Raw genomic sequence first — 130,178 nt, forward strand, 5'->3', positions numbered from 1 at the left:
ACAACCAAGATTAGCCATTACCAACCCATCTCTTGTCAACTTGATCCACAATCACCTCCCCTTATATCATGCTTAATTTCCAAATTAAAACAATAACCATGTCATAATTAAACCTAATGTGATATAACTGTCCAGCATACAACTGCAAACACATATTTCAGAATAGGTGGCAGTATTCCTTGAGGGACACCCTTCTAATGTCTCATAGTGTAAATATGAGAGCCACTGACATCTTAATTGATATTACATTATATGATAAGAAAACTGAGGAAAGAAACCGCAAATACTTGCTTTAAATGTAGATGTATGTACAAACATTTATTTTTAAGAAAATACAAGAGAAATGCTCATGTGTATTATAAGCATTTCTGCAACTGGTCATGTGGCCTTTGCTGGTACTTATCACCACCTTCCTCCCTTTACCCAGACTGTTTCCTCCTCCCCCAGCAAACACCTCAGCAGGTCTTCACTTTTTTCTATTGCTATGAGGAGACACCATTGTAGGCATATTTATTTTGCAACCTACTTTTAATAAGGATTCACCCTCTCCTCTAGCCCACCACCCAGCAGAGGTAGTAGAGGAGAGAAGTTATTAGAATATGGGGGGAGTGGACCTGCTCAGCAATAGTTCTTTGGGGGCCAGCTTGATCTTCTTTGGCAGCAGTTCAGTCCCGTAGCAAATACCAAATACAATTCAGCAGCCACAGATCAGTCCTCTAGGCAGGCAGACATCAGGCACAAACCAGCAGCTATAATCCAGCCCTTTCAGCAAGCAGACACCAGGAAGCTATAGTTCAATCCAGAAGAAACCTCCAGGCTCACTAACCTGCCTGAGGCAAGGCTGCAGAAGCCTCAAGCTGCCTCAGGAACCTCTCGAGCAGTTCTTGGGCAAGTTTCTATCAATGTCAGAGTTAACACAAGTTAAGTTCAACAATGATATATAAGAGAACCAATACCTGCATATCTTTAGCAAAGAATAGAGAGGCGGAGCAAACCAAACCAGTGCTTATCTCCCACTGTCTGTGGGGTCACGGTTATACTCCTTCGTCAACAGTCCTTTCACAGGCTGGAGAGAGGGCTCAGCTGCAAAAGGCTAGGCTCACAACCAAAAATATGAGCTCAGTTCCCAGCAACCACAGCCACCTGTCTTATACCGCACCCGCTGATACAGACTACTGATATAGATAAAAATGAGTCTGAAAAAATGCAATCAGCATTTTAAAGTGAATAAATAAATAAAAGATGTAAAAGAGCCTTTTCACAACATCTCTTCACCTGTGTCTGCTTCAGGAAAACAGTCTTTCATGTGTTTGCTTTACAAAACATCTTTTCACCTGTGTACCCCAGCAAACCATCATTTACTATAACTAACTTTCCAAAGAACCAGAAGTTTCCACTTCACACCATAACCAAGCTGACTTACAGGGAAACAAAAAGAGTTTATTAGGGGCTTACAGTTTTAGAGGGTGAGTCCGTGAGCAGCATGGCGAACGGCAGACAGCATGGCGTGGAGACCTACCTGAATGCTCCCAACCCATCTACAAACACAAAGTAGAAACTAATTGGGAGTGGTGAGGGTTTACCTCAAAGCCCATTCCCAGTGACACTTCCTCCAACAAGGCCACACTACCTAATGACTCCCCAAATGTCTACCCCGTGGGCACCAAGTATTCAAATACATGAGCATATAGAGGCTACTCTCATTCAAACCCTCACAAAAGACTATATTTTTTAGAGAAATCCCATTAGACATTGTAGAATTTGTATTTAAGAAAAACATCTAGATGTGTGTTGTTCGTTGAAACATGTAAGACATTATATGTGAGAAAAATTACTCAAAGAATTTATAAGGAAAAACACAAATGCTTTTTAGTGATGATGAATTCCCAGAAAGAAATCCTGAATACTGGACTGAGAAAATCTTTTCCACAATAGATAGATAGATAGATAGATAGATAGATAGATAGATAGATAGATAATGGATGGATAGATAGATAGATAATGGATGGATAGATAGATAGATAGATAGATAGATAGATAGATAGATAGATAGATGATAGATAGATAGATAAATGATGAGCTGGCTAGCAAGATGGCGAATGGGGTAAAGGTCCTTGCTGCCAACACCGACCACCTCAGTTCCATCCTCAGGACCTACATGGTAGATGCTGTCAATTGACATTGTCCTCTGAGCATACATGGGCACCATAGAAGTACCCACACAGACATACACAAAAGAAATAAAAAGTAATAGAAAATGTCTTAATAAGAATTATTATGAGCTGGAGAGATGGCTCCGCAGTTAAGAGCGCTGACTGCTCTTCCTGAGTTCAATTCCTAGCAACCACATGGTGGCTCACAACCATCTATAATGGGGATCTGATGGCTTTTTCCGGTGTGTCTGAAGACAGCAACAGTGTACTCACATACATAAAATAAATAAATCTTTAAAAAAATATTATTACGTTTCCATGCTGATTTTTCTCATTCTAAATGTATGCCTTAATAGGCAGCTCAGTAGTCCATGGGTTGGAATGCCATAATCCAGCCACTCCCTTGGATTTTATTACTATTACTATTATTCATTCTCCGAGTTGTATGTTTTATTCTATATCTTGCTACAAATGCTTGCCTAGCATTCACGAAGACCTGTGCTTGACCCCCAACTCTGCACAAAACTGGGTGTGATGGTACATGTTTATAATCCCCCAGCCCTCGGGATGTGGAGACATTAGGATCAGACATTCAGGGGCATCCTTGGTTTCAAAGCAAGTGAAGGCCAACCTGAACTAAATAATGTCCTCTCCATCCCTCCACCCCCCAAAAAATACCTGTAATCCACTTTGACTAAGCTCACAGAGCTAAGAAACTGTTGTGCCAGGGCTTCCCTGCCTGGTTTTCTTACTTACAAAAGGAAAAACGATTGTATCTCACACCACACATGAGAAATAAGCCATTGGGGGTTGGCAGTTCAAGTCAGCTAGTCCTTGAACTCTAGTGCGACCTTGTGTCTCTGAGCCGACCTGTGTTCTTCTGGGCTGGATGTGCACCTGACATTGGAAGTCCTTAACAGGTGGAGAGGGTTTAGGAGGTGTCACGAACACCCTCAGCCCCAAGCCCTTTCAGGATGATGATAGGCCAGGGGGGCTTGTTGAGAGCAGACTTGGAGAACTAAGACAGCAATCAGTTGGAGGTCTCCAAAGTGAAACTGAGCACTGGTGAATTCCAACTGAGTTCCCTGAAAAAAAATCTAGTGCAGTGAGAAATTTATAGATGAGTTTATTTCTCACAGCTGCTGAGATGCTGTCAATGCAAAGAAATGGAGGCCTTGAAATTTTTTTCTGTAGGTGTGTCCCAGTTTGCTTTCTGTTGCTGTGGTAAACACCATGACCAAAGTCAACTTGGAAGGAGATGGCTTATTTGACTAACAGGCTATGGCCTATCATTGAGGAAAGCCAAAACAGGAACTCGGGGAAGCAACTGGGAACAGAAACTGATAGAATACAACATACTGGTTTGCTTTCAAGGCTCATCAGCTTACTTTCTTACTAACCCTAGAACCACCACCCCAGGACTTACATCACCCACAGCAAGCCAGGCCCTCCCACATCAATTATTAATGAAGAAAATGCCCCGCCTTCCCCAAACATTCCATGGAGGCCAATCCTCTATTGAGGTTTCCTCTTCCTAGTTGACTCTAGTTTGTCAAATTGACAAAAAGGTAACCAGTGCACCTGCCCAAAACCAAAATTTGGTCATGAGGAAATCTCAGGGTTAAAGCAGAGAGGCCAATCTCAATTCAATCACTGGGATTCCCACAGAAAACACTGAAAAAAAAAAAATAACTCCATGTTAATTCATCAGGAAAATATGGCCTCCCTCACTTACAAACAAAACAAACAAAAACCAAATCCACAAATAAACAAAACTACTGTGTCTGTGCCCTTAATGGTTCTAAGAGTACACACACCGTTTATTTTATGCATAGTACCAACTGAGCTTATGGCTTGGAGCCTGCCTGTCGCATGCCACAGATCCTGATCCAACTTTCCCCTCATTCTGTGAGCTTGGTCTCAAGCGTTATTTCATCAGCTGTAGAAATGATCACTTTGACCTTGAGGTTTCCCAGTGTATTGTGCATTAGTCATGAAAAGCCAAGCATTTGAATGGCGACTGGCTACCCTAGTACTCACTCCGCAAGGCTGTGGCCCCACAGTTCACCAAACGCGAATCTGAAACTAACTAAGATGTCTTTTTAGGAATTGAGTCCTGTTATTCAAGACGCTGTTCAAACAGAAACTTCCATCCCTCGTAACGTTTACTAGAAAGCTTATGCCTCCATTTTTAGTGTATTCACCCTACCCAGTACAAACTGCCAGGTTTCTTGTCATGCCACAGCTGACTTCTACCAACGACGTCTGCTTGGAACTTCCAGACAATCCTCAGCTTGCCACTTCTGAGGAAATTATAGCTGCCAGCAAGAGACACCAAAGGTAGACGCTATGAAAGGCATGCTTGCTGCCCACATGAGCTTTCCCGGAAGCCCCAGTCGTGGAACAGAACGGGTAGTGTGAGGTAAGGGGGCTGTCCCAGGTTCAAATCTGCAAAACCAGACAGCTGTCACAGGCAGCAGCAGATCCTGGGCTCTTTGTTCATGAAATTGGTCTTCATCCTCCGCGTAGGAGTGGAGAGTCCACAGGGGACCGAGTTCCCCTATCACATAGCTTTTTTGCGACAAGCCCATCTGCTTCCTGTTGAGTTGAAGTTTAACCCTCTGTTGCATTACATCTGGAGAGGCTGTTTACACCCACTGCAGACGGAGAGCAAATGACAGACCACAGAAATGACTGCATCAAAGTCCACCTTAGTGAACCAGTGAGTTTATTGGCCTTACTTAAAGATCCAGAAGCACGGGTAGCTGAAATAGCTGCCTTACTGAGCCATCCTACCCCTAAGGTGGCTGTCAACTTGGAAACCGTATCACCGAAGTCTCCTCCCAGCAGCTGCTTACTGGTTAAATAACCCTGAGGAGCAGCCCCTTTCAGCTCCCCTCATGATTCCTTTATAATAGTTGAGAAAATACTTCCCGAGAGAAGGGCCCCACAACATTCTTTCACGCACATATCTGTGGTTCCAGAGTCTTCGATCTTTTAACTCTTTCACTTGGTAGCTATTCACTGGCTTTTGTAAGCTGAGTATCTAGAAATAGTAATTTGGACATTTCAGGCTAAATCAAGTACTGTTACACGGACTCCATTTGTCTCTCTCTGTTCTGGTGTGAATACTAGAAATCCCTGAATTACTTTCAGGCTCCCTTTGTGTTTCCACTTGAGAACTCTGGCCTAGAAGCATGGTCAGATTATAATTTGATGCTTTTTTGTTTCTTCATAATCAATTCAGTGTGTCTAGCATGCATGATTCATTGCATCCCACCAGCATGCCAGGTCATCCCTCCTCTGTGATATTGAAATTTATCACTACATCCAAGTCTTATCACTCAGTGCACTCTATAGTATACACTACATTATAAAGGTCTCAGTACAGTGTCACCTTTATGGTTTAGAAATCACTGGTGAGCAGAAAAGTGATAGTATTGTAACCTCCATTCAGGCTGCATTTATTGTCTCCAGTCCTTCTGCAATGCAGAGCTGGCCCTCGAATCTTCACTTAGCCTTACCTTGATTCCTGTAGAAAAGCTAGTCCTTTGGAAATGTGTCTACGATCATCTCAGTCTTGTACTTAAAACGCTTATGTGGCCATTCACTCCACTCCTCACTGGGACTTAGCTCAGTTGGCAGAATGCTTGCCCAGGAGAAACCCTGGACTTGATCTCCAGCACTGCATACCTTAAGTATGGTGATACGCTCCTGTAATCGAACCACTCAGTAAGTGGCGGCAGGAGGATGAGAACTTGAGCTGGTCTTTGGCTTCACAGGAACTTTGAGGCCGACCTAGGACACATGAGACCCCATTTACACTCTTTCACAGGCATGCCCAGCTCAGCTCACTCTTTGGAATTTGGATGACATCTACAGTCCCACTGTCACAGGACCTCCTCTCTCACATGCAGCTCCATAAACTCATTGTGGACTTCCTTACTTATCCACCTTCACTTCCACTCTTTTCTGGAAAATTCTGTTCTCCTCCTCACGCTTAAAAACGTCTCAGTTCCAATTTAAGTTTTTGTACCCTGAGTAGTGCAGCAACTGCTTCCAGGTACCTAATTTACTCTCCTCGACAGTTTGATTTGTGTACATTTAGGCTATTTCTTTTTACATAGGGTCTCACCGTGTAGCCCTAGCTGGCCTGAAACTCACAAAAATCTGCTTGCTTCTGCCCCCCAAGTGCTGGGGTTTAGGTTGTATTCCACCACGCCTGCCTACTATGTTCTTCAGGGAACCCGTAGTTCAGCCTCAGACGCACAGGGACGTTTTGTGGTATCTGCCCAGCAGCTCAGTCTCGCGGAGCACAAAGGAGAGGCACGCAGTTTCGCCTTCTGGTTGGCTTTTGTGCTTCATCACCTCCGCAGGGCAAGTGCTCCATCTTCCTGGTGGACTGGCTGTGGTTCAGGCTGCAAGACAGATGGGCACTGTCCCATGTTTACTGACTAGAGAGGTGAGCATAAGGAGAGACCCTGTGGAAGAGCAAGGTGATGCCCCCCGGGCTGCAATAAATGGGTGTGGGCATCAATCATATGCTGAGTTGCAGAGGACAAATGATCAGAAATTGGTATTTGCACATCAAATGTAGTTTAAGATAATTTGGCATGTGCCGATGGGTGGCTGATCTTACTCTTTGGGACCCCTGGCGCTGTATCTTTGGGCATAAAATCCTGGTCACAAGAGCACCACTACTATAATCTGTTCTCAAGATGATCAAAGTCATCCGTGAAAGCCAGTCATGATGCCATATCCCTCCCAGACCTTGGAAAGCAGAAGCAGGGGGATCATGCCATGTTCAATGTCATATTCTGGTCTACACAGAACTAGAGAATGCTAACCTGAGATCCTGCATGCGATATTTCGTTTTATTCGAATATTCTACTTTGGCCTGTTGACTTATTCCCTCTACTGTACTGAACACTTTCACTACCAACTGGTCTCTCCCATTTACCGTTATTTCCTTCTCTTCATACCTCTGCACTATTATCTATATATGCAAAACAGACGATAAATAATGAAGAATTTAAAAAACACTTGTAATTGACAACAGATCCCCACCACCACCTCTGGTCACCATTAAAAGCCTCAGTATTTATTTCAGACCTTCACCTTTAAAGATTCTATATAGCTTCAATTCCCATTTCCCACAAACCTACCTAGCTTTCTTTTCTTTTTTTTTTCTTTTTTCTTTCTATTTATAATTTATTATTTATTTACTTTTTAGTTTGGGGGAAAGAAATCTTTTAAGTCCCTGAGAAAATACAGAAAAATTGTATTTTTAGTAGTATGTAGCACCTCAGTCTCTTAGAAATAAGTGACATACACGTATAGATAGGAAATAAAATCCTCTGAAAATATGAGACAGCCTTAGCTGTCTGTGTGGTACTAACATACTGTGATGGTGGTCTCTGTATCACTGTATTGTGGGAGTGGCCATGACAGTTCCTAAAGGAACAAAAACTACTTGAAGAGCTTTGAGAAGTATTGGCAAGCTGTACCTTTGCAAGTAGTAGCGCGCATGCGCTTCACCATCCGCCACAAGAAAAAAAAAAGGTTGGGGGGCGGGGAGGGGGAGAACCCTGATTCGCTGTAAACGGAAGTGGTCTGGAGCGGTCATATCCGCTTAAATCTCCGCGCAGATCGGTTCTGTAATTGTTGCCCGCCCTGCGCGAGAGTTTGGATTCTAACACTGAGAGCCGGTGGGCGGAAGTCGCAGGGGCCCTGCGTGTCCTGTGCAGAGTTCTGCGGTGCGGTGAGAGGTGAGCTGCAGCGACACATGGAGGATGCTGTGCAGTTGAGCGTTGATTCGTGTTGAGTGACAGCTGACACCGCTGCTGGGGAAGCCCTGGTTGAGCTAGGGTCGGAGTGCTTTGGGAGTTAGGAGAGCAGGGTTGCTGAGAGAGACGGCGCAGCCAGCTACCGCAAGCCTGGGGCTAGCGTCTCTGAGGGTGATCGCGCTGCTTTCTAGTGGCCTGAAAGAGGAGAAAAGGGCAGATACAAATGGAAAATTAGATTATTTGTGGTTTGGGCTTAACTTGGGAAGGTCAGCCATTCTCTGTCAGCCTGTGGCGTCTGCCAGCGGGACTAATACTAAGAACACATGGAACAAAAGCCAGGGGATATACATGTGCACACTTAGAAGTGGGCACCACTGGCACCAGAGCTGGGAGATGAGCCTCTGTGCAGGCAGCAAGTCTTGCAAAACAGGACCATTTCATCCACAGCATGCAGTCTCCTGTAGGGAGCCAGGGCTGCAAAACAAACGTTTAAATGACAAATCCTAATCCCCGCTCCCGAGATTTTACTGAGGGCTTGGACCCTTTGCAAATGAAGTGGGTCGATGCTGCCTCTGCTGAGACCATATGGACACAGTAAGAGTCAGTGATTGGCATTGGAGCAGACGATGCTGTGTCCTTATTGGAGGACGTTCTTTGGGCCTCACTATTGAGTTTATTGAAGATTTCCTGGACACCAGTAAATTGCCATCTCTGGTGAAAATGTCCTGGCTGCCAAGGTAATAATGTTCTGTGGAACTAGGCATGCTCCTTTTAACCCTGTGTTAAACTAATCCCGTGGCCACTTATCTGAGGTTACTGAAGTCCAGGATGTCAGTGAGTATGTCCTGTTTACCATGAAGCCATTGTGGACGGGGAAGAAATACTTTGTGTGTAGGGTCTGTTGTTTCTGTGCATGGCTTCCAAGGCAGGGAAAAGATTGAGCCATTGTATTTAAGGAAAGAGAACAGGATGCCGGTGTGGGAATAGATGAAAACAAAAATGTCTAGAAAAGCAGAGAGAGCCAGGAGTGGCCATCACCACACCACACTGCACCCACATCTCTGCTCTCAGGAGGCAGGAGGAACTAGAAAGGGTTCTGGGTGCTGGGCACACAGGGACCACACGAGATCATAGGCACTGTGTGTAGGGAAGGAACGAGACTGGTCCTGCTCTTCCTCTTAGGGTACATCCTGGAACAGTACATAACCCTACTTGTCATTTCTGAAAAAGAAATGGTTATGCTAATGCTTATGGCATGGTTAAAAGTGTCCTGTGAGAGCTGGGCACGCTGGCTCACACCTTTAGTCCCGGCACTCAGGGAGCAGAGGCAGGTGGAATTCTGTGAGTGTCAGGACAGCCTGCTCTACACAGAGAGCTCCAGGCCAGCTACAGAAACATAGTGAGATCATGTCTCAAAAAGTTGGGGATTGGGGTGGCATATATGTGAACAGCTTAACAAGGCTCAGAAAGAGTATCAAATACAGAAGCAAATGCTCCCAGGCAACCACTGAACTGAGAATGGGGCCTCCATTGGAGGAGTTAGAGAAAGGATTGAAGGTGCTGAAGGGGCTTGCAACCCCATAAGAACAACAATGCCAACCAACCAGAGCTCCCAGGGACTAAACCACCATCCAAAGAGTACACATGGACTGACCCATGGCTCCAGCTGCATATGTAGCAGATGATGGCCTTGTTGGGCCCCAATGGAAGGAGAAGCCCTTGGTCCTGCCAAGGCTGAACCCCCAGTGTAGGGGAATGTCAGGGAGGGCAGAAAGGGGGGGGTGGTTGGGAGGGGAACACCCTTATAGAAGAAGGGGAGGAGGATGGGATGGGGGGCTTATGTCTGGGAAACCGGCAAAGGGAGTAGCATTTGAAATGTAAATTAAAAATATCCAATAAAAAAACAAAAACAAAAAACAAAAAGCAAAACAAAACAAAAAAAAGGCTCAGAAAAAGGAGCAGCCTGAGAACTTGCCCGTTTTTGTGTGTATTTACATGCAGGTTCTGAGGGTGCCCCGAGCTTCGCATCACTGTAGATCCTCAGTGCCCATGACACACACGGCACCCTCACCGTGGAAAGGAAACAACTTAAGTTAATTCCTCATCTTCTCACAAGTCAAAGGTACAGCAGCTGTGGTGGTGAGTCCCTCCTAACGACCTCGTTTGGCGTTTACTTCAGGGAAGGGGAGTCGTGGGGGTTTTAGCATGTGCGCTGTGTGGAGTGTATGCATGTGGGTGTGGGCACATGTGTGAGTCTGTACGTGAGCCTGCTCTGAGGCCAGAGAAAGCTACAGAGTGCCCTGCTCCGTTACTCCCAGCCTTATTCCCTTGAGGTTGGGTCTGCCACTGAGTCTGAAGTGAGGCTGATAGCCAGTGAGCCCAGAGGTCCGCCTCTCTTTGTCCCACGCAGCGCTGGAGTTACAGCCAAACCTGCCTTTTTCAGATTGCTGGGGATTTGAACTCAGGTCCTCGTGCTGTTGCAGCAAGCTCTCTTATCCACTGTACCATCTCCCCAGCCCCCAGACTACGGTGTTTGGGTTTTCTTTGTCATCACCCTGGTCAACACCAGACAGGGTTTTTTGAGCATTGTCTGTTCTAGCACGTCTATACCGTGACATCTTGGCCGCTCAGAAACTCATAGGTAAAAGCTGAGGACACGGGATCATTCCCTCACTGGGGCTTTCTGCTGTCTCTTTAGACCTCAGTCAGGCCACATCATCCAGGCTGTGGGATTTTTTTTTTTTACCTCAACACAGATGGCCTGTCTGCTCAGCTGCTCTCCTGGTAACCTCTAGACCCTCACTCAGCTTTCGGTTCCTGAGAAAATTGGATCTGCCAGCAAAGAGGCAAGAGAGGAAACATACCTGTTGACATGAATTTGTCCCAGAAGCCCCAGAGGGTGCACCCACAGGAGCAGGATGGGTCATGTGAGGTAAGCAGCAGCTGCCCAGGGTTCAGTTCTTTAAAACTGGAGGACAGACATGGGAAACAGCAGATGCTGGGCCTCCCATTCCAGAGGCAGACTTGTTCCTCCAGCTAGGAGCAGACCACAGGGGCCAGTGCTCCTGCACCTCCTGTCCTTTCATGTTACTCATTGTCCTGCCTCCTGGTGCTTAGGTAGATGCAGCCCTCAAAACTGTGTCCCCCGCAGGGTCCTCAATCCTGTATCTTCTTGTCGAGTCTGATAGCCATTGTCATTTTGTGAGTCTCTTGAAGGAGCTCATTTAATGTGGATGCATGGCAGGTAAGTCTTAGAGACGATGAGTATCTGAGAACGCCTTGCCAAAAACATATTGTTTGCTGCTCTAGAGGCAGTGAGACCTGGGAGAACAGAGCTGAGAAATGAGATTGTCTTAGTCAGGGTTTTACTGCTGTGAGCAGATACCATGACCAGGGCAACTCTTACAAGGACAACGTTTAATCCATTATCATCAAGGTGGGAGCATGGCAGCATCCAGGCAGGCATGGTGCAGGAGGGGCTGAGAGTTCTACATCTTCATCTGAAGGCTGCTAGCAGAATACTGGCTTCCAGTCAGTCTTAAAGCCCACACCCACAGTGACACACCTACTCTAACAAGGCCACACCTACTCCAAAAGGGACACACCTTCTAATTGTGCCACTCCCTGGACCGAGCATATGAACTATCACAGAGGCAGACTAAAGTCTTTTGCAGTGACCAACTTTATTCCAAGCATCAGATATTTTATACTCAGAGAATTAAAGGGAGTCACATGCATAAGGTGTCCAATCTCAAGGGCAAGGCTTATGGGACAGGCAAGCTACACGTGGCAAAACCATGTTATTCCACAGAGACACATAAAAAAATAATGAAGCCCAGTTGTAATGAGTAATCAGAAGTAAATTTACTGCTAACCACTTTACCTGGGAGGAGGATAAAAGTACATTCCAAGAACAACTCCACGGTTGGACCAGATTCTTCCAATAGACCATACATTTCATTACTTATATATGAAATAATTTGTTAGATATATGCACACATTTAGAAATACATATGGTAGCAACACTTGTCCTTGGCTACATTCCATGTATAAGTTGGGAATCACTTCCTTATTCTCCCTGAAGCACCTGTGTGCCACACACGTCAGAAACTTATTTCCTCTTCACTTTCCCTTCCAGAAATCCTGTCGTTCAAACTTGGTTCTCCACTGTACTTTTTAATTATTGATTTTTTAGGTTTTGTTTTCCTTCATTGTGGGGAGTGGTACATGCTTACCCAGGCATTGTGTGGAAGTCAGAGGACAACTTTTAGGAGTCTCTCTCCTTTCACTTTGTGTATCTTGGGGATCGAGGTCATCATCAGGCAGGGCAACAAGCATTTTTACCTGCTGAGCCATCTCCTCCACTCTAACTCTCTGGTTTCAAGTCTCAGTCGCACTTTCTAATCTGTCTAATAGTTGTTATTGTTTTGTTTGTTTGTCTGAGACAGAGTCTCATTGTGTAGCCTTCTCTGGCTAGAATTCATTGTCTAGACCAGACTAGCCTCGAAATGGTAGAGATCCACCTGCCTTTTTCTTCAGAGTACTAGAATTAAAGGTGAGCATCACACCGCCCGTTACTGTTGTTTTAAAAGGCAATATCAAGCTTTGATGATGATGATGATGATGATGATGATGGTGGTGGTGGTGGTGGTGGTGGTGGTGATGATGATGATGGTGATGGTGATGGTGATGATGTCATCGTCGTCTTTCAGTGAGCTGTCTTCTGACTCATGGATGGACTATTTATGTCCAAGGATACTAGAGGTGTTTTGGTGTCTGATTTTTCTAAATTAGTGAAAATGAAAATTAATTCCCCAAGTTAAAACGAAACAGCGCTGTTGGTTTTGTGCAAAGTCTTCAGTCTTGAGTGTTCCCCCCTCACTCCGTTCTCAATGAATCATGATAATTCACCACTCCACTGAGCTGCCTTCCCTGAAGCCTAGGATAAAGTTAGCTCTAGGTGTCAGGGTGCTTATTCCTTTTTGAAGTATTGGTGAAGTATTTCTGGCTGCTTGGGGGATGAAAATCCAAGTGTATAAGAGTTTTATAAACTCTAGCTTCTTAAATATTTATATAATATACATTAGATAATACATATTTATATAATATATTATTCATTTAATATGAAATAGAAATTGTCTGGAAAGCCAAATGATCTGTCACCATTCAAGAGTCACTGAACCACTTCGCTGTGTGCCATGCCTGCCTCTTCAGTGAAGAGCAACTCAGAATGGACTGCACTTTGTGTGTTAATAGCGTCTCACAATGCTACATTTTGTGTTACAGAGATTGGTGTCCTTTGAGGATGTGACTGTGGACTTTAGCCAGGAGGAGTGGCGGCGCCTGGACCCTGCCCAGAGACGCCTGTACCAGGAGGTGATGCTGGAGATCTACAGCCACCTCTTGTCAGTGGGTGAGCATGGCAGTGGGTGAGCATGGCAGTGGGCGAGCATGGCAGTGGGTGAGCATGGCAGTGGGCGAGCATGGCAGTGGGCGAGCATGGCAGTGGGTGAGCATGGCAGTGGGTAAGCATGGCAGTGAGCGAGCATGGCTGGCTGGGGGTCCAGGATGGGCTTCGTTGAAACTATTTCCTCCTTTTCTTAGAACGTGGTGGGGTATCAAAAGTGTGTCATGGTTCATTCCTTTTTGACATTCCAAGTTAATTTCTTTGTGCCCAGTACAAAATACCGATTTCCCAATCAGCCAGCACAAAGCCCATTGGATGACCTCTAAAGCTACACACTGAGCAGATATTCTTCCAACTACAGGCTACCCTATTCCCAGCCCTGGGGCCATCTTCAGGATAAAGAAAAGAAAGAAGACACAGACAGGAGAGGCTAAGTTCCCACATCATCAGTGTTGGTGTCAAGGTGAGTGACCAGGACCTAGACGGAGGTGGATGTTATTAGTGGGCCACTACCAAACTTCTTCATTGATCCCTTCTCCTAGTGGTGGACATCAGGCTTGCCTCCTTCCCCCACTCTTTATAGCTAATGCCACAGTGCATTGTGAATGTAGGCCAGGATCGTGGGTACCAAGCTTTGCCTCCCACACCAACTCTCTACAGCTAACCCTGCAGTACTGTGTAACTGTGGACTAAGAGTGAGGATGAGCTTCTTCGGAGGTGAATAGTGGGTAGTCAGCTGCCTCATCGTGGAGATAACAAGACCTAAGTTGACCACCAACCCTATTCTCCTGGAGGTCGATACCTGGATTCCTGTTTGCACACCTCTCTTGTCTCCACTGGGCATTACCAAACTGTCAACAAGATGAAGAAAACTCAGTAGTGATTGAGAATACGGATACATGTGTTGGTCAGGGAGGAAATTGGTCTCCTTTTTCCCGATGACCATGGTTAGGGCTGAGGATGCATATCTCCGTGGTGGAGTGGCAGGCTGACATGTATCAAGCCTTGGATTCAGTCCCCAGTATGGCAGATGTATAGGTAGACAGACATATGTGTCAACGTGGGTAAGATACGCTAGTGAGATACAAAGTTTTCAGCACAGTTGGTGATGGTTCAGTTGGGTATTTTTAAGTTAGTTTCATCGTCACTTTCTTGTGATAGCTCTCATGCGTTTTCCTCTCCTGGCCCTTTCCCCAGTGACCTCCTCCAGCCCCCTCTTGTTGGACCCTGTCCATGCCACAAGCTCCACTACTCTTTTTCTTTCTTTCTTCCTCCTTTAAGATCCAATTTTTTGAAGTCCCTTTTCTCCTTTGACAATTTACATATAACACATGCAGACATAACCTATATATACACATACAGAAATTAAAATCTAGAGTCCACCTGTAAGAAAAGAATATGGTACTCTGTCTTTGAGTGTCACTTAATTCACCTAACATGTCAAGTCCGATCCATTTTGCTGCAGTTGTGAGGATTTTGTGTTTTGGGTGTTTTGTTTTGTTTTGTTTTTGTTGTGGCTAGCTAAAACCCTATGAGACATGTGTTCTACATTCTCTTACTGCTTTCATCTGTCAAGAGGCATCGGTTCCCTTTCTCACTGCAGCATAAGTACGGCTGTGCAAGTATGTCTGCCTACATCCATACAGAGTCCCTCAGGTATATGGGCTGGCTTGGTCTGGCTGGCTTGGTCTGGCTGGGTCATATGACAGTTCCATTTTGAGTTCTTTAAGGACCTTCCACCCTGGCTTTGGTGGCTACAGCAGTTGGCACACCCTGTAGTGGTGCACAGGGACATAGCTTTCCTTGCTGGCATTTGTTGTTTGTTTCTTTTCTTTTCTTAAAATAAAGGATTTAATAATTTACTTTATGTATGTGAGTACACCGTAGCTGTCTTCAGACACACCAGAAGAAGCCATCAGATATCATTACAGATGGTTGGGAGCCACCATGTGGTTGCTGGGATTTGAACTCAGGACCTCTGGAAGAGCAATCAGTGCTCTTAACCTCTGAGCCATCTCTCCAGCCCTGTTTCTTTTCTTAATAGCCATTTTGACTGGGGTGACCTAGAATGTGAGGGAAGTTTTAAATTGTGTTTCCCTGATGACTAAAAATATTGAACACATTTTTAAAATATGTATTGGCCATTCGTATGCCTTTTGAGAACTATCCATTAAATGTATTACCTATTGCTTGATTGGGGAATTCGGTATCTCTGCATAGTCTGTGTATTAATCTGTAGTTAGAAAAATCCTTTCCCGTTATATAGGCCACCTCTTCATTTCTTTTGCTGTGCATGTTTTTATATAACCCCACTTATCCATTCGTGAGATTGTTTTGTTTTTTTTTTCCCTGTGCTATTGAGTCTTTTTCTAAACTTCCTAGCCCATGCCTGTATCTCTGAGTCTTGCTTCTGCCTCCCTCCCGCAGTTTCAGAACGTCATTACTAAGTCTTTCAGTCTAAGTTGTTTGTCGGGGGTAAAGAGACTTACTGCTCTCCACAGCGCCCAGGCTTGGTTCCCAGTACCTGTGAGGCAGCTCACAGCTGTCTACAGTTCCAGGCCTAGGGAACGCGACTTCCTCTTCTGATCCCCCCCCAGGCACTATCAGCAAACACCCATACATGAGATGAAGTAAATACATCTTTTTTAAGAAAAAAGACAAAAAAGATGGGGATCCAGTTTCATTTTTTTACAGGTCGTCCCAGCACAGTTTGTTAAAGATGCTTCCTAATATATTCTTGAATGTGTTTTGAAATTTTTTCTTAAGATGTTTTGTGTCCATTTTCATTAAGGAAATTATTCTGTAGTTTCCGTTGTTTTTGTTGTTGTTGTTGTTGTTGTTGTTCTGTTGTGTCCTTACCCAGTTTGGGTGTTAGATACCAACATTAGCTTTGTACAGTGTGCCTTTTAGTGTTTCTCCCTTTCTACTTTATGGAAGGGTTAAGGAGTGTTGCCATTACCTGTTCCTTAAAGGTTTGGGCAGACCCCCCAGTGCATCTTCTCTTGGGCTTTTCTTCGTATGAATATACTTTACTCTGCCTCTTACGAATCTATTCTGTTTGTATCTTCTTGATGTAATTTCCTTGGGTGTTTTGTTTGTTTTATTGTTTTCTTTTGTTGTTGTCTTTCAAGACATGGACTCACCATGTAGCTCTATCTGTCCTGGAACTCACGCTGTAGACCAGGCTGGCTTTGAACTCAGAGATCCACCTGCCTCTGCGCCCCTAGTGCTGTGATCAAAGGCCTGTGCCACTGTACCCATCAAGATTTTAACTTTCATAGGTCATATGTGGTTAAAATTTTAATCATTTATTCTAACATTTCCAGGGTTTTTTTTTGGTTTGTTTTTTAATGTAAGATTTCCAGGTACTAACTCTCCAGTAAACTGCTAGATTTCTTTGGAATCCATTGTTAATATCCTCTTTTTCATTTCTAATTTTGTTAATGTGACTCTCTTTTCCCTGTCACATTGGCTAGGAGTTTTTCAATCTCACTTTTTTTTTTCTTTTTTTTCGGAGCTGAGGACCGAACCCAGGGCCTTGCGCTTCCTAGGTAAGCGCTCTACCGCTGAGCTAAATCCCCAGCGAGGTTTTTTTTTTGTTTGTTTGTTTGTTTGTTTTTTCTTCCATTTACTACTTTGGATTTTGCCTTTTTCTTCATTTTTTGAGAGTTGCAGCCTTAGGTTGAACTCTGATTTCTTTAATGTAAATATCTCAGATATCAACTTTCTCTTGGACCTGTCTTAGCTGTATCCAAAGATCATGGTAAATTGGCATTCCTCCCCATTTTGTTCCAGAAATGTTTTCATTTCCTCCCTGATTTCTTTGCAACTCACTGCTAATTCAGAATAGGCTGATCTACGTCCATGTATCTGTGCAGTTTCTGTGGTTTCTCTTCTTGTTTTATTTCTTTGTTTCTCTTTTTGTTTTATTCTATTATGGCCTTTTAAGATACGGAACATTGTTTCAGCTTTTTTGTACTGTTCAGATTTGCTGTGTAGCCTGGCATGTGTTCTGGTGTTTGAGAATCGTCCATGGGCTGCTGAGAAGGACTGTGTTCCATTTCCGTTGGCTGGGATATTCTGTAGATATCCCTTAGACATGTGTGATCGGTGTTGTAGATATTTCTTATTAGATCTCTCTCTGTCTCTGTCTCTCTCTGTCTGTCTGTCTGTCTCTCTCTCTCTCTCTCTCTCTGTGTGTGTGTGTGTGTGTGTGTGTATGTGTGTGTGTGAATAAATGCCACGTGTGTCAGAGTTTCCACAGAGTCCAGACGAGGATGTCGGATCCTCTGGGGTTGGAGTTAACAGGTTCCTGCGAGAGTGCTGGGAGCTAAACTCCAGCCCTCTGCCAAAGCAGCAAATGCTTTTAACTGCTCACATAGAGTTAAGATCAGAAAAGTAAGGGAAGGCCACTATATGTGTAAATGGATGTCTAAAAAAAGAAGGAAAATGTACTGGTGTTAGGTTACGGTTCAAAGATAAAGAGTGCTTTCCTAGATTAAGTAAACTTCCATCCCTAACAACAGTGAGTGACGTGAATATATGAGTCCTTAGCTAGATGAAAAAAATGGGCCAAAGGCATGAATATGCCTTTCTCTAGAACTGATTAAGTCCACTGCTCTGCTGGTCTCTGTTCCTTTTTAACACATGATCGTCCAGCGAGACTGCCTTATAGCAGCTTTCACAGTTTCTTCCCCTACGCCTCAGCCTACTAGGTTTCCTACGTCAGTCAAATTCATTGCCTTTGTCTAAACAGTCTTCTCCGCAGACTAGTACAGCCATCGTGACCACTGACCTAGGCATTCACATTTCTTCATCTGAAAAACAGGGAAAATAGTTGTAATTGCTTTATGAGATGGTTTGTGGGGTAAAATGAGTCATAAAGAAAGATGCCTGATGGTTAGTGTCCCACAGCTAAAGTTCGACATGTCCTAGGGATGTAGGCATGTTCTGCTTGTTGGCATGAGTACCTCACAGAGGTTTTTTTGTGCTTGTTGTCTGTTAACTCTGTGATTTCTCACCCATCCTGTTCACTGTGCATACTCTTTTCATCTCCCAGAAGTGGAATCAGAGTTTTACACTCCCCGACAGAAAGCTTCCGAGAATGCAGCATTTCAAACCAGAAAGGCGAGTGCACTCTCAGGTCATGGTTTGTGGTGCTCTATTTTAGAAGTACTGTGGCAAGACCCCGACCTTACAAAAAGAGATGGACAAAGCCAGATCCCACCCTGGAGTCCTGGTGCTTTCCTCAACAAGAAAACACAGAACACAGACAGAGACTGTGGTTGTAAAGAGCCCGGAAAAACCACCCCCTTGGTATCTAACCTTATTTCTACACAAAAGGGAGCTCCAAAGTCACTTGCGAAACATTTGAAGCGCAACCTTGAAGCAAATGGTGAAGAACAAGGCAACGTCACAAAGCAGCTTAATGACATTGTTACGTTGGGTCGACTCTGCACGCAAGACACTAACTGTACAGTTCCTCACGAAGGGCCGTGCGAAGGTGACCAGTGCAGAAAAGTTCCCATCCACAAACAACCACTTGCAGAGAAAGAAGTCCATTCTCACGAGAAGCCAGATGAAGGCACGGGACGTGGAAGGACCGACGATGCGTCTGCTTTCTGTCAACATCAGACAGCTCACACCGGAGAAGGACCTCTTGTCTGTCACAAGTGTGAGGAAGTCTTCCTCCAGAAGACAGAGTTTGCCTCCCATCAAGAAACTCACCCAGAGAAACCTTATGAGTGTCCCGACTGTGGGAAATCATTTAGCCGAACATCCAACCTGCAGGTCCATCATCGAATTCACACTGGAGAGAAACCTTACGAATGCCGGGACTGTGGCAAATCATTCAACAACACTTCCCAGCTGAAGGTACATTATCGAATACACACAGGGGAGAGACCTTACGTGTGTCCCGTGTGTGGGAAGGCCTTCAAGCAGAAATCAATCCTCAGCACCCATGAGACGATTCACACTGGGGAGAAGCCTTACAAATGTACCGTTTGTGGGAAACTGTTCAGCTGTACGTCCCGACTGAAGGTGCATTATCAGATTCATATGAAGGAGAAGCCTTACGAATGTGGTGACTGCGGGAAGGCCTTCAAGCGAAAGTCAAGCCTCACCGTTCACCAGAAGATCCACAGCAGACAAACACGCCATGCGTGCAGCGAGTGCGGGAAAGAGTTCAGCCAGAAGTCAGAGCTCAGCACGCACCAGAGACTTCACCTGGGGAAGAATTCTCACAAATGCGCCGACTGCGGGAAGGCGTTTACTTACGCATCCCAACTGAAGATGCACCATCGAGTTCACACGGGGGAGAAGCCCTACAAGTGCCGGGACTGTGGCAAGTCCTTTACGTACTCATTCACCCTGAATGTGCATCGCCGGATTCACAAGGTGGAGAAGCCTCACAAGTGCAGCGTCTGCGGGAAAGCCTTGGCTTCTAAGTACCAGCTGGAAGAACATGAGCGGATCCACACAGGGGAGAAGCCTTACGTATGTACTGAATGTGGAAAAGGCTTCCATGGTAGGTCAGGTTTCCTACGGCATCAGATAACTCACACTAGGGATAAACCTTTTGTCTGTCATAAATGTGGGAAGGCCTTCTTTCAGAGGTCACAGTTGACATCTCATCAGCAAACTCACACGGGAGAGAAGCCATATCCGTGTCGTTACTGTGGGAAATCATTCAGCCACACATCCCAGCTGACAGTCCATCATCGAATCCACACTGGGGAGAGACCTTACAAATGCAACTACTGTGGGAAGTCGTTCAGTAATTCCTCCCAACTGAAAGAGCATCTACGAATTCATACTGGGGAGACACCTTACGCATGTTCCGAATGTGGGAAGGCCTTCAGCCGAAGATCATCCCTCAATTTACACACGAAAATTCACACTGGAGAAAAACACCATATTTGTAGCGAGTGTGGGAAAGCCTTCAGTCAGAAGTCAGTACTGCGAACACATCAGAGAATACACACTGGGGAAAAGCCTTACAAATGCGGTGACTGTGGGAAAGCCCTAGCTTCAAAGGGCCAGCTTCGAGATCATCAGCGGATTCACACGGGCGAGAAGCCCTATGTGTGCCCCGAATGTGGGAAGGGCTTCTTCGGCAGGTCGTCTTTGCACAGACATCAGATGACTCACACTAAGGAGAGACCTTTTGTCTGTCAAAAATGTGGGAAGACCTTCATCCAGAAGTCAGCACTGACATCCCATCAGCAAATTCACACAGGCGAGAAACCCTACGTGTGCCCCGAGTGTGGGAAGGGCTTCTACAATAAGTCGTCTTTACCTCGACATCAGATGACTCACACGAAGGGGAGATCTTTTGTCTGTCAAAAATGTGGGAAGGCCTTCCTCCAGAAGTCTGTGTTGAAATGCCATCAGCGGACCCACACTTGCAAGAAGCCTTAGGAAAGCCATAGGAAATTGTCCCATAATATAACCCACCCTAGACCCATCGTCATTCCTACACAGGAATGTAGAGGGGATGAGAACTCGCCCTGCAGTGCATCCCAACTGGAGGTGCAGCACTGGATTTAGACTGTGTTCTGATACTACTGTGTTCTGAGTGTTGAAAGGCTTTTAACAGTGTGTCAGATTATAATAAATGCCAAGCACCTCATACCAGACGCAGTTCTTTCAGGCTTGGTTTTTGTGTGACGCACGTTTCCTCATAGTCAGTCTGTAAACACATTCCTAACTGAGGTATGGTCTTTAAATTACTTGAAGAGAATGTTTTAAAGGAACTTTCTGTATGTTGTGGCTTCTGTACTTTAAAATATCTAGATATGCACTCCTTGTTGATAAACACATTATTCATAAGAGACATTCGTAATATGATTTCAGATTTCATCCTAGGAGGAAACCCTAAAGCAACGGGATGAGAAACACTTCTCTATAGAAAATGGCAAAAGACACATTTGTTACCAGACTATAGGAAAGTTTTGGGGATTTTTGTATCAACAATATTCCTATTTATTGTGGGATAATGTTTCTATAATGCAAGAAAGGAAATAAGACAGTGTTCTCTGTCAAAGTGTCTCTAATATGTATGTCTGATTGCACACTTTTTGTTTATATGACATCAGTTCGTACGTATGTACTACCTCAGATTTGTGGGGTTTGCACAGAATTTATTGCCTAGAAGGAGTTTCTTTTTAAAAAATCTAAGTTGTGTTGACAGTCTGTCCCCTAGTCACACCAACTTGAGGCTGCACTATCAATAATTAGGAATCTTTTTATCATATAAAAGGAACTTTTGAGATAAATCCATAAGTGAAATTCTATAGCATTCACTGTTCCTTATAACTTTTCTCTTTCATGTTAGCTCCTCTAACCTTTTTTCCACAGGTCCCATCTGTAGTGAACTACATAGGCAGACCCAACCACTCACTACAGAATCATTGGAGACTACTTCTTCATAGTTTTCTATCAGCTTCTAATACACATAAGATAATAAATAGTGGGGTGTGTGTGTGTGTGTGTGTGTGTGTGTGTGTGTGTGTGTGCATGAGTGCCACGGCACATGTGTGAAAGTCAGAGAACTATTTGTAGGAGTTTGTTTTTTGTTAACAACATTCAGGTCCCAGGAATTGAGCTTGACATGTGCCATTAACCGCTGAGCCTGTTGTTGTTGGTTTTTTGTTTTTTGGGGTTTTTTGTTTGTTTGTTTTGGTTTTGGTTTGGTTTGGTTTTGGTTTTTTGGTTTTATTTTTTTTTTTCCTTGAAACAGGGTCTCACTACGTAACCTTGGCTGACCTGCAGCTTACCAGGCTGGTCTTGAACTCACAGAGACCCATCTGCCTTTGTCTTCTATGTGCTGAGACTAAAGACATATGCCACCACGCCTGCCTTGATGTTTTAAATAAAGTTTTATGCGGCACAGCTATGTTCATTTGTATATATTTGCTTTGTTGCTCCACCAGCACAACTGAGTAGTTGTGATCACCAACTTAGGAATATTTACTGTCTGCCTCCTCACAATATATCTGACAATATGTGCTGCATACATTACTGTTCTCCAAGTCATATTCTTGTGTAGAATCTCTTTGTCTTCTAAAAACCACATCTCTGTGTGTGTTGTTTTTCTACCCTAAAATACATACCTTTGTCGGCAGCATGGTATTCCATGAGGTTGAAATACCATAATCCAGAGGCAGTCGTGGTGGTGCACACCTTTAACTCCAGCACGCAGGAGGCAGAGGCAGACAGAACTCTGTGAGCTCAAGGGCAGCCCTGTCTACATAGTGAGTTCCAGAACAACCAGTGCTAGAGACACCGGGAGAGACCCTGACTCAGGAAAAACAATAACAACAACAACAAAAGACTTGTGATAACTTCCTGGGAAGGGAGAAGGGGAATAATCAGAAAAGGGGGAGCCAAAGGAACAGTAACTGGGTTCAACTGAAGCGGCAGTTCTGCTCTGTTGACAGAAACAAGCCTGGGCTGCAGTAGTCCATTCCCTATGAATCATGGCTTAATGCTTAAAAAGGCCTAGACTGTAAAACAGCAAACAAGAAAAACATGCCCATAAAGACTCGGGACAAGGAACTGAGGAGAGAACTCTACGAAAAAGACATACAGTCAAATTCTTTTAAAATGTTTAACCCCCGAGCCAACTTCTTACCTGTCCAAAATGGCTATCATCAATGAACAGCAAATCTGAGGATGTGACGAAGAGGGAGCCTTTATTGACTGTCTGAGGGAATGTAGTTTGTTGCAACTCCAGTGAAATCAGCCTGGGGTTTTGTTCTTGGGTTTAGTTTGTTTGATTTGTTTTGGTTTTGAGACTGAAGATCTCACTGTGCAACCTTAGTGACAGTTTCTGAAATTAGAAACTACCCAATCATGTAGCTTTTCTCTTGTGGATATACACCCTGGGAATTTATATCATACCACAGAGATACTGGCACATCGATGTTTACCACTGCTCTTCCCAATGGCAAAGAAATGGAATATGCCCAGGTGTTCATCAAAATAGACAGATGTGTAATGGAACTGCAGTATAAATGCACTGGGGTTTTATGGGTCATAAAATGAAATTTACAAGGAACTGGGTTAAACTGGAAAATAGGAGGTGAGGTAATTCAGGAAGACAATGACGTGTTCTCTTTCATATGCAGATACTAACTTGTGATTTTATATATTGAGCCTCTGACTGTCTCTAGTGACTCATCATCTCCATGAGGCAAGTGCTCCATCTTCCTGGTGAACTAGCAGTGGCTCAGGACTCAGGATAGGTGAGCATTGTTTATTGACTAGAGAGGTAAAACTATGGAAAGAAATTCTAGAACAAGTCGGTGCCTGGGATGCAATAAATGGGTATAAATAACGACGTGTTTACAGGTAGTAGATTAATGAGGAGCAGAGATTGACATTTGCATAACAATGACGTTCACGTAGTTTATTTTAATTTCGCCCTGCAGTGGTGGATGGCTTGAGCCCACTCTTTTGGGACTGGTGAGCTCTATCTTTGATGATGAAACTGTGTTTCCTAAATCATTCCTGTAGTCTGTTCTCAATGAAAAGATCTAGGCCATATGTAAACCAGGAATGATTGCATATTGCTGTAATGCTAAAACTTGAGTGGCATAGAGAAGAAGATCAGAGTAAGTTCAAGGCCAGCCTACTCTACGTGGCTCCAGACCAATGGTTCTCAACCTTCCTAATTTTTTTTCATTGCTACTTCATGACTGTAATTTTACTACTGTTATAAATCATGATGTAAATATTTTTGGAGATAGAGGTTTGTCAAAGGGGTCATGACCCACAAGTTGAGAACCAATGTTCTAGACCATCCAGGGCTAGAATGTGTTTAATGTGGAGATGACTCACACAATTCTTTATTTTCATACTGTACATTAGGTTTACTAATTTAGTCACTACAGTTATTTTTCCATTTGACTGGTGTCTCCACTTACCATTATTTCCACTTCCCACCTAGTTCTACATTATCTCTATCATGCAACTTAGAAAAAAGTTTACTTCTAAGTAAAATCAGGTTTCTCTACTCTGGGAACTGTGAGATGCCCCAGTATGAAGTACGTGATGGTCTATCTCAGATTCTCACCTTTGATGTTCCATATGACTTCACCTCCTGTTTCCTAATAACCCCACATAGTTTTCAGTCTTCGAAAAATCAGAAAAGGCCAGTCTGGTGGTATACATCTTTAATCCCAGCCCTCGCGGAACAGAGGCTATGGGATGTCTGAGAGTCTAAGGCCAGAACGATCTACATGCCGGTTCTAAGCCAGTCAGACCAACTTAGCCACGCCATCTCAAAAATAAGAACTCATTTAAGTTCGGGTGAAAATAAAGAGAAAAGTTGAAGAAAATGAAACAGGTTAAGAGCACTTGTTGCTCTTGCAGCTGTCCTGGGTGCTATAAACTTATCATACGGGCAAAAATACATAAAATAAATCTAATAAAATACAGAAAAGGGTACATTTAGGAAGATGTAATGTTACGCTCTCAGAATTTTATACACTTACAAGGAGTAAATAAACCCTCCAGCAATGTGAGACAGACTTAGACTTTCACTACATCACATTCCACAGGCTTGCCTGTCTGTATGGAACTGAAGCACTTTGATGGTCGCCTCTGTGCCACTGGAGTGTGGGTGCAGTCATGGTACCAGACGAGCCATAATAAGTACTGGCAAGATTTACCTTCGGCAGTGGTAGCGCGCATGCGCGTCATGCATGCGGGCTACGTGGTAATGTACTGAGGGAACCCTTATTCAAATCGGAAGTGGCTTAGAGTGATCACATCCGCTCAGATCTTAAAGTAGTTCGCCTCTGCTGTCGTTGCCAGGGCAGCGTGGGTGTTTGGAATCCGAACCCTTGGAATTGTGGGTGTCTGTGGGCGGAAGTCTCGCATCCCTGGCGTGCCGTGTGCAGAGCTTCTCTAAGGTGCAGTGTGCGGTGAGTGACTGCGGAGCAGAGAGGACGCTGTGCTGCTGAGCGCTGGTTTGTGCTGAGTGATGGTTGAATCGTCTGCAGGGTGTTGCCGTGTATAAAGCGGGGGTCGTTCGGTTCGCTTTCATTCTGTTCCTGCGGGTTTTCCGCATCTGTGTTTTGTCACTTCCCAGGAAGCTCTCCCCTGGGATTTCCCACCTTCGTCCGTGAAAATTGTCATGTGAGGGCGTTCGGAGCAGCACCCAGTGAGTGGGCGCTGCAGCATCCGGGAGCTTCAGGGCGAGGACCTTGAGGTGGCTTGAGATCCGCTCAGTCAGTGATTGGCTTAGGAGTCAGGCGAGCAAGGCTGCTCAGGCTGCGATGGAGCCTGGGGCCAATGTAAGGTGCTTTGTGAGGGTGACCGCTCTGCCTTCTGGGCTGACGGTGTTTGAGTAGCTGGTAACTGGAGCCCTGGCTCCTGGTCAAACACTGGCCTGCGAGAGAACAAAAACTCCAAGAAGTAAGAGAAAACGAACAAATGAATTTTATGTTTTGACCCAAACTAGGGGCACAGTGCCTTCCATCTATGTCAGCCTAAGCAGTGTTAGCAATAGAAAGAACTGCATGAAAACTAGGAGATACATTAGGTATATTTAATATGGGCACAGTCATCTTAGCTGGGACATAAACCTTGGGGCTGGCCCCAGGTGTTCTGCATATTCCATTCCCTGTCTGCAGCTGAAGACAAAGGATTAAAAAAAAAAAACTAATCCCAATTCAATTGCAATGGCCAGTTTACATAAATACTGCGGTCCTTTGCAGATGTGAGACCTGATGGAAGGTTTGGCCTGTGCTTGGGACCTGTGGCAATGGCAAGGATTGGTGACTGGCAGTTAAGCAGCAAGGTGCTGCAAAAAAAAAAAAAAGGTTTTAAGGCAGAAGCCTGGGTAAAGGCCAGTCTCATCCAGTATACTTACTGAAGATACCAGCGAGGATGAAAGGCAGAAGGGGAGCTGAGGTGTGGGTCAGCAGAGTTGCATTCCCAGCAGCCACGCTCTCATGGTGACTTTGAACTGCCCAGCACGGTTCCAGGGGATCTGTGATCCCTTCTGTCCTTCCAGCTAGTGGTACACAGACACACAGACAGGCAAGACACCCATACACTTATAATTTTTAAATGTTTGACTAGTAAAAATAGTTCTTTCAAAACGAATTTCCTTAACCACTAGTGAGCTACCTTCTCCAAGGAATCCCCATCTCTTTAAAAAAAAAAAATGTTAAGGAATAAAAGAATAGCTGAGGATGGGATTCCATACATTGGTTACATTGAGCAGAAGGAGAGTTAAAGTGACCTGGTGTCCCCATGTCTGTCTCTGGTGTACAGACTTGGGGTTTAGGTTTAGAAATCCAGAGGTGTGTATTAAAGCAGTGCTGCAGGTTGTGGTGACATAGGACAGGCCTGTAATCTTAGCAGTCTGGAGGCACAGGCTGAAGGATGCCAGGCTGGGCGTGAAGTAGGTTAGGAATCAGAGTCATAATACAGAAGACATACACAATGCTTTTTAGTAAAAGTAGCTCTGTGTGTGTGTGTGTGTGTGTGTGTGTGTGTGTGTGTGTGTTTCATTTTTTTAAAAAACTTTTATGTATATGAGTGTTTGACTGCTTGTATATAGGGACACCAAGCGTGGTCCTTGTGCACATCTGATCCTCTGAAATTAGAGCTACAGGAGGCTGTGAATCACATTTGCACATAGGTGCTGAGCTTGAGACATGTGCAAGAGCAGCAATTGCTCTTAACCACTGAGCCATCTCTCCAGCCACTGTTCCCTCCCCCCACCTCCCTCCCTCCTCCCCATTCCTTCCTATCTTTTGTACTCCTGGCCAGCCTGAAACTCAGTTTGTAGACCAGTCTGACCTCAAATGCGGCTGTGATCCACCTGCCTCTGGAGGGCTAGGATTGTAGGTCTGCAGCCGAAGTTCCCAGAAACCAGAAGCCACCCCTATGTTAAAGATTCTTCAAGGCTGATGAACTGAAAAGTACTAGGGTGATTGTAGAGAGTTTATATACTGCAGGCGTGGAGTCTGTCTTTAGTTGTCTTTGATCCCCTCAGCAGTTAGTCAGTGTCCATCTATGTAGTTTACCTAAGCAGCCCGTTAGTTTCCAGCAACGGAAAGGCCAAGAATGTCATCGGAGAGCATGTGAGGCCTGTAATGGAGACTTACTTGTTCACCTCATTGTAACCTAACGGTTCCACCAGCATTCAATTTTGGTTGTTGTTGTTTTGGTGTGTATGTTAGGGGCAGGGTTATTTGGCTGTGGGTACATGTATGTGTACAGGGGAGCATGGAGGCCAGTGGACACCATCCAGGCTTTCCTTCCAGCGCACCTACCTTTCTATTTGAGACAGAGTCAATCAGTCTCTCTCCCCCTTCTCCCCTACCCCGTGTGTGTGTGTGTGTGTGTGTGTGTGTGTGTGTGTGTGTGTGTGTGTGTTGTGCATGTATAGGTCAGAAGACAACTATCAGGAGTTATCCCCTCTTTCTACCATGTATGTCCCAGGTATCGAACTCAGGTTGTCAGGCTTGTTGGCAAGCACCTTTTCCCTCTGAGGCAGCGGTTCTCAACCTTCCTAATGCTGTGACACGTCAATGTAATTCCTCATGTTGTGGTGAGTCCCAACCATGAACCTATTTGTTCCTACCTCACTTTGACTCTCACCAATGTACTTTAGGACTACTCTGATTTATGGTTTCATTTTGTTCACTTATACAACAGTTTCACCAAGCTGTTACTGCATTGGAACAAGGTAGTAATGTAACCTGATTCTCCACGCCCAGGCTGTGGTACACTTACTTGGCTCTAGACTAAACTGTTCCTATTCCCTTTGAAGTGAGAGCTGTGTTTTCGTGTAGCCAGCCGCTAGGCATGACTGACAAAAGTAGCTTCTAGAAACTTGTTTCAGAGCTGCTTCCAAGGCAGGCTTGGTGGAGCATACATTTATTCCCTACACTGGGGGATGAGGTAGGACAGTCACAATATCAAAGCCAGCCTGTGTTATAGAATGAATTCAAGCCCAGCCAGACCAAATGATCCTACCTCAAAAAGAAGATAGAAGAAGAAGAAGAAGAAGATAGAAGAAGAAGAAGAAGAAGAAGAAGAAGAAGAAGAAGAAGAGGAGGAGGAGGAGGAGGAGGAGGAGGAGGAGGAGGAGGAGGAGGAGGAGGGAGAGGGGAGGGGGAGGAGGAGGAAGAGGAAGAAGAAGAAGAAGAAGAGGAGGAGGAGGAGGAAGAGGAAGAGGAGGAGGAGGAGGAGGGAGAGGGGAGGGAGAGGGGAGGGGGAGGAGGAGGAAGAGGAAGAAGAAGAGGAGGAGGAGGAGGAGGAAGAGGAGGAGGAGGGAGAGGGGAGGGGGAGGAGGAGGAAGAGGAAGAAGAAGAAGAGAAGAAGAAGAAGAAGAAGAAGAAGAAGAAGAAGAAGAAGAAGAAGAAGAAGAAGAAGAAGAAGAAGAAGAAGAAGAAGAAGAAAGCAAGCAAGCAAGCAAGCAGCATCAATATTGCTTCCAACCTGGGCTCTGTTATTTGGACCCCTGTGTTGCGAGTTATTTGAGATTATGTGGAAGTCAAGAAAAAACACTCTAGAGAAAATTTATGTTAGCTGTAATTTCAGGGTCCTACTGCCTGTCAGTCACTGGGGGATAGTTTGTAACCTGGCACTCCTGTATCGTCTTTAGAGGTCACTGAAAATCACTGGTCTGAGTGATCACATCCAGTGTAGCTAGAGAACTCATTATAGACAGGAAGACATCTATAGTCAGCCAGAGGGATGTTTTACCTGCAATCCCGACTTGATAGGCTGATAGAGCAGTGGCACTATGACCTGGAGGCCATCCTGGAGTATGTAATGAGTTCTCTGTCAGCCTGTGATACAGAATGACAAAAAGGAGGAAAGGGTAGGATTACAGAACAGAGGTCCTGGTCCTTACGTATATCTCATCTTTGATCAAGGAGGGGATGGTGGTAGTTACAGAGATGTTAGAAGAGAGTAGGCTGCGAGGTACGTTAGTACATTTGAACACTGTCTAGAAACAAACAAAAACTTTGAACTGGGGCAGTGTGTCACTTTGTATTAAGTCAGATATATACTGACCCCTCATTTCCATTTGATGACCTTAGGTCATACTAGGGAACATCGTACAGCCTTGCTTGCCTCTGTTGCTGTAAAATTATAAAGAAAAAATCTTTCTTTTACCCCGCACCAGATCCTGCACTGTAGTGCCCCAAGATATCTTCATCTCAGTCAGCAAAGCCTCTCACCCGCTTTGCTCTATCCCATATCACACTGTCAATGGCTCCTCTTGAGCCTGGCAACAATCTCTCTGCCTATCTAGTTCCCAAGCCTGGTTGCCACCATGCCAGAAATATACATCTCAATTCTGTGGCAGCCCAGTGTCTCCACGACCACCACAAACTCTCTTCAACTTAAATCGCCATATGAAATAACACACAACACAATAACCTCTGATCCAATTGATAATCTATAATTTGTTCACCTAGACACACAAAACCCTGTACACATCCATCCCTTAAGAATCTTCATAACAACTTGTAAATGTGCAGAGAGGAATCTTAACATAAACCTCCATGTTCTCTCCTGCTGCTTCTGCCTCCTCCAGTCTCCTCTCCCTAAAACTTTTCTCCCGCCCATCTTTCCTTCTTGTCCAATGACAGGCCTCGTTCTGTACTTGCCTTCACCTGTATGACATCCTACATGCCTCCTTGTAAGACACCAGATATAAGTAGCCTCTGATGTACAGCTTAAAAAAATGGACAATAAGCTAACAGCTAGCTGATATTTTTTAGTCATACTTTTGACCTTCCAGTCAAAAGCTGAGGGCCGATGAGCCTTATCCTGCATCGGATTCCCAATACCAGTGATCAATACCCGCATCCTTGCTTTATGCCACCTTACATAATACCTTCCTGTTGTCACAGTTAAGAGGTAGACTGGAGAGTTGGCCATTTCTGGGCTTTGTCTGCTCTGCAGTGTCTACAGGATGACCTTCAGGTAGAGCCTTCAACTCTTCATGGGCAAATAAAAGTTGGCTGAATGATAAAAATAATATGGTCGCTGACGTCCCAGGACTTTCTGATGTCTTTGCAGACCTCTGGGTGAGGCCGAGTTATTCATACCTCCAATTTCCCCATCATAACCAAGCTGGCCTCTGCCCCGCAACTCTACGTGGATCCTCCACATGCTGACCTATCTTCAGAATCCTGAGGAAGTCAGAGACAGACCAAGACTGGAAACCACGGAGGACATGCCTACCGACATGAATTTCTGCCAGATGCCCCAGAGATTGGGAGCAGAGGAGCAGGATGGACCGTGTGAGGTGAGGAGAGATGCCCCAAGTTCAACTTTCCCTAGCTAGACGGCAGACACTGGAAGCAGAAGATTTGGACGCAACCCTGATTCTCCAGCTGAGAGTGCAGCACAGAGGGTGAAACCCCAGCATTTCCTCATCTTTTCGTGACGCGTTCATTGTGCTGCTTCTTGGATTTAGATTTATCTGCCCATCTATGACTCCCTGGGGAGTCCCGTTCCTATTCAACCCAAAGGACTGGCAGGACAAAAATGGGAGGTGCATCCAAGCCTAGCTTGGTGAAGCAGAGATTTCTTTTTATATACATATGTTAATTATGGTAGCATGTGCGGAGTGCAGCCATCTGGGGGTGGGGTCCTTGGGCAGCTGCCTCACCAAAACCTGTCACTGCCTTCCCCTAGCTGTGTATCCAGCTTACACATTTATGTAACATGAAGGCGTGGCATCTAGAACCTCTCCTCCCTTCCTCCAGAAGGGAATGGTTCAATGCCAAGGTAACAGCTACATAGCTATTACCACACATGGGTACAAGTCCCTGAGTCTTTGGATTTTTCTCTCCCAGTTCATAGATACACATTGGCTCCTCAAGGCTGACTAATTTAATATATATGTATTATATGCACACACATTATTTTATGTGTGTGGATGTTTTGCCTGCTTATATAGCTGTGTACCATGCGCATACAGTTCTCACAGAGGCCAGAAGAGGGCATTGAATACCCTGGAACTGGAATTAACAGGCAGGTTGTGAACTGCCATGTGCGTGTTGGGAATTGAACCCAGATCTCTGGAAGCCGGTGCTCTTAGCTGAGCCCTCTCTTTAGTCCGAAGCTGAGTATCTTAAAATAATAATTTGGATCTGTCGGGCTAAATAAAATGTGCTATTGAGTTGATTTCATCTGCGTGTAATTATTATGGCTGATGGAAATCGGAGATGACTTCGTGGCTCCCATTGCTTGTGTGTTGGAGATCTCTGCTCTGGAGAATGATCACATTCTGGTTTGATTTTATTCTTGCAGTATGCTTCACAGTGGTGGCTTGCACTGTTGTATCCTGCCATCATGCAGGTCATCTCTCTCCTGTGATGCTAAGTCATACCTGGCAGCGCTTCTCGTGTGTAGTTTAGCAGCCATTTTCGAAGAGGAAAGTTCTGTAGAAGTAACTGCCCTTCAGAAGGTTTCATTTATGTCTTAGGTGCTGCCAAAGGCAGGTCCTTTTACCATCATGTCTTTGAGCGACACGCACTGAATGCAATAAAACCAGCCTTTCACGTTTGAAGGTCTTCATGTCCCTGCAATTAATTACTTAAGCGACAATCCATGACTCAAAATTGAAAACTCCATACCCTTTTCGTCAACCCACCAAGTACCTCCTTGTGATTCAGATGACAAATAGTTTCTAGGCATTATAGCTGTTACTGTCTCCTCCTACTCAGAGCTCTCTGCCCCTCCATGAAACTGTGGCTTTTCTTACCGTCATTCACCTTCATCCCAGTTCTCCTCTAGAATATGCTATTCCACGTTCCCATTCAAACTTCTCACTTCCAATCTAAGTTGCTCTGCTCTGATTAGCAACAGACATTGCTAATTAGAAAATTAGCATCATGACAGGTAAGTGTCTTAACTCACTCTTCCCAACAATTTGCTTTGTATATTTGTCTAAAAATACTCCTTTATAGCCCCATACTTGAGTCTTTATATTTGCTACTTGGCAATTCTGAGCTTCTTTAAGAGTAAAACTCATACAGTGTTGACTCCCAGGGACCCAGCACAGATATGGACGATGTGACTGAATAACTGTCATGCTGTTTAATCTTTGAGAGAGAATGAGAAAGAATCCATTTCTGGCCTGCTGGTGAGGGGATGATAGTATTTATTAGGTGGTGAGTTTATGTTTATTTATATATATATATATCATTTTCCTTTATGCTCCAAAGTACAATGGGAAATAGGTGTTTTGTAGAAAGCTTAAAGCTTCATTTAAGGGGTGGGGGGTAACTGGAAACACATGTTAATTCACAATGAGTATGTTGTTACAGAGATTGGTGTCCTTTGATGATGTGACTGTGGACTTCAGCCAGGAGGAGTGGCAGCACCTGGACTCTGCCCAGAGATGCCTGTACCAGGAGGTGATGCTGGAGATCTACAGCCACCTCTTGGCAGTGGGTGAGCATGGCAGTGGGTGAGCATGGCAGTGGGTGAGCATGGCAGTGGGTGAGCATGGCAGTGGGTGAGCATGGCAGTGGGTGAGCATGGCCGTCTGGGGGCCTAAGATCTGGGCCTACTTATTTCTCATTTTGAAACATAGTGGAATACCAGGTCTTTTATGAGTTTTTTCCTTCTTTTGTCATGATGTTTCATTCCTTTTTTGTCATTTACATTTGTTGCTTTGTGCTGCCAATATTGAGTTTGACTCAAGGGGCCTGCAAGGCTGATTTCCCCAAGTTGTAGTTTGACTTCCACACATATGCCATGGTATGTGCAACACATGCACGTGCATACACTTACACACACACACACACACACACACACACACACACACACACACACACTAAATGTGGGATGTGTGTGTTGAGGTTTTATTTTTATTTTACGTGTATGCATGTTTTGCCTTCTCATGTCCATATACCATGTGTGTACAGTACCTGTGGAGACCAGAAAAGGGCATCAGATTCCTTGGAACTGTAGTTAACAATTTAGCTGCCATGTTGGTGCTGGGAACCACATCTAAGTCATCAGCAAGAACAACTAATGGTCTGTTGTTGTTGTTGTTGCTGTTGCTGTTGCTGTTGTTTATTCTTCTCTCATATATTACATCCTTTCTATAGTTCCCGCCTCTTCTCTCCTCCCAACCCCTCCCCCCACCTCCTTAGTTTATCTTAGTTCATGTTTTATTACCGTGAAGAGACATCACGACTACAGCAACTCTTTTAAAGGACAACATTTAATTTGGGGCTGGCTTACAGTTTCAGGTTTAGTCCATCATCATCATGGCAGGAAGCACGGCATCATGTAGGCAGATGTGGTGCTGGAGGAGCCAAGAATTTCTACATCTTGATCAGAAGACAGCAAGAAGGAAACCATCTTCCTTGGGCAGCCAGGAGATTAGATTCTACACTGGTGGAGCCTGAGCATAGGAGACCTCAAAGCCCACCTGCACAGTTACTTACTCACTCTGTCTGACAAGGCCACACCTCCTCCAATAAGCCCACACCTCCTAATAGTGCTACTCCCTTTGGCTAAGCTTTCAAACCCATGAAACTATGGGAGCCAAACCTATTCAAATTACCTCAGCCCCTCTCCCTCAGATCCACTCCTCCATTTCACTTCAGAAAAGAGCAGGTATGCCAGGGATATCAACCAAAGATGGCGTAACAAGTTACAATAAGACTAGGTACATACCCTCCTATTAATGCTGTATGACACAACACAGTAGGATGAAAAGAGTCCTAAAAGTAGACAAGAGTGAGAAACAGCCCCAGCTCCCACTGTTAGGAGTCCCATAAGAACACCCACCTACACAACTGTATCCAGGCTTCCTGATTTTTGGTTCAGTCTCTGAGTCCTCTTAGTTGGTTCTGTAGGCTGTATTCTTGTAGTATCCTTGACTCTTCTTGTCTCCTTCAATCCTTCTTCTCACTCTTCTACAGGATTCACCAAGCTTTGCCTAATGTTTGGCTGTGGGTCTCTGCATCTGCTCCTATCAGTTGATGGATGAAGCCTCTGTGCTGACAATTATTCTAGGCTCTGGTCTATGAGTATAAGCAGAATATCATTAGGAATCACTTGGTTGCCTTTTTGTAGTTGTTGTTCTTTGGGGGTTTTGTTTTTTTTGTTTTTGGTTTGGTTTGGTTCTATCCTAGGCTATTCAGCCTCTGGTTCCTGGCCTTCTAAGCAGTGTCAGGTGTGGTCTCCCTTTTATGGTTTTGCCCCAACCCGCAGGGCAGTCAGTGGAGGTTGGGGACCACCTAGGAGAGAATGGAGGACAAGAGACTCGAAGAAGGACTCCAAGACAGGAGTCTGATCAAGGCGACAAATTCAACAAATTTTATTTTTTCCCAAGGCTGAATTTATACCATAGCAGGGGTAACAGAGGGAGGGGGCAAGCGGGAAATATTTACGCAAGCCAAGGACACTGTGCTCTTGTGTTCAGGCAATCAACTGACGTCAACAGGATGTTGGTTTCTCAGAAAGGTCACAAGTTTGTCATATCATTAGGCAACCTGACCACCAGATTTGTATTAGCCTTCTGCAGCTGGCTGAGGATTTTCCATTGTCCTGACCTCTTAATGAACCCAGTCATCATATTTTCATTTTAGCATTTTTTCCATTTTATCTTACTTAACTCTAAGTATAATATTAACATCAATAATGGAAGCTTTTTAAGGGCATAGCTCCCAACACAGTTTGGCTATCAAGTTGGACCATTGGTTGGCCACTCCTACAAATTCTGCACCACCTTTACCCCAGCACATCTTGCCCACAGGACGAATTATAGGTGGAAGGTCTTGTGACTGTGTTTGTGGAAGCCTTGCCTGGTTATAGAAAAAAGCTGCTTCAGGTTTCATTACTTTGTTACTAAGACCCTTCCCTAGGGTCACCTGCTAGATTCCAGTGAGTTTCTATTGCACTACTTGTGCAACAAGTGTTCTTAACCACCGAACCATCTCTCCAGCCTACCTCAGATGTCCCACTGTTCAGATTCATTTCTGTGTGATTCCTCCTCCATCCTGCTCGCTGCCTATTCCTTCATTCCTTTCTCTTCTCTACAGGTAAATTGCAGCTTGACATACAACATCAACAGATTTTTGTGAAAGCCTCCTTTCTAACTGATGCAACCAACGAAGTCACACGGCATGGCTCGTGTTGCTCTGTTTTAGAGAAACTCTGGCAGGATGATGACACTGCTGCAAAAAGAGATCAGCAAAGCCAGGTCCGACCCATAAGTCCTGATGCTTTCCGAAACCAGAAGTTACTGAACATAGACAGCGTTTGTGACTATGAAGAAACTGGAGAACCCCACCTCATTTCTACACAATATGTACCTCCAAGAGCAAATAGTGACAATCAAAGCAATACCATAGAGCAGCTCAATGATATTATCGGATCTCATCAGTGTTTTACACAAGGTTCTTCTAATGACATATGCACAGTTCCCCCTCAAAGAGAGAAATCATACAATGAGAGTCAGTTTGGAAACATTCTTTCTCCTAATCTGCCACTTATGGATCATGAAATTAATTTTCAAGACAAACCAGTTGGATATACTGGATGTGGGAAGGTCTTCACTGGTGAGGTGGTTTTCTGTGAACAGCAAATAACTAACAATATGGAGACATCTTTTATCTGTCACACATGTGGGAAAACGTTTCTTCACAAATCTAAATTGGCCTCCCATTCAGAAACTCATAGAGAAGAGACACCTTATGAATGTCCTGACTGTGCCAAATCACGGAGGGGTAAATCTAGCCTGCAAGTGCTCTGTGGAATCCAAACAAAGGAGAAACCTTATGAATGCCATGTGTGTGGGAAGTCATTCAGTTACACATCCCATCTAAAGGTGCACCTTCGGACACACACTGGTGAGAAGCCGTATGCATGTTCTGACTGTGGAAAAGCTTTCAGCCAAAAGTCCGTTCTCACCATCCATCAAAGAATCCACACTGGAGAAAAGCCGTACACATGCAGTGACTGTGGGAAAATGTTTGTTTGTGCATCTGATCTGACAAAACATTGTCGATTTCACACCGGGGAAAAGCCTTATGAGTGCCCTGACTGTGGGAAGTCATTCAGTATTAAATCTAACCTGCTTGCACACCATCGAATTCACACCAGTGAAGGACCTTACAAATGCTTTGACTGCGGGGAATCATTCAGGAAAATATCCCAGTTGAAGGTACATCATCAGATTCACACTGATGGTAGATCTTTTGTATGTTCTGACTGTGGAATGGCCTTCAGCCAAAAGTCAGTCCTCACCACACATCAGAGAATTCACAGTGGAGATAAATGTTACCCGTGTAATGACTGTGGGAAGTTGTTTCTTTATGCTTCGGATCTGAAGAAGCATTGTCGGTTTCACACAGGAGAGAAGCCTTACAAATGCCATGACTGTGGGAAATCATATAGTGTGAAGTCGCACCTACACGTGCATCATCGAATTCATACTGGTGAGAGACCTTACAAGTGTGACGATTGCGGAAAGTCATTCAGAAGAAACTCTCACCTACAGATGCATCAGCAAACTCACACCGGTGAGAAGCCTTACAAATGCTCTGACTGTGGGAAGTCATTCCGGAGAGCATCCCACCTGAAGGTACATCATCGAATTCACACTGGGGAGAAGCCTTATGTGTGTTCTGAGTGTGGCAAGGCTTTCAATGATAGGTCAGTTCTCAGCACACATCAGAGAATTCACACTGGAGAGAAGCCTTACATATGCAGCGACTGTGGGAAAGCAATGTCTTCTAAAGCCAATCTCAAAGAGCATCAACGAATTCACACAGGCGAGAAGCCATATGTGTGTGCCGAATGTGGGAAGGCCTTCAGTGATAAGTCTTCTTTCTATAGACATTGTAAAATTCACAGTAGGGACAAGCCTTTTGTCCATAACAAAGGTGAAAAGGGTTTCCTGCAGAATTCACAAGTGACATCCTATGAGCAAACTCAGAGTGCAGAGAAACTACAGTGATGCTCTGCCTGTGGGAAATCTGTTATGTATCAGCTGAAGGCATATAATCAAGTCACACATATTACCATTCCTGAAGCTGTGAGACATTGTACATCAACTCTAGGTGCACCATCCATGCAATACTGAGAAGAAACATGAATTCAGAATACAGAAAGTCCCTCAAAATCATGTCATTTCAATAGACTCAGGTACTCATACCAGGCATTCATTCGGTCACATAAAAGAATTTATTGTAGAGTCCGTTCCTTATCCATTTCCCTCATAAAAATATTCCCCTTGGTTTTAATGAAAAGTGATTTATCACAGCTCTAAATAAGACTAGGAAGATACACTACTCAGTTGGTAAAATCTTTGTCTTCTGCACACCACAGGCAAACACACATAACCTGCCACAGGTGTCTACACACAATACATACACAAACTACATACAAGCCATAGTCCATAGTTTAAAAAAAAGCTATGCATTGCTTGTTTAAACATAAATATATGTTTGAGAAATATTAATCAACTTGTAGGAAGATGCACAAATGCCTGTACTGTAGTAGATATTTTATGGACTGTGTTTCTCTGCATGTTGAGGAAATGTTGACTAATTATTTGAGACCTTCTAAAGTTAAGGTTACAAGATTTTGAGGCTTTTAGAAAAGTTTATTGGAAATTATATCAATATTACATCAATGGTTTTTTGTTTAATGCGGGAGGTTTTTTGTTTTTGTTTTGTTTTTGCTTTTTTTTTTTTTTTTTTTCTTACATGAGACAGGGTTTCACTATGTAGCTCAGGCTGTACTGGAATTCACTATGTAGACCTGACTGGCCTTGAACTCACAGAGCTATGCCTGCCTCTGACTCCCAAGGGGTAGGATTAAAGATGTGTACCAGTATGCCTGTCTGGATAATAATATTTTTATTTTTATTTTCATCAGTGGATTAATTTACATTCTGATCAGAACTTTCCCTCCCTCTCACCTTTCCGTCCTTTCCCCTCCCTTCCTTTCTCCTTAGAGAAGGGGAGGCCTCCCATGGATATCAACCCACCTTGGCCTATCAAGTTGCAGTAGGACGAGGTGCATCTTCTATTGAGGCTAGACAAGGCAGTCCAGTTTGGGGAAAGGGGCCCAAAGGCTAGCAGCTGAGTCAGAGACAGCTTTTGATACCACACGAATACCAAACTGCATATCTGTTACATGTGTGTAGGATGCCATGCCTAGGTCCTTCCCCATACATGCTCTCTTGGTGGTGGTTTAATCTCAGTGAGCCCCTATAGGCTCAGGTCAGGTTAATTCTGTAGATTTCCTTGTGTCCTTGACTTCTCTGGCTTCTTCAGTCATTCCTCCCCCTCTTCTACAAGATGATACTAGTATTTTTAAATGTCACACAACTTCCCTCGTTTTTGTCTAGGAAGGGACAGCTTGTGCTGGACTTGTCCCTAGCATGGTGGCCTACAGTCAAAGTAGCTAGTTTTGACTTCTTAGGCATTTCACTAGACTTTAAGCACCACGTCCAGTCTCAGGTTCCTGGAGATCATCACCTTCAGGGTGCCATTTGAAAGAGATACAGAAGCCTAGAATATTCATGAACCGATGCCAGTACCTGCAGAGCCCATTTGTGCTGGTGTGAGTAATGCTTTTCCATGATTCATGTTCTTCCAGAACGTCAGAAGATGGTCTCATAGAAATGGCTTCTTTGTAGAAATAACTTAGGATACAGACAAACTTGGTTAGGGTTGGTCCTAAATCTGCTTAGTGGCATTCTTATTATGATAAAGCCATGGGAAGACTCAAAAATTTTGGAAGACAGGATCATCGAGGCAGATTTCAGTGGCATACCTCCAAGCCGTGGAATGTTGATGACTGCTAGAAACGGAAGCTAAAGGAAAACAAAACACACACACACCACACACACACACACACACACACACACACACACACACACACACACAAATGCCTTCCTTGACTATTTCCAAAATTAGCCAACCCTTCGCCAGTATGTTGATTTCCACATTCAGGTCTCAAACATGGTAAGAAAAATAAGTTTTTTATTGTTTTGCCAACTATTATAAACCAATCTCAGAAAACCAATAGAGGGCTCTGGGATGCTCATGTAAATTCATAGCCTCCCTTCCCTGGTTCTTCTGTTATTTCTCAGTTCTTCTTTAGTCATTGTTTTCTCATCCACTGTTCCTGACCTCATGTGCCCCCTTGTTCTCACTCTGGTTCCTATGTTTTTAGCTCCTCTTTCACTAAGCTTATTTCATGTTGCTATTCTTATGAAACAGTGACCTTAACCTACCAGGTATCTACTCCTTATGGTTCGAAAACCTGCTATGTCCCTCATTTTTGGTTTCATTGAAACCCTCTAGACATGAATATTCCTTCTTTGTTCAGACCATCTATTTCTTGTTTATTTCAGTTTTTGTTTGTCTCTGAGACCGACTCTTACGTAGTCCAGGCTATATTCTAATTTCAGTTAGCAGAGGATGGCTATGGAATCTTGAATCTTCTGTTTCTACCTCCCAAGTGTATTTACAATGTAAGTCTGACTAGACTATGGAAAGATGAGTCTGTCCCTATCATCTCTAAGTTCAATAGGTAAAATATAACAGAAATAACATGGTGTTTGAGGCCACACTAAAAGCAGTAGAGTGTCTACATTTCTTATCCGGTTGCTTATTCGTGAAAGCTTCTGCCATGTAGTAAAATCAAGTCATATGAAGGCCAATATACTATGAGAAAACCCAATTGAGCCAATGTGGAGAGGCCCAGAGATGAACATAAAACACATGGAGCTTGATCCAGGACATTCCTATGACTGGGACCTAAGTTACACCTCATCAGCTCTATGGAAAACCAGTACCATAACCACTTAGATGATTCTTCCTGGATCTCTGCTCTGACTTAACATGAACCTTGAAATTGAACGGCAAGATTTACTTTGATATGTTGTGTTGCAACAACAACTAATCAGAATATCCTCCCTTGTTTACATCAACCATACTGTTGCTTGTAATTTTAAAAAGCTCACTTCCTCCTTTGCCCCACGCTGCGCTCCCGCCAGCCCACATTCTACCTCTTCCTCCAGGCTAGCTTTGTCAAGCCACCATCAACCGCCCTATCTTCTCTTTCTCCTACCCACCTTAGGTCCAAGGAAGGAAAACACTAGACCACTTTATTACTTTAAAACTTTCCAGATAACACAATTTCTGGGCATAGAAATCTCTAGCCCTAAACTTATCAGCTATCTTATATCAGCCATCCGCCAGTGGAAGAGGCCACCAGTTCTGGATGCCCTAAGTCCTTACATGGTTGTTGTGTCCTTCTTGCTCCAAAGCCTTGCCTGAAGAGCTCCCTCCTCTCCCTGTGTCTGCTCTTCCTCTCCTGGGATCTGGAAGTCCCAGCTTCCACCCACCCCCACTCCCTGAGATTGACTTCTGCTTTCTTTATTGACCAATTAGGAAAACACCACCTCCCCCTACACTATGCCAATCCCTTTGTGCTTCCAGGTTCTACTGTATCACTCCTGGGTTTTGCCAAGTCCCTAGACTCTAGGGGTGGAAAAGACCTACCTGTAAACCTAGTCCTGTAGGGCGAGGTGATGGGGCAGTTGGGCAGACTCTCCTCACTGATGTCCACAGGTTAGATCTAGCTAAGATTGGATGAGCATTCCAGTGAGGAATTCCTGCCCGGTTAGGGCAGGTCTCTCATCTTTAGACTGCATTTTAGGAGGTGTATAAAGGAGATAAGTCTCACTGGTGGTACTTTTACTAGAAGTGTGCACCTACAACTACCATTTGCACTAAGAAAGGACACCAGGATACCTGTGCTGCTACATCCTGGAAAATGACACAGAAATTCATTTTTCCTGTTTCATACTACTCAGTTTTGTCTACATCCCTGTGAGACATGTACCCAGCCCTGTCATATTGGCCTTGAAGACTTCACAGAGGTGAGGCCAGAGTGAAAGGTAGCCAGCCCAGAGTACTCAATACAAAGCTGTGTGAAGCTGGCAGTTGCTTTCAGTGTATATCCATGTTTTTTCAACCCTAGGCCTCTAAACCCTCACTCATTACCTTTCCTAATAAGTAACTCAGCATGAGTTCTGATTGTAAAGTGGGAATTATGACTCAGCTATGCTGGATTGTAGTACTAAGACGATGCTGTGACACTGGTTCAGTGTTGTTTTATAACTGAGTCTGGTTCTTGCGTCTCTAGAGTCCTGTGTGAAAGCATACTATAGCACGTGTGCTAAATCCGAACACCAGCACTACCACCCCCAATTGACAACAGGCTCATGCTGGTGGCTCTACCACTCAGCTGTCCCCACCCCCCATACCTGCTATAATCCATCATGGATGTACCTGTCTACAACTTCCCTATGACAACAGCAACTTGTTGAGGGCAGTGCCGAGAACGCACCTGTATCTGGGTCCCCCCAAGAACCCAGGACCAAGCTCTGATTTCTCCAAACCATCTCATCTTAGAGCAGCATTCAATGTGGAAAATGAGGCAGAGCTCAGGAAGCAGATCTTGATGGACACCACAATTCCATCTGCTAGAGGTCTGGTTTTCTTTTAGAAATGTGGGTGAGGCTGAAGCAAACTGCTAACTAACCTGGGTCCTTCCTCTTAATGTCAGGATTTGGAGAGAGAGAGAGAGAGAGAGAGAGAGAGAGAGAGAGAGAGAGAGAGAGAGAGAGAGAGAGAGTATTTCTCCAGGCCTTATTTTATCTCTGATCAACTCAGGTGTCACCCAACCTCAAGCCCAACTACTATATAATTACAGAAATAGGAATGTCTCACTTTTTATGCTTAAAATTTGTGTCTCACAGTTCATCTCCAGCCAAAGTGTTTTGTCCTGTATTCAGTAGGTAGAAACTTATCTCTCCCATATCCATCAAGAATTGCCTACCCATCATGAGCAATATGATTGTGATTCTTAGAATGCCACATTATCCAGCTATGTTTTTTTTTTGCATTTAGGAGTTGATCTAAAAGACAGATGTACACAATGCAAATACAAGGTAAGTGCACATTTCTGTTAGCAGAAAGAAATCAGCGTGGCTGTCCATTAGTCCAAGATTGCCCAAGAATTGGGGTCCATTCATGCCCTGGGTTTCTCAGTCAGGAAACAGGGACCATCTGTGTTTCTGATATCCAGTCTCACCTTTGACACTCCAGGGAACACAGTATGGTTTGGAAATGGACCGTTTCTGGGATGCACTACTACCTGTATCTTCTGAATAGTGCCCATGTGATTCTGTCTCCTAGAACAATCGCTTAAACTTGAATAAATAAAGATCCGGGGACTGATGCCGATGGACCAGCCTGAAACACACAATTCTTATATATGAAAGTTGCCTTGTGCTTCCAGTGGCAGTTATCCAGAGGAGTGACAAGCAGTGGAGACAAGTAACCTGGCAGCTCACATGTCTGCAGATGATGACACTGGTTATGCACCATGGTTAGCTCTCTCTGGGGTTTATGGAGGGTGAGGGATGATCATCTGGCCTGAGGTGAAAAGGTCCTGTTCCATAGCACGAAAGGGCTCCCTGCTACTTGGGCCTGCTCCTCTAGAGATGTGGATTTGGGGATTCTATACAGCATCTTAGAGAAGAGAAAATTTTCCATTTTTAGAAGAAGATGAGAAAGGGGTACACTACCCCACAGAACACAAATGCAGATGGATATGATATGGACCCTTTTCTGTTCCCCCAGCTGCACCTCCAGAAACAGCCACTTTTATTTCCCATCTCTGGTTCCCCCTTTCTCACACTTTCAGGCACTCAGTGTCGTGACTCCACACTAAGGAGTCTCTACCTTAACACTTCTGTCTGCAATTACACCAGCTCCAGGAGAGGTCCCTCAGCAGATACTTTGGGTGTCATAGCTCTAAGATCTAGTGAACCTCATCACTGAAGAGTGCAAATGGGCCCGAAAGGTTAGATAGCTGCCATCCAGGTAAGGTTGTCCCTGGCTCACAGATACAGCATAGAGGTCAGGATACTGGCATGGCTGGAGTCTTAGCTTCTCCAGGATGTGAATGTTAGGGTTCTGTGGAAGAGAGACAAAGGTGAAGAAGCCCTTGTTTGTGTGTAACACATGTGCCCTAAAATTCAGTATTGACTCAAGCCAACTGTCTCCTGCCAGGCAGGCTAGTATCTGCAATCCACTAGCTCTGACTGACAATCCTCAGGACCCCAGTTCTGATTTTATTCCTAGCTCACTATATGCACAGTGCTGGCTCTCTTATGTCCATCACATAAGGGCTTTTTCCCTGTGTACTTTTTCCATGTTTTGATGGGCAGGGGCTAGTTTTTTTGTTGTTGTGTTTTCCTCAATTCTTTTAAGAGGTAGAATTGGCCTTCCACTGATTGATCTTTGTTGGTGTAACCCCAGGAGTGCTGTAATCTGTCCCTGCCCTGTATTCGGTAGCCACAGACAAATCATTGGAAGAGTGAAGGGTGGGACAGAGAAAACTACGTGGCATGAAGAATCACAGACCCTGTTGTATGGTCACTGAGTTTGGTACTGCCAACTGCAGTCTTGTACCCTGACCCAGGAGCCCTCTGGGGAGATAAGAGACAACTCACCTGCCCTTCCCCGGGCCTCGTGCCTTGCCCGCTCACCTGCGCTTAGCAGGGGCAGTCCCAGCATCCCAGAAGTGAAGGGCTCCTGGGTTTCAGGCTCTACCTTCACCTGACTCAAGTCCTGGAAACTAGAAATAACATCAGAAAGTCTAGTTACCACAGAGAAGGTATTTCTCACCCTCATCCTGTCAAGAGTTCTCAAGGACCGGGCTGGAGAGATGGCTCAGCTGTTAAAAGGCTAGACTCACAACCAAAAATAGTAAGAATTCTCAAGGACCATGAAGAACACTACCACTTTCTGAAAAGAATTACGTTGAGACCACACTCAGCTACTGTCCGTGTGGACAGGTCCATGTGCAAAGCATGGTCTCTTAGGACAAGGAAGTGATAGTAAAACTTCTAGAAGAGCATGTAGTGCGAACAGGCTCATAGCCTGGTGAACTTAAAGCTAAGCGCAAAGAAAGTGGAGCTGGGAGTTCCCTGCAGGCATGAGGATAGGCCTTTGGAAAGGGGAGATGAGAGGAGAGGACACTCCAGGTCTCCATGCTGGGCCAAAGTCACAGACCATAGGAACAGAAAGGGGAAGAATGTGTAAGTAGTCGAACTACACTGGTAGGACTGTCAAAACAGTAAAGAAAAAATTAATTGAGCAAAGGCTCAGAAGGTATGTAAGCGCCTTCACATACATACAAAACAGTGAACAGTTTTGCAAGGTGAAATTTAAGTCCATGCATGTGGTCAATACTGTCCACTAGGGAATGAAAATGCAATCCAAGTTCCCATGGCAGCTTCTGCACCTCTTCTTTGGTTGATTCCACTGAGAACAGAGGAAGGAGACGTGTAGTTTTGCCTAATGGTTCATCAACTCAAGGAGCCAAGTGTTCTAGTTATCTTTAATTGTAAACTTGACAGCCTAAAGAAAGTCACCTTAGAAGGAGTCTCTTTTGAGGGATTGCCCAGATCAGAATGGCTGGGGGTGGGGGTGGTCCTTTGGTTACTGATGTAGAGAGTTCACCCCACTGTGGGTAGCACAATTCCCTAGGCAGATGATCTTGGGCTATATAAGAAAGCTAGCTGAATATTGAGTTCCTGCCCTGACTTCACTCAAAGATGAACTATATAGCCTGAAAGCTGAATTAAACCAATTAATCCCCCAAGTTGTTTTGTTCATGGTGTTTACCACACCACAGAGAGGAGACTAGAACATTCTGTTGTCTTGATAGTGTGATTCAGTAGCCAGCTGTAGGACTGTTGCTGGAAAGGTGAACATATGGAAATTGTTTGATTCTGGAAAACCAAGGTAGTAACTGTATGTAATTAGTGGTTGTGGATAATGATAAACTAAGGAGATGCAAACCAATGGGCAGATTGATTTTGCATTAAATTAATCTTTTGTAGTTTTATTATAATTTTGACACATGGAGACAAATATCTGAGCCTAGACTTTTAGGAATCCCGGAGCTGTACTTTGACCCTAAAACTGCTCACAAGACTAACACTCCTGTTTTCTTTCAGTGGGAATATCAAAACTGTCTGTGAAGCAGGGAGTGGTGACACATGTTTGTGATCCCAACACTTACTGAGGTGGCAGAGGCAGGAGGATTATTGTGAATTTAAGGCTTCCCTGTTGTACACAAAGAGCTTAAGAACAGCCAGACTAGATAGTGTTCACCAAATCCTTCACTTTATTCTTGTGTTCTCATTAGGCCTCTGCAGTGCTGGATTTTTTTTTTAACGCTTTGACAAACCTACACACACACACACACACACACACACACACACACACACACACACACCTTCTGGCTCTACATAGTTTCTTTGTACTCAACGTTCTTTTAGAAAATTCTGACGTCTTGTTCTCATGAGACCTCAAAGTGCTCTCAGTAAATATCATATATACTAGAAGGTTCATTTCAGACCTTCACCTCAATGTTTCTTAGGGCTTCACTTTTAAAAAAGAAGTTTACTAAGAAACCTTTGAAGTCTGTGGGAAACACCAAGTGAGTGTTCATAATATTCAGTCAGTGTATTGCCTCTTACACACACACACACACACACACACAGAGAGAGAGAGAGAGAGAGAGAGAGAGAGAGAGAGAGAGAGAGAGAGAGAGAGAGAGATAAGTCCCCTGCCAATGTAAGACAGACTTTTACATGTCGACATTCTGAAGCCTTTTCTGACTAAAGTACTTTGATGGCGGCTTCAGTACCGTTATGGAATGGGCTCCATCATGACAGTTTCTACAGGAAAACAGCTGACAAAGGCTCAAAACTCCACAATTGTTGGTGAACTTGTGCTTCACTGACATTTTCCTGAGGGAAATTGTAACTGGCATCTTGAATATCTGTTTATGCTTGGATCTTCAGGTGGTGTTATCTTCAGGTGACAGTGTTACCTTTGCCGGGATACAGAAGGAATCTGGACTCTTAGCAACAAAGATTCATGGCCTTAGCGGGCAGAAGTTAGAACCCTGGCACGCTGCGTGAAGAGCTCTCTGTGGTGCGGTATGAATTGTGATGGCAGTAGGGAGGACACTATGTTGCTGAGCACTGGTTTGTGCTGCAGCAGCTACAGGGTAATGCCATGGCTGGGTGAAAGTCCTATGGGAGTCCAGAGAGCAGGATTGCTAAGGGCATCAATGGAGCCCGGGGCTGGTGTGGTCTGTAAGGACAACCTCTCTGTTTTTTGGCCAGAAGTGTGAGAAGAAGCCCCTCTGTGATACCTGACATACCCTACAAGAAGAGAAAAAGAACATAAAGTAGATTTAAAAAATGAGGAAAACTAATTTATTCAATTTTGACCCAAACTGGGGACACAGCATCTTCAAGACTAATAAAAGAGATTTTATGAAAGCCAGGAGATAAGGGTTTGGCCGAGTGTGCCAGTGCCCCCAGCAGAGCCGGGAGAGGAGGTTTTTGTGAGGCTGCCAAGGACCAGGCATTCTGACCATTTTCTGTTGCCCATATGGTATTTCTTATAGGGAAATGTGTAAGAGTTTTTCCCAGCATAAGGACATTTTGATGGTCAGGAGCCACAAAAATCACATCATGTAACAAACCTCACGCAAGAGATTTATTGGGGAGAAACCCAGAATGGTGGCTGCCTCCGGATGAAAAGAGAGACATCACAGGGTTGGACAGAAGGACAAGCTTTTCTAGGATCTTTGGGGTATGTGCAGTGAGCTCATTGAAAAGCAGGGTGCTTACCTGTTAACCCTGAAGTATTGTTCAGCCATTAATGCTGAGTCATGAGGGTTGGGACTTCTAAGTCTCAGAGTTTGGGGTCAAGTCATGAGCAGGGGGATTTTCCAGTGTCCTGTTACCCTACATTCTTCCCCTTTTTACTATTTTTTGCTTTTTTACTATTGATAACCAATCAGTGGTCAGGAAAGAGAGTGATGTCATCATTAAACTACGTCCTGCTGTACGGGGGGTGAATCCACAAGGACAAGCTGTATCTTCACCATCTGGGTGTAAACAGGAGTCTCAGGCCTCCAGTTCTGTAGCCAGGGCCTGATAATAATTTTGGAGATCTGTCTGGAGCTGTTGGATCTTATCTCTCACAATACCCAATTGGTTGGTATAGAAGCACCATTCCTCCCTGGAAAAAGGCCACCCTTCTCCACTGTTAGGAGATCTAATTCTTCCCAATTTGTCTCTCGTGTTTGTCAAGTGGTTTAAATAGAAACAAGAATTCTTCTTAAGGCCATACAATAACCTCCTTGTCTTGCATAAAGCAGGTCAAATGCCCTATCATGTTGTAAAACTGTCTGAGCTAATGAACTCTACCTGTTTATAGGTTTGGGTCTACTTCACTCTAACAGGTACCTTTCCTAGTATGGCGGTAGGCACGGTAGTAACTATTTTGTCCCATCTGCCAGGGAGTTTCCTTTTGATCTAACACGTCAGCCTTCGTAGAAAATACGGAGGGGTGTGCTCTCTTCTGCAGCCACTTCCTGCTGAAATTAGGATGTCATTGTCAGGGCCCAGGAAAGATGGAATGCTGGTAAAAGGCCTGGAGGGGATTCAGCTAATGGGACATTCATCAGAAGCATCTGGTTAGCAGACCTAGCTGAAGAGATAGGAGGATTCACATCAGCTGCACTGGTTCATAGCAGCTTTAGCAAGTCCAGGGCTTGCAGCCATTTGGAACAGTTTGTAGTTCCCAGCTGATTCCTGGATGGTGTCTGTCGGCTGAGTGGAGATCTGCTGAAACAGATATCCACTAGGGACAGACGTTAAAGTTTAGAAACTTAAAGGAAAATCTTACATTTGGAACTTCCAGGCCCACAGTCCTGGTAGTTGTGAGAGGGGAAAAGTCCCACAACCAGGGAGAGAGAGAGATTACACACACTCAGGAATAGGCAGATGGGGAAATCTAAGCTGTAATTACCCGAGTCTCTGTAAATGAAACTTTTGGGGGGGGGGTTCCCATACCTGTTTTAGCTCCTGAATGATAGACACAGAAATCTGGTATTATTATTAACAAGCTGAAAACCTGAGCTGGGCCGGTCCTAAGCTAGTCTAACCCTCTAAGCTAGTTACCTCCCAGCCACAGGCACTGTGTTAGTTGCAGTTTGAGTCTTGGTCTGCCTAGCTCCGTCCCTGTGTGTCCTCATAGCTGTTCTCCTATCACAACCTCATGGTGAATCCCTTGGTGACCTCATCAAGACTCCTCCTAGACCCTCTGCTTCATGGCCACCTTTTCTCTTCCTCCTCTCCTCTTTTTCTCTGCTCTCCTTTGGCTGGGGTCAGAGCTCAGGCCTTCCTTCCTCCTCTGCCTAGTCACAGGTTGAATCAACTCTTTATTGACTCATCAGAAAGTGATGGAGAAGAGTATTTACATAACACAGAGACTGAAGATGCTTGGCCATGCTATTCATCAGGACTACAGACAGATGTCTGATCCTAGAAATCAGTATCAGAATACACAGTGGGGTTGGGGATTTAGCTCAGTGGAAGAGCGCTTGCTTAGCAAGCGCAAGGCCCTGGGTTCGGTCCCCAGCTCTGAAAAAAAGAAAAAAAAAAGAATACACAGTGTACAGGACCACTTCCCAACTAGTCTGTTTGACCTGTGAGAGATGAAGCCAAATTGTATGACTCCCTGGATTCCCTGAAGCTTATATGAGTTGTCTGTTTATAAAAAGAGATAAAAGTTTTAGATGTATTAGCATTGCCACTGTTTGTACAGAAATTCACACTGTAGAAAAATCGGCTAACAGATGTCATGCCTTCAAGTCATAGCAGAAGCTGTAGGTTAAAGCATGACCCTTTGTTTTCTATCCAGAGAGCTGAACACAGATTTGGCAGAGATTTTTTTTCAGCATGATGAGAAGCATCTTCAAGTCTAAACTTAGAAGATAACCAAAGGTAATTTACAATCTTGAGCTTGTGACTGACAATCGTATTCAGTGCTTTATCGTCTTATCAGAACTTCATGGACCAATATTAAAACTCGAGCCTTCAAAATAGAGGGTGAAGGAAATCTGTAACATCTTTTCACTACCTTCGATTACTTTTTTAGACATTTACAACTTACATTTACGTACCTTAAAACACCAACTTTAACATCCTCACATTCTTGGACCCTCAGAACTGACAAAAGCATTCACATTTCCCAACTAACCATTTACCAAGGACATGAATAAAAGGGAGAAGTCTATGCAAAACAACTTACTTTAAATCCTTTTGTCTAGTTTTGCTCTCTTTTCTCTGTCACAGTCATGTGGCACACCTGACACAAATCCTAGATTTTGGAGAAAACCTTTAAGCAAACATGGTGGGTCTAAAGGCAGGAGAGCCATAACCCAGCTCCAGAGCTAGTTTTCAGATAAAACAGGATGGCATAAAACAACTTTAATATTATTATACATACCCAAAAGACATTTGATTCTCTACTAAACTGAGCCTAGTGACCAGAAAGCCCAGAGATCAACTCTGAGCCCAGGTTATCAAAGCAGGTATGGTGAGTGGCATTAGCAGTGGTGGCTGGCGGCTGGCAGTGCCACAGAAAGCAAAACACAACCAATAAACACAGAGCACAGAAAGCGCACAGGCTCAAAGGAGATCAGTTTATGCAGTGGCAGCCATCATCCATACATTCAACCCATTTCTATCCCAGCTTCCATGTTTGCCACAAGACTTATGTCCACACCAGAAAACACACATAACCCATCTGCATGCACAAAATAGGCAGACGAAACTTCCAAACAACCAGGACCTGGTGGTTGGGTGATGTCTCACCCTAGAAACGAGTGAAAGACTTTGTAGTTAGATGGTGAAAGGGGGATGATGCGTGGCTACAGAGGGGTTTGAGTGTCTCGCACCCATGAATATATGCGGGAGGCCAGAAAGAGAAAAGGTATAATGGAATTTATGACTTGCAGGGGGAGGAAGAAGGGACTGGCCAGCAAACCTGGGGTCAAACAGATGGGAGGACCAAAGGAAACAAAAACTGCCACTTTGGCTAAGAGGTCCCTCTCCAGCAAGGGGACAGGACAGGTACTGCTAGGAGGAAATGGGCAGGAGGGATCCCCCTAAAGACACAACTATGTGGTAGGATTTGGTGCTGTTGGTAATACTATCTGCCTGCCCCATCAATAAAGGAATGAAGAAGGGAGGTGGATCCTCAAAACTTCATCAATACCAAGTAAGAGACTCCAATGTCCAGAAGGAAGGAGATGGTCTGCCTTGATACCATGGCGACTACTCAGGGCTTCATGTCAGAGATGGCAGGAGTCAGGTCTGAGGGAGCCCCACCCCCTCAGTCATCCGTGGCAACTCCTGTGAGGTCATCAAGAGGGTAATCTGGGTCTGATGTCCCCATAATGCAAGACTGACAGGAGGCTAAAAGTGAGTGTCAGACAGGGATGATTAGGACAGCCTGTGGCTGAAGAGGGAGAAAGGGAGAGAGATGGGGAGGGGTGGGGAGAAGAAACTGAAGGTGAAGGCCAATAAGGGGGTTGCTCCATTACTGAATCTGATGTGTTTTTAACTTCATAGCTCAGAGGAGTTAGGTGGAGAAACAGAAAGAACAGAGAGATGGGGGAGGGGAAGGGGAGAGGGAGAGGGAGCTTGGAGCAGAGATAAGAGAAATCTGGAATGTAGGAGGTGGGAATCCCTTTCCATTTCCTTGATCACTGACAGTAATTATATAAGTCTCAAATAACATTGGGGTCTAGGATGCTATTAGGTGTCCATTAGGATTGGTTATCTAAAGGATGGTGAGGCCAAACGTGACTGCAAAAGCAATTAAGTCAGCAGTCCTTCAGGTCCAGTGCCAGCCAGGCGGAGTGGACTGGAGGTTTTCTAAGAATCATCCCAAGAGGGAATGAGACAGTAAGACTGACACTGTTCCCATGGATGAGAAGGGGACCTGGTGTGGGCTGCAGCAGCCTGTAGTCAAGGGTGTCCTCAGGACCCAGCTATAGTGCCTGAAGCTTTTAAAATTAAAAAAAAAAGCCTCCTCATTTCCCTGAGCAAGGGCAGGCATAGAACAACCCCACCCCCTTTTACATTTGTACCAGTCTGCAATCCCACCAACAATGGAGGAGTGTTCCTCTTTCTCTGCATCCTCGCCAGCATCTGCTGTCGCCTGAGTTTTTGATCTTAGCCATTCTGACTGGTGTGAGGTGGAATCTCAGGGTTGTTTTGATTTGCATTTCCCTTATGACTAAAGATGTTGAACATTTCTTTAGGTGCTTCTTAGCCGTTCAACATTCCTCAGCTGTGAATTCTTTGTTTAGCTCTGAACCCCATTTTTTAAATATGGTTATTTGTCTCCCTGCAGTCTAACTTCTTGAGTTCTTTGTATATTTTGGATATAAGCCCTCTATCAGTTGTAGGATTGGTAAAGATCTTTTCCCAATCTGTTGTTGCAACCTATTCTTTTTTTTTTTTGGTTCTTTTTTTTCGGAGCTGGGGACCGAACCCAGGGCCTTGCGCTTCCTAGGCAAGCGCTCTACCACTGAGCTAAATCCCCAACCCCGCAACCTATTCTTAATAGGTGTTCAACCTCTCCTGCAGCCCACCACCCAGCAGAGGTAGTGAAGAAGAAAAGTTATTAGGATACAATACCACGCAAGTGTGGCAGGGATGATCAGTTCTTTGTTATTAAGTAGAGGTCTCTCTTCAGTTAACCCCTTCCCCAGCCAGGATACTCTCTAAGCTCTAAGCGGCAAATACCCTTCCCCCTACTCCCATGCATATGCAATTAAAGAAAAACTGCAAACAAATGACTAGGAGGGGTGGTTGGACCTGGCAGCTACATGCACACACACAGACCTCACAGTTCCATCCCTTCCATCAATCCTGACACTGCTTAGGCTTAGACAGACCTAGGTCCAGTAACCACGTCCAGTAAGGATGACAAGATCTGCCCTCAGGCCCTAAAGCTCTGGTCTCACTCATGTAGTCTGTTCTCAGAGAGAAGAACAAGAGCATATGTGGAGTTGGGCACGGTGGCACGTGCCTATGATTCCAACAGTTGGTATATAGATAGTCCAGGCCAGCCAGGGCTAGCATGGGTTAGCCCTAGAGAGACTTTCAACACTCTCCGTTTATTCTCATACTGCCCATTAGGAATAACAATCTTCATTCTATTGTTCCGGGTATTTGCACTGCTCAGCCCCTCCCCATTCTTTTTTCCTCCTCCCCAGCCCCTTCAACACTGTTTTTATTATGCACTGGTTTTTGTTGTTGCTGCTGCTGTTGTTTATTTCTGTCTTGTTTCGTTTGTAACTTTTACCTATAAGCGAGAATAGACGCTTTTCCTTAGGGAACCATAACAGGTTCCCAGCATGTGTTAACCCTGAGATTCGCCAGAGAATAAACCAATTCCAGCTTTTTGGGCCAAATTTAAAGCAAGCTTTATTAAATATTAAATACTGACCAAAAGATGGACTTAGTTCAGAGCCATTCCCTGAAATTTCCCAGCTAAGAGTGGCCTCTAGCCACGTCTTGCAGGAGTTTATAAGAACAAACCTATAGGCCACTCTACTTTGCCAGGTGTTTGATGTTTTCCAAGAACTACAATTCCCAGCATTCCAGGAAATTATCGGTCCCTCGGTAGGTGGGGCTTACCGGTTAATTTTTGGTATTATGGTGTACAAGGCTTATTTCAGAACTTTAATGTTCCATGGCTTCACTTCGCATTTCCCGATAACCCTACCTAGATTTCAAGTTTTAGAAAACTAGAAGGAAACAGTCTTAAGTCTGTGTAAAAAATACGGAGAAAAGTTTTAGGAATATACAATATATCTGTCTCTTAAATGCGAGTCTACCCAAGGAGCTTCAGACTTTTATTCTGTGACACTCCACATGGTCCATGGATGTATGGAAGTGAATTATTCTGATGATGTCTTCCGCATAATTGAAATATGGACATGGCCATTACAATATGGGGCTGGGGCGTGGCGCGTGGGGGTGGTGGGGGCACAGTTTACACCATTATAACTATTGGCAAAGAGTAATTTCACACGTGGTTGGTGGGCATGCGCAACACAACTTTTGTGCTTGCAAGCAATAGGGGCTATAGGGAATACCGACTTCCGCCGGAAAAGTTCATTTTAACCAGAAGTGTCCTAGAGCGTCGATTTCCGCTTAGATCTTCACGTGGTTGGTTGTTATCGTTACCAGGACGCCGAGGGAGTTTGGATTCTGAACACCGGGGAATCCTAGCGTCTACCCGGGTGTGCCGTGTGCAGAGCTTTCTGAGTGCAGTGTGAGGTGAGCCGCCCCGGTGCCGGAAGGATGCTGTACTGCTGAGCGCTGGTTTGTGTTGAGTGATGACTGACGCAGCTGCTGGGGGATGCGGTGGTTGAGCTGGGGGCGGGGAGCGACCTGTGGGAGTCCAGAGAGCAGGGTCGCAGAGTGTGGCGGTGGAGCCGGCTACCGTGAGCCTGGGGCTGGTGAGTCTGTGAGGGCGACCGTGCTGCTTGCTTGATGTTTGTGTTTACATAGTCGTTGACTGGCTGGAGTCCGAATCAGACACTGGCATGAGAGAGGTGAAAAAGTGAATAGAGATGCGGCAGCATCTTTGGTCTGTCCAAGCCTAAACCGTGTCAGAATTGATAGAAGGGATGGAACAATCTGCAAGCTCGTAGCTGTGCGCTCGAACAGCTGGGAGAGGAGCCTTTTTTCAAATGCTGGGGATCTGGGCCATTTTCCTAATAGTTCCCGTAGGGGAGTTGGCGCTGAGAAAGAAAATACTGAAATTTACTAATTACCGTGATGAATATTGGGGTCCTTGAAGGTATGTGGGTGAGTCTGTGATGGCCTTGGGACCCCTATGAACATGGCAAGGATCTGTGATCAGCCGTTGAGAAGGTGGTGCTGTAAACAAGTTTTAGGGCAAGTGCTTGTTCTGCATCCCAGGCAGGTTGGCGATGGGCCAGTACCCCTACTGAGAAGACTAGCTAGTCATAGTGAAAAGCTGAAAGAGGAGGGGAAGTTCATAATAGCCTCATCGGGCAGTACCTAGCACCCTGGCCTCCACTTTCGAGGATCCCGCCAGTACTACCTCCTAATGTAAACCTCATGACCAGCAATCTTAAATCTCCGTGTTTCTAGACTGACTCAGGTCACGGTTCATTACTTCTACTTCTGCTTGATGTGGCTAATCTGAACCTCCCCAAGCAGAAGTTTAGGCCAGAGGTTTACTTAAGTAGACCAGGCTGGCCTCAAACTTGGCAGCAGTCCTCTTGCTTCTGCCTCCTAAGTGCTGTCTTACAGGAGTGTGTTGTGTAACTCGGAGTTCCCAGATAATTTAAAGGTTTTTTTTTTCCTTAATTGGCTGAGAAATCAGTGGACAAAAGTTATATGGGATCTTAACCTTCCTCTTTCATTTTTCTGTTTCCTCAAAAAAAAAAAAAAAAAAAAACCCAACTCTGGGGTTTCACCTCTACATTTCATTTCCTGTTTATTTTAAAGCTAGTAGATATATGACCTTGTCATATATGCGGGTTGCTGTTGGGTAAACTTGGCCGTTAGTCATTTTCTACTCTTGAATATTTAAGGGCTTGTTTTTGGGGAAGGGGGTGAGATGGGGGATGGGTAGCAGGCACTAGCAGTGGTCTATTTATGTCTGCCTATAGCTGGAGCCAGGCTGGTTCAGGTTGTCTTTAAGAGTGACGTAACCCAATCACAGAAAACCACACATGGTATGCACTCACTGATAAGTGGATATTAGCCTAAAAGCTTGAATTACCCAGGATAAAATCCACAGACCACATGAAGCTCAAGAAAAAGGATGACCAAAGTGCGGATGCTTCACTCCTTCTTAAAAGGCAGAACAAAAATATTCCTAAGAGGGGTTATGGAGACAAAGTTTGGAGCAGAGACTGAAGGAATGGCCATTCAGAGCCTGTCCCACATGTGACATATATATATATATATATATATATGTGTGTGTGTGTGTGTGTGTGTGTGTGTGTGTGTGTGTGTGTGTATGTGTGTGTGTGTGTATATATATATATATACACATACAGCCACCAAAACTAGATAAGATTGATGAAGCTAAGAAGTGCAGGCTGTCAGGAACCGGATATAGCTCTCTCCTGAGAGACAACCAGAGCATGTGAAATATAGAGGTGAATGCCAGCAGCAAACCACTGAATTGAGAATGGGACCCCTGTTGGAGGAATTAGAGAAAGGATTGATTAGAAAGAATTGAAGGGGCTTGCAACCCCATAAGAACAACAATGCCAACCAACCAGAGCTCCCAGGGACTAAACCACTACCCAAAGACTTTACATGGACTGTCCCATGGCTCCAACTGCATAGGTAGCAGAGGAAGGCCTTGTTGGACACCAATGGAAGGAGAAGCCCTTGGTCCTGCCAAGGTTGAACCCCCAGTGTAGGGGAATGTCAGGGGTAGGGTGGGTGGGGAGGGGAACACCCTTATGGAAGAAGGGGAGGGGAATGGGATAGGGGACTTATGTCTGGAAAACTGGGAAAGGGACTAACATTTGAAATGTAAATAAAAATAATGTCCAAAAAAATGTATAGTGTGGCTCTAAGTAATGGAAACTTAATGTATTGTCTTTGCCCAGTGCTTTCTGAGAACACGTTGCCCTTGGCCATTTGGGCTTCAGTAGCATCTGAAGTTGCCCATCTTTCAGGGCATAGAGAGAAGATGGGACCCTAGGATAAAGGTCTCTTTTCCTCTCCCAAGCTTCCCCTCCTATGTCACCACAATTGCCTTTCTACTCTTCCTCAAGATAATAGGAATGCGTGTTGTTTTCTGTGGGGCAGAGGAGAGACTTCATGCCCTGCACTTGCTCTTAGTGACCTTGAGTCTGATTATGGAACAGCATGCAGCCTCATTTGCCCCTTTGAAAACCAGGGACATGGTTTTCAGTGACATACAGTTGACAGTACTGAGTGAAAGTTAAGTAAAATTGAGTTGACACTTGCTGATTTCTAGTCAGTTTTTGGTTTTCAACTCTTAGTCATGTGATGCGTGCCTGTTTGGGGACTGTGCCCATGAATTTGGGTGCTGTGGCAACCCGGGGCTTCAGATCCTCCCGGAGCTTAATTGCAGGTGGTTGTGAGCCCCTGATGTGAGTGCTCAGAGATGGGAGTGTTCAGACATGTAAAACGGCAAACATAGACTCTGCATGGGCTAAAATGGACCATTTACAAGTACACACACACACACACACACACACACACACACACACACATACACACACACAAATGTTGGGCAGGACAAATTAAGGAGCAGTTGCCATTCCGCATTAGAACATATCAGCTTAAACTGCGAATGAGAAGCCTGTAGTAGATTAGAACATCATTAAGCAGATGCATTATTTATATATTATGTGCGTTTTGTATATTATGTAAATTACGTGGATTTTCTTTACTGCCAGGCAAGTGCTGAGGACTTGATGGTTCCTGATGCCTGTGGAACACGGGCATCCTCCTTTGTCACTTAAAGTCTTCTCTTCTCACAGTTGAAGACTGAGGGAATCCCCTCTGAATTCTTCCTCACCATCAGTTCAAAATCATGGTCTTTTGTTTGCTTATGTTTGTTCCCTGGATCTTCATAAAAGTAAGAATCGGGCTGGGCATGGTGGCACCCACCTCTAATCCCAGCACTTGGGAGGCAGCGGCAGGCTGATCTCTGAGTTCAAGGCCAGCCTGGTCTACAGCGTGAGTTCCAGGACAGCCATGGTGACACAGGAAAAAAAAAAAAAAGGCAAACAAAAAAGAAAGAGTTGGGCTTTTGTTAGCCGTGTCTACTACTCATTGATGTGTCTGTGAACACATCAATGAGTCAGGCAGGGGCCCTCAAAACTTCATGAGCTGATGTTGGCTGAGTGTCCCACAGCCCCTGACTTTCCAGGACTTTCCGGTGTCTTCGTAGATTCCTGGGTCAGGCCAAGTCCTTCATGCTGCTGATTTTCTGACAAAACGCAGCTGAGTTCCGCCCGTCAGCTCTACTCAAAGGCTCCTCATGCTCACCCGAATCCTGAGGAAATCCAGACGACATGGCCGCTGACGTGAATTTCTGTCAGAAGTCCCAGAGACTGGGAACAGAGGAGCAGGATGGGTCATGTGAGGTGAGGAGAGGCGACTTTGGTTCCATTTCCCAGAATTAGAGTGGAGACATTGGAAGTATCAGACTGTGAGCTCTGTTCCTGGGACAACCTTGAACCTCCAGCTAAGAGCGGGACCTGGGGACAGCTGAAACTCCAGCATTTCCTCATCTTTTCATGACACGTTCATTGTGCTGCTTCTTGGGTTTATCTGCCCATCTATGACTCCCTGGGGAGTCCTGTTTCTGTTCAACCCAGATGGAGAGGACTAGCTTGTCAAAGAGCTAGGTGTATTCAAGTTTAGCTTGTGGAACCAGAGAGTATTTTTGGCTTACTACTTGGAGCACAGCTGAGGAGTGGCCTCCATAGGCCTGAACAATTTGGGCAGTTGTGTCAGTGATACCCCCAGCATGGTTATTGGTTTGTGAAAGCCGTGTCCCCAGACTCACCCCCCCACCCAGTTGTGTCCAGCTGCTAGGTTTTTATTACTTCTGGAAGGGGTCTTTGGACCTCCAATAGAGCCCTCTGTTGCTCCCTAAATTCATGGTGGATTTCCCTACCTCTCCTCTCTCCCAATCTCTCTCTCTGTCTGTCTGTCTCTCCCCCTCCTTCCCTCCCTCCCTCCTGGAGAAAGGTGTTCTATTGTACTTCGAGCCTCTCAGTTACAGTTTAAGCCGCTGTGCTCTATGGTGCATGACAACCGCTCCTTAATTTGTCCCTCCCAATACTTTCTCTGTGTATATAAAATGTTCCTTTTTGGCCTAAGCTGATTCTTTACATGTGCTGTTTTGCCAGCCTGAGCAGTGAAGCACATGCTGTAACGTCGGCCCCCACACCGTTCTAGACAAGCATATTGTAGCTAATAGCTGTGAGCCTACATACAGAATTTTAGTGGAGGAATTGTGTCCTCCTTGGGCGTGGGAGTGACTGAGACATAGTATACAGTCCATGGCAGGATATTTATTTATATACTTCTTTATGCCTGAACGTAAAATGTGAAATCAGTATTTCTGTGGGAAGTTTAATGGTATAACTGGGGTGGGGGAATCACCAAAAACACACGTCTACTGTCTTTCAATGAGTAATTCACAGTGAGTATGTCGTTACAGAGGTTGGTGTCCTTTGAGGATGTGACTGTGGACTTCAGCCAGGAGGAGTGGCAGCACCTGGACTCTGCCCAGAGATGCCTGTACCAGGAGGTGATGCTGGAGATCTACAGCCACCTCTTGGCAGTGGGTGAGCATGGCAGTGGGTCAGCCTGGCTGGCTGGGGGTCCAGGGTGGGCCTCATATTCATTTTGTAGAATTTGGTGGACTGTCAGAGGTCTGTTGTGATTTTTTACTTGTCCTCGTTGACCCCTGTTGGGCACCTTCTAAATGTCACTTTCTGTGTAGCGCTTGGCATTGAATTGGGTACTTAGCCCACACAGAGTTCATTGGATACCCTCTAAAGCCCGAGAAGATAGGTGCACACAAACTCAATGTCCTTCCAATCCACAGGCTATCCCAGGCCAGAGGCCATCCTCCAGATGAAGAACAGAAAGGACACACGACTGGGGCAGGTTGATTTCCTACATCAGAGGTGTGGTCAAGGTGAGTGACTGTTACCAGGTAGAGGTAGATAGCTGAGAGGTGTGATCAGCCTACTGGCTTACTCATCCCCTCAGTAGTGCGCTCCTACATCGCCCCCACCCCCACTCCCAGTTTTCTTTTTTTCTTTTCTTTTTTTTTTTTTCCGGAGCTGGGGACCAAACCCAGGGCCTTGTGCTTGCTAGGCAAGCGCTCTACCACTAAGCTAAATCCCCAACCCCCCAGTTTTCATAGAAAGCACTGTACTACATTTTGTCAGGAGCGTGTACTAGGGACAGAAAGGTGGTTACTGGGGAATATCCATGCTGATGAACCTGCTGATGTTTACTTCTGATGGTCTGTACAAACTCTCAGGCCATGTTTGGAAATCATGAAACAAATCAAAAAGAGATTGCTGCTTGTACATCTTAATTGTCGATAGTTGACATTATCAACTTCGTTAATGTATTGCTTTTGTGCTTAGTAAAATAAATGTTTCCCTCTTATTTATTTTTGCTTCTTAGATTGCGTGCATGTGTGTGTGTTTTTCTCTGTGTGTGTGTTTGTCTGTCTCTGTGTGCTTGTGTCTGTCTCTGTGTGTCTTTGTGTGTGTGTGTCTGTGTGTATGTATGTGTTTCTGTGCCTGTGTGTGTTTGTCTGTCTGTGTGTGCATGTGTCTGTCTCTGTGTGTGTGTATGTCTGTGTGTATGTGTTTCTGTGCCTGTGGGTGTTTGTCTGTCTGTGTGTGCATGTGTCTGTCTCTGTGTGTGTGTATGTCTGTGTGTATGTGTTTCTGTGCCTGTGGGTGTTTGTCTGTCTGTGTGTGCATGTGTCTGTCTCTGTGTGTGTTTGTCTGTCTGTGTCTGTGTGCGTGTGTGTGTCTGTGTGTGTGTGTATTAGAAGAGGACCGAAGAGTGCTAGAGTTAGGTGACAGTACCCGTGTGGGGGGGAACTGAACCTGGGTCCTCTGCAGCAACAGCAGATACTCTTAAGCACCAAGCTCTCTCTAGGCTCTTCTGTGACATCGTCTCATAATTATTTAGAACCTCTCATTACTTGTTATGTAACGAGATTTTCTATGTATATATTATTTTTCGTATGTTTTATCATTTTGCGATCTTCTGAGTCTTTCACCCCATTTATTTATCTCTTCATTAAGTGTCCTTTTTCATCCTGAATCTTCTTTTGTGTCCCCCTAATTGTGGCACCACTGTATTCCTGTTTTATATGTTCCTGTATCATCGTCTCTTACTACCTTTATGTCTCTACTAATTTCTCTGGATAAGCACAGGACACTCACCCCTGTGGAGGTCTGAGAACAACGTGCAGAGTCAGTTCTCTAGAGGTCAAACTCAGGTCATCAGGCTTGATGGCAAGCACCTTTACCCATGAGCCATCTTGCGGGCCCAGCCATCTTTCTTATTACCTTTTAGACCCTTCTATTCAGATCTCTTGGCGAATTGTGTCAACTTGATACCACGTAGAACCATCTGGAAAGAGTCTTAATGAGGGATTGTCTTCATTAGGCGGGTCTGTGGGGAACTGTACTGATTGCCTTCGCTGATCTGGGAAGAGCCAGCTGTGTGGGCAGCTTTGTCCTGCAGCCAGGTCCCCGACTGTGCAGGAGTACAGAAGTCAAGCTAGCTGGAGAGATGCGTGTGCTCAGTCTTCCTCCTCTAGTCACTGCCCGTGATGTGACAGGTTGCCTCAGTTATCCTGGTTATCCCACCACCTTAAACTCCCTGAACTGATGGGACGCTAACCTAGAATGGTACTCTACGATAAGTCCTTTACCCGCTAAATTGCTTTTGGTTGGGGTGTTTTGTCACAGCAGCAGAAATGAAACCAGACAGGCTTTACATTCGAGTTTCGAATGTGCCTTTGTGTGTCCTGAGTGTTTAAGGAAAGGCTGTTTGAGATGCCGCCCTCAACAGGAGGACGTGGGGAGTGACTGCTCTTGGGGGCCATAGGAGGTAGCATAACCCTCAGTCTGAGGTGACATGGGAGTCGATTTTGAGGGCACTCCAAAATGGTTACCCCATAAAGTAATTTTGAATTGGAACAAAAGACCAAACCAAGCAAACTTAGTTGAGTTAGAGCAGTAGTTCTCAAGCTTCCTGATGCTGTGATCCCTTAATTCCTTATGTTGTAGCGACCCCCAACCATAAAAAATTTTTTCATGTAAATATTATGTGTATATGATATACAGAATATCTGATATATGACCCTTATGAAAGGATCATTTGATATCCCCAACCCCTGCAAGAGGTTGCCACCCACACAGGTTGGGAACCACTGAGTTAGAGGATACGAGTAAATGCTTAGAGTTACGAGTAATTGACCACTTTTATATTGGTGGTGTTGAGCTATATTGGAGTTATGTGTATGAGTGTTTTGCCTCATGGATGCCTGTGTACCCCACGTGTGCCTGGTGCTTAGATAGCCATAGAGAGTGTTGAGTCCCCTGGAGCTGGAGTTACAGATGGTTGTGAGTGGTCATGTGGGTGCTGGGAATCTCAAAGCACAAGATCGAAAGTGATTGAAGATGATGCCCAACCTTTGGCCTCCTAAACAGATGTACATATGTGAACACAGTCACAAATACATTAAGTAGATAAATAAGATATAAAGAAAATTAAAACTCGAGAGTGTAAAGATTAGGAGCAGAGGCTTGTGGAGCGTGGGTGAAGTCTATAGATAATCCTTACAAAGGGAAAGAAAGAATAGTACAGCAACAGCACGCGTGAGAAAACGGCCTACATCCTTCTCTTTTGACTTTGGCTGCCATTGACTGTGCCCAGTGATAGCCATGTCTGTTTTCTCCCTTACTTGTTTGTCCTTCTGTATTCATAGCACTAGACCTCTTGCATAAATTGGTTATCTTTCACCAAACCCAATTTCCCAACAAATTGTGTAAGCGATCTTGGCTACTCTGACGGAGGCTTCTGTTTCCTCATGAGGAAAGCAAGGTGTCTGGGTGTAGGTGCACTGTGGGGATGGTTGTGAGGATTCTTGAGTTTATGTGTCCACCACAGAGAAAGTTGCTACATTGCATAGATGTGCAGCATATTATAAGGGCCATGAGAGCATTTCTCACCATTCTCACCGTCGTCAAAATCATTCTACCTGACACAGACTTCTCTGTGTTCGGACTCTGATTCCTCCTCCGTCAAGCTCACTGTGTGTCTGTCCCTTCATCTCTTCTCAACAGGGCAGTCAGAGCATGACTCGCCACAGCAGATTTGTGTGACCACCGCATTTCCAAGGGACGCATCAAGAGTAATCACTAGAGGTGGTTCTTACTGTTCCATTATGGAGGAACCGTGGCAGGGTGGTGACCCTAAAAAGACAGATCAGCAAAACCAGATCCCACCCTCGAGTCCTGGTGCTTTCTTCAGCCAGAAAGCAGTAATCACAGACAACTGTGGTGGATGCGAAGCAGCCGGGGGATCCATTCCTTTAGGCCCCCACCTCATCTCTACACAAAAGGGATCTCCGAGACGTTGCCCGTGTGAGAAGACATTGCAGCCTAACCTGCAAACAGACAGCGAGCATCAAAGCAGTGCCACAAAGCAGCCTAATGGCGTTGTGGACTCTTGTCGTTTGTGCACACAAGGCCTTTCCAGTGCTGTGTGTACAACTCACAGCACAGGAGAGAGAGCATGCACAGGTAACCAGTGTGCCAACGTTCTCAGCCCTAGGTCACCACTTAGGCAGCATGGGATTCTTTCTCAGGACGAGCCGGTTGAGTATACCAAAGATGAGAAGGCCTTCACTGCCGGGTCAGCTTCATGTGAGCAGCAAACAACGAACACGCTAGACTTAGAGACACATTTTATTTGCCACATATGTGGAAAATCCTTTCTTCAGAAATCCGAGTTGAGTTTTCATCCAGGAACAAGCAGAGAGGAGACACGTTATGAATGTCCTGACTGTCTGAAATCACTTACTACCAGTCCATCCAGCCTGCAGGCGCATCATGAAGCTCACACAAAGCAGAAACCTTACACATGCCACGACTGCGGGAAGTCATTCAGTTATGCCTCCCACCTGAAGGTCCACCTTCGAATACACACGGGTGAGAGGCCTTATGTGTGTTCTGACTGTGGGAAGGCCTTTAGCCAAAAGTCAGTCCTCACCACACATCAGAGAATCCACACTGGGGAGAAGCCTTATGCATGCAGCCACTGTGGGAAATTGTTTGTCTATGCATCGGATCTGAGGAAGCACAGTCGGTTTCACACAGGGGAGAAGCCTTATGAGTGCAGAGACTGCGGGAAGGTATTCAGTAATAAATCTCACCTGCCCGTGCATCGCCGGATCCACACTGGTGAGAAGCCCTACAAATGCCGTGACTGTGGGAAGTCGTTCAGAAGAAAGTCCCACCTTCAAGTGCATGGCCGAACACACACGGGTGAGAAGCCTTATGCATGCCCTGACTGTGGGAAGGCCTTCAGCCACAGTTCAGTTCTCAGCACACATCAGAGAATCCACACTGGGGAGAGGCCTTACGTATGCAGCGACTGTGGGAAGGCCATGTCTTCTAAAGCTCAATTGAGTGAGCATCAAAGAGTCCACACAGGCGAGAAACCCTTCGTGTGCGTTGAATGTGGGAAGGCTTTCGGCGGCAGATCTTCCTTACAAGTACACCGCAGAACTCACAGCGGTGAAAAGCCGTTCGTCTGTCACAAATGCGGGAAGGGCTTCCTGCGCAAGTCACAGTTGTCGTCTCACCAACAAACTCACCCTGGTGAGAATCCTTAGGAGCTCGGTGCGAGCGTGTGCAATCATTGGGTCATATGTACCAGCTGAAGGAACATCATTGCACTGAAACAGAAGAAAATGTCCTCGACTGGGAAAGTTTTCAACAGCTGAAGGCTCGTCTTTCATTCTGTGCCGAGAAACCTAAGGTGGGTTTCAAACACAAGTCATATTTCAGTAGACCCAGTAGACCTGACACTATAGATACTGATCATGTGAAAGGCTTTACCACAAAGTCAATTCCTTATCCATGTTTTTAACTTAAATAAAGAGACCTAATTATAGCTATGCATTGCTTATTTTAGAAGAAATAATAATTTTTAGAGAAAAAATAATTTGTAAGAAGTACAGATACCCACATTCGTGCGTTGCTGTTAGTCTGGGTGCACGCGTTTGTGGGGGTTCTTGTGTACTACGAGAACCTTTCTTGAGAAAAGAGATATCTACCCCCTCGAGTATTTCACCAAAACCCAACTCAGGGATTGATGAGTTTATTGGGCATTCAGAACATGAGCGAGGGATACCTTCGGGAGCCTCCACAGTACTTAAAAGTCTCACCCCAGCATGGATGACCACTTGCCCATAACTACATAGATGATGTCCCTTCTTTAGTTAATCTACCATAGTCTTACTTCAGCGTCTTCCAAGTCAGTGAGGCTACAGACCAGTTGACAGGGACGGGTACTTGAGATAACAGCTGAGGGGTTGATGGCCTTCCACACCCTCCCTTATGAGGGAACTTTATAAAGAGACCACAGGTCCAACCTCAAGGCTCATGTAGATGTGATCCCAGCTGCTCTGATGGTGATGACTGATGCTCAGAGGATGTGTGTCTCTGATGTCAGAGCAAGCAGATGTCAAAAGCAACCTCACGTGTCATTTCTTAGGCGTTTATAGACACCTTCCTTCTTTTGATTGAGGTACAGTTTCTTATTGACCTGAACCCTCCCCAAGTAGTCTAACCTAGAGGTGGCCAGTGAGCTCTAAGGACCCACTGGTTTTCAACTCCCAGCTCAACATCACTGATACTGCAAATGCGTCATCATTCCTGGCCTTTCACCTTAGTTCTGTGGGGCCAAACTCGGGTCCTCATGCATGTGAAACAGAGACTTTACTGACTCAGCCATCTCCCTGGCCCTGTATTAGACGTTTAAAGGACCATTGTCATATAAAGAAATCTTGAATAATGATTTGGGATAAATCTCTCTGTAGTTACTGGTTTAAGGTACATATTTACCAAATTGTTGGAAAGTTTGTGGGAAATCATAGCATTGTTTCCCTGTGTTATAGAACATGAATTTTTAAGTGCCAGAAAGCAAGTGACACATCTGTCATTTCTAATGGTGTTTGCTCATTCATTTGTATGAATGTAAGATCTAGCCAGCATTTAAGTATGTATGTATGTTTCGATATCTTCTCCCAAGTCCACAAACACCCCTCGTCACTAGGGCCCCTATGTGGTGGCACTGTCATTACCCTCATCCATGCCCCAGAACTCACTGGAGAAACCCCAACAGTCCTCAGGTACTGACTGAGGTATATGTTGACCTGGAAGGGCAGCTGGGAGGTTGGAAATAGGAAAGTCCACATGACAGAGATGCCATTGGTCAGGATCTCTATGGTGCATGTTCAAGTGAGGAAATGTTACTGAATGTAACAGTAGGTGAGAGCAGGCAGACAAAAGACCACTTAAAAAAAAAAGCTTCTGTGCAAAGTCCAAAAGAGGCAAATGCACAAATATACGCTGTTGTGCATAGGAAAACACACAGCAGGTTCAGCGGTTGCCACAGGAGAACAGAGGGACAGCGTCGTGGTTGTGGGTACAGGGTTTCTAGGTCATAAAAGTGGTCTAGGATCATATAGCAGCCATCATTATGTGGTCTTAGTCACATATGGATTTTCTCTCAAATAAGAATATGTGAACATAGATACAAATTGTTAGGAGACTATAGTTTTTATGTGGTAGTGACAAAGATCTAAAGAGCCCCCAGGGACTGCGGTATGGCTTAGTGCTTGTCTATGCATTTAATCCCAGCAGGAAGAAGCGAAATGGAGTTGATCATACAGTGGTTAAGTGAAAATCCTGTTGAGAATTTGTTGTTGTCCAGCTTTGTCAAAATTTAAGATCCAGCTAAATTTTGGCTAGTTGATGTCATTGACAAACATTTGTGATCATGATCCAAGGCTATCATGGCACATTGCTTTTGGCAGAGTGAAGTCAGATCTCCACAGAATTTGGGTCTCTTGTGTAGCATTTTCCTCTGACTTGAAACATTGCATCCTGGAGAGAGGCTTAGTGGTTACGGATATTTACTGATCTTCCAGAGGACTCAAGTTTGATTCCCAGCATCCACGTCAGGTAGCTCACAACCATCTGTAAATCCAGCTCAGGAGGATCCATACCTCTGGTCCCTATTGTCACCTATACTCATATGTACATAGCCCTACCAACACATACACATAATTTGAAATAAATTTTAAAGGTGCCAGAATCAAACAACTTACAAGTCTCAGGAAGTTACTGAAATGTAAAATGTATAAGGGTCTCTCAACAAGGTTATAAAGTAGTATTTATTGCTGGGCACAAGAGGGTCTCTGATCATAAAGCTGCCTGCAGGTTGTACAGAGAGTTCCAGATATAAATTCATTGCCCCTGCTGGGATGGGTTTTGCACTGATGCAGCTGCCTTTGCGCTATACAAGCCTTTCTACATAACCTCCCATTCCTATTCCAGTCAGCCCATTAGGTCAGTGGTTCACTGAGTTGGACTTCGATGGACTCATTACTTTGATCTGTTATCAGGGCCCTATCTGGTAGAAGCAGGCATTTGTTCACATCTCAGGAAGTCCATCACTTCACTGGAGATCACTGCTGTAGCCGTTGTTGCATGAGTGTGTGTCTGTACAAAGGCCAGAAGGGGCATCAGATCTGGAACTGGAATTACAAATGGTTGAGAACTACCATGTGGATAGCAGGAACCAAACATGGGTCCTTGGCAAGAACAGCAAGTTTCCCTGCCACCCAACCATTTTTTAACTAGGATTTTTTAAGTTCTTTGTACAGCTAGATACTAACCCTCTATCGGATGTCCACTTGGTAAAGTATTTTTCTCATTCTATAGGCTGCTGCTTTGTCTTGATGATAGTGTCCTTTGCTGTACGGAAGCTTTTTAGTTTCATGAAGTCCCATTCATTGTTGGCCTCAATGCCCCTGTTATCAGTGTCCTGTTTAGAAAGTCCGGGGCCAGGGGTTGGGGATTTAGCTCAGTGGTAGAGCGCTTGCCTAGGAAGCGCAAGGCCCTGGGTTCGGTCCCCAGCTCCGAAAAAAAGAACCCCCCCAAAAAAAAAAAAAAAGTCCGGGGCCAATGAGTTCAAACCCATTCCCCACTTTCTCTCCAGGATGTCTGGTTTATGTTAAGGTTCTTGATCCCCTTAGAGTTTTGTGCAGAGTGATAGATCTGAGTCTTTTCATTCTTCTACATGTAGCTGTCCAGTTAGGCCAGCGCCATTTGTTGGAGATGGCTGTCCTTTCTCCAAAATGTAATTTTGGCTTGCCAAAAATCAGGTGTCCTATCCATGTGTGGAATGATATCTATCTAGTCTTCAGTTTGATTCCATTGATCAATGTGTCTGTTTTCATGCCATTACCATGCGGTTTTATTACAGTAGCTTGGCAGACAGCTCGAGGTGTGGAATGGCGAGACAGTTCTCTTATTATTCGGGATTATTGCTTATCCTGTGTGCCATTGGTTGCTTTCTTTTTCTAGGTTACCAAATGAAGCTTAAGATTTGTTTTTCAGCTTTTGCGAAGAATTGTGTTGGAATTTTGGTGGGGATTATATTGAATCTGTGGATTGCTTTTGGTAGGATAGCCGTTTTCACAATTTTGATCTTACTGATCCATGAGCATTGGCAGTCTTTCTATCTTGTGATAAATTCTTTAGTTTCTTTCTTCGGTGTCTTAAAGTTTTCAGTAGTAGTAGTAGTAGTAGTAGTAGTAGTAGTAGTGGTAGTTGTAGTAGTAGTAGTAGTTAGTAAGTAGTACTAGGAGGAGGAGGAAGAGGTAGTAAGTAGTAGTTGTAGAAGGAAGAGGAGGAGGAGGTAGTAGTAAGTAGTAGGAGGACGAGGAAGAGGAGGGGGAGGGAGTAGTAAGTAGTAGTAGGTAGTAGTAAGTAGGAGGAGGAGGAAGAGGAGGAGGTAGAAGTAAGTAGTGGTAGGTAGTAGTAAGTAGGAGGAGGAGGAAGAGGAGGAAGAGGTAGTAGTAAGTAGTAGTAGGTAGTAGTAAGTAGTAGTAGTAGGAGGAGGTAGTAGTAGTAGTAGGAGGAGGAAGAGGAGGAGGAGGTAGTAGTAAGTAGTAGTAGTAGGAGGAGGTAGTAGTAGTAGTAGTAGTAGTAGTAGCAGTAGTAATATACAAGTCTTTGACTTGCTTGGTTGGTGTTACACAAATTGGTTTTTTTTTGTTTGTTTGTGGCAGTTGTGTTTCTCTGATTTCTCAGATTTATTTGTATATAGGAAGGCTACTGGTTTTTGTGTGTTAATTTTGTATCCTTCTACTTTCTGTAAGTGTTTATCAGCTATAGAAGTTTGGGGGTGGGGTGTTCAGGGTCTTATGTATAAAATCATGTCATCTGCAAATATGGATGCTTTGACTTCTTCCCTTCTGTTTGTGTCCCTTTGCTCTTCAGTTGTCTTGCTGTTCTAACTAAAACTTCAATATCATTTGAGTAAATAGGGAGAGAGTGTGGACATTGCCTTGTTCCTGATTCTGGCAGGAATGCTCTGAGTTTCTCTCCATTTAGGATGATAAATGGCTGTGCTCTTCCTGTCGTTTATATCCTCAAACTCCCCAGGGCTTTATCGCTAAAGAATGTTGGATTTTGTTACAGGCATTTTCCGCATCTACACGAGATGATTATGTGGGTTTTTTTTCTTAGTCTGTTTAAGTGGTGGGTGACACTTATTAATATGCGTGCGTTGTCCATCCCTGCTTCTCTTGGATGAAGCTAACTCGATCGTGGTGTGTAATCTTTTTGATATGTTCTTGAGTTCATATTGCAAGTACTTTATTGAGAAGTTTCGCATCTGTGTTCCTAAGGGATATTGTCTATGATATTCTTTTTTTGTTGTTGTTGAGTCTTTGTGTAGTTTTGGTTTGGGATAATAGTGTCTTCATGAAAAGAATTAAATGTGCCTTCTTCAGTTTCTACTTTGCACTTTGGATCGTCAGTGGAGTTAAGTCCGTAAAACAAAGACTCGGGGTCTGCAGTGTGGATTTTTCTCAGGGGAGGTGGCTGGGGACCCAAAGAGCATTTGCGAAGCTCAGAGGATCCAGAGTATACCCAGCGCTGAGTCTTCACTACAAGCAATTGCATGTGAAGATACTATAGAGTGACTAAAGCATGTTTATAAGGAACGGCATGTTTGTTTAATAGATCACCATGGAAAATAAAAACAATGAAATATGGGTAGGGAAATATCTGGAAACCTAAGAAGCCCAAAGAAGAAACAGCACGCTGCCTGAAGCTGCAGGTGGAAATGTCTGTCGAACAGACTGCTTCCTTTGGTCAGTGTGTCAGGGCTCAGCGCGTGCTCAGAAGCAGGATATTTCTCAGACAGAGCAGTTGGCAACATTTCACAGCCTCCCCTGCTGAAAATTCACATTGCCATCTCTCAGTCTTGTTCCATGGGCTGAGCGGCAGCAGCTGCAGCAAGCTCCACACAGGCCCCTGCGACTCCAGCTCCAAGGGATCTGAGGGCCTTTGCTAGCCTTCTTAGGGATCTTGCACACCCGTGCATACATGCACAATATACTCGATTGTTTTAAAGGGCAAAAATACAGGCAGAGGGTATTTTTCAGAATGTGGGTCCAGGTATCTGTAATTACAGAAAGGGGGAAACTGAGGGAGGATGATCGCCTCCAAAAACCAAAGCAGATAAACAATACTGGAAATGGGCGATGTCAGTTTACATTAGGAATAGGTTAATGTTCATGGTGTTTAAAAAATAGCCTGTCAGTGTGGTACAGCGCCACATTTTTCCTTTAATCTTACCCATCTCTTAGTTGTACTGAATAAAAATTCCTTAATTCTGTCCTCCAATATCGTGATCCTATGGGTACCGCCCGTCATGACACTTACTCAGGTAACAAGAATAATCATCAGTAGTCCTGGCACATCAGGACTGGTGTTAGTCGGCGTGACTTCTCGGGAGAGAGCCTAATGCTACTGAAACAAACAAACAAACAAACAAAACAACAAAAGAAAACGGAAAGGACTGGGAGTAACCATTTCCATTTAATTCCTCAGGAGGGTCTACGTTGACGTGGCTGTCTGAACACTGAGGCAGTGTGGAATATTACATCGGGGATTCCCTAGTGTACTTGGGCGGGTCCACCCCCACGCCCCAGAGTACAGAGCTCTGAGGTGTAGGTGAGCAGAGGTGGCATGGTGAGGATGCTGTGCTGCCGAGTGCCAGCTTGTCCTGAGGCACCTGCAGGGGGTTGCAGTGGTTGAGCTGGGACTATAGTCCTGTGGAAGTCCAGTTGCTGATGTAGCAAGTACAGTACTTTATGGCTGGGGAGACCCTACCAGGAGGACTGGCTCTGGGACAAACACTGGCCCGCAGGAAGAGAAAAATAGCATAAAGAAAGTAAAACCGGAAAACTAATTTATCCACGGTTTGTGCCCAAACTGAGAAGACAGTGATTCTCAATTTTTTGCTTATGCCTTTTCTGTTCCAGAGGTACAGCTTGCAGAGGGATAGAACAGTGCTATCCCTCTTTGTCCATTTGCCTCTAAACCCAGTCAGCAGAGCTGGCTGGGGGTGGTGCTTTTGGGCAGGTGCTAGGGTTTCTGGGGAATTTCCAATCCCAGAGTACTCTCTGTCTGGAGACAATTTTAAAAAAAAAGAAGAAAATGTAGTCCCTACTTCTTGTGTCCTTAGGATGTATATGTGTATGAACCAGTGCTATGTTTTCCCTCTCACTCCATGATCATGGTGTCTGACTGACAGATAGCCAAAATTATACCACTTCTGTATTAGGACATGCTATTCAAGCAGCGTTTGGGATTGACTCTAGGAAATTAGATTCTTTGGGAGATATCTGTTGGCTTTCAAGGCCTCAATGACCGGAAGGTAAAACTGCAGTTCGTGGTCCTCAGGATACTAAATGTTATCCACGTTGGCATTCTGGTGTAGCGAAGGTGACTCCTTATGGATAGGCACGAAGCCGTGTGTAAATTGAGGTCCTGGCGCACAAGTGCAGGTTTTTGAACCACGAAAGGAATTGGGTCTGTGAATTTAAATGATGCGTGAGAAAGGATTATGCTGTGTGACGTGTCATGTATTGATGCAGAACTAGCATCGAAACTAAGTAGAAAACAGAAATTCCCCACCCCACCCCCTTGAGTTTTAAAGACAAGAGGAACAACCAAAGGTTGTCTCTGGGTACTGAGCACATGAGATAATGGGGGCAGTGTATCATGGGAGATTTATCCCTGCCCTCTCTTAACTCTGTGACCACAGGGCAAATTACAGAATAGCACCCAGCCTCAATACCGAAGGATACCGGGCATGACTGAAGTGGCTGTGTGGAAGTTCAATAAAAAGGAAGTTTGTGGCTTGCTGGGTTTGATTTGTAGTTCTACATGCCCAGGAGGTGCTGGTCTTGATGAGCCTCCTTCATCAGACTCCCACCCAGTGCTAATGCATATCACCTGCATCCTCACTCTGGCAATGACTAAGTTAGACTCCGGTAACAAGAGTGGGACTTCCCTAAGCTTGGCTTGCTTTGCCAAGTCAACGTAGCGGGTCATTTGGGTCCTGAGGTCAGTGTTGGGCTAGTGGTCACATGGTCACTGACTTCCCAGAACTCTCCAATGTCTCTGTAGATCCATGACCGTGCCACATCATCCAGACGGCAGTACTCAGGTGATGCCACAACTGACCTCTGCCCAGCAGCTCTGCTTAGAACCTCTAGTCGCCCACCCTGCTTCTAGCTCCTGTGCAAATCAGATCTCCTAGCAAGAGACTCCTAGAGTAGGAACCAGTGAAAGCACATCTGCTGATAGGAAATTACCCCAGAGACCCACAGCACAAGAATGGGGTGGGTCATGTGAGGCAAGCAGGAGCTTTCCTGGGTTCAGATCTCCAGAACTAGAGACAGGCACTGAAAGTAGCAAGTCCCGGGCTCTTGGTTTCTGAAATGGGAACACAGGAGACAGGTGCCCCTCATCACATCCTTTCGTGACATGCTGATCATGCTACCTCTTGAGTTCTTCATTTAGATTTGTCCTTGTGACTCTTCTATACCCCAAACGAAGAAGGTAACTACAGACCAAGGGACTTTTTCCCATTGAGCACAGCTAGTTAAACCAATGAGTTTATTGTGTTTACCTAAGGGGCATTAGTAACTTGGGCACCTGTTTCACTGGAAAGCCCTGTCTCGGCATGGTGGAAGAGTCATGAGAGCTAGAAGACTCCAGGGTTTCCTGTGCAGCTGGCAGAGAGCTGCATTATTGAAGAATCTCCTCTTCCCACCCTCACTCCCCCGTTGAATATTTCTGTCCATCGAAATAACAGCTACCCAAAAACTTCTTTCATACACGAGTTCAGATTGCCAAGTCATCAATCCTTCGTTTTTCTCTCTCTCATGCCTGCTCACTGGCCTTTAGTTTTGTTTTAGATACATTTGGGCTATGTTAACCAGGATGACCCAAGCTTACATCAGTCCTCCTGCCTTTGCTTCCCAAGAAGACTGTACCACTACTATAAGCTTCTGGGTGATATTTGAAAGCTTAGCATGTGTATTTTATTTTATTTTATTTTATTTTATTTTATTTTATTTTATTTTATTTTATATGTATGGATATAGTTTCGCCTGCAGGTATGTCTGTGCACTGCATGTGTGCCTGGTACCTGTGGGGCATAGAAGAGGTTATCTGTTCCCCTGGAGCTAGAGTACAGATGGTTGTGAGCCACTATGTGAGTGCTGGGACTCAAACCCACGTCCACTGGGAGAGTAAGTTCTCTTAACTGCTGAGCCATCTCTCCAGCCCTGAAAGCTTAGTATCTCGAAGTAATACTTTGGAAATGTTTAGTAAGCTATAGTATTAAATTGATTCCATCTGTTTCTTTTGAATATGACTACCAGAGATTGTGAGAGGACTTAGAGCATTGGTTCTCAACCTGTGGGTCACAACCCTCAGGGAGGGGGGGGATCACATACCAGATATCCTGCACATCGAATAATCACGTGATGTTTCCTAACAGTAATAAAATTACAGTTATGAAGCAGCAATGGAATAATTTGATGATTGGGGGGGGTCACCACAACATGAGGAACTGTATGAAAGGGGCGCAGCATTGGGTAGGCTGAGAGCCGTTGACTTATAGGTGTTCATTATGTTTTCACTGGAGAGCGTTGGTCCAGAGGCTTGGTGAGATTTGAATTAATTAGCAAGAGCACTTGACAGTGTGGGTGGCATGTTGTATTCTGTCAGGTGTGCACCATGTTGGGTCATCTCTCTGCTGTGATTAAAAATTGATCACTGGGTTCAGGTCTTATCAATTCAGCCCTCCTTTATGAAGACCCCAGAATGGTTTCATCAGTACAGGTAATAGCTACCCTCCCCCCTCTTTTAACGAAAAGAAAAGGTGCTGCTGTTTGTAACTGCCTTCCAGGCTGTCCTTCTGTAGTGTAGATCTTACCACCAACTCTTTCAGGTAGGACAGAATCATGTCTGGTATCCTTGATAAAGAAAACAACTTAAATATATAGTAGCGAGACATTTTTAAAGTCAGCTTTTATCCGTAGACTGGAACGCGAAATGGGTGTTTATAATAAGCCCAGTGAGGCGTCCTGATGAGTGTACCAGCCCAGCCCTGCAATCTTCAACCCCAGCATTCATGTTTCAGAGATGAGTGTCATTTGATGATGTGACTGTGAACTTCATCCAGGAGGAGTGGTGGCGCCTGGACTCTGCCCAGAGACGTCCGCTCCAGGATGCGGTGTTCTTGAGCTGTCTGTTCCTTCGGGAATTGCTTCAAATGATCCAGTCACACTGAACGTCATAATTGTGCTGTGATGACTCCTGTGTTCCTTTCTGCAATCCTGGTACTTCCGACACTGCATGTGTTACCATATTTAAAGTGTGTGGGCGTGGGTGTGTCTGTAAGAGTGCCAAAGGTTCATGTGTGGAATTCAGAAGGCAACTTACAGAAGCTGGCTCTCCTTCCGCCATTTGGGTCCTGGGAATCAAACTCAGGCTTGGCAGCCAATACCTTTACCTGCTGAGCCAGCCCCTCGTCCTTACTTCCTGAGTCAGAGTCTCACTGAACCTTAACTCTTACCACATTGATGATAAGCCTGAGGGCACTATTTGTGGATGGATGGATGGATGGATGGGAGGGTGGTTGGGAGAGAGAGGATTTCTAAAGATGGGCAGAAGATAATTTTCTCACCTGTTTTAGGAGATTTTCCATATTCGTTCATGGAAACTCAAAGGCAGAAATTCTAATACCACTAATGGTGGTGTGAGGTGGGAAGAGCATCACGTTAGTCTTGGCGCCGTTGTTCTGTTTAGTGAGGGCTGCCCGAAATACAAGCCCTGAGGGCCTGGAGAGTAACCGCCTTTAGAAGTTAGACACAGTGGTCCTGCCGCAGATGGCGGCTGATACTGCATGTTGTTTTGTTGACACTCGGTTGGGGTCCAGGAAGCAGTGTTGCCCTGGAACAAAGCAGGTTTAGTAAGGCTTTAGTGAGCGGGTAGAGGATGTGAGCGGGCTGTTGAGAGGCCATGGGTCTTTCCGCCTGAGTAAGAGATGTTGGAGAATCATAGAGAAGCCTTCCAGCATGGTTTCCAGCAGGTTACACTAGACCTTTCCAGTAGTGAATTAAAACCTTTGGGCACTTATGTGTTCTCTACAACATGAAGAGTTAGGCACACTCTAAGCGTAAGTCTGGAGATACATAACGTAAGCTCAAGAGCATAAACCAAGCCAGTGTAAGTGTAAAGTTCCTGTCACGCGAGGGCACGGTGGCAACCTTCTGGAATCACACCACTTAGGAGTGGAGGCAGGAGGCTCAGAAGCTGGAGTTTACCCTCAGCCACACAGCTAACTTAAAACTAACCTAGGATGCATGAGATGTAATCTACAAATACAAACAAATAAAATAATGAAAATGTAAGGGTCTGGGTTCTAGCTCAAGGACAGAGCGGTTCTTGCATGAGAATGGCTGTGGGTTCAAACCCCAATCCACAGGTGAAACTTAAAGAAGGAAAAACTGCAACAAGAACCATAGCACATGAATTTGATAGAGGGACATCGCTATGCATTTCTCCACAGCCGATGAAATACTCCACTCTGATTCCCTACTGCACCCGAGGTGCTGTTCCCAGAGTACCCCATGAAAGACTTGTCTTTTTCCTACCTTGCCTTCCCTACCTCATCCAAGAAGCCGAGTATCCTATATAAAAGTTGACCTGATTGCCTTGGCAAACCTAATCTTCCATGCAGAGGAGCAAGGTAATTTTGGCCGCTCCCTCGAGCAGTCTGTTTTTCCGTTTGTTATTTTCTAAAACAGCGAGCGTGGGTACAGTTGCCATACCTACTATGTCGATGGCATAGGTGCCTGGCACTTGCTGAGTGCTATAAAGATGAGTGTCTGACATACCATACAGGCTGCAGGATGCTCTACTCACTATTCCCATAATCAGCATCATTAGTACCTGACTCAGGTGTCTATTCAGCCAAAATCAACTCTCTGTGATTCCTTCTCCATCCTGTTATGGTGCCTATTCCTTCATTTCTTTCTCTTCCTAGAAGGGGAATCTGGGTTTGACACCCCAACGTAGGAAGTGTCTGAGGAAGTTTTAGTTGAAAGTGGTACAACATCTGAAGTCACAAAAGGTGGTTCACGGTGTTCTGTTTTACAAGAGTTCTGGCAAAGTCCTTAGTTCTTCCTCCTGGCCCCATGGTCCCAGAAATAAGACTCATACTCAAAATATATTTACAGAACCTTGGCCATATAGATAGGCTCTTCTCTGGCTAGATATAACTTAAAATATACCACTTATTCTAGTCTACATTCTACCATGTGGCTGGTTACCTGTGCTCAGGTATCATGGATACATCTTCCCAGTAAATCTCCCTCCTGGCTCTCTCCCAGAATCCTTTCTCTCTCCTAGATGTCCCACCTCTATTTCCTGCCTAAGCCATAGGCTTTTTAATTTGACAGGTGATGCGTCCATACAATATACAAAATACTCTCTCTACAAAGAGAGATCAGCAAAATCAGATCCCACCCTTGAGTCTTGATACATCCCTCAATAAGAAAATGCTGAACACGGGCCGTCTCTGTGAATATAGAGAGTCTGGGAAAACCATTGCTGTGACACACAGATGTATTTCTACATAAGAAGGACTTCCAAATGTTCATTTGTAAAAGGTTTTTACCCTAACCTAGAAGCAAATGGTCAGAATCAAAGCAGCATCAACCCAACAGCTTAATGGCACTGTTGCATTGATCTACTCTTCACAGGAGGCTCTTGGAATGCTAGGTGTAACATTGCTCACAAGGAGATATCATACAAATATAATCAGTTTGAAAAAGTTAGCCATGAACTACCACTTAAGCAACATGGAAGTCAGACTCAGGAGAAAACACTTGAGTGGTTTCACTAATGTGAAAAGATGTTCAGTGGCAGGCCAGCCTTTCCTCAGTACCAGATAACACATATTAAGGGAAACCCTTGGTCTGCCACAAATGTGAGATAGCCTTCCTCAAGAAATCTGAGTTGATATCTAATCAAGGAACTCACATAAGAGAGAAGCTTCATGCACGTCCAGCCTGTGGGAGGTTATTCACAAATCCTTTGGCAATAGAGCCCATCTGAAGATACGTAACTGAATTGATACTGGTGAGAGATCTTATGTGTGTTTTGAAGTTGGGAAGGCCTTCAACCAGAAGTCAGTCCTCAGCACACACCAGAGAATTCACACAGGGCGGAAGAAACCCTACACATGTAGTAACTGTGGGAAAGCCTTCTGTGCTAAGCTCCAACTCCAAGTCCTTGAAAGAATTCACACAGAAGAGAAGCCCTGTGTGTGCACAGAACATGGGAAGGCCTTTGGTGCCAGGTTAGGTTTCCAAACACATAGATGACTCACATTAGGGATAGCCCTTTCGTATGTCACAAATGTGGGAATTCCTTTCTCCAGCATCAGAGCTGACATCCTATCATCAAACTCATATTGGGGAGAAGCCTTGCAGCTGTCAGAACTGTGGAAAACCGTTCAGTAAAACATCCTGCCAGAGGGGGCATCGTCACGTTCACACAGGCGAGAGACTTTACATATGGTCTGTTGTGGGAAGACCTTCTGCCGGAAATTCTCAATCTACACCAGAAGATTCATACTGGAGAAAAACATACGTAACAAGTATGGGGAAGCCTTTCGTCAGAAGTCATGCGTTGGAGAATTCACACTGGTGAGAAGTCTTATAAATGCAGTGACTGTGGGAAAGCTTGGACTTCTGAGAGCCAACTCCAAGATCATCAGCAAGTTCACACAGGTGAGGGGCCATATGTGTGTCCTGAATGTGGGGAGGCTCTCAGTAGCAGGCCATCTTTGCCAAGATGTCACTTAACACACTAGGGAGAGAACGTTTGTCACAAACGAGGAAGGCTCCTCCTCTGCAAGTCAGCATCGCCATCTCATCAGCAAACACACCGGGGAAGAAGCCTTGTGATCGCCATTACTGTGGGGAGCTGCTCCATCATGCGTAACAAGTATGAGGAGAAGCATTACTGTCACAGCAGCTATGGCCTGTCATTTAGCAATGGATCCCAACTAAAGCGGTGTCATCAAATCCGTTCCATGAAGAGACTGCATTTTCAATTTGGAAAGATCTTCCATCAGAGATTTCCTATAGGAGAGATGCCTTGAAATACAGTGGCTGTGCATGGGCCACTGAATTCACACATGAGAGAAAGCTTTTGTGCTCACTGACTATGGAAGGCCTTTAACCAGAAGTCAAGAACCACGTGCCAGAGAATTTACATGGCAGATAACTCTTCACTGCTGTGACTGGGAGACCCTTAAGTGATAAATCCTGACTGGTTTTATATCTGTGAGAGAACTTATGTACCGATTTGTATCTTTTTTTTAGTAAGGCCTTCAACAACAGCTCATATTGCAATAGACAGCAAGCAGCTCATACCAGGGGCAGTACCTGGGCCCATTGACCCAGTCTTACTAAAATGCTGGGTAAGACATCGGGACATTTGGGATGGACCTCTTCACTGATGTCCGCTGGGTTGATCTTGGCTGAGGTTGGAGTAGGTACCCTCCTTTGGAATTCCTGAACAAGAAACCTGGACCAACAAACACAGCTCTTCTCTCAGCGTTGGCATGTCTTGTGTTTAAGAGGTGTGAAACAGAGAGATGAGTCTGGCTGGAGTAATAGTTTTGCTAAAGGAATTGCCCTCAGACTGTATCCCCAGGAATGATATTCCATTCTTAGGGCACAAGGTCCTTCCCAGTGCAGCTCTCTCACTTACGCCTAGCACTACAGAGCCCTGTCTAGTCCTTCACACGCAGGCTTTTCTGTTTACCTTTCCAGAGATACCACAGAAGGGAGGCAGGTCCAAAGCCACTCAAAGCCATGCTACCTCTGTGTGAAGGAAGTAGCTATCTCATTCAAATGTCTAGCTTGAAGTAGCTATCTCATGCAAATGTCTAGCTGTCTCATGCAAATAAATGTCTAGCATCTTCTGTAGCCCAGCCCCTCTCCAAGCCTGCCAGTAATACTAGACATGAGCTGTCCTGTTCCAGGGAACAACGCAACATTTCTTTTTTTTTTTTTCTTTTTACTTTTTTTCTTTTCTTTTATTGGATATTATTTTATTTACATTTCAAATGTTATCCCCTTTCCCCGTTTCCCCTCCAGCAGCCCCCTATCACATCTCCCATCCTCCTGCTTTGAGGTTGCTCCCCCACCCACCCACTCCCTCCCGCCTCCCCACCCTGGCATTTTCCTACACTGGGGCATTAAGCCTTCACAGGACCAAGGGCCTCTCCTCCCATTGATGCCCAACAAGGCCGTCCTCTGCTACATATGAGACTAGAGCCATAGGTCCATCCCTGTGTACTCTTTAGTTGGTGGTTTAGTCCCTGGGAGCTCAGGTGGAGTCTGGTTAGTTGATACTGTTGTTCTTCCCATGGGGTCACAAACCCCTTCAGCTCCTTCAGTCCTTTCTCTAACTCGTCCATTGGGGACCCCATTCTCAGTCCAATAGTTGGCTGCAAGCATCCACCTCTGTATTTGTCAGGTTCTCGCAGAGCCTCTCAGGAGACAGCTATATCAGGCTCCTGTCAGCATGCACTTCTTGGCATCCCCAATAGTGTATGGGTTTGGTGACTCTATATGGGATGGATCCCCAGGTAGGGCTGTCTCTGGATGGCCTTTTCTTCAGTCTCTGTTCCATACTTTGTCTCCATATTTCCTCCTGTGAGTATTTTGTTCCCCCTTCTAAGGACTAAAGCATTCACACTCTTGCCTTCCTTCTTGAGCTTCATGTAGTCTGTGAATTGTATCTTGGGTATTCTGAGTTTTGGGGCTAATATCCACTTAATCAGTGAGTGCATACCATGTGCATTCTTTTCTGTATCCATTCCTCTGTTGACGGACATCTGGGTTCTTTCCAGCTTCTGGCTATTATAAATAAGGCTGCTATGAACATAAAGCAGCATGTGTCCTTGTTACATGCTGTCTCATGCAAATAAATGTCTACATGGGAAGCATCTTTTGGGTATATGCCCAGGAGTGCTATAGCTGGGTCTTCTAGTACTATGTCCAATTTTCTGAGGAAGTGTCAGTCTGATTTCCAGAGTGATTGTACTAGCTTACAGTCCCACCAACAATGGAGGAGTGTTCCTTTTTCTCTACATCCTTACGGGCACCTGCTGTCACCTGAGTTTCTGATCTTAGCCATTCTGACTGGTGTGAGGTGGAATCTCAAGGTTGTTTTGATTTGCATTTCCCTGATGACAAAGGATCAACTCTATATTTCCAAGCCTCTGTTGTAGTCTGTAGAGTGGGGCTTATGTTTGGATCAGACTTGACTTGTAGTACTAGAGCAGCATTTATAGACAAGGGTGTGTCAAGCTTAGCATTTGATTCTAAGACTAGATGTTGTTCTCACAGCTAAAGAATCCAGCATGGAAATCCCACACCACTTAAATGTGTTCTGCATGTTCTTTCCCCACCACTGAGTACTAGGGAACCTAAGTGGTTTCCATTCTCAGTAGTCTCCTGCATAATCTATCCTCAATGTGTCTCTCTGTACAGCCTTCAATCTCACTAATTTGATGAGAGCAGGCCTCAACTTATCTGTTGTGTCCCTTAGCATAGGATCTGGAGACCCAACACTGGGTTCCTGACCCTTACCTCCTCCATGTTCTAGGGACTGTATGCTCACACAAGGAAGAAAAGACAGGACCTGGGAAGCAGGACCTAGCCATCTGCCCCGACCCTTTCCTGTGACAGCTACTGGAAACATTTATGATATGGGCGAGCCGTGTCTCTCAGATAGCTTCAAGCCCTCAGGCATGTCCTGGCATTTTCCCCAGCCAGCCAGGCCTCAGACAGTGACCACAGGTCCCTAACTGTGGCCTAGAAATGAAAGAGACATATTTATCTAGATGATTTCCTTCAGTTCTACTGACTCCATGGAATGTTTCTTGAAAGGTGAGATTGGTTGTAATCTTGGAGTTGTGGGGACAGTTGACAATAGGTAGACAATAGGTGTCCCCAGTTAATAGACCGGGACATAAAATATATAAGGCACAGCCAGGCTCCAGGGTTCCTGGAATGTGGATGTGGAATATACATGAGGAAGACATGCAGAATCAAAAGTGGAACCAGGTACAGTAAATTCCTGCTGTTTTATCCTTAGCCAATCTCAAGACATGGTCCAATACTACTCTTACAGTGCAGATCCTGTAACCTCCCAGAGCTTGGGACATACCTGCTACATGCACATGGGGACTGCTACAGTAATTTCATTTGAAATGTCTTTTTTCTTCCTGAAAGACCATTATCTCTTTTGAAACTCAGATATCCATAGAGTAAAGGTGGAATTTGTGCTGGGTCAGTGTGATTGTGGCCACTGAAGTCATATCAATATTAATCCTTGTATGAATCATTTGCCAGAGACACAGTTTAAGGTAGAGACATATTAGGGTGACCACTGGGACTCAAGGGTACTGAATGGTTGCTATTTCTGATATTTTGATGGGGCATCATAAATTCCATGTCAAGACCCATGTGAGGAGATAAGACTCAGCTTGACTCAGACCTTATAACCCCTGTTTCCAAGCCTACACACCTGCCTGGAGCAGTGCCATCAGCATTGTGGTGGGAAGTGTGTGAGTGCTGGGCTTCTATGAGAGATCACCAAAGGGAACAGACACTATGGGGCTGGAGATGCTATGAGATGGCCAGAGTCCTTGTTCACAGAAAGCAAACCTCAGGCCCAGAGGTGGCAACATCATCTGCAGAGAACAGAAAGACACCTCAAGCCAGAGGCCAATGAGATGTTAGAGACCCTCTTGGGGAAGGAGAAGAGAACATGCCCTGCTTCCACCTCATACTTCTCAGAATAATGGGATCTGAAACAGACATTCTTCCTGATATACAAGCTGTTGATAGTTTTTAAAGAAGTTCAGCCTGCCTTGAGTGTCCCTTCAGGAGTCTCTGAGGTTTCCCCAGGCTTGGGAATTTGGACACCATGTTCTGGGAATGTTATTGCTAGGATGAAGGATTGTTGATTTCTCTGATGATGGATCAGAAAGTAGCTCTTTCCTACTAGGCATCTCAAACTCTACTTCTCTACTGGTTATAATTTCCTCTCTTGTGGACATCTGATAATATGTGGGGACATTTAATTTATTAAGCCTTGTGGGGGATTTGAGCTCCTTTCATTTATTGGATAGAGGTCAGGGATACTGCATAACATTCTAAACACCCATGGCATCATCACAGTCAAGACTTATTAAGCTTCAACTTGTATCAACAGTCAGAAGCTTGGAAGGTGCTGCAGTAGACCCCAAATGTTATCATATCTGCAAGGATGAAAGTTCATTGGCTATTTAGAAGCATAAAAGAATAGTGATCTTGGGTAAAATGTTGAAGGCAGATGTTCACTAAACCAGCACTTACTCTGAGCTGGGGCTGATGGCAAATGCAGCAAACTCCATTCATGTTTTTGAGGTTCTGTCCATGTTAGGAGAGCCAGACAAATGCCAGAGAATGGATGGGCTAGAAGGGCTATATTGTGTAGTGATTTGCTCTATACTCAGCTTGACTCAACATTTCATCCTGGAGCAAAGCTCCTTAAGACTTGGGAAATTTTAAAGGGAGTCTCATCAAGACTTGGAAGTAAACAACTCGTAAGTCTCAGGAAATACCTGAAACTGACCAGATGCATGATGCACCTTCCTTCCCAAGCTTATATAAGTGGTAAGCACTGCTGAGGAGACAGAATAACCAAGCTGCTTGGGAGAGACATTGTCCAATCTGTTGAGTTATGTATATGTCATACAGTAAGTGACAGAGGTCCAGCTTTTGTGAACCAATACCCATGCTGGAATTGGCTTACAGTCATATAGTTGTCTTTGGCCAATACCCCTAATAAACTCATTGGTTCACCATCTTGGACTTTGGTGTATCGTTACTTTGCCCTGCTATCAGTTTCCTATTGGACAAATAGGCATTTGTTTATGTTGCCCCAGGAAAATTGTCATACATTAGGCCTGTAGTAATGTCTTGTCAGTTTCCTTTAAGCATACTGAGCAGACTATACACAGTTTCTCCTCTCAAAGGCAAGATGGAAAAGTTCTGGGTATGTGGTTCTGATGTGGATGGCAGTTCTCTTCCTTCAGGTTCAGGTCAGTAAGGAGGCGGCCAACTGCAGATGAAGGGTAATAGGAGGAGATATTTTCTCAGTCCTACTACATTCTCCTATCTTCTGTGGTACTGCTCATTTGAGAATGTCCTTAATTGGCTTAGAGATCTTCTCTCTTTTTCCATCCTCTATCTCTCACCTGTTCTTGTTATAGACTCCACCTATGATGGGGGACATAACTGCACCCATCAATGACCACTACAGTCTTAATTTGTTTTTTTTTTTTTTTTTTTTGCTTGTTTTTTGAGGCAGGACCTTTCTGTGTGTCCCTGGCTGTCCTGGAACTCACTATGTAGACCAGGCTGGCCTCTAACTCACAGAGATCCAACTGCCTCTGCCTCCTAAATGCTGGGATTAAAAGCATGGTGTAGCTGTCTTTGGCTACTTTGTGGGTTCTTTCTTCCACCCTCGGCACTCTTTTTCTACACTCTCAACCCTCTAACATTAGATAAGAGACAAAATAGGAAAATAGGATAGAGAGGAACAGAAAGAGATCCCTGAATAAAGTCAGGGTTTAAAAGGGGGATGTTGGGGCTGGGGATTTAGCTCAGTGGTAGAGCGCTTACCTAGGAAGCACAAGGCCCTGGGTTCGGTCCCCAGCTCCGAAAAAAAGAACCAAAAAAAAAGGGGGGGGGGATGTTATCATTAGACTACTTCCTGCTGCTTAAGGGTGTCAAGTTCTTTGGGCCAAATTTGATCTTCACTCTCAGGATATCTATTTATAATTTCTTCTCCTCTTCCTCTTCCTTCTCCTCCTCCTCTTTCCTCTTCGTCCTCTTCCTTCCCTTCCTCCACTTCTTCTTTTTCTTTTTTGTGCATGATTACTTAACAAACTGAGACCAACAACAATGACTGCCACCACCAACCAACCAACAACCTAACAATGGCCTCCCAATTCTCAGGGCCCTAGCATTTGTATATACCCAAAAAAGTCCCCAGAATTCTGAATGTCACACAGTTGCAGCAACTATCTGCAGCTGGAGAAATCACACCTCTGCTAGAGCACAAGGCATAGTCAACCGTTGTGGACAGTCTGAAGTATCCCCATATAAAAGTAACTTTTATTCTTCTGAAGTAATTGTCATCTCCAAGGCTTACTGCCATGGTCTGCTAATCTAGTTCTAGTCCTTGAAGCTTCTAGCCTTTGGACAATCTATCAAGGCCCTGAATGCTTTCAACCTCTGAGGCTTACTGCTGAATAAGCTCACTCTTCCTTGTTTTTTCTGAACACTGTTGGCTGATTGAAACTCCTCTCCAAGCTGGCTGATTCAACCTGACATCTCTCAGTATCTGACTGAATTGCCCTGCTTGGCCACATAACTAACCTTGTCAATATGTTCTAATCTTCTGGTTCTTTCTCATTCTGTTTCACTGTTACCTAGCTTGCTCTTTCTCTGCAACCTCTCTATAACTGTTCTGGTAAAACTGCCTCCTTTCTCCCTTCTGCCCAAGCTCTCTTAAGTAGCCTCTCCTTCCTGTTTCTTCTTGTAAGAGTTGGACATATCCTATCTCTGACTCATTCTGTCAGATCTTTCTCTAATTCATCACTTTCTCTACCACTCAAGTAGACATCACTTTCAAACATGGGTGCTTCCTTCTACAAACTAACTTAACCTTCATTGTTTGGGATTAAAAGTGTGTACTAAGGGTGAGTCTGTTCCAGGCAGAGGAATTAAAGGTATGTGCTAAGGGTTGAACCACACCACGACTAGAAATAGGTGTTTTCAGTAATAACGGGATCTTGGAGTTCACAGTATGATCAAATATCCTGGAACAGCCCCTTATCCCACACCTGGGATTAAAACAAAAACATATTTCTGATTTTTAAAGAAACCAGACAAATTCCAGAATTCTCATTATAGTATGTGTCACCACACTAGGCTTTTTTTAAATGACCTGAATATTTGAGTGTCCCTAAAACATGTTGGATTCCTGACTTCCAGGGTGATGTTACTAAGAGGCAAGAACCTCCAGAAGGTAGAATCCTAGTGAGTGGAATTAGTGCTCTTACAGAAGATTCCATTGAGAAGGTGCTATCGTGTGAGCCAAGAGGAGGAGTCTTCAGGCTCTGCACACCACAGGGGCAGTGTGCTGGCTACACTCGCTCACTCACCACAGTGTGAGAACATCCGCCCTCGGGTTTGATGATGCTGGGTAAGAAGAAGTTGACTCCGCTAGTTTGGACACCTGAGGGCAACAGTTAACTCTGTGTGCCAGTGGGACTGTGTTCGGATGCCCAGGTAGCTGATGAAATATGTCTGGATGTGACCATGAGAGTCTTTTCAGATGTCAGTGTTTGAATGGAAGACATTCGCCCTGGGAAGGATTATGGTGTTTTTGCTGTTTTTATAGGAAACTATAGAGATAGTCAGGCATAGTGACACAGCCATGATTCCAGCACTCAGGAGCTAGAAATGAGGGTCCACAAGCCCGAGGGTAGCCTAGGCTACAGTATACAATCCTGTCTCCACAGGCTTTGCATGTGGCTCAGCAGTAGAGCACTTGTCTAGAGGGCATCAGAAAAACAAAAACAAGTACAAGTACAAGTAAGAATTTGCTGTTTTTTTCCCCTTTCCTCAGTAGTAAGGATCTCATACAGATGGACATCCACAGATAAGTTCACATCCATAAGTTTTCCCTCCAGTTAAGGGTGCCTCTGTGAGATACAGGCAGAAGTGTTGCGAGCCATTCTCAGAAAGTGTCCTTCACTCAAGGGATTCTTCCTGAGACTTCCCGCTTCCTGCTCTCTGATGCACAGACACATTGGCAAAGCATCAGCTGCCATCTTGATTCGAGAGGTAGGAGACAGGAGCATCTCAGAGTAACAGGGTAGAGGAGCCTGGGAAACTGGCAAAATCACCTAGGACTCAACCCCACCATATACAGAGAGAGAACACTGTCTGCCATCCCCCCCATAAGATTTCACTCTCCAGCCGTGGTGCATTATTTTTTTAATGGGTGATTTTTAAGATTTATTTTTATTGTCAATAATGTGTGTGTGTGTGTGGGGGGTTGTTGACAGTGGATAATATACATGTGTGCCTCTATGTAGTCCAGAAGAGGGCATTAGACCCCCACGTGCTGGAGTACAAAAGTAGCCTGACATAAGTTCTGGAAACCAAAACCTCTAGGGTCCATTGCAAGAGCAATACTGTCTCTTAACTCCAGCACGCGTGCGCGCGCGTGCACACACACACACACACACACACACACATACACACACACACAAATGCTTTTTATGGTTGGGAATATAGCTCAGTGGTAGAGCATTTGCCTAGCATGCAAAGTCCTATGTTCAATCCCCAGTACTGGAGCAAAAAATAAACCACCAACAGACACATAATGCTTTTGTCTTCGTAACTGCTTTTCTGTATCTCTCAGTTTATAAAAACTACCAAGAAGAGCTGGCGTTGCGTCATAATCATAAAAATACTAATAGGTATAGAAGTAAGATAAGCAAATGCTGGAGGACAACATAGAGCCATAAAGATAAGAAATGCTGCCCATTGGTCCACCCTCACTGCCGGGCAGAGTCCTTTCTAGGAGGAGCCACATTGAAAGGGGAAGGCCAGGCAAGGGCTGGGGCATCAAAGAACCTGCCAAGCTCTGGAGAACCCAAGAAGCTCATGGACTTTTCCAGGCCTAGCTGTAACCCCTGGAGGTGGCTCACCCTTTTGGGTAAGAGGGGAAAGAATCTGCTTTCTGAGGCTGAGGGGAGGGACGCTTAGAAAGAGGAGGAAACAGATCTATTGAGGCATAACTCAAGAGTTGGAGACAGGACTCTCACCAGGGTTTTTGTAAGTACATACATTTGGGTGTATCTCACACCCACAGCGGCACAGCCAGATGAGACACACAGACTCAGTCATATGCATACACACAACCACAGCAGGAATACACAGAGAGAGAGAAAGAGAGAGAGAGAGAGAGAGAGAGAGAGAGAGAGAGAGAGAGAGAGAGAGAATGGGAATTCAGTCATATCTACCTGCTGTGTAAACTGATGAACTTGGACCCCTGCCGCCTCCCTGCAATCACCCCGTGTTCCTTGGGCTTCCCCTTATCTATCTGGATTCTCTTCCTGCCAGCCTGGGTCCCTTTTTAACTCCCTTCTTCTCCAGGACCCTTTACACTCCCTGACACAGCTACTATGATGTGCTAGCAGACATAGATACTGGCCTTAAAGATGTCAGTGTTCACCCTGCAGTAGGAGTGGGGTCTCAGGTACCTTTACCGCCCCCATAGTCAAACCTCAGGTGTTACAGAGTAGGGGATACCAACTTGTGTCCTACCTTACCCACACCCACCTCAGTGAATTCAGATCTGTAATCAAAATTGTGTCAGACTGTCTCAGAGAGACTGACCTGCATTTATTCCCCAGATGGTCGAGAGAGCCATATACCAGTGCTGACTGGCACAGCAAAGCCCTGCCTACCTGGACCTCACAGATCTGCTCTCAAACTAAAAATCTAAGTAGTCTAAGGTTAGGGTTAGGGGATCTCAGGATGCCCGGAAGCCCAGAAGAGACACATAGCCCAGGTTGGTCAGGGGACATCAGAGCTAAGGATGAAGAAGTGAGTTCTCAGGGAGGCTGCAAAAGTGGAGTGGAGATCTGTGTATGGAGATGTGGACCAGCATGCACAGAATGTGACAGAACAGAGGAGAGCAGGGTCACATCCTGTGTTTTATTGAGATACACATGTCTGTCGTGTGAAAAATGGATTGGGGGAGCGAGTAGCAAAGGGAAGTGGGTGGGGCCAAAAGGAAAAGGAGAGAGTGTATAAGACAAGGACTGAGGGAATGAGGGAGGGGAGGGGTCAGTCCTCAACCGGAAACTCTTAACGAGGTATTTTATTCTACGTGTACGCATGTGTGTGCTTGAGTGTGTTCACCACATGTAAGCATGTACCCATGGAGGCCAGAAAAGGGCATCAGAGACCGTGGAGCTGGAGTTACAGTAGTTGTAAGCCACCCACTCTGGGTGCTGGGAGGAGCCAAAGCCAGGTCCTCTACCAGAGTCGTGAGTTCTCTTAGCCAACTCTAGACCCAGCTATACTGGGAATTCTTCATTGATAGTCGGAGTTGCTTTGGAGTCAGTGACAGTTCCTGACAGAAACAGGAGAGGGAAGATTTGCAGGCTTGTGTTTCGGTCTAGCGGATTGAGGAAGCCATGGTAAAACAACAGTTCAGCTCATGGCAGCAGTAGGGTGTGGTGGAGGCGTTCACACCATAGCACATACGAGGAGCACAGAGAAGGGCAGGAGCCAGAGGTTGGGTATGAGCTCTGCAGACTTACCTTTAGTGACCTACTCCCACCACTAAGACCTTGTCCCCAAAAGACCACAGCCTCCCAAAATAGTGCCACCAGCAGGGGACCAAGCGTTCAGAATCTGGGCCTGTGGGAGACATTGAAGATTCAAATTCTGACAGTTATAGAGTTGTAAAAGTAATGACCTGAATCTCATCCCCCACTTTCCTCCTCTCTCTTACACCCCCCTCCCCCCATCATCACCCACAACTCTCTCTCTTTGGTTTCCTCAGCCAGTTTGCTGACCTGTGGCATCTGCCAGGCCTCTGGTCAGATCTTCATCAGCCCAGACTCACTCATGGGAGTGGAGAATTTCCGGACCATCCTGACCCTAGAAAATGTCCCAGAAGACGTCCTGGAGTACAGTTGGTATCGGGGCATGGACAACAGTACAGGCAACATGATTTTCAGCTATAAACCTCCCAATACCCGACACCCTGGGCCCTTGTACAGTGGGCGTGAGAACGTGACCCGTACAGGTAGCCTGGTGGTGAGGATGTCGGCGTTAAATGACACAGGCAACTACACTGTCCAAGTGGACACCAGCAACGGGACCCAAACAGCAACTGGCTGGCTCGAGATCATAAGTGAGTTGGCATAGCAACCAGTTTCCCCAACAAAAAAAGGGAAGCTTGTCCTAAGGGTTCCGAGAGGGAGATTCCTTGGAGGGGATGTCGTCCCGTGTCTCAGTTGCCTAAAAGTGACCCTGGCAGCCATGCAGGTGGCTCTCTCGCTTTTCCTGCAGAGATGGGTCACTCCTCACAATCAAGGACTCAGTTCACTTGTTGAAGAGAGGATTAATTTTCACTGCTGTGTAACACTCATACTTTAGAGCAGTGGTTCTCAACCTTCCTAGTGCTGTCACTCTTTAATACAGTTCCTCATGTCGTGGTGACCCCCAACCATAAAATTATTCCATTGCTATAACTTTGTTACAGTTATGAATCATAATAATATCTTTGCAGAATATTTGATATGTGACTGCCCAGAGGGACCATGACTCACAGGTTCAGAACTGCTGTTTAGAGGCTTAAAAAATATAAAACATCTGGGCAGTGGTGGCACATGCCTTTAATCCCAGCACTTGGGAGGCAAAAGGAGGTGGATCTCTATAAGAGATGGAGTTCCAGGACAGACAAGGCTACACAGAGAGACCCTGTCTCAAACAAACAAATAGTAATAAAATAGTTAATTGTATCTATTTTTGTAGTACTAAGGATGGAACCTGGAGTGTTCTATATGCTGGGGAAGCACTCCACCACTGAGCCACGCCCCCAGCCCCTCACTGGGGGATTCTAGGCAGGGGCTCCACCACTGAGCCACGCCCCCAGCCCCTCACTGGGGGATTCTAGGCAGGGACTCTACCACTGAGTCACGCCCCAGCCCCTCACTGGGGGATTCCAGGCAGGGGCTCTACCACTGAGCCACGCCCCCAGCCCCTCACTGGGGGATTCTAGGCAGAGGCTCTACCACTGAGTCACTCCCCCAGCCCCTCACTGGGGGTTTCCAGGCAGGGGCTCTACCACTGAGCCACGCCCCAGCCCCTCACTGGGGGATTCCAGGCAGGGGCTCTACCACTGAGTCACGCCCCAGCCCCTCACTGGGGGATTCTAGGCAGGGGCTCTACCACTGAGTCACGCCCCAGCCCCTCACTGGGGGTTCCAGGCAGGGGCTCTACCACTGAGCTACTCCCCAGCCCCTCACAGGGGGATTCTAGGCAGGGGCTCTACCACTGAGCTACTCCCCAGCCACTCAGTGGGGAATTCTAGGCAGGGGATCTACCACTGACCTCTCCCTAGCTGGGACTCACTGTGTTGTCCAAGTTGGACTAGAGCTTTCAGTTCCCCTACCTCTGCTTTCTGAGTGCTAGAGCCACAGCCATTTACTACTACACCTAACTTATTATCATGTGACTTTTGTGGGCCACAAGTTTGAGCATTGTCCTGGCTGAGTCCTTCGAGTCTCATGAGGTACTAGTTTTAAGACTGTATTCTCATAGGGAGACCTACCTAGGGAAGAACCTCCTGGTTTGAGGATGAGGTCCTTTCCTGGTGTTTGCATGATCATAGACTTGGATATCAATGCACTGTTTTATGTTTGTTGCCATAACTGTAGGGCCAAGTATTTTGTAGTTCATTATAGCAATCTCTTCCGTGACAGTGATGGTCACTCCAGACCTGGAGGAAGTAGCATGGCTGCCTTGGAGATCTGTCCACCCCAGACCGCTTGCACTGGTGCCCTAGGACCAAGGGGAGAGTATAGTTTTCTGAGGACGAGAAGCCCTCTGCCTTTTTCTGAGTCTATACTCTGTGGCCCTGAGCCTTATCTTTCCTCAGTGAGGAACTGTGTTCCCAAGCTGTTCCATTCCTAGGAAGGGTAAATATCTACATATTTGTCATCTATACGTTTGGAGAGAATTTGGTAGACCGAATGAAACTCGGACAGTGGATCTAATTATTATGACTAGTTCCAAAGCCACCACCTGTCCCAGCTCCTCCGAGATGAGGGCCCTGGACTTCACAACCACTGGGAGCAAGGTTGGGGATATGGCTTAGTAAGTAAAGCACTGGCCAAGAAAGCTTGAAGATCCAAGTTTGAATGCCGGGGATGGGGGAATACATCTGTATTTTCGGCACCCCTACGTGACATGTGGAAGGTTACCACCACAATCTTCAGCTAACCTGGGGTACACAGAGGTAATCGAGTGACCCTGCCTCAAGCAAGGCAGAAGGTGAGGTCTGATCCTCACGGTTGTCCTTCGTCCTCCACACATGCTCTCAGTGCATGTGTGGCATGTGTTAGCACTCTCACCCACAAACACATGTTCTATATACAGTATACATGGACATACAGAGGGGAAAAAACCAACCACCATTAGACCACCTATTCATGACCAAGAACCTGCTGTTGTTGCTGTTATACAGAACGGCTCAGGCCTATGGGCCATGCAGCCTGCTCTCCACACCTCCCTCCTCTACCCCTCTCGGTGCAGGGGCTTCCCTTGTGCCTTATCTTAGGGCTCTCTACATCTCTTCAACATGCCCCGAAGCTTGAAGAAGCTGACACTATACCTGACCTGTTCCTTCTGCTTCACCTAGAGTTGAGAGACGACCCAGACATCTCAGCCAATGTTTCAGCCAACGCCAGCATGTTGGTGGAAGGCATGGACTCCGTGGTTGCCAATTGTCTTACCAACTCCTCGAACATCAAGTGGTACGTGAATTTTGTGCCAACCTCAGGCAATAACCGCATGACGATTTCCCCGGATGGCAAGACTCTGGTCATCCACGGGGTCAGTCGTTACGACCACAGTCTTCAGTGTGCCATAGAAGATGTCCCAGAAATACTCCAGAGAAGTGACACGATTTCCTTAACTGTGGCCTGTGAGTGTCCATGGTAGTGGGAGGGGAGCCGGTGGTAGCCTCTAGTATGTATCCAGGAAAACGGCTGAGCCAGCCCGCAGCCAGCTAGGTCTGGCTAATATCCCGCTCTGGGTGTTTAGCTCTGTGGGTTTATGACTGCCCTCCCCATGAGGTGCTGGACCTTAGGAGAGGGACATACTCCCCATTCTTAGATTAGAAATGGCCTGGTTATTTGTTTTTGTTGGGAGAGGCAAGTGGGGCTGGGAATGGCTGTCCTCAAACAAGAACCTGAATTAGGATCCCTGACATTTGCATAGATGTTGACTGTGACAGCACATACCTATAATCCCTAGCCTAGCGGGACAGAGAGAGATTGCTGGGTCTCAGTGGTCAGCCCGTCTGGTTAGAATACATGAATTCTAAGTCAGAAAGATACTTTATCTGTTTCTTTTCTTTGTTTGCTTTGTTTTCTTTTTTCTAAAGAGAAAAAAAGCTTGGAGTTGGTTGGGCCAGGAAGTGGGAAGAATCTGGGGGAGGTGAAAGAAGAGATGATAATCATAATATATGGTATGGAAATAAAGATGCCTAAGAGAGTGATTGAGGAATGTCTGTGATATTGACCTCTAACCTGCACATGTAAGTCATATATGTGCCCACACTTTCCTGCACATATGTATGAATCCTACACAGACATACACACATACACACACACATACTTTCTCTCTCACACACACACATGCACATACACACACATACACACAAACACACACTCACACATACACACACACGCACACACTCACACATACACACACATACACACTCACACACACTCACACATACACACACACACTCTCACATACACACTCACATACACACACTCACACACACTCACACACATACACATACACACTCACGCACCCACTCACACACATACACACACTTACACATGGAGAGAAAGAGAGATTACAGTCAATCTTTTATTCTTACCTTCATTTCAGATCACAAGTCTACCTTTCTTATTTGCTTTTATTTATGTCTATATGTGTATATCTGTGTGAGTATATGCCATGTGTGGGGATGCCAATGTTCAATCTCCTAAAGGTGCCTGATGTGGGTGGAGTGCTGGGAACCGAGCTCAGGTCCTCTGCAAGAACAGCAAGCACTCTTAACTGCTGAGCCATCCATCTCTTCGTTCTCAATTACGTTTAGTTAGCTCTCTGAAACCTTCAGATCTGTTGACCAATTTTGTTTTCTTCTGAATTTAGGAAAGTCATCTTCACTTTTTCTTCTCGCCCCCATTGCAGGTTGGATTTAAAAACATAATCTTGGTGTGAGATACAGGTCCATGAGAGAGTCTCAGGCTAGGACCGACCCCCAAGTGAGGAGGTGGGGTGTGGCTCAGTAGTGGAGCTCCTCCCACTAGCATGCATGAAGCCATGTGATCCCAAGCACAACACCAGCACCGCCAACAAACACAGGAGCTCATCAACACCCACTCAGAATCTTTCAGCACCCAACTGTCGTTTACATTTAATTTCAGCTGAAAATCACAATCAAACGTGGCAAACGATTTTCACATTTTAGTTAGGAACTGCTCAGTGCTCCTCCTGTTTCCTAACATGGATTCTGTGGCACCATCAGAAGAAAACTAATTCACAGGAGGACAGACAACCCCTGACCCCCATGCTGCCATTTATGGGTTTCAGGTTGCAACCTGGACTGAGGCCTCAGAGACTGTAGCCAGGTAGCAACTAGTTTCTACTTTTGTATGAACGGGCACTTGAACCCTCTTCCTCTCCTCTGAGATTTGCATCTGTAAGATGAAATTTTTATGGACCAAATGACTTGAGTGTTGATTAACAATTCTGCTAGGCTCCTCCTAGGAACCTATCAACAGCGACCTAGCAGACTGTTGGCTACCCCAGCCACCCCCACCCCTGTCTATCTCATCTCTGTTTCTCTCTGTCTCTGTCTCTCTGTCTATCTCATCTCTGTCTCTATGTCTCTCACTGTCTCTCCTCTCTCTCTGCCTTCCTTCTCTTACTCTTTCTCTCTGTTCCCATGTATTCCTGGACAGCCTCTTCCTTTCTTTCTCTATCCCTGCTTTCTTTGCCCTCTTGGGTCTGTCTGCCCTTACCCCTTCTGCAGGTCCCTCTTCTGTTCCCTTTCCACAATAAACCTCCCTTAATCCAGATCTGTCAAATGGTTTGATTTCTCAGGGAGACACCTTGAAACCCGCCCCCCCTTACTCTGCTGCCCCTGCTTCATAGCTCATGACAGTGAGTTTTGTGGATCACACACTGCGAAACCTGTTCAGAGTTTAGATGGTGTCCTATGACACGGTTGGTGTGTGAGCTTTTCTGCTCTGCTCTAAGCCATTTACCATATCTAGTGTGTAGGGCAAGCAAGGTTTAGCCCACAGGAACTCAGAGTGGAAACTGCCTTGACTGTTTCAGTTATCATCTGGGGTGGGCTCATCACACGGAGAGGGGCACCTTGTGTCTTCTGGACAAGATGCCATCCGAAGGGATTGGAAGTACAGCTGTGGTCTCCTTCCCTGTCTCTGCAGATGGACCAGACTATGTGTCACTGTTGACCGAGCCCTATGCCTTTAATGGCGTGCTGCGTGCTGTTATTGGTTCCTATGTGCAGCTGGAATGTACCGGTTACTCCAGGCCGGTAGTCACGTACCACTGGATTCATAACGGCTCCCTCCTAAGCATCTCCGAGAAGAACTTGACCCTCCCTAGTCTGTCCTGGGAACAAATGGGCAGTTACCGGTGTATTGTGGAGAACCTGGAGACTCAGCTGGCCTTCTATAGGGATGTCACCATCCAGCCACCTCTATCTCGTGAGTGCAACCACCAAGCTCTCCAAACGTTGCCTCCCATATGTTTTTGTCTAGGCAGGAGGCCCCTCTGTTGCTACGCCCCACTTGCAGCTTCCGGTGTGCCACGGAAAGGATCAGCATAGGACCAACTTCTCAGCACAAAGGAGATGCCTTTGCCCCAGAAAGACAAAGGGAAGGGGAATAAGAGACAAAAACAGGTGACAGAGAACGAGAGAAGGGAAAGGAACAAGGGGGAGAAAGAAAAGGGGTGTTTGCTCCAAAGGACAAAGGACTGCCTGTGGATAGAGGGGAAACAGATGTGACCCTTAGGGGAACTCCAGTGTTAGGATGAATTGGCTTGTTTTGATTGGGCATGTTAATTATGTGGGCTAAAAGGGGACTTTTGATTTCTGGACTTCTGATACTTTGGTAGCTGGACCTTGGTAGTCAGCCTCAAGAGGAGGAAGTAGCCAAATAAAGAAATAAACCTTGATGGCTAGCTTTAGGAATGAAATCTAACAATTTAGCAAGGCAGAGGAAACGGGGAAGGGAGAGGCCTGGGCGGGGGTGGGGAGAGCTGTTTGCCATGCTCAAGCCTGCTAGAGCCCTTCAGTGATGCCCTCCCTCCTCATCCTCTAAGGACCTGTCCAAAGCAGCCCATTCTGTCAATCATCCATAGTCCCCAGTCCTGGAGTCAGAGCAAGATGCACAAGAGACAAGATTGGCCAGTATTAGCTTTCTGTGTGCTAGCCACAGTTATGACCTGTGGGACCATCCTGGTCTCCTGGTACAGCAAGTGGTTCAGTACCATCCACCTCTGTCTCACAGGTAAAGAAAATAAATAGCCCTAGGACTTGAGCTCCTGACCCAAGGCCCCACACCGTACAGGAAAGTGGAGAGATCCTTTACAAAGAATCTGACCCCACAGCCTTTGCCTAGAGGAGAGTGCAGGAAGATAGCCCGAGAGTTCAGTCACTGCAGAAAGACATATTCCTTCTGGTTTCGAAATGAGGAACTTGGGGCAGATTTGCAAACGAGGAAAGCCCTCATTTCTCCCTAGCAGCTCAGTCATTTTCCACAAAGAGAGAAAGTGATCTGATCAGTGAGAGAGCCAAGGAAAGGGCGCTGAGCTGTGCAGACTCGAGCTGAGGGCTTGGCGCAGTCAAGCGCTTGCTGTGCAAGCCTATGTGAGGACCCGAGGTCAGTATGCAGAGCCCAGGTGAAAAAGTCAACCGTGGATGTGTGCTCGTGATCCCAGCTGGGGTGGCAGAGACAAGAGGATCCCCAGGGCTTGCAGGCTACCCAGCCTGGCCCACTTTGAGAGCTCCAGGCCAGTGAGAAAGCTTATCTTGAAAACTGAAATGAGGTTGGGAGGAGGAGGAAGCAAGCAGAGCTCTGGGTCTGAGGGCCAGGCAGGGCTGTACAGTGAAGTTCCGTGTCAAGCAAAACAAAACAAAACAACAAGGTGAGCTCGTAAGATGGGTCAGCAAATGGAAGTCCTTACCTCCAAGCCTGGCACACTGAGTTCAATCCCAGAGACCTTCAGTAATGCAAGAGGGAGGAATGGCTCCCTCAAGTCATCCTCTGACACCCACACACAGGCAAGAAACTGAATTTTTTTTTAACTCATATTAGATAACACCTTAGGAATAACTTGAGGTTAACGACTGATCTTCACATGTATGAACAAACACATGTATGTGGGCACATTACACACATACACACACACACACACACACACACACACACACACACACTGTTCTAGAATCAAAGGATCTCAGGTGCCAATTCTAACAGTGCTACTAATGTGAACCAGGAGGCAGAATTTCACCATGTCCAGACTCAGTTTTCCCATATGCAGAGCTGGGACAAGTGCCTCGGCAGTACAGTGCTGTGAGAATCAGAACGCTGTAGAAAACTGCACAAAAGACGGCCAGTCCCCCTGCACACTCCAGAGAAGGCCAGGAGCTGATTCAGCATAGCATGCTCACGAGGCTCCCAGATTCATTGTCTTCTACTGTGCAAAACTATGGTTTAGGAAGGAAGGCTGTCCAGCCATTACTCATTGCTTGTCCCTAACTACAGTGCAGTCCCAGAATCGCTGGTGTCCTGCTATTATCTTCAGTGAGTTAATGACCCTGTGTAACCAGCAATACACCCTTATAACTCCCTATCCTCAGGACCTAGTATATTTGCTGTTCTTCACTCTATCATCCACTGTCTGCTTCTGCATCCATTCTTCCTCTTAAAATAGTCAAGGCTGGAGTTTAATCTCGGTCTGTGCTGCAGTGGCACAGCTCAGAACGTCAGGAAAGTCATGGCATCGGGAGTATGAAGCAGCTAGACACATTGCATCTACAGCCAGGACACAGAGAGCTGTGTGTTGGTAATCAGCTCACTTCTTTATTCAGTCTGGGGCCACAGCCCATGGAGTGGCTCTTCCCTCTTCAGCTAAACCTCTCTGCAAAGCCCCTACTAGACCTCTCCAGCGGCATCTCTCATTGTTGACTCTAAATCGTCAAGTTCTCAATATCAAGCATCATGGCCTCCCACCTGGATGCCATCCCAAAAGAACAAGGGGTTGTCTTTGTTTTATTTTTAATGTGTGTGTACATGATGCATATCTACTGAATGGTACACCTCTAGAGGGTGAAGACCAACTTCATGGAGTCAGTTCTCTCCATCTCTCCATGGTCCACTTAGCAAGTACTTTACTCACTGACCTATCTCGCCAGCCCCAAGTAATTTCAATCATTGATGAATCCCTGGTACCTGAATAGTGCTTAGCACATAGTGGGTGCTGACAAATCTTTGAAGAACCTATAGGTGGCCAAGTGCGCTGGTTGGTTTTTATCAACTTACATAAGCCTAGATATAACTGGGAAGAAAGCCATCTTACCTGAGAAAAATGCATCCATAGTATTGGCCTGTAGACAAATATGTGGGACATTGTCCTAATTGATGACTGATGTGAGAGGGCCCAGTCCACTATGGATGGTGTCATTCCTAGGCAACATGGTTCTGGGTAACGTAAGAAAGCAGGCTGAGCAAATCAGAGAGCAAGCCAATAATCCTTGATCCTCATGGCTTATGCTTTAGTTCTTGCCTCCAGATTTCTGCTTGAGTTCCTATCCTGACCTTCCTTCATGATAGAATGTAAGATAAAATAGACCCTTTCCTCTCCAAGTTACTTAGGTCATGGTGTTGTAGACATGGTGTTGTTGTAGCAATAGAAACTCTGGCTAAGACAGTGAGTGAAGAAATGAGTTTAATGAGTGTCCTGATTGTCCTGTTCTCCTCTCCATCAAGGGCCACTGCCTACTGTGAAAAGAGAATTATACATCCCAGGATACTTGGTGATAATCCTCATCATATTGGCAACCACGGGAGGTGCCTACATGTGTAGAGTCCTGGTCTACGCCCTGCAACTATCCTGCTCCAGAAGGTGACCATTGTTCTACATCATAGTGTCAGGGCTTAGTCTCATGACCCAGGAGATATAAACAGATGGTGAAACTGTCCAGAACTGGACACCAGGGTTCTTATGAGGCAGACAGATAGATTCCCAAGACCAGAAGCTAGTGGAAGAGAGAGCTCATGATGAAGGAGTTAAAGGCACGTGCTGGAAGTCAACCAAAGGATGGATTAATCATGATCTCTGAAGAGTACAGCACTTCTCAGCTTCAGCACTGCCCATACTTAAGAGAGCTAGTTGTTCCAGATGGGGGGAGTAAGGCTATCCTGGGCGTGGTAGTGTGGTAAGCACATGACCACGACATGCCAGTAGTAAAATCCACCACCACTCTGGGTTAGATAGCTAAAAGTATCCCCAGGTCAGGTTAGGGGACCCGAAACTGCCCTGGCATGAAATTCAGTATTAGAAGTAATAGTGGTGGAACTGGGGGAACGGCACAATGGTAAAATTCTTGATATTGTAGAATGGAGACTTAAATTAATATCCCCCAATACCCATGCAAAATCCAGCCATGGCAGCGTGTGCCTGTAATCCCAAGGGCAGAGGAAGACAAGTGTATGGCCAACCACCAGTCTAGCTGAAATGGTTAGCTCTGAGTTAAGTGAGTGGGTGGGTGTGGGTGTGCTGGCATGCACCTTTTATCCCAGCACTTGGGAGGTAGTGGGCAGGTGGTCCTTTGTAGTTTCTAGGCCATCCTTGTCTACATAGTGATCTCCAGGATAGCTAGGGGATACATAACGAGATGATGGTGTCAAAGTGGTGGTGGATGGTGGTGATGGTGATAGCGGTGATGGTGGTGATGATGGTATCAGTCAGCTGTCTGTTACTGTAACAAAATACCTGAGTCAATTATAAAAATTAAGATAAATCTTGGATCACAGTTTCAGAGCTTTTGGTTCATAGTCAATTGCCCCCATTGCTAATGGACCTGTGCCAAAGCAATACATTCTGGCTTCTCACCTTGTAATGAGCAGAAAGCAAAGAGAAGAGAAGAGGCTGGGCTTCCAATCCTCCCTCCAGTGGTAACCCCTTCCAATAAGCTATCTCTACAGAAATAGATAATTAATAAACAATCCCCTCAGTGGGTCACCCGCTCCAATTGTTTACGTTCTCAAAAGAAAGACAAACACACAGCCCTTATATTTTGCTGTGCCTTACACAGCACAATAGCTGGACCACTTCCTAACCTCCACGTGTTTGACCCAAAGGGCTGCTCGACCGGGCTGTGCTCTGGGCCGCATCCCCTGGATCCTTCATATGGCAGCCATGCATCTCTGTCCTGCCATCTTCTCAGACATAGCATCTCTCCTCTCCTGTACACATTCCCCACATGGCAGCTCCCCTTTTTCCTACTTCCTCTCCCTCCCATGTCTGGGAATCCTGAAAATGCCACCTCTGTCTGCCCTGCCCAGCCATTGGCTGCCGGCATCTTTATTTACCAATCAGAACCAGCCGGGGGGTGGGGGGTAGGGTCCCTCAGTGTCTTATGTGCAGACACTCAAGTAGGCAGTTCAGGGGACCAAAATTGACATAATACGAACAGCATTAGGCCAAAACCACTACATATCTTCTAGTCCTTATGTCTTAAGGGTTTCCCAACTTTTAATTCATTAGGGACTAAACCTTTAACCCGTAGTCTTATAGGGAACATTGTAGATCCAATATTCAGCAGGATCTATGGCGATAAAGATGGCTACTAATGATGCTGGTGATGATGGTGACATTGAATTGGTGACAACACTTGAAAGCTGACTGAGTATAAGCCAGTCTGTGGAACCAGCAGGCAGCATCCTCCATGATTTTTGCTACACTTCCTTGGTTTTGAGTGAGTCTGGGTTGAATGTTACACTGTGTGGAATAGCAAACAGGCCTGCCTCTAGGTTCCTGCCCTGGTTTCCTTCCATGATGGACTGTGATCGGCAATGGCTAACCGAAACAAACCCTCTCTGTTCCTACATGGATTTGGTCTTTTATCACAGCAAGAGAACTGAATGAAACTAGAACAGATGTGTTTTACTAATTATTTTTCCTGACATTAAAATCAATTAATATTAAAAAGTATGGGTGGAAACATTCTGAACTCTAGGCACCGAGGTGAAGCCCCAGGTTCATCTCTCCCGCCGGCATGCGTGTAGAGGGAGGAGTTGGGTCCCTTTATATATTTTTTGTCACATTAGGAGATCAGTGCTACTCAAAGTCGCCCCGGTGGTGGTAGCACCATGAGTTCCTCACTGCCACGCCAATGTTCTGGATTTTTCAAATGAAAATCACACATGTAACCTTCTGTTTTAATATGTCCTAAACAGCTCAAATGGCTGTGCCACTCCCAAACGTTCACGTTGTTAACGCCTCCCCTCCGATACTCCTAAGTTATTTACCACTTACTAAAATCTACATTCGGTCTCTGTTACCCTAGACCCAGTGGGGGTTCCCCTGGGGCCGCTCTTTCCAAGCTCTTATATGATTGGTGTGCTCTCTCTTCTGCCTCTCTCAAGCCTGGATTTTATTCCTTTCTCGCCATGGTGATTCTTCTCCTTCCTCTATCTTGGTCCCCTTGTCTACAAATCCTAAATGTCTCCCTGCCCAGCCATTGGCTGCCAGCAGCTTTATTTACCAATCAGAACCAACCAAGGGCAGGGACCCTCAGTGTCTTATGTGCGGATTCTCATATAATTTTGGGTACCCAATTAACATAATACAAGCGTTAAACCAAATCTACAACAATTTCTTTCCTAGGACTTTAGGAACACAAGATGTGACTTCTTCCCTCATTTTGTCCCACAGGAGAAACTTGTCATAAGTGTCCACAGAAGACCTAAAGGACAGCCCAGCCAGGGAAGGAGATGAAGGAGACGGGAGAATGAGTGCCCCCTGGGGACCAGCTGGACTGCACCAGCACCACATGTCTCTGGAACATTCTGGGGAGGACACCATCCCAGGCTTAGTGAGCTGAAGAAATGTAGGCTACCGGATAAATTGGAAGACTCTCTGTGGGACCTGAAGGAGGGGTGACATCGCCTGGCCATCAGCAGCACCATCTGCTAAGCAGAGCTGGCCAAGCTGGGATTGGCAATGTGAGAGTTCTGGGTTCTAATTCTAGAGCCCGCTCTCCCTCCAGTGTTTCCAAGCTCACATCCTTACTCTGAAACTAGGGGATCTTGACAAATTCTTTGAAGATGCTTAGATCACTGTTGCCAATGACAGAGAAATGAAGCAATTTTAACTTCAGACAACTGGTGTCAGTTCCTTAAATAGGTTCCTCTCCCCCTCCCCAGGTCTAAGAATCACACTGGTAGAAAGGCTTCCCAATGAGGAATGTGGTTGCCTTCTGATTAGAGATGAATACAGGACCACAGAGGCAGGGTCAGAAACAGAAAGAACAGATCAGGGGCTGGGGGAAGAGTGCATACTGCCATACTGCCCTTGCAAAGGTCCCATGTTGGGCAGCTCACAGTCACCTGTAACTCCAGCTACAGGGGGTCTGATGCCATCACCTGAACTCATCATGAACTGTGTGCCCACACACACACACACACACACACACACACACACACACCCATTTGAAAATATAGAAGAATATATAAGAAAGTCTGTTGCATATTCCTGTCATCCCAGGCTTTGGAAGCTGGAAGCAGGAAGCTTAGGAGTTCAAGGTCGTCTTAAGCCACCTAGCAAGTTCTAGGCTAGCCTGGGGTACTTGTGACCCTTTCTGTTTTCGTCAGTGTTGTTCTATCCCTGTAAAGAGACACCATGACTACGGCCATTCTTATAAAGGCAAATATTTTGGGGATTGGTTTACAGGTTCAGAGGTTCAGTCCATTACCATCATTGCAGGAAACATGGTGGTAGAAAGGCAGATATGGTGCTAGAGAAAAGCTGAGAGTTCTATATCTGGAAGAGAGGGTGACACTGGACCTGGCTTGAGCTTCTGAAACCTCAAAGCCCTCCCTCAGTGACAAACTTCCTCCAACAAGGGCACACCTCCAATAATACCACTCCCCATGAAGCCCATTTTCATTCAAATCACCGCACTGTCTCAAAGAATAACCAAACCAAGAAGCATAGATTAGTCAACAGTGATAGATATGATATGTATAGCACAAATGCAGGTTCAGTCCAGTTTTCACATGCAAGTGAAAAATTGAAAAAATGTTAACTATTACCAGTGTTTCCTCTTTATGTTTCGTTCTTCTTTTTGCTTTGGTTCTAAGGTACTTTTCCCTCACAAAGTACATACACTGTTTTTAAAAACCAGGGAAAGGAAACCAAGTTAAGACACATTTGGCAGCTCCCCAGCATCCACAGCGCCCCTGTCTGCACCTTTCTCTGAGCTGCGCTCAGTCATGCTTCCCAAAAAGCAAGGCAGAGTGGAGCAGCGTCTCTGACAAGTTGTCTGCCTATCATCTTTTCTCTGTCATCTATCTGTCCATCTGTCTTATATCCACCACTTACCTTGTATATTTTATCTATACTGTAAGTCTGTCTATCTCATTTCTATGTCTCTATTTTCTATTATCTATCTATAATATCTACTAACCTTTCCCTGTCTGTCTGTCTATCCAACTATCATCCATCTAGTTTGGGTTTAAATGTATATTTTCTACAGAGGCCCATATATTTGGACACTTGGTACTCAGCTGGTCACAGTATTTTCTAAAGCCGTGGAATCTTTCGGACATGTGACCCAATTTATAGAAGTACGTGTCTGGGGCGTGCTTAGAAGATGATATCTACATCTGGTTCTGGCTTGAGCCCACTGCTTCCTGATCCATCACGATGTGGAGCCTCCACTACATGTGCCCCCTTGAGCACCACCATATTCCCTTCCTCACCATGATGGACTGAAACCATGAACAAGAATAAACCTTTCCATCCTTCATGTTTCTGTCCGCGTCCTATCCACAAAACCAAGAAAGGTAACCGATACATACAACGTTACACAGTAAAGGGATTGTTTGGGGGGAGAGAGAGAGGAGACTGGCAACTACAGGAGAAGGGGATGAGCATGGCCAAAATAGGTGATACACTTGAAAGAAAACACAGCAAACCATCACTGTGTAAACAATACATGCCAATTTTTAAGTAAAATCTAAAAAAAAAAAAAAAAAATCTTAGTACCGGAGAGATGGCTTAGTGGTTAAGAGCACTGGATACTCTTGCAGATGACTGGGTTCGGTTCCTAGCACCCACGTGGCCACTCACAACCCTCTGTAACTCCAATTCCAGAGTAGCTGATGACCTCCCCCAGCCTCTGCAGGCACGAGGCATGCATGTGGTGCACGGATGCGCATGCAGGCCAAACATCCACACACATACAATTACAAAGTCAAATGCTGGGTGGTGCTGGTGCACATCTTTAATCCCAGCACTTGGAAAGAAGAGGTAGGGGGATCTCTGTGAGTTCAAGAGCAGCTTGGTCTGCAGAGCAAGTTCAACCCAGGAAACCCTGACTTGAAATAACAAGAGAGGGTGGTGGAAAGGAAGAGAAAGAAAAAAGTCAAGCTTATGATTTCCAGGGCACAATAGCAATTGGGTGGGCAGGGTAGCACAAGGGCGTGGGCAGTAGCAGAACGCCTGTGTCATGAAAAGAACGGCCCTGAAGTCCTACACATCGCATGTCAACCTAGGCGACCCTTTTGCTTCTGCAGAGCCAGCCTCCTGTGGCCGCCATGCTCCTTCTGGCAATGTTCATGGCCATGTGGTCATTTGTGGAGCCTTATCTCTGAGTACTCTGTGGTAGAGCCCTGCTGCCCCCAGGAGTTCCTGGGCTTCATTTCATGAAAGCTGAGGGAGGCATAATGTATCTCTTCCTTTGTGGAGGAGGGGGCTGCCTCAACTGTGGAAGGCAGGGGCTCAGAGCTGTCATCTGCATGGGATTCAACCAGGGGACTCTGTAAAGAAAGGAAAGGAGAGAGTCAGCTAGAACAACAGGGGCCCCTGGAGCCCCATATCTGCTCACCCACAAACATTTTTAATTTTAAATTACGCGTCTGTGTGTAGGGGTGTATACACATATGCCGCAGTGCCTGCTGACGCCAGAAGGTGGCATCTGATTCCCTAGGGCTGAGGTTAAAGGAGGTTGTGACCCGCCCGATGTGGGTGCTGGGAACTGAACTCGGGTCTTCTGCTAGAGCAACACATTCTCTTAACCCCTGAGCCTTTCTCCAGCCTCCCACGTGCATTTTTTGTGGAAATCACTTTCATTCCTACTTTCTGAAAACATTTAATACTTAACAAGTGCCCCCTCTCCCTAGCTCCAGCGAGACAGCGTTTTCGTCTCTAGTTTATAGATAGGAAGCGGAGGTGGAAATAAGCAACTCAGCCAGACTCCCTGGGGAAGCTGGTGCACAGCTGCCATGCTAGACTCAAGGGGCAGAGGCAGAGGCAGGAGACTCACGACAGATCCAAGACAAGTGTGGTCTATGCATGAGGTCCAGGTCAGTCTGGGCTACCGTAACAAGCCATAAAGAGAAACCCAAATCAAAACCCCAGTCGAAAGAATAACCCAGTTCTTCTGACCCCCAACACCTCTTTGTAGTAGGGACGTGTGTGTGAGAGTCTTAGGTAGTTGCTGGGTATCCTGAGGAGGAATGGGAATGAGAGACCATGACCTCATTTATTCTGGATCTGTGTGTGGTGTGTGTACACATGTGAATGCCAAGGCAAAAAGTCTGTGTCAGGTGTCTTCCTTTATAGTGCTCCACCTTATTTCCTAAGACAGGATCTCTCGCTAACCCTGGAGCTCACCATTTTGGCCAGATCCCATTATCTCTGCCCCTCCCACCCCCACCCCGGCACTATGGTTGTAGGTCTGCACCACTGTGCCTGGTGATCCAATCTCAACTCCTCATGCTTGCAAGCACTTTACCCACAGAGCTCTCCTCGGCCCCAGCCTCGTGCACACCATTCATTAATTGAAGATGGTCCTAATAGTGTCTGTCTGAGCGCTCAGCATGGCGTCTCTGTAATCCCAGCACTTGGGAGGCTGTGAGAGGAGCACTCCTATGAGCTCGTGGCCAGTCTGGACTACATCCTGGTTACTGGCTCTGACAGGAATATACAGCAAGACACATCCCCAAACAAAACGAATGAGTCAACAGATGCCTCATTGTGATTTGTGATATTGACAGGACAGGATGGGTGACGGGTGCAGTGCCTTGATTCAGGCATGATGCCTGCCTTCCAGAAGCTTCTGGTACAGCAGAGCAAGGTAAATAGCAGCCAGACAAAGAAATTTTATCTGGTGGGAAGAAGAATGTTCCTTTAAGAAACTCCTAACCCAAACACCTAGAACCTGTAAATGTGTAAACAGGAGGGGCCTCACAGGTGGTACTGAGCTAGAAACCAGATCGGATAGAAACTACACGAACATGCACTCAAACACACATACACTTGGCTGAAGGAAGAAACGAGAGTGCTTTTAACTCATGTAACCCTAGGGGTAGCCAAGTTGAACCCTGCCTACATTTAATGTTTTGGATTTTATTTTCATGTATGTGTTTATGTGTGTGTCTGTGTGTGGGGGGATGTGAACAGGTGAGGGTAGTACCCATGTAGCCCAAAACACGGCGTTGGGTCCCATGGAGCTTGAGTAACAGGCAGATGTGAGCTTGAGTAACAGGCAGATGTGAGCTGCCTGATGTGGGTGCTGAAATTGAACTCGAGTCTCCTGCAGGAGCACTTTTAGCCTGTGAGCCACCTCTGCAGCTTTCTTGTCTATCTTTACATGTGCCCAGGACACGAACAGTAGCCTACAGGAGGGCCCAATCCTTGAACACAATGTCTATGTTATAGTAAAGTATTGAATAGCCACATTAAAACGAAGAAGAAAAAGAAAAAGAGAGGAGAGGAGAGGAGAGGAGAGGAGAGGAGAGGAGAGGAGAAGAGAAGAGAGGAGAGGAGAGAAGGGAAGCCATAGGCCATGCACCTCATGGCCTCAGAGCCACAGAGTGGAGGTTGTGGCCCATGGCTACTGCCCAGAATCACAGGAGAGTACTGATTCACATCCTACTGGTTCCAGTAAACAATCAAAACTCAAGCTGTCCAAGTACGGCTCCCACAGAATGGGTATTGCTTTTGTGTGATGTTAAAGCTAAAAACTCCTAAGCTGGGCTCACAAGATGGCTCAGGGGTAAAGGTGCTTGCTGCCAAGCCTAATGATCTGAGTTCAATCCCTGACGCCCGCATGGTGGAAGAAGAGAACCAGAGAACCAACTCCTGAATGTTGTCTTATGATTGCGCGCGTGCGCGCGCACGCACACACACACACACACACACACACACACACACACACACCACACAAAATAAATGAATATAAAAGCATAATAAAACTTTAAAAAGAAAACTCGCAAATCTAAAAATGCATAACTGGAAACATTGTGTTCCTGGAGTGTTTCTACCCGAACCCTCAACCCTTGTCAAACAGTCAGTAAAACAATACAGTCAGTGTTGGAGAGATGGCTCAGAAGTTAAGGTAACATACTGTTCTGCCACAGGACCAGGGCTCAATTCCCAATGCCCACATTACCTGTAGCTTCAGGGGATCCAGCTCCCTCTTTTGTCCTCCATGGGTACTGCACTCAAGTGTGTGAATTCACTTAAGTAATGTAATTAAACAATGTGTGCTGCTCCTCTTCTGCCCCATACTGGTTCCTGCAGTCTCTTCACCCTCAGTGACTGGCACCTCTCTCCTCCTATCTGCTCAAGGCAAACCTCTGAGCCAGCTTCCAACCTCTTCCCCTCATCATCCTTCATCCCCTGTCACTCAAGCCCCACCCTCAGCCCATATGTCTTCTCTTCATCTCGGCTTCATGAGCGATCTATCAGCCAGTTCAGATTTCCACCCCATCATCTCGAGAATCCTTCCTAACGCCTCTGCCTCTGTCCTCCCCTTGCTAAAGTGTTTCCTGCCTGTTGCATCCAGAGGCATCCACAGAGGTACGGTAAGACTGTTTTTTCCTATGGAAGTTACAGTTAGCTTGTTCCTCATAGTGGTCTGTTTGCTCAGAAATGATTTACACACTCAACTTCTTCAAAATCACTTCCTGTGCTGGCCCATGCCTCCCCTGTCTCTTCACACAGCCCTCATGGCTGCTCTTCCACTCACTGACTGCTGCCTCCCCTTCCTGAGAGGACTACTAAACCTAGAGCATGGATCAGATAGATAGATAGATAGATAGATAGATAGATAGATAGATAGATAGATAGATAGATAGATAGACAGACAGACAGACAAACAGATAGACAGACAAACTAACTACACAGCCTATTTTGCAGGCACTTCCTAGTTTCGATACATTTCCCCACAAAAATGTCTCTATCTTTTATTTGTCATTATTGTTTGTTAGAGTGGTTTGATAACCACCTCTCTCTAAAATATAAAACATAACAGAGTCCAAGGTTTTCTACGGTTCCTCAGAGATGGGTCCCTGGCGCCTGGTCTTTGTTAGCACTTAATATTTCACAAATGGCTGAGAGGATGGGACCCAGAGCCCTGGCTCAGTGGTAAAGTGCTTGCTGTGTAAGCATGAGGGCTGGTGTTCGGATCCCCAGAAATGATGTGAATGCCAGCTGGATGTGGTGGCCCACCCATAATTCTGCTCTCGAAGGCAGAGGTAGGGGATCCCCACAGCAAGCTGGCTAGTGAGAATGGCCGTATCAGTGATCTCCGGGCTTGATTAAGTGGCCTTGCCTCAGTGAACAAGGTGGAAGGGCCAATGAGGATGATTCTGATCGTCAATCTCAAGCCTCCTCTTACATGGGCATCTTCGTGCATGCACACTCACACACACACACACACACACACACACACACACACACACACACACACCCATTTGAAAATATAGAAGAATATATAAGAAAGTCTGTTGCATATTCCTGTCATCCCAGGCTTTGGAAGCTGGAAGCAGGAAGCTTAGGAGTTCAAGGTCGTCTTAAGCCACCTAGCAAGTTCTAGGCTAGCCTGGGGTACTTGTGACCCTTTCTGTTTTCGTCAGTGTTGTTCTATCCCTGTAAAGAGACACCATGACTACGGCCATTCTTATAAAGGCAAATATTTTGGGGATTGGTTTACAGGTTCAGAGGTTCAGTCCATTACCATCATTGCAGGAAACATGGTGGTAGAAAGGCAGATATGGTGCTAGAGAAAAGCTGAGAGTTCTATATCTGGAAGAGAGGGTGACACTGGACCTGGCTTGAGCTTCTGAAACCTCAAAGCCCTCCCTCAGTGACAAACTTCCTCCAACAAGGGCACACCTCCAATAATACCACTCCCCATGAAGCCCATTTTCATTCAAATCACCGCACTGTCTCAAAGAATAACCAAACCAAGAAGCATAGATTAGTCAACAGTGATAGATATGATATGTATAGCACAAATGCAGGTTCAGTCCAGTTTTCACATGCAAGTGAAAAATTGAAAAAATGTTAACTATTACCAGTGTTTCCTCTTTATGTTTCGTTCTTCTTTTTGCTTTGGTTCTAAGGTACTTTTCCCTCACAAAGTACATACACTGTTTTTAAAAACCAGGGAAAGGAAACCAAGTTAAGACACATTTGGCAGCTCCCCAGCATCCACAGCGCCCCTGTCTGCACCTTTCTCTGAGCTGCGCTCAGTCATGCTTCCCAAAAAGCAAGGCAGAGTGGAGCAGCGTCTCTGACAAGTTGTCTGCCTATCATCTTTTCTCTGTCATCTATCTGTCCATCTGTCTTATATCCACCACTTACCTTGTATATTTTATCTATACTGTAAGTCTGTCTATCTCATTTCTATGTCTCTATTTTCTATTATCTATCTATAATATCTACTAACCTTTCCCTGTCTGTCTGTCTATCCAACTATCATCCATCTAGTTTGGGTTTAAATGTATATTTTCTACAGAGGCCCATATATTTGGACACTTGGTACTCAGCTGGTCACAGTATTTTCTAAAGCCGTGGAATCTTTCGGACATGTGACCCAATTTATAGAAGTACGTGTCTGGGGCGTGCTTAGAAGATGATATCTACATCTGGTTCTGGCTTGAGCCCACTGCTTCCTGATCCATCACGATGTGGAGCCTCCACTACATGTGCCCCCTTGAGCACCACCATATTCCCTTCCTCACCATGATGGACTGAAACCATGAACAAGAATAAACCTTTCCATCCTTCATGTTTCTGTCCGCGTCCTATCCACAAAACCAAGAAAGGTAACCGATACATACAACGTTACACAGTAAAGGGATTGTTTGGGGGGAGAGAGAGAGGAGACTGGCAACTACAGGAGAAGGGGATGAGCATGGCCAAAATAGGTGATACACTTGAAAGAAAACACAGCAAACCATCACTGTGTAAACAATACATGCCAATTTTTAAGTAAAATCTAAAAAAAAAAAAAAAAAATCTTAGTACCGGAGAGATGGCTTAGTGGTTAAGAGCACTGGATACTCTTGCAGATGACTGGGTTCGGTTCCTAGCACCCACGTGGCCACTCACAACCCTCTGTAACTCCAATTCCAGAGTAGCTGATGACCTCCCCCAGCCTCTGCAGGCACGAGGCATGCATGTGGTGCACGGATGCGCATGCAGGCCAAACATCCACACACATACAATTACAAAGTCAAATGCTGGGTGGTGCTGGTGCACATCTTTAATCCCAGCACTTGGAAAGAAGAGGTAGGGGGATCTCTGTGAGTTCAAGAGCAGCTTGGTCTGCAGAGCAAGTTCAACCCAGGAAACCCTGACTTGAAATAACAAGAGAGGGTGGTGGAAAGGAAGAGAAAGAAAAAAGTCAAGCTTATGATTTCCAGGGCACAATAGCAATTGGGTGGGCAGGGTAGCACAAGGGCGTGGGCAGTAGCAGAACGCCTGTGTCATGAAAAGAACGGCCCTGAAGTCCTACACATCGCATGTCAACCTAGGCGACCCTTTTGCTTCTGCAGAGCCAGCCTCCTGTGGCCGCCATGCTCCTTCTGGCAATGTTCATGGCCATGTGGTCATTTGTGGAGCCTTATCTCTGAGTACTCTGTGGTAGAGCCCTGCTGCCCCCAGGAGTTCCTGGGCTTCATTTCATGAAAGCTGAGGGAGGCATAATGTATCTCTTCCTTTGTGGAGGAGGGGGCTGCCTCAACTGTGGAAGGCAGGGGCTCAGAGCTGTCATCTGCATGGGATTCAACCAGGGGACTCTGTAAAGAAAGGAAAGGAGAGAGTCAGCTAGAACAACAGGGGCCCCTGGAGCCCCATATCTGCTCACCCACAAACATTTTTAATTTTAAATTACGCGTCTGTGTGTAGGGGTGTATACACATATGCCGCAGTGCCTGCTGACGCCAGAAGGTGGCATCTGATTCCCTAGGGCTGAGGTTAAAGGAGGTTGTGACCCGCCCGATGTGGGTGCTGGGAACTGAACTCGGGTCTTCTGCTAGAGCAACACATTCTCTTAACCCCTGAGCCTTTCTCCAGCCTCCCACGTGCATTTTTTGTGGAAATCACTTTCATTCCTACTTTCTGAAAACATTTAATACTTAACAAGTGCCCCCTCTCCCTAGCTCCAGCGAGACAGCGTTTTCGTCTCTAGTTTATAGATAGGAAGCGGAGGTGGAAATAAGCAACTCAGCCAGACTCCCTGGGGAAGCTGGTGCACAGCTGCCATGCTAGACTCAAGGGGCAGAGGCAGAGGCAGGAGACTCACGACAGATCCAAGACAAGTGTGGTCTATGCATGAGGTCCAGGTCAGTCTGGGCTACCGTAACAAGCCATAAAGAGAAACCCAAATCAAAACCCCAGTCGAAAGAATAACCCAGTTCTTCTGACCCCCAACACCTCTTTGTAGTAGGGACGTGTGTGTGAGAGTCTTAGGTAGTTGCTGGGTATCCTGAGGAGGAATGGGAATGAGAGACCATGACCTCATTTATTCTGGATCTGTGTGTGGTGTGTGTACACATGTGAATGCCAAGGCAAAAAGTCTGTGTCAGGTGTCTTCCTTTATAGTGCTCCACCTTATTTCCTAAGACAGGATCTCTCGCTAACCCTGGAGCTCACCATTTTGGCCAGATCCCATTATCTCTGCCCCTCCCACCCCCACCCCGGCACTATGGTTGTAGGTCTGCACCACTGTGCCTGGTGATCCAATCTCAACTCCTCATGCTTGCAAGCACTTTACCCACAGAGCTCTCCTCGGCCCCAGCCTCGTGCACACCATTCATTAATTGAAGATGGTCCTAATAGTGTCTGTCTGAGCGCTCAGCATGGCGTCTCTGTAATCCCAGCACTTGGGAGGCTGTGAGAGGAGCACTCCTATGAGCTCGTGGCCAGTCTGGACTACATCCTGGTTACTGGCTCTGACAGGAATATACAGCAAGACACATCCCCAAACAAAACGAATGAGTCAACAGATGCCTCATTGTGATTTGTGATATTGACAGGACAGGATGGGTGACGGGTGCAGTGCCTTGATTCAGGCATGATGCCTGCCTTCCAGAAGCTTCTGGTACAGCAGAGCAAGGTAAATAGCAGCCAGACAAAGAAATTTTATCTGGTGGGAAGAAGAATGTTCCTTTAAGAAACTCCTAACCCAAACACCTAGAACCTGTAAATGTGTAAACAGGAGGGGCCTCACAGGTGGTACTGAGCTAGAAACCAGATCGGATAGAAACTACACGAACATGCACTCAAACACACATACACTTGGCTGAAGGAAGAAACGAGAGTGCTTTTAACTCATGTAACCCTAGGGGTAGCCAAGTTGAACCCTGCCTACATTTAATGTTTTGGATTTTATTTTCATGTATGTGTTTATGTGTGTGTCTGTGTGTGGGGGGATGTGAACAGGTGAGGGTAGTACCCATGTAGCCCAAAACACGGCGTTGGGTCCCATGGAGCTTGAGTAACAGGCAGATGTGAGCTTGAGTAACAGGCAGATGTGAGCTGCCTGATGTGGGTGCTGAAATTGAACTCGAGTCTCCTGCAGGAGCACTTTTAGCCTGTGAGCCACCTCTGCAGCTTTCTTGTCTATCTTTACATGTGCCCAGGACACGAACAGTAGCCTACAGGAGGGCCCAATCCTTGAACACAATGTCTATGTTATAGTAAAGTATTGAATAGCCACATTAAAACGAAGAAGAAAAAGAAAAAGAGAGGAGAGGAGAGGAGAGGAGAGGAGAGGAGAAGAGAAGAGAGGAGAGGAGAGAAGGGAAGCCATAGGCCATGCACCTCATGGCCTCAGAGCCACAGAGTGGAGGTTGTGGCCCATGGCTACTGCCCAGAATCACAGGAGAGTACTGATTCACATCCTACTGGTTCCAGTAAACAATCAAAACTCAAGCTGTCCAAGTACGGCTCCCACAGAATGGGTATTGCTTTTGTGTGATGTTAAAGCTAAAAACTCCTAAGCTGGGCTCACAAGATGGCTCAGGGGTAAAGGTGCTTGCTGCCAAGCCTAATGATCTGAGTTCAATCCCTGACGCCCGCATGGTGGAAGAAGAGAACCAGAGAACCAACTCCTGAATGTTGTCTTATGATTGCGCGCGTGCGCGCGCACGCACACACACACACACACACACACACACACACACACACACACACCACACAAAATAAATGAATATAAAAGCATAATAAAACTTTAAAAAGAAAACTCGCAAATCTAAAAATGCATAACTGGAAACATTGTGTTCCTGGAGTGTTTCTACCCGAACCCTCAACCCTTGTCAAACAGTCAGTAAAACAATACAGTCAGTGTTGGAGAGATGGCTCAGAAGTTAAGGTAACATACTGTTCTGCCACAGGACCAGGGCTCAATTCCCAATGCCCACATTACCTGTAGCTTCAGGGGATCCAGCTCCCTCTTTTGTCCTCCATGGGTACTGCACTCAAGTGTGTGAATTCACTTAAGTAATGTAATTAAACAATGTGTGCTGCTCCTCTTCTGCCCCATACTGGTTCCTGCAGTCTCTTCACCCTCAGTGACTGGCACCTCTCTCCTCCTATCTGCTCAAGGCAAACCTCTGAGCCAGCTTCCAACCTCTTCCCCTCATCATCCTTCATCCCCTGTCACTCAAGCCCCACCCTCAGCCCATATGTCTTCTCTTCATCTCGGCTTCATGAGCGATCTATCAGCCAGTTCAGATTTCCACCCCATCATCTCGAGAATCCTTCCTAACGCCTCTGCCTCTGTCCTCCCCTTGCTAAAGTGTTTCCTGCCTGTTGCATCCAGAGGCATCCACAGAGGTACGGTAAGACTGTTTTTTCCTATGGAAGTTACAGTTAGCTTGTTCCTCATAGTGGTCTGTTTGCTCAGAAATGATTTACACACTCAACTTCTTCAAAATCACTTCCTGTGCTGGCCCATGCCTCCCCTGTCTCTTCACACAGCCCTCATGGCTGCTCTTCCACTCACTGACTGCTGCCTCCCCTTCCTGAGAGGACTACTAAACCTAGAGCATGGATCAGATAGATAGATAGATAGATAGATAGATAGATAGATAGATAGATAGATAGATAGACAGACAGACAAACAGATAGACAGACAAACTAACTACACAGCCTATTTTGCAGGCACTTCCTAGTTTCGATACATTTCCCCACAAAAATGTCTCTATCTTTTATTTGTCATTATTGTTTGTTAGAGTGGTTTGATAACCACCTCTCTCTAAAATATAAAACATAACAGAGTCCAAGGTTTTCTACGGTTCCTCAGAGATGGGTCCCTGGCGCCTGGTCTTTGTTAGCACTTAATATTTCACAAATGGCTGAGAGGATGGGACCCAGAGCCCTGGCTCAGTGGTAAAGTGCTTGCTGTGTAAGCATGAGGGCTGGTGTTCGGATCCCCAGAAATGATGTGAATGCCAGCTGGATGTGGTGGCCCACCCATAATTCTGCTCTCGAAGGCAGAGGTAGGGGATCCCCACAGCAAGCTGGCTAGTGAGAATGGCCGTATCAGTGATCTCCGGGCTTGATTAAGTGGCCTTGCCTCAGTGAACAAGGTGGAAGGGCCAATGAGGATGATTCTGATCGTCAATCTCAAGCCTCCTCTTACATGGGCATCTTCGTGCATGCACACTCACACACACACACACACACACACACACACACACACACACACACACACACTGCCTTGGCAGGAGCCAAAAGGCAGAGAGGGTCCTGCTGCTTGGTGTCCTACAGAGGAAGATGACATAAGAACGTGAACTTGAGATGAAGAAAAGGAGAAAAATAATGAGTCCTTCTCCCCGCCAAGCTGTAGAGCAAGCAGTGTGGACACTATCTACAGTCATGGAGCTGGGAAATGGACTAGAGAGGTCCTTTTGCAGGACACCCAACTTGGTAGGGTGTCCAGGTGTCTACCTTGATTACTCCAGGTAGAGGGGGAGCAGACATTATCTATCCATCCATCCATCCATCCATCTATCTATCTATCTACCTACCTACCTACCTCTATCTATCCATCCATCCATCCATCTACCTACCTACCTCTATCTATCTATCTATCTATCTATCTATCTATCTATCTATCTATCTATCTATCTATCTACCTACCCACCCACCCAGGTTCCATCTCAGGGAAAGGACCCTGGGCTTGAACAGGCACACAGATCACTCACCTGAGACACTGAGACCTTGAGGGCATTTGGATGCGGAGCTACCACAGCTGTCCTGGCTGGTTTCCTCCTGCAGGATCTTACTCTGGGTGTGAGGATGCCAAGGAATCTCTCAGTATGGGCAAGTAGGGGGTGCAGTTGACTCCCCCCACCCTCTGCTTGCACTTAAGTCTGTGGAGGGTAGTCAAGGTGGCCAGTGCCCCTGTCACAGAGGCTCTTGTGTTGAAAGGTGACTCCCACCATCTGGGACAGGGGAGCCTGAGGGTTGCAACACTCCGGAATTCTACACATTCACCATATGCCTAGAGCACAGCTTCCCTTGACTTCAGGCTCCCTACCCTCCTAGGTCTCTCCCCCAGGCCTGGACTCAGGGTCAGGTACCAGGCTTGTCCCTCACCACCCAGGGTTCTCCTGCTCCACCAAGGCTGGGCTGATACTCACGCCAGGAGAATGATGCAGAAAGACAGGAAAAGGAGGGCTGTGACACCTGAATCCATAAGGGTCCCCATCATCATTTCAGATAAAGTTGCACTTCCTGCAGATAGAGAATGCTAAGAAACCTCTCCTCCTTCACCAGCCCCACACAGGGAGCTGAACTTTCCACTTTTCTCAGCCCTAGCTCAGATATCAGAACAGGGACCTGAGTGGAAGGGACAAGTGGGAGCACAAGAGAAGGCAGAGGGGTCACTAAAAAGCTGGGCAGCCGTTGACTTTGCTTTAGTTTCGTATCCTTTTCAACATAGAATTACTTTGCATTTTAAAACTCGGTCGTCAGATGTACCTCAGCATGTATTAGGGCCTGGGTTCCAACCCCAGATTCACAACAGGCAAAGGAATACTTTGCCCCAGCCAGATGTAGTAAAGGATGCTTGCTTTTCCAGCTACCTCTGAAGCAAAATGGGGAGGCTCTCAAATTCAAGGGGTTTTCTGGGCTATAAACTGAGTTCAGTGTCTGCCTGGCGAACTTGGTGAGAGTCTGTCTCACAGTTGAAATAAAAACAAGAGCCGGGGATATAGGTCAACTGTTAAATGCCTGTCTAGAGTCCCCAAGTGACACGGATGGGACACAGGCCACCACACACGGCTGACTACTGACTTGTTTTCACATTTGTTTTTATACTGTTTTGCTTTGGTTCGGTTTTCTCTCGGATTTCATGTCCTTTCCTCCTGGCCTGCGGAAGTAAGGACCTTGGACTCAAAGCTCAGCCATCTAAGTCCCAGCCCCTCTCCTCAGTTCAGGATTTGCTGCTTCTTGACGTAACTCCCCTCCCTGACCCATACCCTCCTCACAGCGGGAGTAAGAGAGTGAGGCTCTGGATAGCCAGAACATTATAGGCCTCACAGCTCCGTAAGACTTGGAACTAAGGTCCACCCTCACCCCACCACCCCATCTTCCAGCCCCCTCCCCCCGTGAAGGTAAGAGGGCTAATAGGAACACTGCCAGGATGATTAGGTGTTAACCTCCCTCTGCCTGCCTGCCTCTGGCCCACAAGCCACTCACTCTGTGGAGACAGGTTCAGGGAAATGTATTGGGAGCCTAGGGCGTGCTGAGCTTGGCAGGTATACACTCCTTCGTGCTTAAGATGCATTGGAAACAGCTCCAGGAGTCCGGGTTTAGACAACTTTGGTGGACACAGAGTCAGGTTACCCCAGGACCAGCTTAGGTTTGCCGGGGGATAGCTGTCGGCGCTACAGATGAGACGGAGTGACTGGCCCTCAGAGATTTGAAGAGATGAGCCGTTCTTCAGGATTGTGGATACTGTAGAGAAAGAAACAGAGTCAGTGAGACGTGATTAAGAAGAGGTACACTAGAATCCAGAGAGGGCACTGGCACACTGATAAGGAGCAAAGGATAGGAAAACATGGGCTTTCGCTTATCACCACAGCAAGAACCCAAACGTCTCATTTCAGTGTGAACTATTTGACTATAAGATTCAGAATTAGAGAGAACGTGAGATCTAGGTATACACTTGGAGTTGATGAGAGAGAGTCAGACAGAGATGGGGGAACAGAAGGAGAGAGAGGAGAGAGAAGGGAAGGTTGAGGATTGAAGGCAGTGTCTCGTATAGCTCAGACTGGCTTCAAACTCACAAATAGCAAGAACGACCTTAAACTTCTAGTCCTCCTGCCTCCACCTCCCAAGTGCAGGTATGAACTACTGGGCCCAGCTTATGTGGTCCTGGGGATGAACCCAGGGCTTTGAGCCTGCTGGCAAGTAGTCTATCAGTTGGGCCACAGGGGTTTATCACTCAAAGACACACACTGTTGTCACTAGTCACTGCGGGCGGCACAGGGAACTCCACGGTTTTGCTGCCCATTGGTATGAGAAACCCAGAGAATTAGATCCATCAGTTCTGGGTACTGTGGTCATGGAGACCAAAGCTAATCTCGGCTACTGACATCTGGTTCCTTCCAGATCCGTAGGTGGACAAGCCTGGGCTCACAGCCTGTGTGGACAGAACACTGGTCACTTATGACTGGACACTGAGCTTCTGAAAATAAAGCACTATATATGTACTGAGTGCCTAACTGTAGCTGTGCCTCCTTACATAAGAACTCAGAGCACAGCTATGGGGGGTTGGGGAGGATGCAGGCAGATCCTGGATGGTGTGGCTCTGTTGTGTGCGTGTCACCCTGTACCTACGGTGGTCATGGGGCATTGCAGATCTGTAAGAGTGAGAGGTTGATGCTGACCAGTGCAAACTCCTAGGAGTTTCGGAAGAGTTGATCCAGTGGTTCTCCAATAAGGAGCCTCTGTCTCCAGGATGAGTCCAGTGTGAGGATGAATAAAGTGGTCAGAGCTGAAGAAATACTATATCTCCCATCCATGATGGCACCTACCTGAGTCAGCTCCTTGATAGACGGTCACAGTCAGATTCTTTGGAGCATCTAAGAGAGAATGACACAGGGAACTCATCAACTACTCTCTGTCTCCAGCAGTAGCCTAGGTGGTTATGGCAGGGAGCCATCATCCTGACAAAGCCCCCTTATCAGGATTTTAGGACCCTAGTGTCCCCACCCTGGGGACAACTTTGCGTTAGAAAAACAAGCATCCCAGCCCAGCCTCACATGACACGTTGAGACGAATGGTCATTCTTGTGGTCACATCAGTTCCAGGAAGGGTCACCTGACAAGTGAGGTTGGTGCCATGGTCCTGGGGCTGGGGGATGATTGTTAGCACTGAGGAACCAGTGGTGTTAGTGCTCAAGGGTGACACAGAGGTACCATTCCAGGAGAAGACAGGGGGTGCCCTCTTCTCACAGTCCCAAGGCACAGAGCAGGTCAGGTTGCTGGGATGACCAGCTTCAAGTGTCTCCGGGAGAATACGGAGGGTGTTAGTGAGAGCTAGAGAGGAGAGGGGAGAAATGGATCATCAGGAGGGTGAGGTACAGCTTCAGAGGAAGCCCTGGCTCTGATCCACTCCTCCCCTGAGCCCTGGTGCTCAGACCTAGCTGCTGTCAGGACAGAATCCTAACCCAGCCCTGCCCTGAGGCACGCATGACCTCAACCGCCACCCCCCTCCCCACGGCGTCTTTGCAGACTATGTCTGACCTGTCACATCCAGAGTCATCATGTTCCAAAGATAATTATACTTTGTTTTTCCTCTCTCCAGGCGAAAGAAGTATGTCCCTGCATCCTTCTTTTTGATCTCTCTGATGTTCAGGGAGCAGTCGTTCTTTTGCTGGTCTCCAGGCAGGAAGAATCGATGCTGGGTCCTTTCCTGTGCTGGCCTTTTTGGGTTATTTGTGGCCACGGGGGCATCAATGTCTGTGTTGGCTTTTTTCCGGAACCAGTATCCATAAACTGGGGATGAGTCAGTCTGCCAGAACTTGGGATAGGAGAAGTTGCAGGGCACAAGGACACACAGGCCCTCCTGTACCACCACCTTCCTTTCCACATTCAGGGTGTAGCCCTTCAAGGCAACGGCTCCACCCTCCACTCCCTTTATCCCCCAGAGTAGCAGCAGCAACAGCAGCATGTCCAGCTGAAAATGTCTCTCCAGGCTCTGCTTTGAGGAACTAAGAGATGCAAGGCTTGGAGGAAGCCCCAGCGGAAGCAGCGGTGAGGGCCAGGATAGTGGCTGCCCCAGGAGGAGGAGCTTCAGACCCAGGCACTGTGAGGACCTTTGGTCCTTGAATACCAACCACCTACCACCCAGATCTGCTCCTGAGACCAAAGACGGACTCTCCCACACTCACCAGTTCAGGGCCTGACCCCCTCTTCACTTTCTCTGTATTAACCTTAGCCTTTGAGTGACATTTTTTGTTGACCAGTGAAAATGCATTCCTCCATCCAGAAGCCCCAGAGCTTCCCCTGAGGCTGAAGATATTGGCGGGGTTGGGGTGGGAGTAGGGCATAGTGAAGAAGAGGGACTGGAAGGTACAGGCTGGGAAGCATCCCTCCTTCCTTTAGCAGCTTGTCCTGGGCGCATGCTCTCTGAACAGTAACTTGTGTCTTGTTCCCAAAGCTCCACTGTCTACCGAGGAGATGGATCTCAGGCCCCTGGAACGTCTCACAGCCAGAGGCTCAGTAAAGGTAGCACAGATTGAATTGCTAGTTGCTAGAGAGGGGTGTGAAAAGTCATAATTGTATTGCGCAGTGTGTAAAGATGGACCTTGTATTGTTCAAATGCTGGTTGCAAAACATTGCTGCCCAAATTATTCCCTGATTGGTCAATAAAGAAGCGGATCAGCCAATGACTGAACAGTGGAGAAAATAGGCCTGGACTTCCTTCCAGTCAGGGATAGGGAGACAGAGAGAGGAAGTGGGGATTCACTATGGGGAGCGTCCAGAGGAAAGATCTGGAGCCCAGAGAGCCAGACCAGAACTAAAATGCAAGTATCACTGGGATTTTTGACTAGGACGTAACCAGATTAATTTAGAGGATTAAAACGGAGTAATACTGCTCAACTTTTCTGCCCTTAAAGCTTGTTAAATCAATATAGCAGTCCAGTCTCAATTATTTAGGAGCTAGCGGGATTAAAAGGAAAACCGCAACAAACACTTTATATATTGCCACTAACAGGTGGAAACTAATATTCTTCCTATTAGAACCCATCAAGGGAACCGAACACGTACCTAGCTTGGTAAGTGTTCGTTTCACACGCACGGAGCTTTAGTATCCATTTCCTGCACCACATAAATTGTGTGTGGTAGCAGTGTCTGCAAACTCAGCACTTAAGAATAGGAGACAAGAGGGTCGGAAGCCCAAGGTCAATTTTGGCTGGCTACCGTAGTGAGTCTCAGCCCAGCCTTGCCTTGGCAACAGTAGACCCAGGCTCAAAACATACGAACCAACCAACCAACCAAACAAACAAACAAACAAACAAAAAAACACCACCACCAACAACAAAAACCACAGCACAAGCCAAGATACAGCAAGGTTACAAAGGGGAGTCTCACTCACGGTAGATCAGGCAATATGGAGGCTAAAATGTTGTACTGAGACTTGGTAGAGAGAAGATGGTCAAATGGAAATCCAGTGTAGCTGATGAAGCAAGAGAGGAGATATTTTAAGGAGATGCTTGTGCCTTCTATTTACTATCTTATATTTTGGGACAAAGGGCCCCAAAGAATTAAAATTTCCACAGGAATACCATGCTGGGGTAAGGGAAATGCTAAAGTCTAGATCATACCCACAGGTTGAACTCACCACCCAGGAAGAATCCAAACAGTTTTGACAAAACTCACAGGAACACCTTGTGGGCCAAACAGGGATGTGTCAAAGATGCGTGGTATCATACCTTGACAAGGACTCTTATTCGTACATACCTCTTGCTCTGTAATTAACCTAAACTTCTTATCAGGACCTTGATATAGGCTTGAGGGTCACTGAAACTTCTTATTTGTTTCTGTTCCTGTATATCCAAATTACATCAATTCTCTTCTCTTTTTCTTATGTCTTTAGTTGGTGTATGGGAAGGTCAAACTCTTTATTTGTTTCTGTTCCCAGCATATCCAAATTACACCAAAGCTCTTCTCTTTTTCTTATTCTTTAGTTGGTGTGTGGAAGGTCAGTGTGACCAAGCCTGTCTATTACGGCTCCTAGTGCTCAAGCATTAACCTAGAAAACTACAACAACAGAGATTTTTAAAAGAGGTAAAAACCCCCTTCCTTGTGCAAGGATAGGTTTCTCGCTGGAGTTGGAATTCAGGGTCACCCACATTAGGCAGATGCTCTAATCCTGAGCTATGTCCCCAGCCCCTCACTGGGGGATTCTAGGCAGGAGCTCTACCACTGAGCCACGCCCCCAGCCCCTCATTGGAGGATTCTAGGCAGGGGCTCTACCACTAAGCCACGCCCCCTGCCCCTCACTGGGGGATTCTAGGCAGGGGCTCTAATCCTGAGCCGCACTGTCAGCCCCTCATTGGGAGACTCTAGGAAGGGGTTCTCCTACTGAGTCATGCCCCTTGCCTCTCCCTGTTATTCAGTCAGGCTCTCTACTGTTGAGTCAAGGCCACAGCTCACCAAAACATAATTCTTCCTCGCTGTTGTCTCTTACTCTTGCCTAACTCCAGAGGACCACTTGTCTATTCAGGGTCCTCCCCAAGGGATGAGCAGAAGGCATAAAGTGAGAAACCCCAACCTCCCCTCAGGAATGGTCAGTGGTGGGAGCTAGGAGGAAGTGGAGATAATCCCGAGAAGTCAAGTCTCTTTTGATTTATGAAACATTTGGGATAGGGAGAAATATATAACCCATCAGAAAAGTGACCCAGAGATATACCACAAGAGAAATGCCTCCAAGAAAATTCCCATTGTAAGCCCTCTAGGGTCATCCACGTATGACCTTCCTTATTTTTACATTTGTTCCTTGTGAGGTCTCGTCTTGGTTGTTAACAGAACCACATCTGGAATTAGTCAAAACCCAAGTGACTGGGCACACATGCCCTTAGTTAAATAACCTGAAGTGGGAAGACCCACTTTTAATCTGAATCGTCTAAGGTGAGAAAATACACGTTTAATACAGAGCTTTCAATATGGGAAGAGCTGTCTTTAACCTGTGACACACCTTCTTCTGCATTAGAACCCACGTCTTTGATATTCCAGCATATACTGAGGACCAGCTGAGACCTTGAGCCTCAATGACTGAATTCTTGTCCCTTCTATTGGTAGTCATTCATTGCTGAAGTAGCTGAACCACAATCTGTATATCATTCTAATATATCCCATATGTGTATGATATATATACATATATATGTATGGTATATATCATATTCATTCTATAAATATCCTGTTCCTTGAGAGAACCCTGATTAATACATATGGGCTTAAGCATGTCTGCCCACCACCCTCAACTAACAATCTGTCTCTCTTTCTCTCTCTCTAACACCACTTTCTGAATTTTCAACTGATAGCCAACCTTTACTTCATCTTTGCCCAAAGACTTTTTCTCCTAGTTACCAAAAATTGCAGCAATTCAGTGGTCAGAAGGGCGGGGCCATTGTCTGTTTGGTTCCCTCTTGTCCTCAGTTTGTAGAGAAAGGAGAGGAAGAAAAGACTGTGAGACTCTGCATCTAAGAGAGGAACTTAGGACACATAGCCTGTAAGAATTGAGATTTATAGTGTCTCTTCCTCATTTTCAGAAGACATCGAGTTCCAGGTGGAAGTGCTAGGTCCCTACAAAACACAAATGTTTAGATCCTTATCCCTAGGGACAAGGGGTGATAACAGGTGGGTCCTTGTGGGTGGAGGGAATGTGTGTGTGTGGGGGGGAATGCACTTACCTGTGCACTTGTATGCACACATAAATTCCCAAATTCTACGTTGGATATAGTTCTCTGTCACTCTTCACCTCACTTTTTGAGCAGGTTCTATGATGATCAATTTGACAAAATCTAAGATCACTTGGGAGATGGGCCTCTCCTCCTGCCTGTGGGGGCTTCTGTTGATTCGATGAATTGAGGTGGGAAGATACCCACTCTGTGGCTGGAACCATTCCCTGGGTTGGGATCCTGGATTGTATGTAAAGGAGAAAGAAAAGGAGCTGAGCACTGCCATTCATTGCTCTCCACTTCCTGATTGTGGATGCTTTGGGTACCTACTGCCCTGACTTCTCTACCACAGTAGACTGCACTTTGAACTTAGATAATAAATAAATATTTCTCCTATAAGTTGCTTTTGTTGGGGGCATCAACAAGAACAAACAAACAAACACCTAAGACCGCCTCTCCCATGGGCTACCCAGTGAGCCCTTGGCCTCTGCCTGTTTCTTCCTCCACATTCCAACACTGTCCTTACAGTTTGCACCCTGCTCTTGGATTTTATGTGGAGCTGGGCATCTGAACTCAGATATCCATCCTTGTGTAGCAATTACTTCACTGAGCCATCTCTTTAGTCCCACGGAGGTGAGTACTTTAGTGTTTTAGTCATGGTTACTCTGGCTGTGATGAAATACCAAATCCAAAAGGAACTTTGGGAGGAAAGGATTTATTTCACTCCTATAACATTTACACTTCATCAAAATCAGGAAGGGCAGGAACTCAGGCAGGGCAAGAACTTGGAGGCAGACAAAGTTCCAAAAGCCATAGCTGCTTACTGGCTTGCTCCCGCACGGATTGCTCAGCCTGCTGTCTTAGAGTACCACCAGTCCTGGGCTGGTACTATCCACAATGGTCTGGACTGTCATTAGTTAAAATGCCTTAAGGTTTGCCAATAGCCCTATTTTATAGGATTATTTTATTCATTGAAACTCCCTCCTCTGGTGACTCTAGCTTGTGTCAAGTTGACATAAAACTAGCCAGCACATTTAGGTAGGGATTAGGTGACAGGGATGGACCCTCATAAATTGGACTAATGCTATTTATACAAGAGACCCAAGGGAGCCTTCTTGTTTGTTCTACCACAAGACAAAGTATTATTTCCAAGAACATACACCTTCACCTGACGTTGAATCTGCCAGTGCACCGATAACCTCCTGTTCTATAAGGAGGAACTCAAATATCTGTAAGCTTCTTAGTTTGTGGTATCTTGCCATAGAAATGTCGCTAGTGTGGGCAGGGAACTGTCTAACTGCATGCATCCCCACCTCATGCGCCATTGGTCAGCTATTGTCTACTGGGATCAAACTAATGCATATGAATTATGCATTATGTCCCGCGGTACTCTGGATGGAACTTCATTCATTCACTCCATTCATTATTCATTCATTCACCATGTGCCGCCAGTGTCTCCAGAAAAGGCAGGTAGGACAGATCCAGTGGGCAGCTGTGGCCTGTCTTTGGCTATTTTGTGGGTTCTCCTTCCTCCCATCCTTCTACATTCTTTTCCCTCCACACTTTAACCCCTGTCTTAGGATTTCCATTGCTGGGAAGAGACACCATGACCAAGGCAACGCTTTAAGGACAACATTTAACTGGGGCTGGCTTACAGGTTCAGAGGTTCAGTCCATTATCATCAAAGTGGGAGCATGGCAGCGTCCAGGCAGGCACGGTGCTGGAGAAAGGGCTGAGAGTTCTACATCTTGTTCCAGAAGGAACCAGGGGAAGACTGGCAAAGCTTACCCCGACAGTGTCACACTTCCTCCAGCAAGGACGTACCTCCTAATAGTATCACTCCCTGTGGGCCAACCATTCAAACACATGAATACACGGGGGCCAAACCTATTGAAACCACTACAGCTCCCGAACAATAGATAGGAGAGGAAAAGGACAGAGGGGAAAGGGAGAGACATCATCATTAAACTACTTCCTGCTCATTGGAAGGGTCAAGTTCCTTGGGGTAAGTTTGGTCTTCATCATCAGGATATCTAAATTCTTGCTTCTTTTTTTTTTTTTTTCTTTTTTTCGGAGCTGGGGACTGAACCCAGGACCTTGCGCTTGCTAGGCAAGCACTCTACCACTGAGCCAAATCCCCAACCCCTTCTTGCTTCTTCTTAACAACTATTTAAAAAACCCTGACCAACCACAACCAACCACCATCCCAGCAACAACAACCCCCCACCTATCTGGGCTCTAGCATTTATAGACCCTCGGAAAAGTCCCCAGAGTTTCAAATGTCACACAATTGCAGAAACTATTTGCAGCTGGCAAAATTACACCCCTGCTGGAGCATGAGGCAAATCATAGTCTCCTGCTGTGGGCCATCTGAAGCAGCCTCATATCCCCACACCTGGGATCATACTAAAAACATTTTTTCCCATAGTATTTCTGTGTTTTTCAAAGAAAGCAAAATTCTCACTCCAGGCAGCAACATCTCAGTGGGTGATAGATATGCCCATAAGAGCTGAAGATGCCCCCCCCTCTGTCCAGGACAAATGGTTCTGGAGAACCCTAAACAAGAGGAGGAGATGCTCTCCATGGTGTCAATGGCGACTGAGCCATTGCTGCCCCCACAGAAGAGCCTGGTCACTCAGACCAGAGGCCCAGGTCTGGAGTCAAGGGCCTAACATGGACATACTGAGGAGAGCCCATATCCACTGGGAAGGAGACACCCAGGAGAGGTACAGACTTGATTTATTTCCCTGATCCTTCTGTCCATCCTCAGGGATAGGAAGTGAAGGCACCAAGTTGCTCTCTACGTGTGTGTCTCATTGGTCCTCTCCTCATCCCGGAGCAGTGTGATTCCATCCCACAACGGGCCACTCAAGGCATCAGATGCTTAGGTAAGTGAACAGCTGGAGGAAATAGTGTCCACACAGCAAGCATTTCCTATACATTCCACTCAGTAGAAGGGACACTAATCATCATCGTCGTCATCGTCATCGTCATCGTCATCCACATATCATTATCATCTCTGACTCTTCTAAAGTGTTAAGTCCTAGGTAACCATTACCTTTCTAGCCTGCTATTTTGTGTGGTTACTAATGTCACAAGGAAACCTTCTCAAATGCTGCAATTACTGTTACTAGGAAACTTTCTCATGCCTGAGCTGACTGCCTGTTCTGATATATTCTATGCTTTGGTGTTCTTCAATCACAAGAGAAGTCAGTTAGAACTGCTTTGTATAGTTGGCCACAAGAAGTTTGGAACCAGCCGACCAGGCAGCACTTCCTGCACCTATGGATGAGCTGTTATGACTTTGGCATTTTAGAAGCTGCCCTGGGGATAGACCGCACCAGAAGAGAGACGCCTGCACCAATATAAGAGGCTTCTGCTTTCAGTAGGGGTCGAGTAAAGTGTAAGTTCCCAAGACCTCCCTGGGAACTGACATCCTACTTGGCAGAAAGAGACATGTACATGGGTAACTGACATCCAGGTTGGCAAGTTAAGACATGAATGTTAGGCAAGGCGAGTCCCCTACCACGGTTGAGTACCCTGACCAATGGGAGCAGGAAAAGTGTACAAGCGAGATGTGTTCCTAAGAAAGTCCCCATCCCTACATCCTGATTGGTGAAATAACTTGGCACAGATGTTTGTGGATTTTAGGCTTAAAAACCCTGTAGGATCTTAACTCAATGTCACAGCCACCTCCCAAGTCTGATCTGTGACCTTGATCAATCAGTCTTGGGGTGTGGCATTCAATAAATTATCCCTGTTTGACTGAGATTGGTGTCTGGGTGTTTGGTGCAGTGTTTCCCAGATCCCAACCTAAAATATGAATTGAGTGTGTGTATATGAATGTATGTATATGGAATGAATGTATGCATGTGGAGGGCACATCTATGTGGAGAGATTCACCTGTGTTTGCTTGCATTTGGAGGTCAGAGGGCAATCTCACCAATTTGGGTCTTCTCAGGTAGGTTATGTTGTACAGACATATGCTTTGAAAGTAGGCTAGTTGGCTAGCCAATAAACCTCAGGGGTCTCTTTGTCTCTCTGTCCATGAGTTTGGAATTATAAGTGCATGCTACGTGCCCGGGTTTTTGAAATGTGTGTTCTATAGACCAGGATTAGGTTTTTATGCTCGCATAGTAGGCACTTTACTGAATGAGCCTTTTCCCTAGTCTGCCTATAGCTGCGTAGACGAATTGAAAGTAGAGAAGGGAAGGTTCTGAGGCCCCACTAGCTCAACCTCCACCCCTCCTCATAGATTCATGGGACTTCTAGAAGCCTGAGAAAGAGTGCTCTGTGTGGGTGAGTGCTTGAGGGTAACCATCCAGCCCCAGCAAAGGTTTCCATCTCAAGTGTGACTTCCTGAAAGAGCTCCTGAGCAGAACTAGAGCTGCAGCGAGGCAAGCGCAGCCTTGCTGATTCAAATCACTTAGGACATGGATGAGTTTTGATGCTCAGCAAAGGATGGGCAGAGCCACAGCCCACAGGGATGGTGACGAATACAGAAAGGTAAGACTACAGTTTACTTTTCCAAGTCATGTCTCTAAACACCGTCCTGAACAGACGGCATTGTACAGTGTCTTTACTCTTGACTAAGTGAAGGCCCCACATAATGCAGGCAGACCTGGAACTCACCGTGTAGCCACAGAGGACCTTGAGCTCCAGATCCTCATGTTTAGACACCCCCACGTGCTCAGATTACAGGTGCGTACCACCTCATGTAGAGTAGGCAGTGCTGGGAATTAAATCATAGCCAACCCGTTGCAGGTTATTTGATTGTGGCTCATAGAAAACCTAATTTATAGCAAAATATGCATGCTTATAAAGACATTGCGATTCTTGGGGGGGGGTAGAGATGCAGTTTGGGTGTGCCCTAAAAGTCTCCACAGATAAGTTGTCCAAGAACCGCAAGTTCCTGCTTACTTTAAGGCAAGCTGCTTGGGAGAGGCCTTGTGGTCTTCGCTCTATGACCCAAGGCAAAGTCAGTTGGATGACCTGGAGCTGCCTCACCACAAAGGTGAAATGGTCCAGCCTCTAGTGGCTTGGATTGGAACCCCCCCCCACCCCCATGAAGGTGATATGGTTCAGCCTGCCAACAGGTGTAGGGAAGGAGTTAGAGACTTTATAGCAATCAGACCTAATCAGACCTTTGAGAGCTGGCTAGCTGCTCTGTTTGGGGACTCTCCTTGCGGCTCTGTTTTGGCTTGAAAGAGCTTCATGGAAGAAGCTCTGGGAAAGAGATAGGGATTTCTCTCTCTGGGCTTGCAGGAACAACCGAGAAGCAGCTGGCAGGACACAGATAAAACAGGATTCTAGGGCTGGAGAGATGGCTCGGTGGTTAAGAGCACTGACTGCTCTTCTAGGGGTTCTGAGTTCAATTCCCAGCAACCACATGGTGGCTCACAGCCATCTGTAATGGGGACCCGATGCCCTTTTCCGGTGTGTCTGAAGACAGCTACGGTGTACTCAGATAAATAAAATAAGTCTTAAAAAAAAAGGGAAGTGATTAAAAAACAGAATTCTAGGAAACAGAGCTAAGGAGCCCTCATGGGCTTGGAGGAGCTCGAGAGAAAGGTAGACTCGCTCAGTAGAACGAGGCAGACAGAGATTTCTAAAGAGCTAGCAGTTTGGTTGTAGAATCAGCCTTGTAAAAAGACATTTTGTATATAAGGGAAGAAAATAAAGTTACCTCATCGAGCTTGCACGTTTCCATCTCAGCTCTCACCCCATGTGGTCACTACTGGGTATAAAAGACCATTTTTAAAAGGTTAAGTACAACACTAAGAACTCTTTCAGTTGAGGTTTGTCTCCAGCTCTGACGTATGCTACTTTCTTGAAAGGTAATAGTGCCCCACGAAGTGCAGTATTTGGGGCAGAAATGTGATAGCTTTTACTTAAGCGGCTCTGGTGGACAGATATTGGTCGGCCTTTCATCGATGTGATAGCCAAGCTAGGTTGTCAACTTGTAACACGTTTGTGATAGTTTGAATGAAAATGGCCTCAGAGGCTCATAGGACCGGCACTATTGGGAGGTGTGGCCTTGTTGGAGCAAATGTGTCACTGGGGATAGGCAATAGAAACCCTAAGACAGCATAGGAAGAAGGAGCCTCAACTGAGGAGAAAGTGCCTTAATCCCAATGGCCTATGTTGGGTCTTATTGATTAATGACTGATGGGGGAGGACTCAGCTCACTGTGAATGGTACCACTCCTGGGGAGGTGGTCCTCCCAGTATTACGAAAGCAGTTGAAGTACGTAATAAGCAGTGTCCCCCCATGGTCTCTGTTTAAAGCTCCCGACTTGAGCTCCTCCCAAGGCTTCCCTAATGATGGACTGTCTGCTCTCTAAGCTAAAATAAATGTAAATTGATTCTGGTCATTGTTTTATCACAGCAACAGGGAAGCAAATTAGGACATGAAGCCATAAATGCAACAAGAAAGGCGGGACCTGGACTCCTTTCTTTCGCTCCTTGCTCAAGTACTCAGAACAACTGAGACTTAAGTGTGTCAACTCACGAGCTCTCCTAGGAACCCCTTGTCCTCTGGACCTCCTAGTGTGCTCTTCCCTGAGCCTCGTACATGAAGTTTTCCGTTTTACACAACCACACCCATTCCAGAAAGCAGCCTGCTCAGTACTTGGTCACACGTTCCCTCAGGGCTGTGGAGGGGACCAGCCAGATGTCTGCATTGGTACTTGCTTCTCTGCAGTGTGGTGAAGTCTCTCTCCTTCTTTCCTTACTTAGATGGAGACAATTTGTCTGGGATGCTATGAAGAGGGGGTTGGCACACAAGGACCATAGGACGGAGTAGACAGGCCGACAAGTGGGCTCACTCTATCTATGACGCTGAAACACCAGTCCCATAGTCGAGGCCAGCGGTTCTCATCCTGTAGGCTGTGACTCTATTGCGGTCTACCTTTCACAGGGGTTGCTTAAGACCATTGGAAAATACAGATACTTAATTATATTATGATTCATGAGAGCAGCAAAATTACAGTTATGAGGTAGTAACAAACATAATTTTATGACTGAAGTCCCCACAACTTGAAGAACTGTGTTAAAGAGTCGCAGCACTAGGAAGGTTGAGAGCCACCCAACTGAACCCAGCCTGGTAGCTCAGGGCTGTAATCCCAGCTACCTGCAGGACCAAGACAAAGGATTGGAAGTTTGAGGTCTGCCCTGGCCACATGGTGAGACCCTCCTTAAAAATAAAAGGCATAGAAGTGGTGCGTTCCGGGGTTGTAGCTCAGTAGTAGAGTGCTTGCCTATACCAATAGCGAGGAGTTTGGGGCATGGCTCACTGTTAAAATGGCTGCCTAGGGAGCCGGAGAGATGGCTCAGCGGTTAAGAGCATTAACTGCTCTTCCAGAGGTCCTGAGTTCAATTCCCAGCAACCACATGGTGGCTCACAACCATCTGTAATGGAATCTGATGCCCTCTTCTGGTGTGTCTGAAGACAGCTACAGTATATATATATCTAGAATCTCTCCAGGGAGGTGCTGAGAGCATACATAGCTCAGAAATAGGGCACCAGCTTAGAGGGGCTAGGGTGTGATGCTGTGGTAGAACCCCTGCCTAGAATTCCCTAGTTAGAGCCTGGGTAGTGAGTGGCTCAATAATAGAGTTTCTATCTAGAACCCCCTAGGGAGGGGCGGCAGTGTGGTTCAGGGTAGAAAGCTGTCTGAAGCTGGAGAATGATCCACTGTAGGAGTCCCTTTTCAAGTGTATAAACTGCAAACTGCAGAAAGATAATGGGGCACCGGCAGGTAACAAACATCCAGCAGAAACAGGATGGGGAAGCTGGGGAACCACAACAGTCAGGAGAAGCATCTGGCTGAAGAAGAGGATCCCAGGTAGACGGACTCCCAACTAGCCATTCCCACCACAGAGATCACATGGATGAGAAGTAGCAGAGGTATCTGGGAATGGTCCCCGTCCCATCTGCGTTCAGCATACATTATCTTTCTTCTAAGACTCTCTCCTGTTCTTAAGGACGGAGTGTTTTCACTTTCAGACTATTGGGTTGTTCTTTGTTCACGTTCTCACAGGACCAGGGAGCCAGCTGGTCTGGGAAGATCCTTTAAGACAAAAATGCTTGAGTCTAAAGTCAGGCTGGGACAGGTAATCCCACCTCAAGAAGAAAGGTGGGAAGGAAGGAAGAAACGAAGACAGAAAGGGGGCAAGATGGCAC

At 45.8% G+C, this 130,178-nt stretch overlaps 5 protein-coding genes and 1 long non-coding RNA gene across 22 annotated transcripts; 4 read left to right on the forward strand and 2 right to left on the reverse strand.

Annotated features, from left to right (window-relative positions):
* Nucleotides 1-7,735: 7,735 nt before the first annotated feature.
* Nucleotides 7,736-22,245, forward strand: Zfp658 (zinc finger protein 658). Of its 3 annotated transcripts, none has more exons than XM_008759440.4 (6): nt 7,736-7,921; nt 9,941-10,078; nt 10,696-10,871; nt 13,226-13,352; nt 13,708-13,809; nt 18,406-22,245. In XM_008759440.4, exons 3-6 carry the CDS (start codon nt 10,812-10,814, stop codon nt 20,766-20,768), a joined length of 2,652 nt encoding a protein of 883 aa, XP_008757662.1. In that variant the 5' UTR covers nt 7,736-7,921; nt 9,941-10,078; nt 10,696-10,811; the 3' UTR covers nt 20,769-22,245. The 3 variants fall into 3 exon arrangements, with proteins under 3 accessions (XP_008757662.1, XP_008757663.1, NP_001406952.1); XM_008759441.4 differs by having other exon boundaries at nt 7,751-7,921; nt 9,941-10,061; NM_001420023.1 differs by having other exon boundaries at nt 7,824-7,921; nt 10,638-10,871; nt 18,406-20,986.
* A 3,008-nt stretch (nt 22,246-25,253) lies between these two features.
* Nucleotides 25,254-38,201, forward strand: Zfp719 (zinc finger protein 719). Of its 3 annotated transcripts, XM_063286875.1 has the most exons (6): nt 25,270-25,324; nt 27,813-27,921; nt 30,242-30,314; nt 30,411-30,639; nt 32,669-32,795; nt 35,402-38,201. In XM_063286875.1, the coding sequence occupies exons 4-6, from the start codon at nt 30,502-30,504 to the stop codon at nt 37,318-37,320; spliced, it is 2,184 nt and encodes a 727-aa protein (XP_063142945.1). In that variant the 5' UTR covers nt 25,270-25,324; nt 27,813-27,921; nt 30,242-30,314; nt 30,411-30,501; the 3' UTR covers nt 37,321-38,201. The 3 variants fall into 3 exon arrangements, with proteins under 3 accessions (NP_001406937.1, XP_063142945.1, XP_008757661.1); NM_001420008.1 differs by lacking the exon at nt 30,242-30,314 and having other exon boundaries at nt 25,254-25,279; nt 35,402-38,094; XM_008759439.3 differs by lacking the exons at nt 25,270-25,324; nt 27,813-27,921; nt 30,242-30,314; nt 30,411-30,639 and having other exon boundaries at nt 32,676-32,811.
* Nucleotides 38,202-42,304: 4,103 nt separating this feature from the next.
* On the forward strand, nt 42,305-100,938 carry Zfp819 (zinc finger protein 819). Of its 11 annotated transcripts, none has more exons than XR_010052073.1 (7): nt 42,305-50,754; nt 53,539-53,628; nt 57,269-57,464; nt 58,550-58,676; nt 58,940-59,032; nt 62,220-63,918; nt 88,279-88,401. XR_010052073.1 is itself a non-coding variant. In XM_063261747.1 (7 exons), the coding sequence occupies exons 4-7, from the start codon at nt 57,393-57,395 to the stop codon at nt 63,770-63,772; spliced, it is 1,845 nt and encodes a 614-aa protein (XP_063117817.1). In that variant the 5' UTR covers nt 50,752-51,012; nt 52,909-52,968; nt 53,539-53,628; nt 57,269-57,392; the 3' UTR covers nt 63,773-64,053. The 11 variants fall into 11 exon arrangements, 10 of the variants coding, with proteins under 10 accessions (XP_006229108.1, XP_038967717.1, XP_017444618.1 ...); XM_063261747.1 differs by lacking the exon at nt 88,279-88,401 and adding an exon at nt 52,909-52,968 and having other exon boundaries at nt 50,752-51,012; nt 62,220-64,053; XM_063261753.1 differs by lacking the exons at nt 42,305-50,754; nt 53,539-53,628; nt 57,269-57,464; nt 58,550-58,676; nt 58,940-59,032 and adding exons at nt 84,680-84,890; nt 91,140-91,424; nt 93,973-94,254; nt 97,543-97,678; nt 100,493-100,938 and having other exon boundaries at nt 63,774-63,918; nt 88,275-88,628.
* Nucleotides 72,636-89,353, reverse strand: LOC120099801 (uncharacterized). Of its 2 annotated transcripts, XR_005499034.2 has the most exons (4): nt 88,519-89,353; nt 88,288-88,372; nt 88,030-88,129; nt 72,636-74,495 (listed from the first exon to the last, which is right to left on the reverse strand). It is a non-coding gene; the product is annotated as an uncharacterized LOC120099801 (long non-coding RNA). The 2 variants fall into 2 exon arrangements; XR_010060013.1 differs by lacking the exon at nt 88,519-89,353 and having other exon boundaries at nt 88,288-88,424.
* Ceacam18 (CEA cell adhesion molecule 18) lies at nt 86,328-100,938 on the forward strand. Its single transcript, NM_001402042.1, has 6 exons — nt 86,328-86,414; nt 88,275-88,628; nt 91,140-91,424; nt 93,973-94,254; nt 97,543-97,678; nt 100,493-100,938. Exons 1-6 carry the CDS (start codon nt 86,363-86,365, stop codon nt 100,506-100,508), a joined length of 1,125 nt encoding a protein of 374 aa, NP_001388971.1. The 5' UTR covers nt 86,328-86,362; the 3' UTR covers nt 100,509-100,938.
* A 7,105-nt stretch (nt 100,939-108,043) lies between these two features.
* Nucleotides 108,044-118,420, reverse strand: Siglec8 (sialic acid binding Ig-like lectin 8). Of its 2 annotated transcripts, XM_056985177.2 has the most exons (7): nt 117,835-118,402; nt 117,352-117,627; nt 117,124-117,171; nt 115,784-116,041; nt 114,724-114,817; nt 114,286-114,367; nt 108,044-109,872 (listed from the first exon to the last, which is right to left on the reverse strand). In XM_056985177.2, the coding sequence occupies exons 1-7, from the start codon at nt 118,259-118,261 to the stop codon at nt 109,684-109,686; spliced, it is 1,374 nt and encodes a 457-aa protein (XP_056841157.1). In that variant the 5' UTR covers nt 118,262-118,402; the 3' UTR covers nt 108,044-109,683. The 2 variants fall into 2 exon arrangements, with proteins under 2 accessions (XP_056841157.1, XP_056841158.1); XM_056985178.2 differs by lacking the exon at nt 117,352-117,627 and having other exon boundaries at nt 117,835-118,420.
* Between the last annotated feature and the right edge of the window lie 11,758 nt (nt 118,421-130,178).

Source organism: Rattus norvegicus, chromosome 1 (assembly GCF_036323735.1).
Source record: "Rattus norvegicus strain BN/NHsdMcwi chromosome 1, GRCr8, whole genome shotgun sequence".
In the NCBI taxonomy this organism is placed as follows: domain Eukaryota; kingdom Metazoa; phylum Chordata; class Mammalia; order Rodentia; family Muridae; genus Rattus; species Rattus norvegicus.

Bases quoted from the DNA above. Each gene is read 5' to 3' on its own strand.
- Zfp658 (XM_008759440.4), top strand. From the start codon at position 10,812: ATGAATTTGTCCCAGAAGCCCCAGAGGGTGCACCCACAGGAGCAGGAT. The intron at 10,872-13,225 runs GTAAGCAGCAGC...TTTGTGTTACAG, and splicing joins AGCAGGATGGGTCATGTGAG to AGATTGGTGTCCTTTGAGGA. The intron at 13,353-13,707 runs GTGAGCATGGCA...TTCCAACTACAG, and splicing joins CAGCCACCTCTTGTCAGTGG to GCTACCCTATTCCCAGCCCT.
- Zfp719 (NM_001420008.1), top strand. From the start codon at position 30,502: ATGCTGACCTATCTTCAGAATCCTGAGGAAGTCAGAGACAGACCAAGA. The intron at 30,640-32,668 runs GTGAGGAGAGAT...ATGTTGTTACAG, and splicing joins AGCAGGATGGACCGTGTGAG to AGATTGGTGTCCTTTGATGA. The intron at 32,796-35,401 runs GTGAGCATGGCA...TCTTCTCTACAG, and splicing joins CAGCCACCTCTTGGCAGTGG to GTAAATTGCAGCTTGACATA.
- Zfp819 (XM_006229046.5), top strand. From the start codon at position 57,393: ATGGCCGCTGACGTGAATTTCTGTCAGAAGTCCCAGAGACTGGGAACA. The intron at 57,465-58,549 runs GTGAGGAGAGGC...ATGTCGTTACAG, and splicing joins AGCAGGATGGGTCATGTGAG to AGGTTGGTGTCCTTTGAGGA. The intron at 59,033-62,219 runs GTGAGTGACTGT...TCTTCTCAACAG, and splicing joins ACATCAGAGGTGTGGTCAAG to GGCAGTCAGAGCATGACTCG.
- Ceacam18 (NM_001402042.1), top strand. From the start codon at position 86,363: ATGGACTTTTCCAGGCCTAGCTGTAACCCCTGGAGGTGGCTCACCCTT. The intron at 86,415-88,274 runs GTAAGAGGGGAA...TGGTTTCCTCAG, and splicing joins GAGGTGGCTCACCCTTTTGG to CCAGTTTGCTGACCTGTGGC. The intron at 88,629-91,139 runs GTGAGTTGGCAT...TGCTTCACCTAG, and splicing joins TGGCTGGCTCGAGATCATAA to AGTTGAGAGACGACCCAGAC.
- Siglec8 (XM_056985177.2), bottom strand. From the start codon at position 118,261: ATGCTGCTGTTGCTGCTGCTACTCTGGGGGATAAAGGGAGTGGAGGGT. The intron at 117,628-117,834 runs GTCAGACATAGT...TCTCCTCTCTAG, and splicing joins GATGACTCTGGATGTGACAG to CTCTCACTAACACCCTCCGT. The intron at 109,873-114,285 runs GTGAGTGATCTG...CTTTCTTTACAG, and splicing joins TCAAGGTCTCAGTGTCTCAG to AGTCCCCTGGTTGAATCCCA.